General features: G+C 46.1%; 3 protein-coding genes and 1 long non-coding RNA gene across 5 annotated transcripts in view; 3 read left to right on the top strand and 1 right to left on the bottom strand.

Moving 5' to 3' along the window:
- LOC117897405 (homeobox protein abdominal-B) overlaps window positions 1–3,430 on the top strand; it is a 5,730-nt gene extending 2,300 nt beyond the window's left edge. The window contains exons 2-5 of the mRNA XM_034806228.1: window positions 386–606; window positions 743–950; window positions 1,757–1,971; window positions 2,045–3,430. Of these exons, the coding sequence (XP_034662119.1) occupies window positions 386–606; window positions 743–950; window positions 1,757–1,971; window positions 2,045–2,236 (836 nt within the window). The 3' untranslated portion in view covers window positions 2,237–3,430. The remainder of the gene's footprint in view (window positions 1–385; window positions 607–742; window positions 951–1,756; window positions 1,972–2,044) is intronic.
- Window positions 3,431–35,420: 31,990 nt separating this feature from the next.
- LOC117897323 lies at window positions 35,421–107,346 on the top strand. Its single transcript, XR_004649085.1, has 6 exons — window positions 35,421–36,071; window positions 44,795–44,850; window positions 76,307–76,346; window positions 89,689–89,790; window positions 105,400–105,434; window positions 106,298–107,346. It is a non-coding gene; the product is annotated as an uncharacterized LOC117897323 (long non-coding RNA).
- On the bottom strand, window positions 99,502–102,301 carry LOC117897322 (dynein regulatory complex protein 1 homolog). The gene has a single exon (XM_034806093.1). The coding sequence runs from the start codon at window positions 102,165–102,167 to the stop codon at window positions 99,924–99,926; it is 2,244 nt and encodes a 747-aa protein (XP_034661984.1). The 5' UTR covers window positions 102,168–102,301; the 3' UTR covers window positions 99,502–99,923.
- A 1,605-nt stretch (window positions 107,347–108,951) lies between the features above and the next one.
- On the top strand, window positions 108,952–131,981 carry LOC117896810 (homeobox protein abdominal-A). 2 transcript variants are annotated; one of them, XM_034805313.1, is made up of 6 exons: window positions 108,952–110,349; window positions 111,111–112,161; window positions 112,925–113,175; window positions 116,325–116,372; window positions 128,688–128,911; window positions 129,020–131,981. In XM_034805313.1, exons 2-6 carry the CDS (start codon window positions 111,341–111,343, stop codon window positions 129,389–129,391), a joined length of 1,716 nt encoding a protein of 571 aa, XP_034661204.1. In that variant the 5' UTR covers window positions 108,952–110,349; window positions 111,111–111,340; the 3' UTR covers window positions 129,392–131,981. The 2 variants fall into 2 exon arrangements, with proteins under 2 accessions (XP_034661204.1, XP_034661205.1); XM_034805314.1 differs by having other exon boundaries at window positions 110,237–110,349; window positions 111,441–112,161.
- Window positions 131,982–144,179: the final 12,198 nt, after the last annotated feature.

The following is a 144,179-nucleotide window of genomic DNA, read 5'->3' as shown; positions in this document are numbered from 1 at the left end:
TTATATGCGTCCCCGACTCGTAGTCGATAAGAGGGCCACCATTGACCTGTGATATGGGTTGACTCATTTGCACAGACTGCGATTGAATTCAATTTTACTCGCGATAGCTGGCTTGATTTCTAGGAAAATCAATATTTACATCACTTATTGGGGAAAACAAATCACCACAACTATCGTACTTAAATAATTTGAAAGACAAACTATATTCAAACTATTTTTGAGTATAATTCGTAATAGATGGGGTCAAATGGGGTTAAGGGATTTACTAATCCAAGAATCCCAATGTGCAATATCAAATTTGTCCCACTTGGGAGTACATACATATGTAAATATTGGAGAATTGACTAAAAAGTAATTTGATTGAATTTTCTTGCTCTGTTTTCAGACATCAATATGTCCATCCAATTAGCGCCACTTCATATACCCGCAATCAGGCCTGGGCCCGGCTTCGAGACGGATGCCTCGGTGGCTGTTAAGCGGCACGCGGCCCCCTGGCCCTACAATGACGACGGCTTCAACCAGTACCACGCCTCTGCCTCACAATACTATATGGAACAGCGCGACCGCAAGCCGATGTTCCCCTACTACCCAGATACCCAGTTTCAGGTGAGTGCTCGAGGTCGAGCGCGACTGCTGCCGCACCGCCAAGCTGCGACACTGCGTCAATCGTCTCGTAAACAACCCATTGCCAATTTCTTATCGTCGCTTTTCCTCCCATCCTCCCATGCTGTGCGCCCTGCAGCCGTACTGGGCCAACTACCGTGATCAGCCGACCTCCGCCGCAGCAGCGGCCTACATGAGCGCCACCGACGACCGCCATGTGACGGTGAGCGCGGCGGCAGCGGCGCGACAGTCGGTGGAGGGAACCTCGCAGTCCAGCTACGAAACGCCCACCTACTCCTCTCCAGGGGGACTGCGCGGCTACCCGGGCGAGGCGTACTCCAGCACAGGTATGTACTTACTACGCTGCCATATCCAAATGCACACAGATTTTTCACGTTCCACGTTCCACGTTCTCGTTGTTGTCGCAGTCACAGTCGCAGTCGCTGTCGCTTTCGGTATAGCAAATTGCGAAACTGCAAGTTTGCCGTTCAATTAGCACACTGCAAAATACCTCATAAATTAATGCCGACTGTTTGGACTGTTGCGTTACGCCTCAAAGTGGGTGTGAAAGCCGGAGGAACGTAGGAGTTATGCTCGAGGAGCATGCCCCAAAGGCACGACTACGAACAATGTTTGTGCTTGATGATCATAGACCCCTCATTAATCAAATCTGTACACCCCACCTCGTGGGGTACCCTTTCAGTTTACCTGCAGTTTACCTTACCCTTTCACCCTTCCAAAGGTCTCATTAGCTATGCCCAATCAAAGTTTAAATAGATTTTTAATAGTTCATAATATTCTCTCATAATTCTCTTCCACACCCACACATTGATCGAGTTTTGAATAGCGCCACTGATCTGCTTCATTTGAGTACTCAATGAGCAGGAACGAATGCATTCATTAACCATTCGGGTGTGAATGGGCCTCTTGCCAGTTCGGCTCGAGGAACTCGCTCCCCGTACCGCATCAATTAAGGGACCATAAACACTGAATTGAATAATTTTGTATTACGCTAATTGCTAAACAATTCCCCTAATTGCTCTATAAACTTAACGATCTGATATGGCAACAACGACGACCGCAACTGTTGGACCACCCGCACCCAGTCAATGAAAGAAATATTGAATGAATTTGTTGTCTGCTTATTCCCTAGGAGCCTCCGGCGGTCTGTCGGTGGGTGCTGTGGGTCCTTGCACGCCCACCAATCCGCTGCACGAGTGGACCGGCGCGGTGTCGGTGCGGAAAAAGCGAAAGCCCTACTCGAAGTTCCAGACGCTGGAGCTGGAGAAGGAGTTCCTGTTCAACGCATACGTGTCCAAGCAGAAGCGCTGGGAGCTGGCCAGAAACTTGCAGTTGACCGAGCGTCAGGTGAGTGGAGCAGTCAGAGAGGGGGGGAGCGTCGAATGCTCATTCATTGGACTCTGTGGCTCTTTGTTTGCAGGTCAAGATATGGTTCCAGAATCGACGCATGAAGAACAAGAAGAACTCGCAGCGGCAGGCTAATCAGCAGAACAACAACAACAACTCCAGCAGCAATCACAACCACTCCCAGACGGCTCAGCAGCACCACAACAACCATCACCTGAATCTGGGTCTGAGCATGGGCCACCATGCCACCAAGATGCACCAGTGACCTTTGGACAACAGCAGCGCCAGCACCATGGGCTTCCCCACCTACTAGCAGTTAGCCAACCCGAATCCGAACCCACACATGAACCCCAACCCGAACCCAGTTCCCGAACCGAACGCCCATCTAATCAAGAACGAGCTGGCCTTGGACTTTCCATGCTAGCCGAAAGACTCGAACCAGCTCTGGGCAATTCGGTCAAATGTACAAAACTCCTGAGCTGTTTTAGGCCAGGATGACAGGGAAGGGGAAGGGACGGGACGGGAAGCGATCTGGGTCTGGGGATGGAGATGGAGAAGGTAGCCCTGGAATGAGCTGGCGTCGCTGTTAACCAAAGCAGAGCGGCCCCGAGGAGATGCGAAGATAATACCTTAAATAAAATGCATATAATTAATAAGTCAGTGCTTAGAGATCGGTTAACGAGCAGAAGACACAACTGGCAAGAACGACACAACCATTCAGAACAGATACCCATTTGCAGATAGACGATAATGGCAGCTTAGTTCAGTAGTTGAATATATGTATGTATGTAGTAATGTACGGGGAAGCAGAAAAGGATAAACTTCAAATTGCAATTTGCATGAAAATATATGTATGTATGTATATGTATATCTATGAAGGCTCTCATTAACCTAAGCGAGCATTATGAATTTTCAAAACTATAAATATGAATATACCTAAACATCAGTGAATATTAACCGTATAAATTATGAATAACAAGCGTTCGAGTAGTAGATTTTACCATAATTAACTTTGTAAGTGCAGCTAGATTGCAGCTAAATTAGGTTGAGCACATCGTAGACCCAGAAAATGTTCTTGAAACAACAACAACAAATTGTTTAACAATTGTCAGTCGCCTCACCCATCACCCATCACACTCGCACACACACTATAACCCTTGCCCACACCCAGATAGATATTGCCACAATTTAGGATCAATTTTGTCGTGTAATGTTCGTTGTGTCGTGTCCTTTGATACCTTCTAAGTTCCTGTATATAAACTAAGACATTGGGCCGCAGAAAACACTTGAGAACCACTCTATGGAAAGCATACACAAGAACATATTAATAATGATGTATAATGAAATTTCGATTCGAATTCGATTTTAGCAAATGGTAGCCCCGTAAGATTTCGATGTGTGCATGTTTACTCCATAGTTAAAGTCGCTTTCGATCTAACGTAACTTTAAAACAAACAAAAACTACTCGTAAAGCTAAAGCTAAAGAAACAAAAGCGGAAGCTTAAAAGAAAAGCAGAATACATTTTACTGAAGTAAGCAAGTGTGTCGGAGGAGGCCAGAAGTGTGAGCACAGGCAGGAGCGGAGATAGGCTGAGGGGCGCAGTTGAGGAGGAAGTAAATTAGCATACCGTAACAGCTACTTATATAACTTAATATACATAGTACATACTATAATACACGTACATATGCACACATATATTTTCATGTGTACCGACTCCGCTTGATCCTGATATTAAGTCTAAGTTTAGTTGTGTTGTGTAATTATCGATTTTTGTTAATGTTTTGCCCCGAGCATTATATTATTATGCTTAACCTATACCTATACCTATACCTTTACCTTTGCCCTGACCTTTATCTACGCCTCTCATCAGATACATGTGTATAATTATGCCTATACATACTTGATGGAGATGTGATTTCACACACTGCTTTATATTCATGTTCTTGTATTATTATTTCGAAGCCCTCGTTAAGTTGTAGTCTAAAGTCGGTTATGTTTATGTTCGATTATAGTTTGTTTAGTGAATTTTAATCTAGCATTAGCAATTCTCTTTTTTAAAAAGTTAATTATTGTGAATAAAATACAACATGTTGCAAAAGTGCAAAATATACACAAACGATTCAAAAGTATCTCAACCATGCCGAAATATTGTACCTATCCGCATTACCCAATTTCGTTTTCATGATTTTTTGATTGATTTTAACTGATTTCTTCATCTGCTCTCTTTTGTTCTTGCACTTGTCTTTCGGTAAGTACACCGCAGAGGACCTCGGCCTCCCACCGGGGGATGTTGCCGCATCGAGAACAACCTCTCAGCATCGAATTTATTCATAGACATCATACTCTTACACGTACAGAGTTCAGATAGAACCACGTACCGCACAGGAGTAGCCCAGTCCAAATTCGGCACACCCTTAGTCAAGAATGCCACAAGAAGCTTGCTGACTCGGCAACCCACATTAGAAAGTTTTCTTTCCTTCACTTTCTTGACTTCCTTTCTCTTTGTGTTTTTTTCCTCTGTTTCACTGAGTTTTCCCTACAGTATTGTTTCTCTTTTCGCTATTGGTAACTTCATAAATACAGCGCTTAAATAAAATAATACTAGAATTAATAGTCTTGTTTTCAAATATGTCATAAGATTAAATAAATTATTATGTAACTGTGTTTCCTGAACTCTTATCTCTTGGATGAATTTAATTTAAACAAATCGCAGATCAAGGATTATATCAAGCAACAACTGTGCGCAGCTCATCGATAAATTGCCATCTGAAAAAATTGATATTTGGATGGTTTATTTATATATACGAGAGTATAGAAATGTCTTGCTTTTCGGCCGAATGTTCTTACGGCAGCCACTTATGTACACACATACATATGTATGTACATAGATATGATATATGTATGTACATATATAGATGAAATCGATATTTTTTCAATTAGAACAGCAGTCGGAACATTTGTTATCGAGGTAAACTTATCGATTTCTTACGAGTACGACGCTCACTGGAAGAGCCCAAGGCTGGAAGCGAGCAGCCCTCCTTACATATGTAGATTAAAATGCGAGACGAATTCCCTTTGCACGCACAGTGGACGTACCATAGAATACACAGAACCTGTATTTTTTGTCTGTCCAAGAATTGCTGCAGATTGGAGAGAGCTATGCCTAGGCGTTTATAGTCAATGGCTTTATGGAACATCTACGCTGCAGAGGTCAATCAACCAGCTCAATTCAAATTCAAATCGAAATGGACTCCCCCTCGTGAAGGAATACTTAGCGATCGTACCGCGAGAGGGAAACGGAGAGTAAAAGGGGTTTTAGTGGGTGAAGAATATCTACTCGGGCAGCAAAGCGATTTTCCAGGGGGCTTGCTCCATAGAACGAGAATATGTTGAAAGTGGTGGAAAGAAGAGACCTGAAAACCAACGAGTAGATGTAACAGACTTTGAAATGATGCATCGTTTTTGCTGGTATTCCTTTATTGAGCCTAGTGCTAAGTATATTGTAGGTTCAAGGTGGCTATGCCATGTTTCCCCAAATAATGTTTCCTTCTGTAGATATGTATATTAGGGGTAACGAGCCGCAGCTCTACTTTTACGGCTGATACTCAGTATATACAGACATGCATATGTACATAAATATGTACAGTATGTACATACATACATATATAATGCCTTTGATTTATATAAAATTTGTAAATATTTGATATGCATCTGTAATCATATGTATGTACATATGCATGTACATGTACATGCATGTACATACATTACACCAAAAATTTACAGGCGGAGTACAGGGCTAGGCGGAGTACAGGGCTTTTTGCTAATACTTATGAATACTCGCGAACACGCTTGGACACCTCTGCTGTGTATAAATTTCAAAGGCTGTACTGTAGAGTAAAATGTCTGGCCAAGGTATGAGGGTGTTGTAAGAGTATAAGCAGTGTTCGAGTCAGGAATTGCCTGACGGCCCCGAAATATCTCTGTTCCGCGTGGCAAAGATACGTGACAATGAAGCATCAGCACTCCTTGCAGTGGCCTATAGCTGCAAAACGAAATAAACATACTATATTCTAAATTAATTTGGATATTTAGTGTGGTTTATCATAGCAAATTTGGCAAAGATATTTTCAAAGTTTCTGAATAGACATGAAGATGAGCTCAGGTAAGCTATATCACAGCAGGAACATTCCAATTAAATGTACATACACAAATGTACATTTGTACATATGTATGTACATATGTAAAAAGATATATGCGCACCACGTTGTGCACTGGTATGCTATTTCCAGCCAATAGCTCCCACGTTCCACTCAAAACAATTAAGTTGCGTCTTGCAACATTGCCACAGGAATCATTTAAGCAGTGGGCTTAAAAAGCCTCTGAAGTACAGCCTAATTAAAGTTAAAATCCCTGATCTTAGGGAAAGGAATGGCAAATAGAAACGGGGAGAAGAAATCTTTTAGTGGGTGAAATGGTTTCGAGCCTCAACTCTTGGCGGCTTGCTATGTATACAGAAAGCCCCATTAAAAACCATTAAACGGAAATGTAGTCAAAAGAAAATATTTGTCGATTCTTAATTATTCATAATTTTACTTTATGTAACTAACTATTATATGAATTGCGTATTTTTTCATAATTCATTTAATCTGAAGTAAAATAGATTTAACGGACATTTCAATTAATAATTTATATTGTCCGATACTTCCGATACTCAACCAGTAGATTCGTATAAATTGATAACAATAATAAGGAAACAAAGTATAATTGTCATACATTTTTGTTGGTACCATTAGTATTTTTCTAACAATGTTTCGTAACGGCAATTGTAACCAATAATGGTATATCTTAGTGTGAACCGTAATTAACTTATTTAAACACACATATTTAAGATAGTTTGTAATAGTGTAGTGTTTAAATTAAAATGAATACTTTTTAATTTCTCTGTGTCTATTTTTATATATTTATTTAACCTTTTGCAATAATTTTGTATCTTAGTGAAGGACGAAGCATTTTTTAATGAGTAATAGCTTCATGAAAAGAGAAAACTTAATGTGTTCGCTTAAACTGTTTTAAATATTTTTATTTTTATTTGAAAAAGAAAATGTTCCAAAATTGAATCTTAATGGTAAGTTTCAAGTTCACCATTCACCACGCTTTCGGTACTGGATCTGTGGATTTACACCTAAATCTAACTATCATCCGCACCAATGCATTGGTTAAAGGGCCCATTAGGAGTTCAGTTCAATATTACATTATAATGTTTGTACTCTTAATTGCCTTTCCAGTCGATCGTAAAAGTAAACCCAACACTCTCGAGTTTGTTTAAATTTTATTCAACCCCTAAAAGGGGGTGGAAAACGGATTTGGCTCCCTGTTGAAAATTTACCCCCGCGATACATAGAATTGTATGTGTGTATGCATACACATATACACATACACATGCACATTTGTACATACTCGTATAGTATTGATAACAAACATTCTTGTAAATATGTATACGCATGAATTTGAATAAGCTTTCATCGATGCAAAAGGGAAGTTTCCCAACTCCAGAGAATACACCCTGCTATATAAACATTGGCATTTCCGAAGGTTCACAGATTGGGAGATAGAGTGCTTCGTTCGACTCGTTGTTCGGTTCAGGTCGGTTCAGATGTTTTTTACTTTATGTACACGCAGATGCTTTCACCCATCAAACAGGAGTGGGTTGCTTATGTCTCCATTGGATTGGGGATGGTCTGGGCAGTGGGTGGTTGAGTCTGGCGAAGCGAACAACCACCGAACCTGAAATTGTAGTTTTTAACTATTCTCAGTGATGCGCACTTTGAAATTTGAAATAAAAGCTAATTTTAGTCAGAAAAGTCATTTTAAACTGTGTATGCCATTGTATGCTTTCGATCAAAGAATGCAATCTAAATATGAACATTAAGGTAGAGAAATCATAGATCTGGTTTGATGCAGAAACCGACCAAGGCACACCAAAATTGTTCTTTCAATGGGTATCTGAAGGAAAATGTTCTTCATGAAACGTTTAATTATATCCTAAACATATAATTTCGTTTAACTAATGATTCGGTATCTATTTCTAAGAATCAACAGTCAATGGGATCCCACCAGATTATTTCTGACAAATTTAATATCTTATTGAAATGGAATTATGTATGTAAATCTTCAAAATACTTGCATATAAGCTATGCATTGCTGAAGACTACACAGTGAGAAGCAATGATCCAATTCTGTAGAAACATTCTCAGACGGGAAATCGAAATTGAACCTACATACATACATACATACATACACATGTACATACTTTCCTGATAGTAATATTCGTTTTACCTGTAAATTTACAACGAAGCAAAGTCTTCGTAACTATCTAGGAGCTTCTCCAAACGATGAAAAGCTTTTATTTCCCTCCTCAAATGAAGTTTGTTTTAATTAATCTTAGCTGGAAATCATTCCGAGAGATCTGAATCTAATTCGCGGCATATGCGGGGTAATGGTTAAAACTTGTCGCAGCATTGGATGGCAAAGAATAAATATGAACGATATGTTCCCAATTCAACACAATTCGATCTGGTAATCAAAAGATAAGCGTGCGAGCGATGCCTGGCATCTGAACCCCAAAACCCCATACATACATATGAAGTACATATATGTATGTACATATGTACATATGTATGTACATCTGTACATCTGTAGTGTAATGGTAGTGCTGTAGCCGTTGGTGGTGGAGGGTAGAAGTTAATGGGGAACGGGGAATCAGGGATGAGCGAAATGTAGAAAGAATAACAATCAAATGATTACAGCAACAACCACACCACCGCGATGGGAAACTGGATTCCAAAATTGACTCGTCGCCAGCGTCAGGTTCAGTCTTAGCCGGAGCCCCGTCCCTGGTCCCAGCCCCTCATCGTCCACGACCTCAGCGTCAACGGCAGCGAGAGATGACGGCGTCGACGGAGCGGCAGGGACTTGTTTGGCACATAAAGATACAAATGTATCTGCGGCAGACAGCAAATGGCGTATATAAAATGATTGGACATGTGTCAGTGTGTGCGCGCGCTCGCACATGTCCGTGGGACTGTGTGTGTGTGTGTTTGTGTGTGAGCCACAGCGCTCGGGTGGTTGTTTTGCCGCCGATGGCCAGCGAGAGGAAGCGAGACGGCTGCCTGTGGAAGGGAGAGGCCAGATACTCGCGCGTTTTATGGCCGCTGCTCCTCTTGCTTGGCTTTTCATCTTTTGGCATTGGGTCGTTGCTGGTCTGGTGCTGGCTCTCTGCTCAGTGCTCACCGCTCACCGCTCGTTGCCTCTACGCATTCCCCTTCCCCTTCCCATTCCCATTCCCTTGGCGTTCGTTGCGTTCTGTTCTCGAAAGTGTTGCCATCGCATCGTCTCTGCCTCAGCCTCTGCCGCAGCCCAGTCTCTGCTGCTGCGGGTTTACGACCTTCTTGTTGGTTGCCATGTCCGCCTCGCATCCTCGTCCTCGAGCACATCTCAGAGCAGCACGCAAGCGAACTGGAGGCGACGACGACACAACCACCGCCGACGACACCTTTACCCTGCCTCTGCCCTTGCCGCTGCACCTTCCCACGCCCGGGGACACGATTCGGCCTGTATCTATACTCGTATCTGTATCTGTAGCTGGCTCCGGTCGACGATGTTGGCTTCACCATATTCTCATTCTCATTCCCATTCCCATTCTCATTCGTGTTCTCGTTCGCCGTTTCTGTTGCTCTGCGCTTCGTTCACGTCTCGTCTCGTCTCGTCTCGAATCGCCCGACGCCGGCGCGCTGCCGCTGCCTCAGTCTCTGCCGCGGCGAGTGCCACTGCAACTGAACCGCCGCCTTGTGTCAAAGTGAACAGCAAATATTATTTTTTGGACACTTTGCTATCAGGTCGACGCCGCGTCGCCCAGAGCCAGGAGGCGTCCTGCTCCTCGATTGATATCAGCCCAAGCCGAGGCAAATGACCCGGCCGTATCGATGTTCAGTGCCTGCTCCAGCCGCAACGCTAGCTCCAGCTCCAGTTCCAGCTCAAACTCCAACTCCAACTCCAGGTGGCAGTCGTTCTGTCTTGACCGGACCTGACCGGGATCCATTGTTCGCAGCTCAGTCTTTTGTGCCAGTTGTCGCATTCGGGGCTTGGATCCGTGGCCATGTCTGCCATCCGACATCGGGCCATTGTCTGCGGCGGCCATTCAAACGGAGAGTGGTTCCAATTGTGTATAATTGAATATCGGGAAAGAACTCGACACAAAACAAAATGAGAGAAGTAACAGAGGAAAGGAACAAACTGGTTGTAAATCAACTCGAGCCGGTTCGGGGTCGTTTGTTGCCAAAAATACAAGAATTAATTATAATAATGACAAAGAACAAGCGCTTCGACCTCGCCCCGATTCCGATTCCGATACCGACTCTCACTACGTCCCAATCCCCGTCTCCACCACCACCTCCATCTCCATCCTCGCGTCCGTTTCGGTGTCCGTGACTCTAGATGGCCCCCGCCGAGCGCGTTCGGGGGCTAATTGTGAATGTGGATTACAATTTCGCGTGTGCGTCGCCAGTCCGAGGCGAATAAAGAAAAGCCAGAAAAATGAATTTAACAATATTTCCTCCACGGAGTGCTCTGGCTTTGAGCTCTGCGGTCGGCCGTCCCCATTCTGTAGTGACGTCCACTGCAGTGGAGGCGCAGACGGAGCTGCGCTCCAGGCCCGTTCCTGGACGAACATCTCGCGCTTGGCCGGCCTCTCGTGTGCGCTGGGCGTGACTTCAATTAAAGTGATTTGTGGCCTCCGTTTTTGACATTCGAGACATAAATAGTTAGCCTGATTCATGGGGCAGCTAAAGTATTTCTGCACACCGTCCTCGACCCAACAAAGTCGCCCTGTCACGCACTGAGCCACGAAGTCGCATCTGAGGGGCCTGATTGAACTGGGCACCCCTTCCGGTGAGTACATCTGAAACAATTACCAAAGTTTGAGCATAGTTTTTAGATGAAACAATTGCCTCTGCCCGTGTTGCTAGCACTCATCTGAATACTGTCAAAATATAGTTCTTCTTATCATTATTGTTATCCCAATCAGAAAGAATCATATCCGCATTATGTAAATAATAAAATACAGAATCGAGATACTCAAAATATGAACAGTTATAGGTGGTATGAAGTGCGCTGAACGCTACAAACTTTCTCCTAAAGGGAATATTCTTGTGATATTTCGTTTTTTATATCTGTAATTTTATTTTAAATAGTACAGTTAGGTTTTATTTTAGCGGAAAGGTTTGATAACGAATAGAGGAAAATTTTAGATGTAGTCCTTCTCACAAATATGAGTATAAATATAAAAGTCCGTTTGCCGAAGTGTTGCAAAAGATTTCCCTTCTAATTGGTTAACACTATTAAAAACAACCGTAATTGGATCTTAGTTCACTATGTGATTAAACAAGGACTTAGCTCGACTAAAAATATTCAAAAGTATTCATTAAATTAAAGGAATTCATGTATAATCGCATATCCATCCATATGTACAATAAACTTTAGTTTTCTTCGACTACCTTTGGCCCTTCTTTTGGGGAGCATATTTTCTGGATTGTTGAATTTGTAAGCTGTATCGGTAGAAACTGGTTAAATCGGAGTGTGGCAGTCTCGTCAGGGTCAGCTAATTTAAAAGGGCTCCGAGGCACACGCTGATTGCGGTGCTATAAGCTCCGCTAATTCGTTGCCTATCTATAAATAGTCGCTTCGACTTTTAGCATTCAACGATAGACTTTAGCCCCGTTTACATTGAAAACTTACCGATTTTCATATGTAGCAAATGACACGGCTTTCTGGCTAACCAAATAAATTGGCTATGCAAAGAGCAGATGATTCAGTCTACCATAGAAGTTGAGGGATTCAGTAGAAAAACTGAATAATAGACCGACCTGTCTTGACCCACATGAATGTTTGGTTTTCGTTTGGCTTCGCCGTCTCAAAAATCTGGTTTACAAACAAATTCCGGAGGAATGTTATTTGAATATGGTGCAGGTAGAAAACGTTGCAAAGGGTTATGCTCGTACGAGTCCTCGCGATGATTTATGGGAGTGCAAGCAGAAGAGGTGATTCCTGTGAAGCCCGATGTGAAGGCACAGGGAGTGAGGTGACGTGACGCAAATTGCGACCAAAATCCGGTCACAGGACGCTGGTGGATTATGCTGATGACGATCCGGGTCAATTCAGTTCAGGTCAGTCCTGGCGAGGTTTGGGCCGGCGAAAGCGTGAAGGCGGGCGGCCCTTTATGGCCACTCATAAAGTGTTTACAGCAGCTCAGTCTTCAAAATATTTTGGCTCGAACAATGGACCGTCCGGGACCGTGGAGAATGCGCAGCAAGAGATCAGCAGATCGGGTTGTACCTCCCGTTAGGCAAGGAGAAACTAGATCGCTCTGCGATGATGTAACTGTAACATATGGCACTTCCTGCCCTCACCCCGAGTCTGCGCGGGTCTTTGAGCCAATCAAACAGCCAATGAATACATAAAAGGCATAATTGATGACGTGTAGAATGGTGTTCTGTCACAATTTAATTGCCCCTTTTCGGAGGGCAGAAATTCATACCATCCACCCACGAGTGGGGCAAATAGAGCGTGCTGAGACCATTTCCGAGCCCTCCCCAAATGGCGACAGAAATTAATGGGAATATGTTTCAGAAGAACATAAATACGATAATGTATGTACATATCCGTGTACCTACACACATGCTGACACGCAGACATGGAGGCAATCGTGTCCGTCCCAGTCCCAGACTACTCTCATTAAAATTCAGAGCAGAGACCAGAGCATCCGTGGAGAGCTGCGCGATATGGCGGCATATGAGTTCTGTTCTGTTGTGTTCTTTTTGGTTGTGTTGTGTTCCCAAGTGCCGTCTTATCAGTTCCCTGGAATGGGCATGGGCGCGGGTGAGCTCAGCTTAAAATAATGTAATTTATTCCGTCACTTTCATAAAAAGAAACCAAACTCTCGGCAACAAAGCAAGACATTATCGCCGCATAATTAATGCCACATGTTGCAATGCAATAGCAGATGGGGGCCGTTGCAGCGAGACAATAAAATGGCGCGCCCGCTCTCGTCTTTTGAGGTAGAATGTCGCAGTTGACGCCTAGTCCTCGGCACCGATAAAATATCATAAAGCCATTCGAAATTTAATTGCCCGACTAGAACGCAACGCCCGACTAGAATTTGCATAAATTTATCCAAATGGAAATCAGCGACGGAAAAGCCCGCTCTGCGCACTCCCTCTCCCCAATTCCCAGTCCAATTCCAGGTCCCAGGTCCCAAAACGCCCCAACGAAGCCACAGCCTTTTCCATGTCCGCTTTGTCTTCCATTTTCGCCAGCCATGCGTATGCGCATGCGCCGCTCTGCCGACAGGGGCCATTATGAAATGGGCGGAGCCAAAGTCGTTGCCACCAACTCCACGGCCATGGCTGTGGTGAGTTTCAAATTCTACCCTTGCTGCGTCGGCTGAACGCTGTGGAAAGAAGGCAGAGCCTTCAAAAAGGAGGTAAGTGGAAAAGGGACACAAGCGAAGGTTGAGCCTAGATATCGCATATCCACGACAGTTTTTCGGTTCTGGGAACGTCAAGTGCCCGCATGCCCGTTCGTCTGAAAATGGTTTCATACGAATTCGTTTCCTCATTGCTTATTTATGTATGTACATCTTTACACTAAAAGTTAAATCTGACACCTGCGAATGTCACTACGATGGTTGGCAACTTATGTCCATACGGTTACCCCGCGCCGGCACTGTTCTTACAAGCTGCGGTGTCAGATGTTGAAAGAATTATTTTAAACGCCATTGACACATACTTATGTATGTGTTAATCGGACCCTACAAATAATATGAAAAATAATGTGGAATTTTTGTTGCTTTATTTTAAATTTCGTTACAAAATTTCTCCTTCATTAAGAAGTCAGGACAAAAACATGTCCCACCCATAATACTTCAATGGAATACCAATGCTATTTTGTGCTACACAACTAAAATTTATGTAACTTAGTTTTATTATTTAATATTTGAGTCGATATTTTCATATTTCAATACATGTATTCTGTACGACTTCGATTAGCGACCAAATTAAAGCTGAGTATCTGTATCTTGAATTGAAAATCCAACTCACGATATCATGGGGAATGCAAGCTTTTCAGACCGACAACGATTAGCATTCGGGCTATTAGAGATGAGCGTTCGATGATGACAGCAGCATGCCGTAGACTTTAGAACGTCGGCTAGTTAGTTAAATATTGTTTAAGACGTGTGGCAGGTTTTCTACTTTTAAATATATTTTACTTTTTACCTTAGAAACCCTCAGTTCAATATTCCATAAACTTAAAAAAATACAACAATACAAAGTAGTTTATCTACTGTTCCCGTATTCCAAGACTAACAAATCTCTTCACTGAAAATGTGCACTTAATGTTTAATTTAATATTTAGTCCACGAATACTCGAGCCCTTACGAACCATTTCAATATTCCTAATCAACGTCAACAGAACATTATCATTACAGCTGAAAAAAAAAATATATATATGTATATAATATAATTATATATTTTAGCAGAATAATTATCCGAAGCTCCTTAGAAAACTTGCCATACGAAGAGATCGGCGTTTAGCCATGTCCAGCTTAGCCACTGTATCTTGATCTCCTTGAAATGTTATAGGGGAATGTAAATATATTATAGAAAATGAAAATCCCTTTACAAGAGCAAACCAGCAAGTAGTTTTCCAATTCTTACATTCCTGGCTTTTCAAAAATATATTAAGTACTAGATGAATGTGGAAATGAAATAGTTTTGAAAGTGGTGAAGTGCGATATATAATTTTGGGCTCTTTTTCCCCCAAGTGTTGAGTAGTATAATTCAAAATAAATCATTATTTATCAAGTAAATAAATTAAACTGGACAAATTTAAGTCCTGAAGGAAATCAATATCAATTCGCGCTCTCTCAAGCAATACAGGTTGCAGTCCCTGGTACATATATTTCATGGATTTCACTTATATATAAATTAGCTTTTTCAGTGTCTTAGATTTGTTGGTTAAAATAAGTATGGATAAGTGAAGTGAAGTGTTCCCTGTAAAAATATTATATGTAGACTAAATATTTAGTAAGCAGAAAAACTTTACTAACTAAGACGATTTGACTCTAGTCCCACCGTGCCTTGACTCGACATGTATTTTACACACCCTGCCTAGCGACCTCTATCGCTGCTGATTGCGTGCCCTAGTTTGGCTCTTTCAGGGCCAGATGGCGCCACCGAGTGTTTTTTGTTCTTCTCTTCTTCCGTTCTCTTTCGATGGCATTGCAGAGAGAGCTCCCCAACACACCCACAAACTCCAGTTTGCAGCGGTATGTGTGAGTTTGATTTGAAGTTGTTTGTGTTGGTTTGCGCTGGCAGCGATTCAACGTCTCCTCGGCGTTGGATTTCTGAACATTTCCAAGCAGAAAATTTTATCGAAACACATTCCGAAACATTTTTTAGAAATGGTGTGGAAAATAAATATTTCCGATGCGCGGATAAGGCTTGAGAATACAGATTCCATCATAGATGTCGGGGGGGAGACTCCTCCATACAGCATCTAAGCTCGAAAACTGTTTTAGAAAACTGTTCGGGTCGGTTCCTGAATATGTCCCAGATCGACTTCCATTTAACAATTTCCAATTGGTTTCTTTTTCTTGTTTTTCCAATTGATTTACGGCGCATATAAAATTATACAAAAAGTTGAATGGGGAAACGAAGCATAGGAAACCCAAACACGTGTGCCGCCCGAACAAACCAACAACACAAGAATGAAATATCGTTCGAGTATTATGAAATAATTAAACAAATTGTCAACCGTCAGAAACATGCGGGAAAACTGTAATTTATGAGCTAGCACAGGGACCCTACGCAGAGCAGGAATTGCAGGAAGCCTAAGTGAGACGTCAGGCCTGGGGAGTCAGGGGGAAACTCAAGTAGCCAATAAATTTGAACGGCAACGGGTCTGGAATCTGAAAAACAATCAAAAAGGAAAACCTCGTCTGATTACAAATCAAATCGTTGGATGGAGCTAGGCCTCAAGTGCAGCACTTGTCCAGGCATGGATGCGGATGGGATGGGATGGGATCTTTATGGGTCCGTTGGCTGAATGTAAACTCGAAAATGGAAACCCAGTGCGCCATCTTGCATGCCCCCTGATATCTGAATTTTCTTGACAAATGGCTGCATTCTACTGACGATCACTCAAGTGCACTCACTCTTGAAAGGACCCTCGTCAGAGGGAATAATTCGCTGTCAAAATAATCGAGAGGAAGTCGTAAATTCCACGTTAACCACAATTGGAAACACAATGATTACATGCATCCATAATGCACTTACTACACATACAAGTAATATCAAAACGCCCACTCTGCGGCATTTGGGAGTGACTTAGACTTCGACTTAGAGACTTTATTTCCTCAGGCTTCGTTTTACGAAGTGCCAAATATTGTTATTATGGCTTTACGCCTCTGTCAGATCTTTGGACAAAGGTTTTTATTAATTAAGACACTGCGCTATATACAAACATCCATACATACATGCATATATAATTAAGAACTCGTTAATGCCGAAAAAGCAATAGCATCCGAACAGTGGAAAAAGTAGTTAAATTAACACTAAACATTGGTATCAATAACCTAACGGAATGGTCTAAATTTATACCAGTTGTTGCTCAATTTTATATGGACAAATATATTTGTTGGGACCAAACTGAGAATTTTAAATGTATCTGAAGAAGTTGTAAAAACAGTATGGTTAAATAATTCAATATGTCGTGCAACCTTTGATGGAAAGTCGAGTGAAATAGTATAAAACATTGACAGCAACTAGCTACGAATTACCAATTTAGAAATCTTTTTTCTCGATAAGAGAAAGAGATAGAGATCTATCATATATATGTACATTGTTTTCTCTGAGTCTGTTATTTTTCATACATCAAAGAAACTCAATTGAATTAGTTTCAAGTAAATAAACTACGTAAAAATTATCGTAAACAAGCTTTGATTTAGCTAAAGCAGCCAGTAAAAAGTTCCAGACAGGCAAATGTGGATGTGGGACCACCCATGGTGAAATTTGCTTCGACAAATTTCAGTTCTCTTCCACTGTGCGCAGCCTCGTTCCTCGTCCAGTGCCAATGCAAACTTGTTTCAGCCATAAATTTGCGTTGATTTACGCATTTTATCTTCGCGAGTTGAATGGCAGCCAAATGGTATTTTTTATACAAATTATTGGAATCATCCAATGCGGAGTGTGCATGGTTGGGGGGAGGTGTGGAGTTGCTCTGTTTCCAATCCGATCCGCTCGCTCTGGTCGGGTCTGTTTCTGGTTGTGGATCCGCATCCCCCCATCGCGGTGTCCCTGCAGTTGGTAATCAAGTTTTATCGGCTGCTCCTGATGATGGCTCGGCTCTTCCTCCGCATCGGATCTGTGATTCGCATTATGCGACTGCTGACCTGAAACCCATTAAGTGCCCCACATCCGACGGCATCGGAGCAGCAGAGGCGACCATTATTAGAGTGCTTTCAACCTAATAACACCAATAAAAGCAGTGCCAAACAACAAGAGCGACGCGACCCGCTCCCTGGCCCACGCTTCCTAGAACAGAGCGTAGAGCAAGTGGAGCGCAGGAGACACTGTGAACGACTTTCTGTGCGAGAGATGGCTGGCCTGGCGCCCGTCGAATATGATTTTATTGTTGGCGTAACCGCTTGGTGGACCGGCGGGTGGGCGCTCGGCGGCCATTGCTCTAGACGGGGAGCGGGCAGCTTCAGAGGCGTGGCATTACACACGCCCCACTCCACTTCATTACAATTCATTTTGCAAATGTAAAAAGGAGACAACAAAAAACACAAAACAACAGAGAGGCGAAGGCAGCCAAACTATCTAGCAAATGGATCTGGATGTTGATGTGGGGCGCAGCTAAAGTGAAGCCGGGGCTCTCGATGGTGCTGGCGGAGCGGGTGCGGGGGCAGTGGCGCCGCGCCCACTTATTCCGCGACGTGGCCGTGCTCGCCTCTCAGAATAGTGCGCCTCGAAGTGCCCCCGGCCGCCGCCCGAAGCTAAGTAAATGGCATGAAATGGCCTTTTTCCATTATCCAAATGGAAAACTTACACTAACAGCGAACCGCGAGCAGAGCCAAGGCAAATGGAACCAGCCGAAGTGGAGTGTGTGTTCGAGGCAGAAAGAAACTCAAGACAAAATTACTCGTGCGCGTCATTTCCATTGCTTTATCAGCCTGCAAATTCGCACTATTGAAGCAGGAAGAGAAAAACAAGTCAGTCGAAGGAAAAGAAAATTGCTCCAACTGTGGGTTACACTGCAAATATTCTTGTTATTATTAATTAGGCAATCAGGCAAAGTGCAGGTCTCCGTTTACATATTTATGATGCCGAACAATTCGGGGGAGCTCCTACATTGATTGGCTCATGTCTCCATAAAACTAAGAACTAGAACTCTGTCTGAAGCTCCATTTATGGGAAACATGAAATGAAATGAATTGAACAAATGACTTGGAATGGTTCTGTAAGCCTAAACCCTTGGTGGAACATAGTTTCCATGGAAGGACAATTCTTTCACTCAATCTCAGGGCGCTTTGCGGGACCGCATCAGCAATTAGCTCGCCGTTTTCCGAGACAAATCATGGAATTGCTGGCCCAATTACGGCCGAAGCAAAAGAAGAAATAAAAAGCGGAAAAAACCGAACAAACAACCGAGAACAGCCCAGAAGGCTTAAGGGAAAACGTTCCATTAAAAGGCGACAACAATAAAAAGGGAAATAAAAGAAATGCAAACGAAAGAAAGGGAATGCGTCTCAAAATGGGAGCGAAAAGAGCTCTCGCTCTCTCTCTCCTTCTTTTCATTTTCCTTCACTCTGACGGCGGAGTGGCTCAAGGTCGGCTGGACAATAATGATGATTTAATGGCCTCATAAATAATTGTATGGCACAAAACTCGAAGAAACAAACCGAACACACCCGAAGCGGCAGCGATCGTGCAACGGCGGATCCTCAATCATTCGTGGACTTCATTTCGCGCCCACACTTGGCTTGGAAAGGGTTAACAGGATATTCGATCCATATGTGCCCCGGAGGGAACGTAATCTGCACAGTTTATGGGCCAAATGGGGTCCCAGGGAGTCCCAGGGAACTGCGGACAGTCCCATCCAACGCCAATTCAGGCCCGGCCCTGAAATGAAATTCAAAGTTTATCTGGCAGAACTTGTTAATTCCAAAATGGCATTAGCAAACATGTTGACAGTATCTTCCACTCCCATGTTTGTGTATCTTAATGTTCCCTTTCCTGCGTGCGTGCCTGTGTATGTGTCTGTGTGTGTATGAGTGTATCCAAGATGTGCGTGAGTGTGTGTGTGGGGTTGAGGGTAAGGGCAATGGCAACTCCTCAGGGCACAAAGCTGCTGACATGGCGCACAGCTTGGGGAGGTCGCTGTGCACACAGAGATTAGGCAAACAATGGAATCAGCAAAAAATGTCACAAATTTCTTGCTCCGTGAAAGAGTTGGCGCAGAGCAGAGGCGAAAGAGTCCTGGGGCCCGTTCCGTGTGGAGAGGAAGCGTGGGGCGACGACTTAATTAAATCGAGTGGTGCTGCAAAGAAAGGGGCAGAGGGCTGTAACTGAATCGCTGTCATTAAAAAAATATTGTCAGGTGCTGAAACAAAAAGCTGCATGAGCTCCCCGAGCACCTGCAGCAGCACCAGCAGCAGCAGCAGGAGCCGGCAATGAATATTAAATGAGGTTTGAGCGCCGCTTTAAGCATTTGCCAACTCTTCCCCTCGCAGCTCGAGAAATTAACTTGAAGTCGCACAATGGGGTACTGGGCAACGGAATTCAGCATATTCCAAGGCCCCTTTTTTATATTTAATGTGTAGAAAATGTACATAGAGGCGGAGGAAATAATCGTTCTTACATTTGATTAGCCTTCCTTTGGGGTGCCAGTTTATTTCCCAGTCCGAGTACGTTTAGTGGCCACAATCCTTGCTCGGGTTGGTCTACGAACGAGCTTTATGCCAGGTGCCAGATCTCTCCCACTGTCCGCTCCGGGGCCGACTTCTGCCTGGTTATTAACGTTTTATTTTATTGCTGCCGCCTGTGTTGTCATGTAATCGCCTGCATATGCGGCTGGGCTGGGGCGGGGAGTGGCAGTGTCAAAGGAGCCGGATGTCCCATCCATTCGCAACTGCCGTGTGCAGATACTTTCACCTGCGGAGTCAGCAGAAGCCCACTGAAATCCCAGACACATGCAGGCAAAGCCCGTCGCCGTACAGTGAAGTTCGGGCCCTGAATCTCAATCTGAGGAAGAGAGTGAAACTTTGTTAGAGGCCATGTGGATGTGGCAGCGGCGTTTACGACTTATTAAGTTGGATAAACGTTTACGATATGAAAATGAGTAGAAATCTTGTGCGGTTAATTAAAAAAGAAACAGAAACAGAGAGAACAGTTGATCCCATCCCCATAGGCCCTGCTCCGCTCTGCTCCCCGATGCCGATTCCCTTCCCCATAATAAAACGCTGTGAAATGTAACACAAGCCACAAGCCAACTGCAGCCGTTTAAGTGGCACGAGTTTCGGTCTTGTTAATTGTTTTATGATGCCTCCATAAATCTGTGCCTGTGCAGACACGGCGCACACCTACGCGTAGGGCAACATATGTACGTCGAGCGGCTCGTAAATTACACACGGGACGGGCATTAAGCCAAATAGGCAAATGCGCCTCAAGCCGCCCGTTGTACATCACTCCGCGACAGGCGTTCGTTCAACCTGACACAAAGTCTGCATGGCAGCAGGGCAGGGTGTGGATTTGTTTCAAAGATCCTGCATCAATTGTCGCTCCCCCAGAATAGTTTAGTCGGATGGAGTTCTGTCTTCACCTGGCTCCACATCAGCTTCAGCCTGGGCCACGCCCAAGGACCATCCGAACTGTGCATGCGTTGTGCCCAGCCCAGTGTGTATCTGCCAAACACACCGCCGGCATTCCGGCACTCTGTCAGCCATGGCTGCCCCGTCGATGCCAGCGGGGGTGGGAGAAGGTCTCCAACGGGTCGGCCATGCCAGGCCATGCGAGAATCCACCACCATCGGCTGCTGCTCTACTTTTGCCACCATAGCATAAATACATCCATACATACATATACATACACATTCACATGTAAATGTGTGAGTGGGGTGGGTTTTGGTTTTCTGTTGCGTGGAATATGCACGGCGAAAAACGATTGTGTCAGATTCTATTAGCTGGGATCGATCGGGAATTTGCATTACATGATTTATTATGAAGTTAATATCTAAAAATAATAATTTATTAAACATAAAAAAGAGTATACTAAGGAAAAAACGTTTCAACAAAATATATTCCTTAGTAGTCCAAATATTTACAAAACAAAAATAAATCTCCGTTGTAAAGAAATTCTAAAAATAAAATGTAATTTGTTTATGTTTGCTTACTTCGTATGACTTCGTATTTCTCTCAGTGTAAGGTATCCCAATGCAAAAAAACAAATGGTGTTTAAACGTTTTCTAATATTTCCCATGGACGCGACAAGTCTGTAGACTGTTAGTATTTGGAGAAGCCGATGAACTTCTTTAAAATCTGATTGCAAGGATCCGATCCACACCCTCGTAGTCTTATTACTGTACTGTAGTCTTATTAAAATACGAAAATGTTTGGCTCACTTCCTTACCGCTATTTCGGTGGATATTGCTTGCGGCTAATAAACCCACACTTTTAGTTGGGCCCCAAACTTTTACCATTTAACTTTCGGCCTGCTCCCGCTGGCCCCCCGTGTTCCGTTTTTTATTAACTGCTGATGGACCCCGGATCAGGGAGCGGCTGAGGGCAAGCATTTCTGCCCTTGTAATATGCCAGTTTTTTCTTTGCTCTTGTCGGATCTGTCTAATTTCGTTGCTCTTGCTGGAGGCTGGGTCGTTTTGGCTGTTCTTTGCGTTGAATATTTCATGAGGTACCACCTGCCCGAAAGAGGAACGACTCTTCGGTGTATTGAGAAGGGATTCGGATTGGCCTTCGGGCTCTTGCCTTGCCTTGCCTTGCCTTGCCTTGCCTTGCCGCTGTGCCTGCCTTCGTCTGCTCTTTGAGGCTGACCCGCCAGAATGTTCGCTGTGTGTGGTTTCTTCATTTGAGTTTGTTGTTTTTAAAAAGTTTTCTCTTGTAGCTGAAATTTTGATGAGCATTGTTATCAAGAGCAACTTTTTGTGGGCCAAACGATTTTGTTGTTTTCCTTTTTCCGTTTCGGCTATTTGTTTTTCTGTTTTCCTCATTTGACGGGGGAGTAAATGGGGGTGGGGTGGGGTCTCTGCCCTAGGATAGAATGTTCCATTTGGGTCTGGCACAAGACGAGTGGGAATATTATCCCGGCTTAATGAGATTACCTGCCGGCTATAAATTTTGGTGGACTTAATTTTTTCGTTGCCATCATTTGGCTCCCCAGTCGCTTCCATTTTCCGAACTTTAAAGTTTCCACCACGACATTTCAATTAAGTTTGCACCGCCCGTCCATGCCCTGCCCTGCCGTCCCATCCTCAGGGTATGCGAGTATAAAATCCCCAACCGAAATTTGCTCACGTCGCAGCTCCTGCAGACTTTAATGCTTGGAGCTTGGCTCTGATTCCGGAATGGTTTGGTCCGCTGTCCGCTGATGCATATCACATCTAATCTTGCATCTAATAAGCATTTTCAATCAACTTTTATGCTCTGCTGTAAAACGTAATCGACCTTACCGTAACGCCTCCTCCAGTCCGCTCCGGCTGCTCCCAGGAGTCATACGAGTCATGCATACATATAGATATGTACATATGTATGTACAGTTGTGTTCAATGAAATAGTAGTGCCGCACCCCATCACTTTCACAACTATTTCTGAGACCCTTCCAGTCTTTCAAATTAAACAATTTATACCTTTTTGAAAAGATTGGAACGTAAGCAATATAAACCCGATGAAATCTTATTCCATTTGTATTCCATCTTCTTGTTTTACATGAATTTAGAAAAATACCCACGAAAACTGCTGTTCAATAAAATAGTAGTGCTGGGTGCAAGTATTAAAAAAAAATTGAAAAACAAATTAAATCAATTCAAAAGAGTTACCATCAGTAAGCTTAGTTTATATATTGAATCTAATGATGAAAGAAATGTTGAATGTAGCGCTACTTTTGTTTTTGGAGCGTAGAAGTAATCATTGAACGGTCCAATATGGGAGACTTTAGAATTAGACTAAAAACTAAAATCAGGAGGTATAATGGAATTCAAAACTAATTTGAATGTGCTTTTACTGTTAAATTTAATAGTTTAAACTAAAAAAAGCAACCTGAAAAATGATTTTTTATGCGAAAAAATTGTCTTTTAGTAGATGGTCGAAGATGGTCGAAGGCAAGGTCAAGGTCTTCAATATCCTCAAAAATTATGAAAACAATTTTATATCACACTGTAAGTGTTATGACAGCTCGTTGACGAATGACTTCATATTATTTAATTGCAAGAAGTCCCAGAAAGCTACGCGTTTGTCTCTGAGAGTATAGGGGTATACAGCTAAAGTTTGCAAGAACGCATGTGGCTGAGCTGTGTCGCAGTGACAAAAAAATACTTTTGACAGATGAGTGTAAAGTTGTATAATATGGTAAGAAATAACAAAAAGAATAGGTTTGGCGTTCACAGACATCAGATTAGTGTTAAAATTCTTGAAAAAAACGGTATTGGGCATGTTGGGCTTATCCTTATGAGCTCCAGTCCACATGAAGTGGTAATTCCTAGCCTCCTAGTTGGAGCATTTTACAAAATTGTGTGGGCCAGCATGCTTTTTCATACATTACATTCATATTCCAGTTGAAAAAAACCTTTGAAAAGGAGCTTTCAACAAGAAAATGATCCGAAATACTCAAGAAAGCTCGCCAAGTGGGTGGGGAAATTGGGTTTCATCTGAAAAGATCGGCGTTTTTCGATGTTCAAATCAGTCCCTGGATCTGAATGTTATCAAAATCTTATGGGGAAATGCCAAAGGCATTATAATAAATGCAATTCCGGCATCCAGAGTAAGGTTAGAGCCAGGGGTTGAAAAAGGATTGGCTAAAATCCTATTGGAGCTTGGGCAGGACCTTATTAATTCCTTCCAGGCGGGAGTAAGGAAGTAACTAAATCAAAATTATTAAAAAACTAAATATTAAACCTCAAGAAACATGTAGAATATGAAAGATAGGTATTAACTTAAGTTTCGGTTTTTTTTTCGATTTTCAAAAAATTCACTACTATTTCATTGAACAGCAGTTTTCATGGGTATTTTGTAAAGTCATGTAAATCAAGAAGATGGAATGCAATTAATCCAAAATTCTTTCTGTTTCGTAATGTGTACATTCCAGGCGTTCTAAAAAGGTATCACTTGTTTAATTTGGATGATTGAAAATGTCTTAAAAATAGTTTTGAAAGTGGTGAGGTGCGGCACTACTATTTCATTGAACACAGCTGTATGTAATATGTACATATGTATGTACATGCGTCGCACAATAACTTAATCCGTAAATTTTATTTTAAAAATCCCTAAAACCGCTCCAGGGACTTACCCAGCGATTGCTGTGTGATAAATTGAAACCCAACTCTCGCCAACTCCCCTTCCCCAACCCTGCAGCAGCCCGCACGTGAGGAGCTCGCCTTCAAGTAGATGCTCGATTGGAGTTGCTCGGGGTCACCGCCACTCACTGGGCGCCCCTGCTCCAAGTTGATTTCTGCTTTGCCCTATTTGGAGGGCGTGCCGTTTGAGAATATGCCAGTGGAGCGAGGCAACGAACAGTGGGACTTGCACTGGAAGGAACTTTTGTACTCCACTAAAGCATCTTATATGGCATTTTCATGCATCTTCAATCTGGAATTCGTGCGTGTTTCACTGTTCAATCGAGGTTGGATAAACCTGTGCAGCTCTTTCCCATTTCTGCGCCGCTTCTCTGTCTCTTGGGCTGACTCGACGAAATCCAAGTGGGCGGAAATGAAAGGGGGGAGCGGACAAGTATTTTTAAAAATCGACCACCATTTTGTTGGTTGTTTTTCGTTATCCCTTTTACCAATTCCAATTTGATGCGTTTCATTTGATTATTTTGCGTGCGTGAGGGACCACAAAAAAACGAAAACATCCAAATTTATATCCAAGCAACCACAAGTGGCTGAGGCAGCCCCCATCCTCGCTCATTCTCAGACCCAGGCATATCCACATCCTCTTCAGATTCAGCTCCATCTTGGGCCTCTCCAGGAAGGGAACCACTTGAGGCGGCTGCTCAGCATCTCATCGCGTCTCGCGTCTCGCGTTGCGCTTCGTTGCCCGTAATAACACGCTTTGATAATTTTCATGGCTCATGGCCGGCTGCCTACTGCCACTGCCACTGCCACTCCCGAGACTCCTCCAGGGGTGGCTCCGTCTGGGCAGGGATGCCCAAAAAATGGTAGATTGGCTTCGTTAAACTTTATTTGAATTTACGAGAATGCTCGCCCTTGGTGTGGCTGTATCAAAATTCAGGACATGCCTGGTCGGGTCGCTTATCCTTTCGCTGCTTGACAGCCCATCCCAATCCTCCCCATACCGTACCTTACCGTCTCGGGCATATCCATTCTGCTTGGTTAATGGACATGAAAATTAAACCGAGCTCCTTGCCCCTTCCTGTTTCATCCATCATCTCGCTCACCTTCCGGCATGGCCGCTCCTTTTAATGCTTCCACGGCGCCATTTTGTTTTGGTCCAAGATTTTATGTCGAATTTAAAGACGGGTGGCTGTGAGGGTGGGGGCCATAGTGTATGGGATGCCCATTGGCACGCCAATAAAATGAATATGCCATTGCCATCCTGCTGCATTCAATTTGCCATTTGCCATTTGCCTTTGCCATTTGCAGCTGTGCAGAAATGCAAATTTTCCATTCTGGCACAGGCACAGCCCCTGGCACACGACGGGACCCGCCGGGACAGGCCGAAAGTTAGAAGCGGGCTCACATTCCCAATTACCATATAAACGGATATTTATTGACGCTGCCCGCCGCGACAATTGCTCCCCGCTCACCGCTTCCCGCACGTTTATGGCAGCGCTTTGCGATTTTATGGGTTTATAATGTACGTCGCTGATTATCGCGCATGATATGCGAATTAAATTTTTACAATTCGCCAAATGCAAATACACTCAGCCATGCCCGGCCACATCCACATTCACATCCACATCCACCGTCATTGGCTCGTCGTGGCTGCGGCTGTTTCTGTCGCTGCTGTGGCTGTCCATTTTAATGAGCCTGTCCGGCCAGCCGAACGTATAATGCCCAAACGTATTCCAATAATGATTCAATTTTAATTCGAGCTCGAATGCCCGAGCTTCGTTTGCATTCGCCGTCCCGGCTGGCAGACCTCTTAATGGATTCGAATGCAATCGCTAAGCGCTCAATTAGCCAAGGCATTCGCCTCTAAAGGCATTCACGCCAACCGCCTTATACCATATCAAAGGGTTGCGATGGCTGCGAATCGCACGGAGTGCGTGACTAGAATCCGTGGAGCGAACAACCTGCTGATGCCCCACGAGGCTTCCCCATGAGAATAACGGAATGAGAGTGGGAAAACTGTAGAATAAATTGTGGTATTTGTTAGGCAATACTTACAGTTGTGGGAACAGTTATTCTTTTGATAGAAATTGCCCAACAAAGAAGAGCGACAATGATGTTGGTTCGAGTGGCTGAATAGCAGTTCTATAATAAATCCCACAAAACCCAACGATTCTGTAATCACCGCAACAAGTTTGTATCTGTGTATGTCCTGCGTCCTTCTGCTTTGATGGTCTGACTGCAGCTGAAAACTGAACTCAATATTCCGGTCACAGCGGAAATTTCAATATTTTTCTTTTGTTGTTTTCAATTTACGAACATTGAACATCAGCGAAACGTGTCGCGTTCCGTGGATTTCATTTATGGGAAACAGAGCAGAGTCGAGCCAGGCAAAAGTTATGGATGCCCCTGCCTAGGCATCGGCAAGGGGCAGGAGCCATGGCCAGCTCATGCTCAATCCGAATACCCAGACGATCCACCAACCATGTGTGGCTGGATGCGATGGCTGCGAATGCGAAATGGCAATATTCCTGCTCGTACTCGTACTCGTACATATATGTACATAAATTTTAAATTTCGTTTCTGTTTTTCTCATTTTACTCATTTTTTCCCCCGCTGTAAATGTAAAGCCAAATACATGTGTTCCCACTCCCGCTCCCGCTCCCGCTCCGTGGCCCAACTGCCGTGAGTCGTCGTCGCATATCATGATCCCTGCAAATAAGCGAATGAGAAACGTAAAAAACGACCATTCAAAAGAAAAACCCAAATGCGAATGAGCAAATCGAAAAGAATAAGCAGCGGCGGAGACGACAGCGACGGCAACAGCGGAGGAAATATTGTTATTGCTCATGCGACATGCATAAGCAAAGAGCTCTGATCCGGCCAGGACCACTAGCAAGACGACGACCCGACCAACCGGAGCGGAGCGGAGCGGACCAGAGTGGAGCTGCAAAAAAGAGAAAAATGTTAAAGGTTGCAACATGTGCGGTGGTCTGCGATTGCCTCAGACCCAGGCCCTTCCAGCGTTGATGAGTCCGAACAGTGGCACGAAGTGCAAAAAGAAGCACACAAAAATGATCGTTTTTCCACAATTAAATAAGAGAGAACTAACAGTCCATGGACATCATCGCTTTAACTTCAAGTGTAAGCCAGATCCTAGCATTCCTAATAAGTTTTTTGGATCTCATCCCACTGTGCAGCGTTGATGCCACCCTGGGGCACCTGGGAACTCGTGGGGCGTCTAGGCGATGCGATGCGATGGCAACGAGCACTCTGAGAGTTCGCCACATGCAAACAACGACAATAACATGGCGCGGGGCAGGGGCAGGGGCAGGGGCAAACGTGCACAGAGATTGGCAGCCAAGGGGCTTGGGGCTGTGGGCTGGGAATGGACGCCCAGTGGCAGCCGTGTCCGCGTGGCACAGCGGCAGGCAGTTCGTGTCATCGTCATGCCGTTGACAAATGTTGGAAAAACAAATTTTATACTTGTTTTCTCTTATTTTTTGGCCGGGTTTATTTGGCTGTTTTATTTTTCACAGCGCTGCAAAATATGCGGCCGTGTGTGCCAGTGCTGGGGGGAGGCTGTGGGTGGCGGTGGAGGAGTAGGATAGTGCGGCTGCTGTCTGCCTTGCTGCCGTTGTCGTTTCCCAAAGATATTCCGAGATATTAGTCATAAAACGAGCACACACAAATACATATGTACACATGTATGCATGTACATAAATTCATTTGGGCATGCAACCCCTCCACCCCCTCGACGGGGGCATCACTCCCTGCGTTATGAAGATGGCGACCAGGTCGTGCCGGGCTTTTATACGAGCGGCACTGTTCGCGTCCTCCGTGAAATGGGAAACCTAATTTTCTAGGGTAATCCTCCCCAGCATCAGAGTGTGGTCAGGGGCGGGGAGTGCCAGTGGCAGTGGCACATGTGGAGTACCTACGGGCAAACATAAATTATGCAGATCCTGCAAACGTGCTTAGATGACAGTTTGCCCGCAGCCCGAGATGGTGCGTCCATAAAGGTAACACAAACACACAGACACACATTCGGAGTATGTACAGAGTGAGGGAGGAGGCCGTCCATTTATGTAATGCTGCTTCATGTGGCCAGCATACTACGAGCTCTACAAAAACATCAACCAACTCCAGGCTCCAACTGCATAAAAAGTTTTCGCGCAAATAGCAAAATGGCCAGGAGAGGACAGCACCGGATAGGACACGCCAGGACACAGTCCTCACTCCTGGCTCGTTTATATGCCAGTCAGCCAGTCAGCCACACAGCCAGCATGTCCAGCCATTCGGCTTATCCTTGATGAAACTAATCCCAACTTTGCCATTTTATATGCATGTATTTCTGCGAGTGGCCCACAAAAAAGTTTTTTTTTGCCCAATCTTTTTACGACTCTATTTGACAGCATCTCCGCCAGCAAGCAGCGCCGGAAACGAGAGCAGCATGAAATGTAATAAGTCACCGAGTCACGGCAAATGCCAAGCCACGCCACACCACGCCACGCCCAGTCCCAGCGCTCACAGCTCCTCCAGCTTCAATTTCTGCAATCGATTGGCTGCCACCCGTCGTACACTAGCCAACAAACTGAGTAATTAGGGGGCACACGTGGGTATCCCTTTCAATGGATAGTTGGGAATGGAAACTCATATTTCCATGTCGCTTAATTAATATAAAATAAATACCTGAGAGTGTGTCCAGTCCCTCCACCGCTGTTGGATAGTGTTTGGGAGCGTTTGGCAGCTCCTTTGCTGCAGCTGTAAATGATTTCATTCGGACCCCACCTTAATCCAGCTAAACTTTTTTATATGCGCTTAGCCAACTGGCGCCTCTGTCCTGGCCACTCCCTGCCGAATGGCTCCTGCTGCTGCTGCTGCTGTTTGTGCAATTTCGCGCTGGTTGCATTTCCAGTTTTAAGACTCGAACAAGGACCAGGCGCGCGGCCCAGGGATGCGAAGGCATCGTAAAAGCCGCAGATCGCTGACGGCGCTGTTGGAGCCACGAGAACTTCGCCCTGCGCTATTGGGCAAAGCAATTCCGAGTGCCAAGGAAGCGTAACGAAATGTTGCCAAAGAAGCAGCGAGAACCAAGGAAGACCTTGCAATGTTGCACTGCAAGAAATTCAACGTTGGGGCAACAGGGGAACTGTTCGATTCCAGCTTAGGAAATTCCATCTCCATCGCTTTTGAAGTTGTCCACGTACTTGCCACGCTGCAGATTCCGCAGCAGCAGCAATTCTTTCTGATTAAATTCCAAGTAAATGTCCTGGAAACGCCCAAAGTGCCAAACTTCAGCCTACCACTGGACGTGGCAACGGCAGTTAAGAGTCCTTTTAATTGATGCCCCCTGCGGGATCCTTACTGATTTGCCTCTGTGTATTTACATATGCGCTTCGCTGGCCAGGCCACTCGCCTCGTAAACTTCTTATGGGAGTTTCTAGTTTTTGGCCCAATATCAAGAGTCCTCGGAGATGCGAAAAGTTCAAAACTATTTGAATCTCTACGCCATAAAAGAGAGGGCACACTGCGAAAATTATTGCATGCCAAACTGTGGGCGGGGCCCACAATTAACCGCGCGGCCCGTCGCGAGAATTGTCAAGTCCTGCCCAGGTCCAGTTCCAGCCACACACAGACACTGTTCCCGGTAGCAGCTGGCAAAGCATCTTTGCATACACAGAACCAAAAAACATGAGAATTCGGGGCAACAATTTCGTTTTCTAATTGAACTGTCATTGGGAAACCCGCGCCGGCCCCCCGCCCATCGGGCTCCGGCAGTGCCATAAAAATGTTGCTCCACGCACAAACAAAGTTTCCTTTCGCTGTTGCAGTAAATAAATTGAAACGAATCCAATCGGCGGAGAGACAGAGACCAGAGGCAGCGCAACCAAGTCGAGCCAAGACAAACAAATAAACAAGCAAACCAAACGAGCGGACAACCAGACTCACGGACGGATGGATGGATGGATGGATGGATGGACGGAGTTCGACATCGACATGATGTTGACAAACGAAAGACAAACAAATTCAAAAGCCATGGCACCCATCAGTCAGCCAGAGGCAAAGCCATAGCCATAGGCATGGACAGGCCCTGCAGACCGCTCAACTTCTTCAGTTATCAATGGCAGTCATTGGCGCCCCGGCCACGTTCGCGCTGGGCTGGACATCCCAGGCCAAAGCCTCACCCCCCGACTGTCATTGGCGTAATAAGCTGTTTGTTTTAACGGCGCTCCGTACTCCGTACCGTCCATCTCCACTGGCGAACTCCCGTCATGTCTGGGCATAAACAAAAGTAATGACACCGACCCGGGCCAGAGCCAGAGCCAGAGCCCGGCCACAGTCCACCAACAGAGTCCAGTCCCACAAAAACAGAGTGGGGAAAACAGCACGGTGTCATAACCGACAACTACGACTTCATAAATTCGACTTGCGTATTTATTTATAATAATTTATTTCAATAACAACGCCAGCCATTCGTCTCCATCCCCATACTCATCCCCATCCCCATCCCCATCCATCTTTGCCGGGCACGCTCGACTTCGTTTTCTTTGTGACTTCATCTCGGATATTTCTCGTACTGGCTCTGTCTGCATTGTGGCTGTTCAATGCCTTGGATGTGGTGGAGCGGAGGGGAAAGTATTGGAATATCAATTTATGCGCTTCGAGAATTTGGGGCCAGGCCAGTCAGTCAGTCCCACATATTTTTACATTTTCGATGGAACGCTCTTATGCTGATGGGTTCTGCTTTTGGGGAAAGTGTTTTTCCATCCGATTCGACAAGGCATTTCCACATGAAGCTGTGGCGCATGAGAAAGCAAAATGAGTCGAGAAATTGATTTTAAAGCGTGAATCAAAGATTTAAGCTTGGTTTGTGACTGGTTTTCCACTTAAATTAAATGCCAGGCAATTCTGATGCTAATCCCTGGCAAAGTATCCAAATATTTCATATTCAATTAGCAAGATAAACCGATAAACAGGCTTAGAAAATCTCTCCAGATCATCATCAGGTATGCAGATTCAAGTTCCCTCGCTTTACGGCTCCAACTACAGGCACTTCGGTCCACCTTACACTTGTGTAACACGAAATGGAAATTCGCGATGTTGGATTTGAAGCGAGACGAGTTTTAGCCCCCATCCACACTGCCTTGTCCCTGCCCCGCCCATCCATTGCCACGTGTTTTTGTGCAAGTCATTTACAGAATAGAATTCTTGATTAAATTGGAGTACATTTCGTGCTGCTCCCCCGTCCCCATTCCCGTTTCCATCAGCCGGGGATGGCGGCTTACGGGCCAAGACTCTGGCGACCATCTTTTCATTTGGCTAGATGGTGGTGAAGGATGTAGGATGAAGAGGGGGCAGAGGGTGAGTTGTTAAGGTAGGCGGACCCCACCTCTGCGCACTCTGCGCATATAAAATGGAGCCAACGCCAGAGCCGTTTGAAGAATATTTGCTGCATATTCAAGGAACGGAGAGCCTTTCCCCTAACCGCCTCACCTTATCCCCCTCGGCAATCCACGTCCCTTCCTCACCTGAGTTTGCTGAAACATGCGAAACTTATTTTGCAAGTTTTATGTCGACGTCGACTCGACGAGAAGCAGCTTTTATTTTTCGTCTTTCTTTTCTCCTTTTCTCCTTTTACATTTTTGCCTTTTTCCAGTTTTTCACATTTTGCTCTTTGGCTCGAAATTACAAATACACTGAGATAAATCTCTGTCAACTGATGATTTACTTTTTGTTTTGTAGATTGAGAAATTGAAAAAAGTCAATACAAATATTCCGAATTCATAATGAAAAGAGTTTGAATTTATTTCCTAGCAAGAAAATAATCCAAATAACTGCTAAATGAAATTGTTTAATTACAAATTTCGTTTGCATTTTGCGCAGTGTGTCGCATGCATAAAATCGTCGGGAAAAAACTTAGAAGCCCAACGCGATTTAAGCAAGTAAGAAGGATCCAGAGGGCTCCACAGGCACATCCACAGCCACATCCCCATCCCCATCCCCATCCCCATCCACGCCCTTAGCTCGAATTGCATGGCAAGATGCCATCATTTGGCTGGCTGAATCGCTGGCAGACGATGGCGATGGGAACCCAAGCATAAAATAGAATTTCTAACCAGCTACGCTCCATGCTCTGGGCTGGGGCAGAGTCAGAGGCAGAGTCAGAGTCAGAGGCACGAGGAGGCTGGCTTAAAGCATTCTCGTTTCATGGATTAAATGAGTTCGAGTCGCAGGCGGAGAACGGGTTTATCGGGTACTGGCGGTGCCGCAGCCTCGCATAACTCAGCCCCGTTATGACGACAGAAACAGACACGACACAAGATATGCAGAGGCATGTCTTACAAAAAACACCAAACACATCGATAATGCGTTAGTTCGAACAGCGATCGAACAGAGGGAACCGAGAACGAAACGGGAATGGGAATGGGAACGGTGCAGTGCAGTGCAGTGCCGCGCACCAAATACGCAGCGGGAATGACCTCGAGGCGCGCGGGAGGAGGCACCGCCGCAGCGGCACAAAGGCCGTTTGTTATGGTCATTAACGCTTTTATTGGCCCAGAACCAGAGCCAGAACCAGAGCCAGAGTCGGGCCAGCAGGAGAATCCTTTGCCTCAGAGAGGTCAACGTCGAAGTTGACGTCGCTCCAGTTATGGATGGGTTTTGGAATGTGTGAGCATGAAATATTAAATTTGAATGCCGTCGGAGGCGAAGGTCACCGGGTAGCAATAAATTTGATCGAACTGCGACTCAAAGTGCTCTCGTTTTCGTCCGAAAACTGTCCCAGGGACATTGCTTTCCCTGCACTCTTTTTTTTACGGCTTATCGCAGTTATGACAAGCCATTATGAAATCCCTGGGAACTCGCTGAGGATCGACAATGAAACTCGAACTCTTTTCTTTGCCAGGGCCCCCTCCCGTCCTCGTCCTTCTCCAGGTTAGTAAGTGTTCCCGTTCCCGTTCCCGCCTTCGACGCAATAAGGTCTCAGTGCGATTAATGCAGAACATGCCCGAACTCTGAACTCATCATCATAAAAACTGGAACGACAACTATACACGCCTCACACCAGGGGAAGGGCTGGCCTGGCGCTGCTCCCGAACCAAATTAGTGCGATTTCAGATGAGGCGGAGACCAGCCCGCATAACCCCATCCATGACTACGTCCCACATTTCATCCATTCACAGGGGCCGATAATAGCAATGAAGTAGAAAATCCCGAAAAGCTCTGAAGCGCATAATGATGACTGGCTGGGGCAGAGATTGGGATGGAGGTGGTGTAATGGGATGCCATGCGTACGGTCTCCGCATATCGATGCGAGGGAGGATGGGCAGCGGCAGGGGCACGGGCACGGGCACGGGCACGGGCACGAAACAATGCCCAGCGATAGAAATGCCAACGAAACGGAAAACTAATTCCGTCGTTTGTGACTTAAATGGCGATGCCGAAGACAAAGACGCTCTGCAGAGGGACCTCTATACAGTGGGTTGCCAGGGGAAAAGGGAATCTAATTAGCTAAAATCATTTTCGCTGGATTCTACAAAAGTTTTTACACAAGATTTCAACGTTTTAGTGGCTGTTAACCTATTAAACAACTTTTACCTGTTCAGCAGCATGAACTCTGCATATTCCTATTGAGAATTTCATATCATGATATTCAAGAAGGTGCATTTGGACGGGTGCTCGCTGATTTATACCACTGTGCAGGGCGCACCAGCGACAGTTTCCCGACCAGCGGCACGTTTGTTGCCGGGATAAACGATTTCCAATAAAAATACGGCTCCGCTAGTGTCCCGGAAATTCGGTTTTTTGCTCTGGCTCTCGGATGGCAGGCCTAGAAATCCTCTCAGGTCCAGCCATGATGCTATCGCGTTCAATTGTTGATGGCAGCTGGGAGATCGAGTGGAGCTGTAGCTGTCGCTCTGGCTGGAGGTCGAGGTGGCACACGATGGGGCATTAAATTGTATTAAAATGCGCAACGCACACACACACACACACACGCCTCACGCCCCCTTAGAGTGCTCCCTGGCGGCGGGCAAACCTTGAATGCCTCGACTAAAAGACGGCATTTATTTTTAGTCGCTTCTCGTGGCCGCCACCCGTGTGCAGGGACATGCCTGAGGAGCGAATGGGAATGGGTATGGGGATGGGGACCGCTGTTGGATTCCTGAACAAATGGCATTTTATTTATTTTTATTGGCAAATGTCAACGAGGCGTCGATTCTTTTGTTCGAGAGCTCCTCAGACTGCCAGCCCGTGCTCTGCGATGGCAATGGAAATCAAATTGGAAACTTTTCATTCCACCAAGGGCCTTTCGGTTTAGTTTATTGCCATCCACAGGAAATAGTTTCGCTAATGTATTTCAGAATTTCAAATTGAAGTGTGGAGCCCACTTAAATGTTGATTCTCTTTCAAAGTTGACTTAGATTCGAAAATATTTGGTTGTTAAACGTCCGCCAGAAGCAATTGATTTTACAAAAAGCTGAAGAACATCCCATTCTGAGTATAGAAAAACTAATTGACATTACAATTTATAAACGCAGAATAAACCAAAAAGAGAATATCTATCATATATTGGAGCATTTGGAAATGCAAAGAAAGTGTTGTGTTTTTTTTATGATACATGGATAATTGCTAGAAATAACACTTACTGGACGTTCATAATTTTCTTTATTGATTGCGTGTTGAATGTACATCAAATATTTTAGATATCAATGATAGAAAGAGTTTATTCAAGAGTATCTATGCAAACGTATTCATATTATTGTTTCTATAATGTTTAACAAAAGTTATTATTTCCATTGTATTGCAGCTCAAACCCCAGACAAAATGCCGTCGGGGCTAAGCAAATGCCAGCCCACACGAAGCGGGTAGCAAAAATGCGCCATCATGGCACGCCGTAAGAAGAAGATAATAAAGAAGAAGCGCGGATGCGAGAGAGCGACAGAGAGAGAGAGAGAGAGCAGTCGCTGCAGAGAGCAACAAATTCGGAATGAATGTCGTTGGAATGTGGTGATTCCGATACGCCGACGCTGGCGTCGCAGTCGCTGTCGCTGGCATGGCTGCCTATCGACAGCAGCGGCAGCCATCATGGATGAGAGAGAAAACAACGTCGCTCCTCTCGCTCTTGCTCTTGCTGCCGGTCTCGTTCTCGCTGTAGCCACAGCCATAGCTGCCATGCTGCCCGAAACGCTGCCGCTAGCACTCACCTGCGGCGGCGGCTGTTGTGAAGTTCTGTGACGTGACTGAAAAAATGTCGGAGCCAAGCGCCAAACCCGGGCCGGGCCGGGATCGGAATAGAAATCCGAAACGTGACAGGGACAGGGAAAAGGGAGAAAGACAATCGTTGTGCGGGCAAGTGCTCCTATTGCGGCGGCTGTGACGGCCAACTGCGCCTGCGTCGGGGCCCGGGAATAGGACGGGCACTGGGCCCGGACCTGGACTCGAATCCCAACAAGGACTTTCAGGGGTAAGTACGAGTAAATGAGGGTGGAAAAGTACGGCTTCCCTTTTGTACCACTTAGCCAATTCATGAACCACAGCGTGTCTGTCCCGGCTAACATGTCTAGTTGGAAGACGGAAAATGTTTGTCACAAATTGAATCCAATACGAACTACAATTTGTATTCTTACTTATTTAAAATACATTTTGGATACAAATGTACGAATCACAAGATCCAATGTGCAGTTCGTTTAAAATATTTTCCCATGAATTCCCATTGCCGTTCAAAGAACAAGAATATTCCAAACAAAAACGTTTCTGGCTGGGCGCTCTTGCTCACCAATACATGCAAACAAATTCCGTTTCTCTTTTACATTTGTCAGTGTGTGCGTGCGCACTCTCTTAGCTGTTTGCATGTGTTGGTGGCTGCTCTTAGGCGACTCTCTTAAGGTGTGCTCTTCGGAGACTCTCTTTGCCGTCGACTCTCTTAGGAGTGCTCTCCTGCACCTGTTCTCGTGCTCTTTGTTGTCAGAGTGTTGTTTTGGCGCTTCATTGTTTTTGTTTGCCTTCGCTCTCTCGCTCTGCCCTGCGCCCCCCACCCCATTCACTCTTCGCTTTCTGCTCTTTGCTGCTCCCTCTCTGACTGATGCCATTTGCTTATTGGACGCCGATGCAGTTCCTCGAGTCCACCACACCTCACACCCCACAGCCAACATGGACATCCCATGGCGCAGCTTGAAATCTTGTTAGAATTTAATGGAATCTCAAAAGTCCTGCGCAAGTTTCGGGCTTTGGGGAAATGCAATTTCCTTTTTTACGATTTTCCTCAGCCAAAGCATCTTTTCCCCTTTTTTGGTTTGCATTCCCAACTTCTTGGCTTCGCAGTTTTGCTCCTCGGGCACCACGGAGGGGTGGCAGATGTGGATTGGAGTAGAGCGGAAAGGAGTGGAGTGGAGCATTGCATCAGTGAAAGATATAATAAGTTTTCGCTCACTTGGCAACAAAGTCGGCTGCCGATGCAGATGCAATGTGGGTGGCGTAGCACTTGCTTCTACTTCTGCCGCTGCTGATAACAATGATTGGTGCTATCGCGCCACCGTTTGCACAACAACAATGTCGAGCAGCCACCAGCTTCCCAGAGAGAGAGGCGAAACTCTCTGATGGAGGGAGGTACAGATGATGCTGATCAGGAAAATGCACAGTGTGTGTATGTACATATGTACTTACATACATACTCTTTTAGTTGGGAGTATTATAGTCCAATTGGATAGTTGGACTGGTTCGCGTATCCGCTAAGGGCTCAGCAATGAATCGAAAAGTAATCGAAATCCACACCGCACATTCATAAGGATGTACAAGAAGGTAGCACCACGCCCAGCAAGAGCCGAACAATTATTTGTTACAGCCTCACGACTTCACCCATATATCAGTTGAGATGCCCCTGCGTCCTTTATCTTTTCACTGCGAGTGGGAATCCGTTTGTGTATGGTAGCCACACATGCGAAAGTGTGTGTGGAAATGTTTAAATTGATCGCTTTGTTTTGTTTGTTATCGAAGCGCAGTCGAACGCAAACATTAGTTTTCGCTTTGTTTACTCTTGGCACCTTCGAATACTTCGAGTGCGGAGCGGAGAGGAGAGGTCAAATTTATTCATGACCTTCACAGCCAGTTGCAGGCTTACAAAATTAATTTGTGTTAAGCAAATTCATTCACTTATTTCAACGTTTGTTACACTTTAAAGGATTATGAATCGTTGACATTTTAAATGTTTATTTTAAAAGGCTGATTAGTATTTGCTTGTGGAGATGGCAGCAGCGGAAAGAGTTCTGCCTGAAATCAATCTGCAAACGGGTGGAAAATATGCCCGGCAGAAGAGACATAAATCAGATAATGGTTAAGGAGAGAAGATGAAGCCACTTGCTGAGATTCCTTAAGCCCGTATTGGCAGCTCGCGAATGGGAGGGTGGCGGGGCCATTCTCGGAGCGGACGTCATAATCGTTCCAGTGACAAGGCATAAAATTTGAGTTTTACGATTTAACTGGGCCATAAAGCAACCAATTAGTGTCAGTGGCAGAGGCTTCCCCAGTGCCTGGTAGCGGGCGGGGGCAGGGCGGGGGCAGTGCGTGCAGATTGAATACTCGCCTACGGTTATGAGTGTGAAATTCGTTTAATTGCTTTATGATAATTCTGACAGCTCATTAAAAAAGTCAACGAAATACAAGCAGCTTAACGGTTTGTTTCTCTCTTTTTTGGCCTTGCTCCTGCTACTGAATGGGCTGACGGGTATATTGGAGCTGGGATTGCGTTTTCCGTTCAAGTGACTTTTTAAGGAGCTGCCTAATATACGACTTCCCTCACAGCACGCACAACCAGATTCAGAAGCAGGCTCTGTCCCTGCCCCCAGCCCTGTGTGGGAGTAATAAAAGTGACGACAGTTTCATTTTATTTTTTATGACAAAGCGTCGTCTGCGGTCTCTACTTCGTTGCCCCGCGCAGTAGCTGGAGCTCAGGTGTGTCCACAGCTCCGTATATGTATGTATGCTCTCCCCACTCTCGCTGGGCAGGTGGATAATTTTTATTGCCGTAAATCACAATGTCAATTGTTTCTGTAATGGCCGTGCCATCCATGCCACAAAAATGGAGACATCGAGTGGGCTCCATCGTCATTCAGATGGATATGCGTACGTACGAGTATCTCAATTGAGCGAACAACTGAATTAAACAAAACAAATGCGAAACAGAGAGCAGACAATGAAATAAATCGGCTCAATAGTCGTACAAATGATTAGGCTTGGGGGAAAGGTTACAAAATGTGGGGACGGACTGCTCTGATTGCGTTCCTTATCGCAATTAACCGAATCGTAGGCAAAATGCATTTGCCGCACACCAGATCCAATTGCAATTGCAATTGCCACCTCTCCAGGTCGAATCGCCGCTTCTCTTATCAGCCATCAGCAGGCATTGGCAATGATTGATCAAGCCTGGTCGAACGCGGCTTGGCCAATCGATTGGGCTCAGAGGCCAGCACCGACGAGAGCAGCTAGCTCCAAGCTGCTGGAGGCAATGTTTATTTGAAAGTCAGTCTTCGTCGGGAGTGTGTGGGCCCGCTCTTTGGGTAAATAAAATGTGCCAGAAATTCCAACCCCAACGGGAGCCCAGCATGGAGAACAGAGCAGAGCGGAGCAGCGTTCGGTGGTGAGGTGAGTAAACAAAAACTAAAATGAAGAATGTCCGCTGATTGACATTATCCGGTGCACACGGGGCACATGCAACGCCGATAATGGCACCCATATCCACACGGTGCGGATTCCCATTAAGGATTTCCGCTGTGGCCATAGTTCCTCGGAGCTGGTATCTGGTTGGCAGGGGAAAATTAAGCAGGCCGTTGAGCAATAAACAAGGCATCCTCGGGAATGTCAAAATGTTTCTGATGGATTGCCAGCAACGGGGCTCCGTTGTCATTTCCAGCTAAAAAGAGAGAATGAAACGGAAAATTATTTAATTTACTTAAAAGCTTCTGCAGCTGGCTCCCCATTTTCCCCATTTTCCGCTATTTTCCGTTGCATTCCGGACTCTTGGCTCTGGTCTCTTCTTCTATTTTGTCAAAATAAAATATTTAAGCGCAGAGGGAAAAACAAAATCGAAGCAGAGCAAAGCAACGAAACTTGGAATATATTCCGCTGTCTCTCTGTGTGTGTGTGTGTGTATACATGTGCGTGTGTGCGTGCTTGTGTATCTGTATCTGTATCTGGGAAATGTCTAAAAGCATTTCTACTCTAGCTCTCGTTTCTGTTTTTGGCACTCTGCCTGCAGCTCATTTTTGTTGTTTTCCCATTTTATATTCTTTGATTCCGTCTAGTTTTCCATTTCATTCCATTCCTCCACATTGCCCACAGCACCAGAAACAACAACAACTATAATAACAACAGCAACAACAACAACTACAACAACAACTACAACTACAGCTACGTATCATCATCATCATCAGCACGGTCGCCCATTGTGTTTTTCTTATATTGTTTTTCTTGCCAATTTTCGTTTCATTTCCCTTCCACTACACTAGCAAAAAAATCTAAAAAAAGGAAAAATAAATTTGATGGCATTTAGTTCCTATATTAAAATGTCAGCTAATATTTTCCCGCTTCAATTAAACATTTATTTGTTTTCATTTTTCAAAATCAACAACATACTTTTTCTTTGAGTGCAGCCACACCTTCTCACTCATTCTCGCCTCGTACTGGCACTCGTCTCTTTCGCATTTTCGTTTCGCATCATAATTTTCTGTTCGACAACGGCGACAACAAAGGAATACCATTGAAAATCACGTTCCTCCGGATGGATCCACTTGGGTACGCCACCCAGAGAAGAACTGCAAACATTTCTTTGGCTGCTGCTCCCCGGCCCGTACTCAACCGGCCGGAACGCCCACATAGTTCGTGTTCCGTATTTAGTGCGGCCCCTCTGGGTGGGTCTCCAAGGCTCCATTTCCCTCGGGCACTTTTCAAATGTGCCGTAAGCAAAGCACGCGCCGACGAGCCAAAAGAAAGGGCAGCAGCAGCAGAAGCTGAAGCTGGAATGGAAAGTCACATCCAAGCTTGAGAAAACGTGTTCCTCCTAGCTTTTCTCCGGGCTCATCGGTTTCATTTATTGACCATGGGGTTAATGTAGCAGCTAACGCTGATCCGGCAGAGGTAAATCGCTTCGAAAAGGATGCTTTGCCCAGCAAACAAATCAATCCCAATATTACTTTCAGCATTTAAAAATGCGCAGACACTCCGGACTATGCTCTGCACAGTTTCGTTTGTCACGAAGAGTCGAAGTTTGTATGCTCTGAAATGAGTAATAAATAAAGTGGCTTCAGTTTCTGATTGCGCTGAAGCGGGAAGTAAGTATGTTCAGATCAGATTCCCGCCATCAGTTAAATGGCTTAGTTATAGTGCGACAAATTGGTGGCAGGTGGAATGAGTTGAAAGAGCACACAAATTGGAACCACTCAGACGATAAGGAATTATATTGAATTATTTAATTTAAAAACATGTTCCACTATCTCCACGTTGGGGCCAACGCAAAGCCACTGCTTCAGTTTTGCTTTGAAATGCAAAGTACTCTAGACGGGACTTAGTTGGAGAGCGAAAGTTAAACCATGGGGAAATTATGACTGATGTGGACGCCAGGATGCCAGAATGCAGAAAGGAGCTGGAGATGAAGATGGGTGGCCCCAGCTCAGGGTTCAATTTGTCTGAGCGGCTGCTTATCTAGCATAAAACCAAGTGAGGCAGCAACGGGAGAATGCCAAGCGCTGCACTGCAGCAACACTGCCCCTCACCCTCGCGGGCATCATGGCTGCCATAAGCCGATGATGATGAGCCGACTGGGTCGCCTCGATATGGCCACCGCGTTGCATTCATTCCCTCGCCAGCAGCCATAGCAGCCGCCACGCACTCACACAACCTCTGGAACACACCCATACAGCCACACAGCTGCCACATGTGCGATGTGCTGTTGCCGTATCTATCGCCATATGGCGCGGCATCCACTGAGAACTTTTAAAGTGGCGTCATGTACGAGAGTTTCCATCAGCGGAAAAGCGGGACCTTTCCCGGGGCCGTCGCAATGCGAAAAATGGCACATGCGCAGTGCCAATGTCGGACCAACTAGGGAACAGGGCGGCAGGCGGTGGTTGGAATGTGGACGTGCAGCAGCAGCAGTAGGGGACGGGGCACAGGCCACACGCGATGCATGATAAAAGCTAAATTTAAACCTTACCTGAGCTGCCACAAATTGCTGTATTCCAACTGATCCCCAAACATATCTCGAAGCTTCAATTGCGCCGATCTGGGTTCCATTTTATGGTCTTCTTGCGATGGAAGAGTGCGATCTGACTCCGACTTCCAGTAGCGATTCAGTTGAAAATGCTTCGCAAGGGAGATTCCATTTATGTAATGACAAGAGGACATTAGAATTGTGAGCAGAATCATTTAATTTCGATAAGTTTTAAGTGCTCAACAATTTAGTTTGCCTCGCGAAAGAAAGTCACTCGTTTTTTGCAGCAATAACGCGAATAAAATATTTAAAATTATTAACCAAAACTCGTTTCATCCTGCCATCGATAGGGAATTTATTCGCCAAAGCCGAGCCGCTTACCGTAAATTACAATTTATGCCCAGCGGCAAGCCAAGTCCCCCTCCAGCCAGTGCTCCTCCTTCCTTCCGTCCATCCTCCATGTTTGGTGTGGCAGAAACTCGTTCCGCGAGCAACCGAGGCAACCCCGAGCAGGGCCCGAAACGGAGGCTCCATTTCAATTGGAATTAAGTAATCATAACTAATAATTGTTCGACGTCCACGGCATCTGCATCTGTTGTTTTTGGGTTCGTTGATCCATGGGAATGGCGGCCATGCGCCGTCGCCTTCGAGAGTGGCATTTTGCATTTGGTTTCCATAACTTTAACGACTCTCCATCTCCGCACTAGCTCTCTGGTCGATTGGACATCGTACTCGAATATGGTCAACTGGGGAACTATTAGCCGATGGGCGTACGAAGTGCATCTCCCATGTCTCGCAGAGCAGCGCAATCCATTGTCATAGCAGAGCAGCTGAAGCAGATTGCTTTACGAGGGCAAATATTTGTGCTGCCTGTCGGCATGTGGCAGTGGCAACCCGTTCGAAAAAATGAGTACATATAGAAAATTGCAATTTATATGGCTGCCATAAACAGGGGCTGCGTCGCTTTCACTTTTCCGGGAACATTTGAGACGCTTCATTTTTTGACCAAACTCTCTGTGTTTTTTCTGGTAATTGCATTCAGAGCGTAGCGGACGCAGGTCACAGCAGACAGACAATCCCGCTGCCGAACCCTTTCTGGCACAGTCGGAGATCACCGCCGACGTTCCATTTCCGCAGCGGGTGAAGACGCGAAGACTGCGGAACTGCAGGTCGTGCGATCTTGGACTGAGGCTGAGAACTAATAAAAACCATATTTTCCTTGAAACGGGAAAATGCAGCAGCATTTGAAATAGTTTTCACTCATGCCAAGATTGCTGCTGAAAGGGTTTCTCCACACAGAAGTTTTTATTTTGCATAAATATGTCTGGATCTGTGGAAACGAAATGCTGATGGGCACAGAAACATTTTTGAACATCGAAACGCAAGACATGGAATAAGTTTCTATCGATGAAGTTTCTTCGATGTATCCAGAGCATTTCAAGTGACACCTCCGTCTCGTTGGGGCATTTAAAGTTATTCCTTTGGAGTTTGCCCTGGAGCTTCTTCGTAAGCGACTGCTGCGTCGTGACCCTCGTTACGATACCATCGAGCATACATAAATAAATCGGAACACGAGTAAATACTTACAACAAATCAACACGGAGAGTGTGGGGGGAATCGTTTTAGTTTTCCATTTGCTCCGCACGGCTCCAGTCGTCGGAAAATGGAAAATATTAATGAGAAAAAGTTCCTCCTCGGGAGTAGACCTTTTATGGGATTTCTATACGAACAGACAGCCAGACAGACTCGCTAGTTAGCCTCCACTTTGGCATGGACATGTTTGTCATTTACAAGTTGCGCTGCCAATTACTCTGAGGGCCACGAAGCACTCCAAAGAGATGGCAGGCGCTCTGCCACGGGCCCAGTCCCATGGCTCTGGCTGCTCATTATGAAAATGAAAGCAGTTTCTTTTGGCAGACGGTAGCCGGAGAGGAAATACATATATGTGTACTTGTACTTGAGTAGAATTTATGCACACAAGCATATTCCATTGGGGAATTCGAATCGAGGTCGGGCGAGCTCTTTCTGTCTGCCTGTTTGTCCATCAAACAAGGAAACTAAAAAGTTTTGCAAAAAGCATCACATGAGACTGGCAAGAAAAAATAAATGATGAGGCCCTCGATGGGATGTAGCTCGGCTGTGGCGGGGAAAACGAATAGACAAACAAGCAGCAACCACTCGACGGTACTACAGTGGGCGGGAAAATGGCGAACGGGTGGAGCAGTAGCTGTAGCCTGGGCAGGGGGTGGTGCAAAGGGACACACGACCTCTACATGTGAGCATAAAAACGGGCTCGAGCTGGGACTGGGACACTGGCGGGGACTGTGTGTGAATGAAGCATCGATGTTGGGATAATCGAATGAGCGACGGGTAATGGGGCGCATGGAAGAGACCCACAACTGGACCCCATGGAATATGAATGCATCTCGAGCATCTTTCCGCTCCTTCATATATCAATGGACATGTGTGGACGTGGAGGCCTCTGTGGGAATACGCCCACAAGTAACTCGTGGTGCGTGAGTCCCAGTCCCCTGGAAACAACTATGAATTTATTGTATTTATGCTTTCTGCAAACACGAAAGCGCACTTTCCGAGGCAATGGGTTGGGTTGGGTTGGGTTGGGTTGGAGCTGGGCTGTGGTCGCTGGGCCGAAATGAATTGAAATAAAATGATAAGCGTGAAATAATAATGAGGAGCGTGATCCGGCATAAATCGGCCAGATCACACGATACTCTGCAACGTCCAATGAACACAAGGACAGTGTGCTTTGTGCTTTGTGCTTTGTAATCCATGTAATCGGCTGTGAAAAGTGCTTTGCATATGAGGATGCTTACATAGCCGGGCAAATGGGTCGCTCATGGCCATGCCTATGGGCCGACTGTCCTTCTGAATATAAACTAAACTTGAAAAAGAACAAAATAACATTTTTACTCACATTTCCAAGTATCTAATTAAATAATATTTATTTGTTTTCCTTCTCATTTCAGTTTGATTCCGCTTCGTCCCCTGGGGAGAGGCTGTCGCCAGCCTGCAGCTGTTCCAGGTGAGTCCCCATCCAAAGCGTTTCTCATATATTTGGATACATGAATGCTGCATGCCAAATAAAAGTAATAATAATGGGGATGCGCATAAGACTCCATATGGCAACTGCCAGGCTGTCCAATTGAATCGAGCCGCAGGTGCAACTGTGGAGAGGGAGGAGTCGCGGCTTTTGTTGTGCCAGAAGATCCCTGAAACTGTTTCGATTTTTTATTTGCAAACATGATTTTTGCTAAATTACTTTCCTAAACGACACATGTGTGTGTGTGTGTGTGTGTGTGGCATATGAAATAGTTGAGACCCAATGTTGTACCTTTTGCCATTTATTTGCACCACACCCTCCCGAGCCAAGAAAAAAGGCAAAAGTTGATCAAATAAATGGCGAAATTTCCATATTCCAGCGATAAGAACGAGAACGTGTAGCTCAAAGATTTCCATCAAATCGAATCGGAACGGGTCGGTTCGGAACGGGACGGGAAAGGGCAGAGAAATCGCCTGCCCGGACGACCGAGTAACAAGTTGTGCGAATCTCTATCTAAGGGTGGTGGGAGGTCCTTCGCTGGCACGGGGTGGCTGCGGGCAGGTACAACCCCCGTCGCTTAGCTAAGTAAATGGGTTGGCTGTCGAACGTGACTCGCCCTGCCCCGATAACGTAGAGCACATGACTCCTTTGCTCCTTCGCCAGAACTACTACGGCACCGTGGAGCATTAAATTAACTATTTAAAAAAACAAATTCCAGAATAGCGATGGATTGGTTTGGATAAACATTTACTTTTTGAACTGTGAACTCTAATGATGTTTAAGATGTTGTTAATAAGTAAATGGGAAGTGTACAGGAACAGATGATAGTTTGCTGTTGTAATCCCAGAGAAGTACATGCAAATATGCAGCCAATCCAACACTGCGCGTTCCACTGTGCGTTGAGATTGTGAGAAAATCTTGCGAGGAAGCTGGACAAAGCCAGTCACGAATCCGAACTAATGAGGAATACACGTAATTACATGTGGTTACACAATATCAGAAACAATGCCCCTGCCCCATCGCTGTGCCCTGGAATCAATGCCCAGAGACAACCCCAGAAATTTAATAAACACGCAAGTGCACGGAAGTGAATTATCCCGTCAGTGAATAGAGTCGCTCCGCCTCCACTTTGCCTCCACTAAGACTCTGTCTGGCGCTGCCTTTAGCTTCTTTGGCTTGGCTTTTCCCCCTCTTGGGCTTGGGGCTGATGTCTTTAGACGGCACATAAATACCTCGTTTATTTGCCTGACTTTTGCCCGTGTGCGGCTCGTGTTCTCGTTTCATTAAGCGCTCTCCACACTCGCTTCAATTGGTTGCTTTATGTGCGGCTTCAATTTGCCAGCCTTTTTGTGCCTTTTAATTAAATGTTTTACCCCTCTGCATCGAAGCCAAAACCCAATTAAATAGTCCACAGATCGTTAAGCAGGGCTGAGTTCTGTCGGAGTTAGTTCTGATCAGTTAACGGAAAGGTATTGCGCGAATATAATTAAACTGCTGTCGAAGCAGGTGGAAGTTCCAATAGAGTCGCACAATCAACTGTGCAAAACTATCGTAAAGTGAATTAATTCGACAAAAAGCAACTATAAGTATTGTGTACATTTCTAGCAATTGTCTTGCATGCCTGTTTATGGCCTGGCACTTTGTTCTTGTATTTAATCTACATTGTCCCGAATTCCAACTGAATTTGTTTGCAACAAATTTATTTAGAAGGTTTTAGGATCTATCCATGGGCATGGGGCTCTTTTTGCTCGGCATGTCTGAGCAGCTGTAAATAAGTAATGAAATTACGTCTGTACCAGACGAGTTCATGTAAGTGGCTGGCTGCCCATGCCGGGCAGGTGACGCTGAACGGTGAACGGTGAACGCTGGGGCTTGGGGAACTTCATTTGAAATTTTAATCAGCGCTGCGTGGTGCAAAATTCCAATTGCCCGGCAAAGTTGAATTAATTTAACTAATTTCTTGGATACATTTGCATGGAAGCTGCCCTCAATCGTGGCCGTTACCGCTTCGAGTTGCTTGATTACATTAAGGATGCGCAATTAGACGAGCCCCGCAGCCTGCCATGGAGAGACAGTACTTGGGATGGGCAGGGTGGCCAGAACTCAATTTCATTAAGTGCCAGAAGGTGCTGCCCATTTCGAGCCTTGCCCACTTTGACTTACCAGCCAGCGGGGATTAGCAAAAGAGTTCGCTCTCAAGTGGATTATGAACCAAGTTTCGGGGGGCCGTGACTGAGAGAAAACATGAAAAATGGGTTAATATTCCACAGCCCTGCACTGGAAGAAATTTGCCTTAGTATCCGAGGGAGAATTCTGGCCCATTCTCGTTTGATTTATTTGCGTCAGAATGCTGGAGGCCACGGCTAATGAAACGTGCGGAGGTGCGTGTGGAGCAATATCAACAAAAACAAAAACAAAAAAATCAAAAACAGAATCAGTTCAGCCGCCGCGAGTCGTGGACAGACATAAACAGCTGCGCCCCAAAACGGGTGCGAGTTGAATGGAGGGGTGGGCGCTGCATATTTCGATATTTCTGGCCAGCCACTGCCACTGCCACTGCCATGGACAAGGCACCGTTATGGTAACCGTAATGGCTTCGCACCTCTGCATGAATGTGTACACATGTGCGAGAATTTACGAATGGGTGCCGCAATCACAGTCCAGCCTCAGCCTCAGCCTCAGAATTTCGGAATTTCACGTGGCAGCAACAATGAGCTGAGCAACCACTGCAAGTGAACGATGACAGCCTGTCCCGCTCTCTCCCCCAGGAGACGCGCACACATTGCGTCCTTGTCGCGCACACACAGGTAGCGGGCTCTCGGGCTGTCGGCGGCCATTGAAACTGGCAGCCATTCCCCCCGCTCCAGGCAACCAGCCAACTATGCCACGACCAACTCGAACTCGACTGCGCAAGCAGCGCCCAGTCCCTCACACCCCAGTGACAGAGGGATTGACTTGAGCCTGAATCGAGGCAGGCCAGGCAAAAATCTGTTCAGTTATACTGCTGGAATTGTTGTTGGGATTAAATGTTTTGGATATTCTAGGCAGTGTCTGTGGAGAGAGGAGAGGAGAGGAGACCAGTCCGTACGCATTTTTTTCGAGCCTGCCTCAGTAGGGCACCGGCAGATAAATATGAAACAAAACAGAGAACTGAAAGATACCCGGCAATCGGGGGTGCCCATTGGGGATATGCACTTTAAGAGTCTCCGAATGCCCAATTATGTTGGCAAGTTATCAAGCAGTAAATATTATTAGTTATTAGTCTAAAATAAGTTAGCGACGAAACGGACACAGCTCGACGCTTATCCATAATGAGTGGAATGAAATGGATCACGAAACAGTATACCTTTTGCACCCTCCAATTACGGGGTATGAAAACTCAAATTGTTTGTGTTTCGTTGCTGCATACTATTCTGTGGGACTGAGTGGGGGTAGGTGAGAGTGTGGAAGTGTGGGTGTCGGCCTGACTCATAGAGCCCAGCACACTCGTTGTACTATTTGTGTGTGGCTGAGTGGTGGAAAACATTTACTTACATTTTTTAATGCACCCAATAAAGAAAACAAAGCGCAAACAAGTTCCATCTTTTTATATTTTTATTTTTAAACTCTGGTTTATTTATTTTAAAGTGGCCACAACGTAAATGGCATGGCATTTCGTGAATGAAAAATATGTTTACTATCTACTGCCATATCTCGTATGTCTTAGGGAAACATATTTTGATTTTTCTTATATGAATAATCTTTTAATCATCGAAAAGTGAGTTGTTTCCAAGACAAACCCAACCGCTGCCAAGAGCGCCATGAACTATGATTGATGATTGATGAACCTTGTTGCAGCGGCCATTAACTTGCGGTGCTGCATCGTAATGTCTGCCAATCGTGCAGCGAGGGGAGATTAAGATTTGAATACCCTTGGAACACAATGAGTGGCAGGGAGTCGTGCATTGAACCCAGCGTTCTGTGGCTTATTATTCGCCAGAACTCTAAGCAGCATCCCAACCGAGGTGGAATATAAATGGCCGCATTTCGGAGCAATCCAAGTTTTGTCCTGGTTATATGACCGAGAGCGGGAGTAGCTCCCGTCGGCATTGAGGGATGAGCAAAGTTTTTAAAAAATTTATATTATTTCTGAGTAGTTGCGGGCACCAACTATGAACTATGAACTTTTCGCCACCCATCCCTGTGCCCACTCTGTGAGCAGCTCGAAACGGCTGCGTGGCTTAGTGCGCGCGACGAACTTTGGGGAGCAATCGTGGAGTCTTATCATGGGGGATTTATGCCAAATGATGGCAGATTGCCAAGCTGCAACTACACACACTCGAGGGAGGCGAGGTAGGTAGTCGACGGTGGGGATAGATTGGGATTCAAATGGAACTGTATACGACGACGACTGGGCAGGCAACGCGGCTCCTAGAGTGCGAGTGGCTGGCTGAAGCTGGCTGTCTGTCTCTCGTTTCTGGTTACTTTTATTTTCGTTTATTTTTCTCTCTTTCTCGCTTGTTTTTTACAATTTTCTCTCGAGTATAATGGCTAGAAAACGTTGTGCCATCCCCGAGACAGCGCACGGTGGGACTCAACTAGCGATTGCCTTTGCCACCACTTTAGGTGCCTGTGTCGAGCTTTTGCTCCCACTGTGTGGCGCTCGACATCAGAGTTCTTCTGCTGTTGCTGCTGCTGCTGCTTGTGCTGGTCTTGCCACCGTGGAGCCAATTTGTTGCGGTTCATCAATATGCCACGCCACACACGCCATGCCACGCCATGCCACGCCATGCCATGGCAGGGTCTGGCCAACCAACCAAAAGGCCAGGGAGCGAAGCCAACCAGCATCGGAGTCAGGGACAAACGGATGCGGATGTGGTTGGGTGGCATGGAGGGACTCGCCCCTGCGCAGATTTGCTTTCCCATGTTTGTGGGGCCTTGGGGGCCTCTGGAGGGGTAGCGCGGCATGGCACGGACCGAGACTCGGGGTCGTTGAGGAGCTTAAGTGGCTCCACGTACTGCTTCTGAAAAAAATATGTGCATAAATTTAAAGAATCTCAATTTACTTGGTTCGTGTTCATTTGTGTGCCGGCTGCTGCAGCCCCATCCCCTGTCTCCTTCTCCTTCTCCATCTCTATCTCTGCTGCGATGCCCCGATCCGGGGATCGACAGCGACTCCTGTGCTGCCATGCCATGCCCTGGTCTGGTCTGTCTGGTGATTTGTGAGCCCAATTATTGTACACTTTCTTGTCTTGCCAGCCTCCTCCCACCACCACTCCCACTCCCACTGCCACTGCCTCTCCTCCTTCTGCACCTTGGTCGTGGTCGTTTTTTGTGGTTGTCACTTTGTTATTTATTCAGCGCCATGAAGCAGGTCTGAACTGGGCTGTCGATACTGGGCAGGGCTATGGCTGTGGCTGGGACTGAGGCTGATGCTGGGGCACGGTTCTCAGACGCTGAGGCTGTTAATGAGTTCGTTCGTCTCCGGTTCGCGCTCTGTGCTCTGCGCTGCGCATTTGGATGCTAATGAGTGGATGGCATCCAATAAATTTAGTTCGTTGGGCTTTGCTTTTATCGCTCCACTTGCATAATTCACGGAGCTGCAGGCGCTGCCAGCCCCCAGCCCCCAGCCCCAGCCCGACACTCCGCCGAGGCTACAGAGGTCAATACAAATTGATGGGTCGCATTGTTAACGCCGCTGATTACAAATTATTTGTATTGCCCCCTTCCAGATGGCCCTTGCTCAGACCACCCTGTTTGGTAATTGAGCGAGCGAGCTCCATGGGTGCCAAAGGGGTGTCCTTTCCTCCTCCAGCGATTTACAAGGGCTACCCTTCCTCTATTCATCAATAAAAACGTGCATAAAGTGTCTTCAAATACAGTAGTCGATGGGTAAAAGACGTTCAGGTTTTCCTCTAGCAAATGTCAATAATCTTATCAGCAAGTATCGCTAATATCTGCCTAAAATGTGATTGATTGCTCCAAAGAACATCGAAGTGGGTTTTTTTTCTTTTCCTCCTCCAGCGATTTACAAGGGCTACCCTTCCTCTATTCATCAATAAAAACGTGCATAAAGTGTCTTCAAATACAGTAGTCGATGGGTAAAAGACGTTCAGGTTTTCCTCTAGCAAATGTCAATAATCTTATCAGCAAGTATCGCTAATATCTGCCTAAAATGTGATTGATTGCTCCAAAGAACATCGAAGTGGGTTTTCTTTTTTATTATACACTGCTTGTATTTCTCCGCTCTCTCCGGCGCACACTGTACTCCAGCCACCCCATCCATAAGTCACTAATAAAGACACATGCATATCCAGGTAGCCAAAGTGATTGCAACTTCCACGATCCACTTAGAAGACAGCGATTAAAGCATCAACACTAATTGGCCGATAGCCCAGTGTCCAGTGCCCAGTGTGGCTCTCCACAGCGTTTCCTGCTATCGGAAACAGCTTTTAGCTTGGATTTTGGAATGGGGCTAGCCTAACTCAATAATTACAGATCAATCAATGCCAGCATTTGAATGGGATCTGAATAACTGTATCCGATTTATGGTATGGAAAAAGTGTACAAAGATTAGAGGAAAGGAAACGGGAACTCGGATTATAAACACTCAAAGTCATGAGGTTTCGTAGCATGGAATCTACACAGAACCCATATATCCCTCATCTAATAGTGGAATCATTGCCTTCGTTTCATCTTCCACGAGTTGACTTGCTGTTACGTAGCCCAAAAAATGAATAGAGAAATACCCAGCAGGATATTCCTTCGACTCTCACTCGAAGTTCCACTTGGCCTTTGTACTGAAGACGCCTGGCGGGCGAACCGGGAAGCTGTGCGCCAGATATCCTTTCCTTCACTTCCAATCAGCAGATAAAATCCGTTTCCCGCCAGAGGGCGCTTTAGTGCGATGCGGCGCGTAGACTCAGTCCAATTGGAAGTGCGAACGCTGTGCATGGGTGGGGGGAGCGATGTTTGCCTTACGCTTGTGTTTGTGCGTGCACTGGTGTGCGTGACGGCGTTTTTCGGCGGCCATGCTGGATTTATCTGACTATATCGACATCCACCACCACCGGGCGTCCTTTTCTCGCACATGCGCCGACGCTCGACGCAGATAAAGTCTCGATTCAGGCGTGGCAACGCGACCATCGACGTTGGCAGCGGCAGCGGCGCCCACGCACACCACTGCACGCACAAACACAAGCGCAAAAGTGCCATCGCTCTGCCCTGCCACGCTCCCCCCCACCCAAAAGACTGGGCCCACAGCGCGTGTCTTCCATTATTGAAGGGGCCGCCGCGTTGCCATGGCAACTCTGCGCGTTGGTCGCTCGGGCAGAGCAGAGACTCACACTGAAGCTCGGACTGGTACACTAGTGTGCTGCGGAGAGCGAGACGGGGAATGGGTTTGGTCTGGCTGCGGCGTCACCCTGGCCTCGTCGTCACAACAACTCGAGCCAGCATCGATCCCTTGCGCAGAGAAGCAAAGAATTTTCCAGCAATCTGGCAGGACTGCAAAAGGAATCTATGTAAATCTGCCATGCGGCAGGACATTCTTGTCATAACTGATTTCAAAATGTTCTAGAAAGCTCACTAACTAAGCAGAGTTTAACTAAAAATGCTACAAATCCTAGTTAGGGTTTAGGCTAGTCTCGATAAACCCACCCAACTGAGCTCCCCTGGCGACTATCCAATTGCCGTCGGCACTTGGAGCTCAATTAAGACTCCCCCTTTGCGGACTCGAGTCCATGCCGCACTCGTTTATGCAAATTCCCATTCTTCGGACCACACACTGATGTCAGCTAATTGACAATTAGCGGACAAATTGTAATTTCAGCCCGAAGGGGTGGGGCCACCGCTTGACTCATTTAGGCGACAATTGTTTAAATCAAGAAACACATTTGGCTGTATGCCACGCCACTGCCAGCGGTGTCAAACTCTGCAGACAGCCACTGCCTCTGATAGGAGCGGAGTTCATCATTCACTGGACAATGAGCACAGCAGAATTTGCATAACTTAAACGCAGAATTTATTTTAATTTAATCATTGCATAAAGCGTACTTCTTTATATGCACTCACACTCGCAGTCACCGCGAGCACGAATAGGAGTACGAATACGAATACGAAGGTGCCTTTGAACTTCACTGTGAGGATGGGGACGAGTCGGAAGAGGATGGATCCAGCTGGAATTACAGGAACAATTTATGTAAATGCCTCGACTCCAACACCGACTTCTAGCTAGTTTTGCCGCTGGCCAAGATGGAATATTTCAGTCACGTTAATTCATGTCGCGTTTAATTCACAAATAAAGTTCGTAACTTATATCGTGCTCATAATGCATGCAAATTTATTGGCTGTGCGGGGATACGCTGCGCTATCCGCTGCAGGTGAGTCCATTAAGTGTTCGATTTACATCCGATGTGGCTGCCACGGTGCGGTAGCCAGGCGGGGCTAGCTATTCGCCCGCTGATTTACAAAGGCCCCGGGGAGAGGCCTGCTCCGTCAGAGTCTCAGGGCAGGGCCCAGGCCCAGACCTTGGCCCTAAATCCAATTCGCATCTCAGCGTGCACTTTGTGGGTCTGTGCCTCGCTCTTAACGACTTGATAAGTAAAAGTTCTCTCCTTGGCAGCTGCCACACACAGCGCAAACCGGAAATAATTAAGCGAGCCAAAGTTTGTCAGCCCAAGTTTCCGCAATATGGAAGAAACTGGAGGCCGAGGCCGAGGCGAGGTGGCGAATTTTATTAGACGGCCAGCCGCCCCAACTCCCGGCAAACAGACTGACAAAATAGCACCGAGAATGGGGAGGAATCTGTTGGAGACATAAAAACTTTACCGAAAATATTGGCCAACACTTTCGGCAGCCAAATTAAAAAGAAAGCCAGCTCAAGTGGCGAGAGCACGGGCAACTTTAAGTTGATTTCACCCACAAGCAAGCGCCAGCTCTGGCCAAGTCCTGTCCAATTTGTATTCCGTTTCGGGCTGTGCTATTCATAATGTAAGCGAAAACAAACAGAACAGCCGGAGTCAAATGGAATCATATTTTCGTATTTGCCGGGCTTATCTGGGTGGCCATTCCATTGCTTGGTTTGGTTTGTTTGCTTCCCATCGTGAGCACACTTAGGTGTGTTCCTCCAGCCGAAATAGATGTCAACATCCCAGAAATTGAGGCACTTACACACGAAGTGAAGCTTCCTCTCCGTGCACTGCAAGAAATCGGATAGAAACTCAACATTTTTACTTATTCCTTTGTTCATTCTGTTGCCCAGAAGTTGTCTCGTTCTGACTCGGTTTTCTGCCAGTGACCGAACGTTCAACGTCACTTACCCAAAATGCAACGCCCGCCGTCAGAGCAATCCAAGCAGAGAGCCAGGGGAGCCGTAGGGACTAGCCGAGGTCGCTCCCCTTCTGGGGTACGGGCACAATCACGAGCACAAGCACAGGCAATACGGAATGGGGACGAAGCCATTCTTCCGAATCGTTGCCTCATGCACAAATAAAAGAAAAGTCACAGCCCGGCCAGGGCACGGAATAAGTGCCTATACTTCCGCTGCCTCGATGTGGGGGTGGTTCGCTTGCGGCAGCGGGTTCCATCGTCCTTATCGTATCCTGTTTTGCTGGCTCGTTGCAACTGCTGTGCAAATAATGGGACAGAAGGCTCTCCCAGGAGCGGGAGACAACACCTACAACGTCCACGGGCATTGCAGCCACTCGAAACAGATTTTCTTTCGGCAACTTCTGGTGACGTTGTGGCCCGTGCCCGGGGAGCTTTATGGGTGTGGCGGGCTGCGTCTGCTCCTCCGCTTTGGCAGCTCCACCTCCGTCGCCGGGTTGGGACGTCGACACGTTTGGTGTTGGCAAAAGTTTTCTCATTTTGCCAAGATGCTCGCTCGTAACGAAAATTGTCGAGTTCGCCAAACGCCACTGGGAAGGAGACCCAGCCCGAACCACAACGTGAACGAGGGAAAAGCCAAATGGCATCGCACCGCATGCACTGGCGACATTTCTCATTAAAAGTTTTCGACATTTTGTTGTCTCAACAAACGCTCTTATCAGCAGACAGAAGCCATTTCCATAATGAACAAAGCGGAACACAGAAAATGCACCAAGCCAATGCCATGAAAATCGAAAGACAGGTGTCTGTCAGCTTATTCGGCTGTGGCTATAATGATATGTGGGTGTCTTAATTAATAAAAGGTTCACTGATCTAGATATGATGATAGATTCATTTCTTACATTATTTTTTGCAACATAATTTGTGGAGACATCCTACGACCCTTGCCATTGATAGAAAATCTAATATACTCCATTTGTTTCCATCAAAATGTGCCATGAAAAAGACCAACGATGGATCAACCTCTACTCGATCTTGCACTCACAGTACTCCAATGAAAACTGAGATCTTGTTCGGTGTGCAGGAGAACATTTCTCGGCCTTGTCTTAAGTGTAATTACTTGTAGTTTCGTGAGGCCAATTAAGAGAATGTTCCCCGCCCATGCCACATTGCTGCCATAAAGTATGAAATGATAATTTCCAGGCCGTTGCCAGAGCAGAAAAATAGCAGACCTTGAAGCTAAATTATGCGCAACCTGCGCGCAATTATCGTTAGTTGTTCGCCTCCTCCAAAGGGTTGAGCCTGAGAGCCAGGGCCAGAGCCGAGCCTTCTTTTGGTTAGACAAAGGGTTGGGCTCAATGTCAGCCTTCAGGGCAATAAAACAGGAACAACCGCGCACCGGTCGGGCTCGGGCTCGAGGTCGAGGTCGGGGCATAAAAAATAAGCCAGAAACAAACAAAAAACACACGATGACTATGTGCACACGTGTGTGCGTGTGTGCCTGCCAGGGCTAGTTTAAATCTACGCATTATGGGCGCACAGTGGGCCATTGACAATTTGCGGCGAGCGAGCGGAGCGATCTCTTACCAGAGTCACCGGCAGAGCCACCTCGTCTGGCCGCTTCGGCTGCTTATTTGCTTTTGCTTTTGCTTTCTTTTCGCTTTACGATGCTGCCAGGCTTGGAAGTGCTCTGTGTGTGGTGTGTGTGCTGTGTGCCTCTGCCCGTCACAGTTCGAAGTTTTACGGTCTACGAGAGTTGGCCCTAAAAAGTGAGAGTCATTAAAAATGTTTACTGCTTCTCAAGGTCGTCGCAGGGAATTTTATGTTGCTTTTTATGACGTAGTTGTCACCGAGCTGCTGCTGCTTCTGCTGCTGCTGCTGAGTCTACGGCTCTCTCCTCATTGCCAGGGCCATCGTCGTCAGCCCCTCCATCTTCATCGTCATCGACTGACCCAATTTGCCTGGGAGTTACCTTGGCAATTGTATCAATCATTTTATTGCTGGCTCATTTGAATCTCAGAGTTGAGTTCAGCGACCCCATTGCTTGCTGGAACTTTGTTGTGGACTGATGTTGGGAGGGAAATATAAAAATATCTAACATTAATCCGCGAATAATCAGATAAATGTAAAGTTGTCTGATCCTTTTCATCAAGATGTTAATAACAGCACGTCCGGATGAAAAATCAGAGTCTCCCTCCCGCTCAGCATTTAATATTTAATATTTTGGGTTGGCTCCCAACCGAAATATCAAGATATCGCTGCCGCGCACATTTGATGCCTTATGAGACTTTTCCCCGGCTTGGCTTATTTGCGGATTGCGAGCACGCTTCGCCAGCCAGCAGAAATGTCGGGCAGAGACGAAACTCCAAGTGAGAATGGGGCAAAATGGCAGCAATGCTTAGTGCCAAGTGCCGAAACTAAATCCAATAACTATATGCTGAAACATTCATGAGCGCAAATTGAACACGTTCCTGCGTCTAGCTGCGAGCGCCCAAATCTTGGCTCTGCTTCGATTCTGCTTCGATTTTGTTTCGGTTCGGGCGAATTACGTCCAATGGAGCTTGCTGCTGGGGTGGACCGGTCCGTGGTGGTCAAGCGGGGCCAACGCACTCATCGGCAGGCGAAATTCCGAGCAGCTTGGTCTTGGACTGCATCAAAGTGAATTATCCACACCTTCTGGCGAGAGCGACCATTTTGATTACAAGTATTTCTCGCAGACGTCTCTCAGCAGTTTACAAAAATGGCCAAGAGTAGGAGGTGGGGCGTCCACAGCGCAGAATAGTGAAAAATTCCTTTGGCCAATTGCACGTTTCAGCTGGGAGCGGAACGGGTCGCATTCTGAGTTCCCTCACACTTATTTGCAATTGAGAATAATTGAATCGAGAAATTGGTTCGCTCCACGAAAGGAGTACGCAGCTCAGCTTGCAGCCCGAATCCCTTATCCCATCCATCTCACGAAAGTTGTTTGAGAAATTCAATTGGATTTGGAAATGCCAAATCAAGCAGCTGAACAATGAGGGGGAGAATGAACAATTTCCAAACTTCTCTTTGTGTCTGACCATTGGCTAAACTGTGAACTTATATTGTATACATATCTCGTATTTTATTAGAAAAGTTTGAACTATTTTGTAGTTTCATAGCCACAATTCATCAACTGCAGGAAGTGCAGAATCTAAGATCTAAATTTTGAAAGATAATAACAGAAATAGATTTTTATTTTATTTTATTCTCCTGTACAAAAACATATTGATATATTTTATTCTCAATGAATTCTAATTCATATTTTATTTATTGCAACTCGCAAACATTTGAATTCTGTTTAGGCAAACAACCCTAACCCCTGCCCACACCACCCCCACCCAAACATGTGCACAGCAATGAGAGTTTAAGAGAGTTTTCGTGGTAAAAGAGAGCTTTTTGCGCTCTCTTCGCTCGCTTTTCTCGTGTAGCGCTAGCACAGGGTGCCTCGTGTTCAGAAATTGCAGCTGCGGTTTGGTCGCTTTGGTCGCTCCAGCTAATATGATGTTGGTAAATAAATCAATTGAGAATTAATTTGCATACTAAATTGTGTCCAGCTGCAAGGTGAATCGCGCGTGTCGAATACTCTAATTAAGCCATCTCTCCGTTCGACTTTGGGTGCCATTTGCATTCGAATGGATCGCAAATCAGTCGCTGGCTCAGCCAGTGGCCGCTTGCGAAATCGCGACAGGCCATAAAGTTGGCAAGCGATGAGTTTATTAGCCGACAACTGACGTCCCACCAGCGCAGTTCTCGCCCCGCTGCGGTCTTCGATTGGAATTGCCTCGTAAATAACCGCTCGCTGGGGCTGGAGAACGGATCTCCCGCCCAGTCCCCCTCATCACAGCCACGGCGTGCACGCATCCATCGATGGCGATGATGACGATTATGTAGATGGAGCAATGTCGATGTCCTTGATGAGGAAGATTGTCGATTATGGCCCCCCCATCCGAACTGTTGTATGCAGCCGCAGCTCTCAGGTTGGCAGGGAACAGGGAGCAGGGCCGGGCCAGGATCCGGCAGGAACTAATGGAAGAATTTCGCGATGTCACGAGCGTGAGTTATGGTTAAGTGCACTTTTCGGGCTGCCTTGTCCCAAAACCACCCAACACCCACCAGCACCCCCGCTCTACGCCGAATCCCCTCCTCCGTTCGTTTCCCCGCCCGATGACGCTATGTTTGTGTCTAAATGCAAATTTTGTGTAATGAACATCGCGCTCATGGAGTGGCATGGGAAGGTTCATTATACCCTTTCCTCCAATTTAGGAGTTTCTTTTCTAATGCCAGGTTTGACACTGCAAGTACAAGTATTAATATTCTTACATCTACATAAATATTTAAATATTATGTATTTACATATATGTATGTACATATACTTATTTAAATATGTACATTATATGTATTTTACATATTCTCCCAGAAATGAAATGAAAAGAAGAGAAAGAGCATCCGAGCTTCGACCCTGCATGCTCTCAGGTAGCTGTTGTTTTTGTGCTGGCTAAAACTTTTGCCGCTGCCTGACTATTAGCTAATGCCGGATCCGCGGTTCGTGACGTGACGTGCCCTCGAACCCAACTCCAACCCCAACTCCAACCCCAACTCCAACTCCAACTCAAATCCTAAACCCATACCCAACCGCAGCCCAGTCCCGCCCTGTTGCTGCTGATGCGCTCGGTAAAGTTTGTGCAGAAAATTTGAATATCGTTTGGCTTATTCCGCGTTCGCCCAACCACCACCGATGGCGGATGGCAGATGAATCCAACATGAGTCTGCCCCTATCTGTGTGCTTGTGTGCATGTGTTTGTGTGTGTGCGAGCATGGGGGAAGTTTAATGGTGGTGGAAATGGAGTTGCAACCACCACCTCGACCTGAGGATAGCTCACGTTGTCGTTATTTGCACTGTGCCCGCAGCCCCGAACTCTTTCCTCACACGAAGGCACATCCACATCAACATCCACAGCCAGGCAAAGTCCTTGCTGCGCCATTTGTTCAAATTTCGGGCGATGCGGAGCTGCCTCCGTCTGTTATTAATTTGGCTGCCTAGCCCCTCCAGCCACATCCACATCCTCCCGCTCCACCTTCGATCTCTCCGGGTCCTGGCTGTCTGCGAAAACTCCGCTCGGGGCCATTTGGCGTGAATTGCGTCTCGGTCTCGGTATTTTGCTTTGTCCCTGGCCCTGGATGCGTTTCATTAATTAACTGAAATACTCTCGACGAGCTGTGCACGTTACAACAATGAATTATTTATATAAAATTTGTCTGGCATTTTTCTGAGCTTTACTCAAATCTTTTCTAACCTCTGGGACTGGCCGTGTCTGCTCTCACATACTATTTGTTGCTGCTGCTGCCAGTCGCAAATTTGTTGCCATTTCACCCATTTTCTCCACTGTCTAAGCAGGGTCTGGCCCTGAGGTGAAATGAAGTGCATTACTTGTAACATAATTGGCGAGATTCTTTTTGCAGATGGCAGATGGCACAGTCGGGTCCTTAACTTGGATTCCAATTAAAGCACTGCATGGCGAATTCCCCTTACTTTCTGAGAGAAAATTGTCTGGCACTGTACGCGTAGTGTAGAAATATTTATCTGCGTGCTGATGTCCATTTTGAATAAATGTTTCCAAGCTGAATTATGCTGCGTGCCAAGACAGTGGCGGTTTCATAACTCATTTTCCACTTTGCTTTCTTCTGCGTTTTTCCACTCACCGACCGGAGCTTAATTAAATTAAACGAATGTTTTCCCTTGCCCAAGCAGACGGGGAATCCAGTGACGTAGCTCTTCATTTTACATTTATTTGTAGAGAGCTTAGCTGCCGGGCAGACTTTAAATCTCAGCCAGAACTAATTTTATATTTTTTCCTTCCTTTTTTCGGGCATTTTTACTTACATTTTTTCAGGGGGAATTATAACATTACGTTTATGTCTATGCAAAAGGATTTCGGTTGGTTGCCCTGCCTGGCCATGAGGGATGGGCTTTGTCTAGATCTCTCAGTTTAATAGATTTTTACAGTCAGACACCAGCTGCATTTGCATGAAATTATCTTATTTCCCAACGAAAAAGGACAATCATAATTAAACAAGCATTATGTAATGGCTTGCTTTTCATGTTTTTTGTTTGGATTATGCAAAAGAGTCACTTTCTTTTGTGGAAGTACTCTGGAAATTATATACATCTGACTGCTTAATTTATGTCCGCAAATGCTGAAAGTACAAGCAATTCTGGAAACTTTCCCTTAGGCTTATGCTCCATTTGTTAATCTTAAAATTACATTTATAATTAAACGAACTGAGAAATTAAATATAGAACACATTTAATGGATCCATTGGAAAACTTTTACCAGAATTCAAATTACACGTGATCTCGTAGTTACCCTGTTATTAATTTCATTCAAATACTCTTCTCATTTCAGGTAAATACTAACATTATGCCCGTCCGATGTATTTCAATATTTTGGTTACTTAACCCGAGGATATTTGGTGTGTTACTGGAGGTAAGGTTAACAATAAGCGTGAAAACCATGAAATTTATTTAGTTCGCTTATGAAAATGGCCAACAATCAGACAGAAACGATAACATAAGAGGGCTGTGCATAGGTACATACATATGTCTGAGCTGTGGTTCCCTTACATATGTATGTACATATATGTATACTCGTACAAAACAATAAAATAAAATACACCCCATCAATATAAACGACAGCAACAGCAGCACCACACACATGAATCACGTCCTGAGACGTAGTCGCCGTCAAAGTCGCTTCAGAGCAGGTTCTCCTCTCCCGATAGGGAACAAGAGCAAAACAACCTTTGTAGATATCTCCGTAGATATGTAAGTACACACAGACATGTGCGTATTCGAGTGGGAAACACATGAAAAAGTCTGTACAAATACGAGTAATGCAGCCATTTTGGATAACAATGGAAGCCAACAAAGAACAAAACAACGGGGCCAAGAGAAGCAACAAAAAGAAAAGGAGGAAAAACAGAATGAGCAGCACAAATGTTGGAAAAGGTGGAATCGGAATTCGATTCAACCGTTCAGTGACTCCTCGGAGTCGCCTTCTGCCATCGCTCCCCGTCCCGCGCAGCTTTGCGACATTTATCAAAGTCCCCAAATGCGAACAATACCAGAAACAACAACAAAGCGGGGAAAAATAAAAGAAAACACAAAAATGTCACATTCGAATTGAATTTAAATGAGTTTTGTGCCCGACGAGCCCAGGGGCGTACGCCCAGAAACGGATAGAGGCAGAGGGACAGCGATTGGGACTGGGACCGGGACCCGATCCAAACCGAACCACAATTCGATAAAATTCCCAGAGATTATGCCGTCAGGGCAGAAGGCAAAGCTCCACGGCCATTAGTGTGAGGCCTTTCTCCCATTTGTTGTTTGTTCTCTCTCGTTCCTGAACTGTTACAGTCACAGTGGGCACAAATCAATTTAATGCCCTGTCCCCACTTAAAACAAAAGAAATGAAGCGGTTGGCTGGAAGCTACTCGTATTGTCTGCTCAACTGCACTTAACATTTCTCGGACGATAAGTGACTGGACAGGAATGGATACAAGATTAATCGCCCAACTCAATGTTTGCAATTATATATTTTGTTTTATAGACTTGGCTTATGGTGGTAGGACATAATGCAAAGCATTCGCAGCATGCAAATGTCAGGAATCAAAGTGTTTATATGGCGCAGCATAAATGCAGTTTCATCAGATATTTGTCTTTCATTTTGTGCACATCTCCCATGGTGCATCGGTGCTTTTGTGCGCTGGAGCTGCGCGGTTACCATCATTAGCATTTACACTTTGCCGCCAATCGATCGACGCGATCAAGTTGCTCCGACTGGAATTGGGATTGGTATTGGCATTGGAATATCTGTTGACGGCTTGGGCCTGGGACTGGCTGCCGGCCGTACGATCGTTTTAATTTAGTCCAATCAAAGCCAATAGAATTAATTACGGAACTAAGACAAGAATGTGGACTTCGCAATTAGTTTTCTTTTCAGGGCCATAAACAACGTGGCACATTCAGGCAGACGCGTATGCGGGGATTGAGGCAAAAATCTGGCAAGTAGGTCACGGACATGAGGCCGGACGGACACGAGCGAGCGAGGAATGGGGACCGAGGGCGCTCCGCTCCGTTCCGATGAGTTCCAAGAGTGACACATCGCCAGGCACATTACAGCAGAGATATAAATAAACACGCACACTCGTGCTCGTGCTCTCGGAGGCTGTCCCTGCCGCCTCTGTTCTCTCTCCTTCTCTCTCTTGGCGCTGTGTGGGTGAGGCTGAGGCTGAGGGTGTGGTGTGGGCAACTCATTTGGGGAGCCCGCATGCCGAACTGTGTGTGTATCTTAATGCCTCGTGCGGATGTGACTTCGCTTATGGAATCCATACACAAATGGCCACATTCAACTTCCTTATAATGGGAAAGCTCCTCTGCCCCGGGGCAGCCGGGACAACGGGTGGTCCGATGATGCTGTTTGCGATTTCCAAGTGGGACAGCAGATACAGATTACACAGCTCCGCTGGGACCTATACAAACATACGGTAGATAACTTGTGAACACACTCATGCTACATACAATGTATACAGATACATATATGTACATAGATACATACATAGTATACACATATGTAAATATGTATGGGCATGTACACACTCGTGTTGCATATGCAATATTCATCACAGCCATTAATTAGCCTGTTGTCTTCTTCATAAACATTCGTAAATACATTTGACATTCTATTCATAGTGCAAGTCTCGTTCTGTTTCAACAAAATCCAAATTTATGGCTTCACATGTTAGCGTTCCCCAGAGCAAAACACTCAGCGTCACTTGCCTTGTTTGTTTTCTTTGTAGCATAAATTATACTATGGTCAACACTTTCGATCTATTTAGTTCAAAAGCTGACACCGCACACATGAGATTGAGGCTCGTGAACCCATTCATTGCATTGGTGGCAGCAGCTTCAAAGTGGAGGCAGCCACTCCCACACTTTCCTCAATGTGTTAATGGTGGCCCCATTGTACTCTCCCATTCTCTCGGTAGTGTCCGCGACAAGTGGGTAAACAGAAAAGTGCGGTGGCAACACCTAAACTGAGCTAATGGGGGCATTTATTGCCAAATTGCTGTAATAAACAATTTGTTGAGCATTTAACGAATTTTACTACCGCCAACAAGAGCAGCCAGCGCAGCGGAGAGACGGTGGGGCGGGGCAGGGCAGGGCAGGAGCGGGCCAAATGCGAGAGTGAGCCCATAAAAATGTTTATGATGGATTATGCTCCCCCACTCTCCCACTACCAATGGCGGCTGCCCTCCGGCTCGACTCTCATCATTCACTTAACGTTTTACGACACTTTCCATGTGGGACGCGTTGAGGCAGGTTGCGGGCGCGCGCGGCTCTTGACTCTCGGCTCTCCGGAGACGTGGTCAATGAAGCAGCCTCATTCAATGTCAAGGTGAAAAGTGTATCACATGAAACGGCCATAAAGGTGACGCAGATTGATTTAGACAGCGAGGAGAGCACGGCTGCGGCTGTGGCTGTGGCTGTGGGGCCGCGAACGCACTGACAATACTAACAATTCTGGTGAGACTGTGGGAGCAGTCAGGAGATATTAAAATTTTACGGTCAGCAGCAGACGGCAGCCAGACAGACACCTAGACACACTTTCGCACACACAGCACACCGCTCGCCTCACACACACTCGTGCGACAGTAAAATAAAGCATTATTATGGCAACCATTAAACGAAGGCAGACGACGGCTCCACTCCAAGTCAAGTGCCGCTCAAGATGTCGGCGGAAGCTGAGCGGTGGCCTTGGATCTGGGACAGGGTCTGGGTCCGCGTTAGGTCGGGTGCGGGTGTGGGGGCTTGTCATCCATCTCCCATAAAAGCGCGCGACTAACACGCGAGTCAAGTACTGAGACCAGACCCCCACCTCCCATCTCCCATCACCATGTAGCCCGGAAAAGAGCCACGACTTGCGGCTGCGTTTTTATGAATGAAAATGCCTCTTTTCTCGTCTTCCTTTTTGTTACTTTTTAAGCGGCCTTTTATTGGCTTAATGTCGCATTATGCACCACAGCAGCAGTGCTGGAACCACTCGAAAGGCGACTTCAAACTCTGTTTGTCTCGACAACTTTTTAAACCGTTAACAAAAGTCAAGTGCTTAAAATTACAGCCAAATGCCAGCTTCAAGTGTGAGCTTGTGCAGGGTGCAGAAATCAATATTAATCTCTGAATTTCAGGCTGATTGGATTCCTATAAAATGTATCTATGTACATATTTCGCTTACTTCTCTTTCCCTCAGTTTGTTGTGCTCCAACAATTGAATATTCCACTTACGATTTCGTGGTGTGGAGACATTTCACACCTTTAAATACTTCCAAGCTGTATCATTCCGTATTCCGCAGTGAGTGCTGCCGGCGACCAATGACATGGCAGACAATCATCAGCCGGCTGTGGAGCTCAAGCCCATCACATCATTGCTGCCATGTTTGGGCCCCTTTGTCTGCTGGCACCGCGCACCGCTGGCAACTAATCAAATGCCAAAACACGTTTTCAGCAACCGCTTATCATGGGCAGGCCCAGACGAAGACGGGGGCTAAATTAATTTACATATTACCAACCACTGACAAACTGTCAACGGCTGTGGACTGGCTACGCTGGGCCTGGCGATGGCGATGGCGATGTCAACCTGCGAGTCGGATATCAGGGGCATTTGTATAAATATGATTGATTTATTTGACAATTTTCGACAGCATTATGCGAACGTGTCACGCATATCTGAAATCCAGTTTTGTTCTCCATACGGAATAGCTCTTTGTTTGGGGCAGTGGCCAGCTGCCAGCAGCCAAGAAGTCTTGAATGGAATCCGAGATTTCTTATCTACAAAATCCTTTACATTCAGAGCTCAGCTCCACAACTTTCGAGGCTCATCTGCAGTTGTCCAAATTTGCATTCCCAGCTCCGCTCTACGCTCGCACGTTTCAAAAGGCCATTAAAGATTGCATTCAGCCAAGTTTTGACTGCAGTATAATTCTCGTAAACGCGAATCCAGAGCCGAGCAAAAATAGACAAAGAACGCGACCAGCCAGCGACTGCGCATGTTCGTGTATGGCGACGCCGACGTCGACGCCACGATGAAGCTGCAGATAAAATTCACCAATACCCACACACATTCCCAGGGGCGGCCATTATTATGGCCGCCTTATTATCACTTCGTGTGCGAGTGAGATGGGGAACAGCTGCTCATTGGCTGACGAAATGATCCCTTTCTAAAGCACACAGCAGCGACCTCTGGTGGGGGATCTGGCAAGCGGCAGCTGCGCAAGAGCTCCGGCAGAGGGCATTTTTGGGAATTATTATGCGTTCACTAAATATTCTAGTGTCATGTCGGGGAGTTCCGTATCCCAAAAGTAAAATAATCTATATTCCTGATCTGCTGCAAATTCCGGATCGCTTAAGACTCAAAACAAAGACTTATTTTTTAATCAACAAAGAAAAGAAAACCAAGCGTAAGAACTGTCATAGCTTGAGTCCACTGCGTCGTCAGGTGTCGCCACTGTGAAATGTAGACTAGATGTAAATTTGATGTAGCAAAAATATGAAATGAAAAAAACAAGGAACAAACGAAATCGTTGCTTTGCAGACAACATTTTGCTCAATTTCGAAAAAGCAAGCCGAAAGTAAAGCTTGTTGTTCTTATGTAAAGGGGAACGGAGCTTATTCTGCACATGTAACGAGCCGCAGGGCAGGCCTTGGCCATGTACATGGACGGGGGATACATGGCTGGGCCTCGGCAGGCAACATCAACATCCCTCGATGGCATGCCGGCGAGATAAAAATCAATATAAATATATAAAGGGCGAGCAGGCGCTCTTCTATATCTATATGTGTTTATGTATGTACCTTGCGGGGAATACATACAATATTTGCGCACACTTAATGAGAAAATTTATGCGTTTTGCAAAGGATTATGGCGCAGAAAATTTCATTAATTTCATTTAATATTCGCAATAAAACGGGAAACGAGCGGACGCCCAGCCAATTTGCATAGGAACTGCCTTGAGAAGACAGCAAACTTTAAATCAATTGAAGCCATTTCTTACTTTTACAGCACTCAAGCTGCCACGCCCTGTTCCCGATACATACATATGTACATATGTATGTATGTAAGTATGTACAAACCCTGGCAAAGACTTCACACAGTGTGTATTTATATTTTATACATTTTAATCGATCCATCGAACGGCATATTAATTTCAAATTTCGATATAAACTTCACACTTTACGATGATTCAATGGGGCGGACGAGGGGGGCCTTGGGTTCCGCCAAGTGCCGCTTAATGACCCCGCCCCGACTTATCGCGAACCTGTTCGCAGAGCACTCTGCTAAAGGACAACTTTGCATTCGCCATTCGTCGTTATCTTCGAACATTCACATATGTATTGTACTTACGTACATAAAAGCTGCTTGACTCAGATCGTATATTGAATATTTATACTTATAATTTCATGCTGAAGCTGTGCAAATTGGCCAATTCAATTCCATACACCCTCACGAAGCTGCCTCTGTCAAAATCTGAAAAATGCTCAATTAGCGGCTATAACTTGTACTTTAACCAGTAAAATGGTGTCGCTAAAATTATCAATTTATTTTTTTATTTTTGGGTAATGGCATTGGAAATGCGAAATAAACTCGCGGAACCTGCGTCATATTTATTTCGAGTGCAACGAAGCCCATATTAAAACCACCAATATCAATTTGTAAATAATCATTATAAAGTCTTTACAAAATATTTTGGGCTGCAAAATATTGACTTAAGTAGCTATGTGTATAGATTGTTGTACACATCATTATGTGGAAAATATTCTAGTTTTTGGTGTTCTTTTTATTAAAACAATCTTGGAGGAAAAACTTCCAGTTTAGAATGAACAAAATCTATGTTTTATCAACACAATTCTTGATGAACCTAAGCTTAAGTGAATACTCAAACTTTAATCCGATTCCAAAGAGAATTCTGTACATAGTCACTCTCTGGTCATGGACAGAATTTGGGAATTGTCTACTTAAAGCCCAATAACCAGACTGATGACAAAGGAAAACTTTTGAGTTGTTTAGAGTTTTGAGTTTAACGACTTTTCTATTGGCCAAAGGGATTCTGTTGGAGCTTCTGAGCAATGTTTTATTTGTGTCAGTCAACAAATCTGACAAACTCGAGTAGAAAGAAAACATCGTAAATGTTTTTCCCACAGATTAAAATGTAATAAAACATGGATACTTATTTCGCTTCCTTGCGGAAACTATTTGAATATGAAATGAATCTTTGGGAGACCCGAATATGTATTTATTTGTATCTGAAGAGATTCGATTTGCCGTCGCCATTTACAAACTTGCTATATGAGATTTATGAGGGAGGAGAGCAGCGCAGAGCCAGAGGCAGATAACGAAAAGATTTCCAAGTAATTGAATGCGTTCAGAATTTTAATTGTCTGGGGCCACTTTTGCATCTCAAGAATGGAAACAGACATTTTGTCTGCTGCGGGGCCTCAATTAAAACATTTTAAAAATCTCGAGGCATATTTTCATGGCCTGTCGAAGAAACGCATTAAAATGGGCGACGCAATGCGATGCGAGGCAATGCGATGGGTTGCGTTGGGTTGGGGCCTCCTCCGGCCTCCGGCTCGGCCTCGCACTTGACTCTCGTTATAAGTACATCTGAGAGTCAAAGTCGAACCGATCCGATCTGATGTGGGACTCGCTGCCCCCACTCTTTGGCACTCTTTCCCCTGGACACCCATTGCAGAGATGTGGCCGCCATTGAAATTCAAGACGCAAACTTGCTGCATTTATCGGGCTCGACTCATGCTCCAGCTCCAACTCCTCCTCCTGCTTCCCGAACTCCTTACAAGAACACTCGACTCGTTGATATTCCCGGCATCGGAATAGGCATAAACATGCCACTCGCATAGCACCATTTTTCATTTCATTTCGTTTCAAAATCGCTGTGTGTCCGTCCTTTCCCTACCCAAGGCAACCACTTCAGCATGAGCGATGTCTCTGATCTAATTGCAATATGGATGCCAAAACAGGCCGACTCCCTTGACACTTGAGACTCAAGTGGTATGCTCATCCCCATCCCCATTCCCAGACACAGATACCACATAGACATAGACTTAGACATGGCCACAAATTCGATGGAAAACTTGTTTTTCAATATTTTCAAATACATTTATTTGTGGCACATTGTTGTTGTTGCTGGTCAGGTCTCTTTTCTGGTGTCTCAGTCTCCCATTTTCATATTTCCAGGCCGTATTTTACTGAATTCCAGGCTGACACTGACAGCTACACCCAACGACCGACGCCCCTGCCCCTGGCCACAACTCGTGTCTTATCTTGAACAAAAATGTAAAATAAATAAATAATTTACTTTGTTTGGGGTTTTGTCTTTTGCTTTTGTTATATTCCCCATTTGGAATCTGGTAAATGTTTATACCATCCGAAAACCCAACTCCCCATCCATTGCCATCACCGTCTCAATCGTCTCAATCGTATCTGCGGCACAATTTTTACGATCCTGAATTTAACACATGTGCCGTTAGCGCTAACATATCTGCGCCGTGCCCCTGCCCCCATCTCTGGGGAGTTGCATTGGGAAATTTATGAAGCGGTTAAGTTTTTTCGTCTCTCGTCCAGTGCATTGAATTTTAATATTTCTCTTGGCACTTCGGGCATTGGGCATGGGAAGTCGCATCGAATGCATTTCGGTTATCGCTCAGCCACTCCGAACAGTCGGTAAATCAATCAAGGAACTTGCCCCCTTCCCAGACCCAATGCCAGCGAGGAAAATGGAGGATACCCGATCTCTTGGGCTCGACATTTCAAAGATATTTTGTATGTCAAGCAGGTTATGCTCGTTTAAGGGAAAAGGTAGACTGAAAACGATCAAAGCACAAGTTGCGAGTGTCAAAATAAACTTAAAATGTAAATGCGTTTAGAGTGAATAATTATTAATTTTTGGTAAATCTTTACAAGCAAATTCTTCAGTGGAGAACGAATGGAAGTATTTCCCATTTAATCCTTTCACAACCTTAATGGCTGCTGCACTTCGGCGTAGTTGTTATTTCCGTATGAATGGCCAAGGGTAAACTCCAACGTAGTTTTGTGTTGGATGATGTTTCGTTAGAGTTTGGGTTTTTTTATCCAGCTGCCATTCCATCTCAGTGTTTACCCCGGGAGCAAGGACACGCCCTAGAACGTAAAAGGGCGAGCACTTTCAATTGAAGGCATTTGAAAGCAAATGGCATCCTGCGATTAAGTGGAATGAAAGTAAAGCGCATTTCATAAATAGCTAAGGAGCAAGATGGGCGTCATCGCAGGGGCTGTGGCGGCATCCTTTTGTTGCGGTTTATCCGATGGTGGAAGAAGGAACGAAAGGGCAAGAAGGCGCCGCGCGATTTCCATGGGAGCAACAGCAAATGTTGTCATTACAAGGATTAAGCGAAACATTTACATGCCAAAAGAAAGCCACCCCAGACGCGACCATATCCCTCCGCCCTTGTGGTGCCACCAGGTGAGTGGGGTGGCGGTTCCATGCCACATTCAACATGGCAGCGCTGGTGGAAGGGTGGCTGCCGAATGGCATCCGCTTGCTTTTGGCTGCCAACTTTCACTTTTGCGTTGCACGAATTTTGATTTACGGCTTCCTCTTACCTCTTCCTTCACCGTTCTGCGCCAGGGAATTGCAACAATTGTCAGTCTCAGCCACAGTCCCTGCAACCCTTTGTGCGGACGCGTCGCCTGCAACCTGACGACGGCGACGCAGACTGAAACGGAGTCGGAGACAGTTCCATTGAAATGGCAAATAAACCGCGCAGAAGGGATCGAGACTGGGAGACGCAGACAATGGGCCTCAGCTGCCTGTTTGGCAGCATTTTTAAATCCATTTATGCGGCATATCATAAAAAATAATTCAAGAATATGCGCCTTTTCTCCCTTTTTTTTTGCGCTTGGTGCAGCACCGGCAGCACCGTGCAAATGTTGTATGTTTTGCTACAACAAATTTTACGCATCGCAATCTGCTGAAAGAGTCGCGGGGGGTCAGCAAGCCACAGGTCGCAACCCGTTCGCGTCACCTGATGCACACGGCAGGTAAATCCTTCACGGAAAACTCTCTCTCTCTTCCCCTCCCTTGATCCGTAGGTAGCGATGGCCGTTGAGCAAATTGGCGTCCTGCAGGGACTGGGTGGCAAACTTAATTCGATTGAGAATCCATTCCGCGTAATTAAAAGTACGGGGAGAGCGACAGCAACAGCGACCCTGTCGGATGAATGGGCTTCCAATTTGGCTCAAATGAACCCACCCACGGGCAATTACTGGGCCGGGCGGCTGGCCGACCCTTCCTCCTCTGCAATTACATTAGGCCCATCCTGCTGGCTCCCGCTTGCATGATGATTGCCATTATTATCAAGGGTTTCGGCTCGAGTTTGTGGCCCAATCAACGGCACATCCATCTGCATATGGGCATCCTCCCAGCCAGTGGCGGTAAATTGATCAATTGGGTAAAATTAAGGAGGCACTTTGGTGCTCTGTCGTTGCCTCTCCCCCATCCACACTCTAACCCTCTGCCACCTTCACGTTTTTGGGGAGTTTCATGTCAACGTGCCGTGGCGCTCATCAATAAGTAAGCCAAAGACTGGCACATGGACATGACTTTAGTTAACTAGAGTCAAGTCGAGTCAATTTGAGTGCCCTGCGACATAAGTTGGATGATTAAATGTAATAAATCCTCCTCGCACCGGAGGAAAGCGATGAACTCTCGATTAAACTTTCTCAGTTATTTCAGATACTCGTTTCCGACTTTTGCTGGATATTCTAGAGATTAATTATAAGCAGGAATCAATATAAATCCATCCGAGAGATGTGTAAACATAATTAACATTTACTATTATTATCGAACATATTTAAATATTTTGCAAATCAAATTCTACGGTCGCTCAATCCACCACGATAATGGATAGCAGTAAAACTATAAAAACTTTTCCATCAAATTGGATTCTTAAAGCTGATTTCGTCACTGATTTCTCGCCCTGGCCCCAGCTGATTACTGTGTGAAATGGATTCCCTGAGATAGTGCACCCAAGTGCTGCTCCTCGTGCTCCTCCTTCCTCGTCAGACGAATAGTTTCGTCGTTTTGCTATCGTTCGACATCATTGCTGTTCTGCCATCATCGTAAATTACACGAAAAGTATCTATCTTTAGTTGGAAATGTTGCAATTTTATTAAAATTCCAAAAACCCACCCGCCGGCAAGCACTCTCCGCCCCACCCTCCCCCAGCACCCATGAATATATGTATGTAGTTCCACTTAGACTCCGAGTCAGACTCGACTCCAACTTGGACAAGGACGAAGGACAACCAGGCAACCACACCCTCCACCCAGAGCCAAAGCCAACGCCAGTGCCAGTGCCATCGCCATATTGCAGAAATTGTGTGGGCCACCATAGTTACCCCAGTGCCAGCCCGGGCTGTCGTTGCTTTTATATAAACATGAGGCAAGATTAGATACAAATTACACGCCAGCTTCCCAAGGTGGGCAACGCCCCCGTCCAGGTCCTCATCCTCGTCCTCGTCCTCGCTCCGTGCCTGGCAATTTGCTCACCTTGCTGCTGCTGCTGCTGCTCCTTCTGCTGTCGTATCCATAAGTTACAAACGCAAAGTATCTTTGGACCGACAGGAGCAGCAGCAACAACAACTTCAATAACAGGAAAAACTTTTCCCGTGCTCGTTGGCAGCGGGGCAGGAGGCAGAGGCAACGGCAGAGGCAACAGCAAATGGCGCTGGGCATCCCTATTTGCCGCTCCCGAGCATTCAGTGAATTTTATTATTTATTTATTTCATATATTCAGCAACGGGCGCGATTATAAAATGTAAAAAGAAGGAACAAATATGGAAAACTATGCTGTGGTCTCAGGAGAGGCATTGACTCCGCTGCTCCCCATCTCGACAGCTCCCTAGAAGTAATTTTTGTCTGCCAAATTCAAACTTTACTTATTTGCGCAGCAAAAGAAAGTTTGTCCTTCTTTCCGTTCGTGATTTGCCGGTGATGGGGAGGGAAAATAAAAGCAATGTCAGCCGGAAAGTTCTGCAAAGGGTCCATGGTCCACGGTCCAGGGTCCTCCTGAGTGCGGGGGCGGATGTCGTTGCGGTTGTGTGTTTGCTCGGATGACAAGGGCAGGCTGAGCCTCATTCAGTGGCACGTTTGCAAAATGGCCCGATGCGTGTCTGGAATACATTTTCGTGCTTGCCAAAAAAATGGAGAAACGCCCAAACCCAGGCACAACTTTTGGCATGCTCCCCCACACATGCCCCTCCTGCCACTCCCACAAGTCCCAGTCCCTGCTTCAGTCCCCCTTGGTGCATTTGTACATATTGTTGGTTGTATTTCAACGTCAATTTATGGGAAATTGTTTGCCAAGCAACACGAAAAGCGGCATTTTGTGTTTTCTAAAATTTAATGTGGCTCTTCCCGTACTCCGCCGCTGGATGGGCCGGTGGAAGGAAGGCGGGTGGTAGGGCAGGGGAGTGCGTGTGCTTATGCCACAGAATTTCAAATTGGCAAACAGGAGCACTCACACTCACACACTCGCACACAAACTGATGTGGAGTAAATTCCCATGGGTCGTGCCGCGCAGGTTTTCGGGCGGAGTAACGCAGGCGCAGGGCTGGCCATGGAGGAACTACACTCCAAGGCGCTACCGAACCGGACTCCAGCCTGGCGAGCTGCCTGCCCTTTTAAAGGGCTTAATGTTAATTGCGGCTTTTGTTTGGTTTTCCATTCGATTAAGTTAACGGCGACAAGCGGCGCTCCGGAGCTCCCTGCTCTTTCCCCCATTTAATTTTTGGCAAATCGATTTCATTTTAATCGGAAATGCTCCACTACAGACATTCGAATGTTTATGTTTAAGGCTTTGCACCTGCCTGATAATTTATTAATTTAATGAAAGCCCATTAACCACGAGCCACCATAAGGGTATATATTTTATAATTAGCTAAATGCATAATCATTTAAATATCACTCTTTAATTTGCTTCTCACTGCCTTTATTCACGTTGCTATGGCGACTGTTTTGACACTATTTATGACACAATTTATTAGACCTGAAACAACTTGGGAAGTATCTCCAAAAAGAAGAACCCAAGGGCCTTTGTTCGCCATCTTTCCAGCCGATCGTTGAAGTCTTCAATTCGGTTTCAAAGACAAAAAATTCTGACCAGGAAATATGGCAGCAACAACATGAAAAACCTTTCATAATTACTGAAAATGACTTGCTTGCAACATAAACTCAGTTTCCGTGCTGCCATCTACAATGTTTTATCTTGCGCAAGAACTCAATCACTCAGTAAAATCCTACAATCAATATCCCTTATTGATTCTGTTCTTGCCAATTCCTAAATAAAATGGACAACAAAACGATGCATTAAAATATGTAATCCCCTTTTGGTGCCTTTGCCTTGTATTTTCCTTGACTTCCCAGATCAGAACAGATCATTTATTGAATTTATTTATTGTTGTAAAAAATAATGAAATAAATTGGAATGGGCTTGGACTGTTAGGAGCATCGACCAGATCGAGCATCTCCATCTCGATGTAGCAAACAGTAATGCAGGAACATCCGCAGCAAACTGTCAACTTAAGCGTCGTAAAAAGTCGATTGTATCGACAATAATTCTCCGCATTAAACACACAAAGTTAATGCGCCAGAAGTTGCCGAGCGACTCCATTCGGCAGCAAGGTGGAACCAGAGCTAGAGACAGAGACAGCCTCAGCCTCAGCAAGACAGAGTCGGAGAGAGCGAGGAGCGAAAGGAAGATCAGGAGTGGAGAAAGCGGGGAGTCGGGAAAGAGAGCGAGCCCGGAGCGCCTTAATGGAAGACTCAAATGCTCGTAAAGTCAGCGGGCTGGGGCCTGGGGACTGGAACTCCTGGGGCAGAGCATCTCGGAGTGGGGTGAGACTCTTCTGGTGGTTGTCGAGTGCACCGCTGGGCACTTAACTGGAGGAATTTGTTTGTTTTCTCTGGCCACTAGGCAGTGCGCCCCTCCCCGAGCAACTCACTCACTCTGCCTGGCTCTGTGGATCCCTCCCCAGGGCTGGCATGTGCATCTGGCACACTTACCGCGCAATTAATGGCGCAATTAAATGTTTACTTTAGCCGCTTTCGAACCGCACATTCATATGTATACGTAAATGGCAGTCGTTCGCCATCACAGGGGTATCCAGAAAGGGATGGGGGATAACCATTCAGCGGAGAGGCGTGGCTTATCACTGCTCTCTTATCAAATGCTGGACACAGGTGAAACTAAGAGCGTCTGGTTGATTCTGCATTGATTCGATGTGATGTTTGGCCATTTCTTTTGTCTTCTTGGCCATGTCTTTCGCATTGTTTCACACTTTTCAGAAACAATAGCGAACAGAAATCGCAGAATTAGCATTCAAATCTCTTGGCAAATGAGTATTCATAATGAGAGCCAGAAATAGTTTTAAAATATTGATTTTGGACTAATACAAAACTCAACTGACACTCTGTCAGATGGTGGACTCCTGGTAACCCCTGAAGGCTGTCCACGGATAGATTGAAACTGTTGGTATATCAATCTATAGAAAACCTTTCCCTCCTTTCCAGTATTCCAGCATTCAATAATATGTTCAAGAGTTTTGGCTTTGGCCATCGCTCTGCTCTAATTTTAGGTCCCTCTGCTGTGGGGGTCGTAAAACAATTTGTTGCAAAATTCAGCAAACAGCCAGAAAAGTGCCCCATAAAAACTATAATCCTTCCGCTGCGTATTCGTGAAGGAAAGCAAAATGAAAATGAAGAGCAGCAAGGAAACTCTGACACATGTTTTCCTCCCTGCCCTGCGAAACTCTCGCTTTCGTTTTTAGAGATCATAAAGCAGTTTTAATGGATGCTCGTGATGTATGTATGTGTGTGTGGTGTGTGGTGTGTGGACGCAGCACCGCAAATAGAGTGAAAATCTAAAAATTCCAAATCGCTTGGGATGGTCGGATTCCGCTCCGTTCCGTTTGGTTCCGTTCTGCTACGTCAAAGAGTTGCAATTACAAAATATTTAATTGCCGGCAGAAAATGTTCAAGGAAAAACGAAAGTGGCTCGTCCTCGGAAAACGCCGCGGGCGAGGCCTGTTGAGGAAAAGAGTTGACTTAATGGCACTTAAGCAGCCATAAAATGTTGAATTATGATTTCGAGGTCGCAAAAAAAGGCCCAACCGCGGTACTCCCTGGTTTTGTTGCAACAAACACCGTGACGTGTGCCTTTGTTTATTCTTAGATTGAAACACACATATGCCGGCATATGTGACGGGTATACGGGCCCCAAGAATGCGAATGGCAGCCAATGACACATCCTACCCACACACACAGCCGGACTCAGGACAGGACCAGAGTCGAGTCCGTATCGTGTCTGAGAGAATTTCGGAATGACGCCTGTCACTTGGCTTCAATTTATTGCCCTCTCCGATGTCTTATGGCCGCTGTCCCCCAATGTGCATTTACATATTCAAAATGCCACGCTGTGGTCAGTGGCAATCGCTGTCCCAGACCCTGTCGCAGACCCAATCCCATCCCAAGTCTCAGTGCCTGCCGTTGTCTGCCATGCCAAGTGCACGTTTTGGATTGTTTATACAATATATTTCTGTTGTTTTTTTAAAAGTAAATATCATGAGTGAGTGCCACGACAGACAGAACAAAGAATGCATAAATTACGGAGTCTCCCGCCCCCAGGCATCAGACTTGTCTGTCATGATTCTGACTGGCACTCGCCTAAAAATCTTGTCCCTCGCGTTATTGAAATTGATGCCAATGCCAATGCCTCCTTCTCCCTACCAATTGCACTGGCCCGAGCGGTCTGTCCCCTGTCCCTCGTGATAGTCTCGCAGAGTTCATTGCGCCTTATCAGTGTCCGAAGTCGAGACGCACAAATCAGGCAGAGAACAACTGCAAATGCACGAGAGAGTACGAGTAATAATTGACAATTCAGAGAAGTTTACTGCCTTGCTAAGATTTTTAATGCCACTCGCTCTCTTTTCGTTTCCTTGCAGCTCTTCGACGTGGGACGCAGACGGGACTCTGGACTCTCTCGTAAGTGATAGCAATTGATCCATCAGTCGATAAGTAATCATTTTATTATCTGCACTCATAGTCCCACATTCGCGTGCATCCGCTCGACTGGGAACCAGTCAAACTTTTATGGTTCCTCCTCTAGATTTGAGTAGCGTCATAAAGACCCAAACCAATGTCCCTTAAATATTATCGGAATGATCAGCATTATATTTCTGCAATGGATTGCCCGATCACGAAACGAAATAGTAGGAAGGGAACTACCACAGAACGTGTATGCTTCTAAATATCAGCCGTAGATGTAGATGTAGCAGGCTTTTTTTTAATTTATTAATTGTTAATATGCATTCTTGTTTCCCCAACAAACTGACTAAGTGACGGATCAACGGACAGCTTAAAAAATGCACAATTTAATTAATTATAACAAGTAGTGTTATAACAAGTGGATAGTTAATAATTTCAGCACAAGAGTTTCTCAGTTCCTTGATTGTTTCGTTCTTCACCAGCCTGAAATGTTTTGCAATATTGGGAGAGAATATTCTCTTTTGCCTCGTTAGCGATTTCAAGTCATACACAAGTCGTAAATCAGTTTTTGACATGTTTTGACTCTCCCATAAATTCCACCAGCGATATTTATAGATAATATAGTGGGTCCACGAAAAAGCCAGCCCCAGACTAACCCCCTATCCAATCAGCAACCCACTTTGCTGCTACTCAGCGTTTACGTGCGACCGATTCGACTTCAGCTCCAGCTCCAGCTCCAGCGAATCAAGATTTTATAGGCGCAGTCGTAAATCGGCAATTTTATTGTTAATCGATGGCCATTTAGGCCAATAAGCCTCTCGTTGCATATTAATATATACAAAGGAATCGTATATCGATACTCTGATAATGTATTGAAAGGTGAGTCTGACAATACTCGAGTTCGAGTAGAATGATGAAGGGGCGGCAGACGACATGAAGCTGATTTATTTGTTTTTAAAGACGTGTTTAGCACACAGTTCCCCAATAGCGAAATCGTAAAATTAACAAGAGATTAACCTGCCTTGATTGTGGAAACATCGGAAGGAAGGCATTAGTTCCTCCATCCCCACTTTTCTCTGCAAGCTATGAGTCAAGAAATTACAGCAAAGGTTAAAGCCTTGACACAATGGAATGAGACTATGGATGAACAGACAGGGAAGATGGGATAGACTCTAGACTCTATAGTAGCAAAAGGCCGGCGGAATCAACAATGGATACAGATACGCACGGAGAAGTAGAAGCAGAAGTAGAAGTAGAAGGAGAGAATGCCGGTCCGGCAAACGCCCAGAGAGATGAGCGGAGCAGCCGCACTGCGGGCGAGCAAAAACCACCCCGAAAAACGAACAGAGAAGAGCAGAGCAGAGAGCAGGGCAGGGCAGGGCAGCATACACGAAGAACAGGAACCACAGCACAGCAATGACAGCATTTCCAAAATCAAATATGGCCGAATTAAATGCTCTCCGTCTCCGTTTTGCGCTCTCCTTCGGTGCGGCCATCATGGCTGGGCATGCTCATAAATTCATTTACTTGTTGTTGTCGAGCGAGTTTCGTTTTGGTTTCGTTATCTCTGCGGTTGTCTGTCGTTCCCCTGCCCCTGCCCCACCTCTCCCGCTGCCTTTGCCTTTGCCATGACGGGCATCTGAATATGAGACTGAAATACTTTGTATGCTCCACGTTCGCCTTCCAGCGCTGCCTTCCCGTTGCCAACCAGCTGAGGTTCAATGGCTTGAACGACCAAGACGAGGAGTGGAGAGGAGAGAATACATTGCAGATACATATTTACAGACAAGTAGACAGACATATTTTTGTGTGTATTTGATTGTGATTATTCGATCTAATTCTGGGCAATCATTTACCATTACTTTGTTGTTCATTCCGCTGGAAATTATCTATAAATAAATAGCGAATATTCGCCAGTTATTCAACTCTCTTTCTTATAAGAACTTCATTGCTTCCCGCCCTTCTTCGCTGTTCGAATATGATTGCGCGCGCCAAATAATCGAAAAGCAGGCTGCCGCTTTTGAGCAATAGGTGGCGCTCTCCAGCTTAAGCTATCGGCCGTCATCGTTGTCGCAGTAGAATTTGGTAAATGTCACAAGATAAGTAAGTGATTTATTTAAACAATTATGTATGACATAGAACGACGGCTAAGGAAGAGGAATAAGCACAGATTATCCTTAAAGCAGCATTTAAATAGTGTAATTTTGGATGTTGAAAGAAGTACAGAAAAGGAGACAGACGGGGAGAAACGAATATTTATACAAAACTAGACAAACATGTTTTCTTTTGTTATAAATATGCATATACATACATATATTTGCATTTCTGTTTATGTCATGATTCTTTACGAGCATCCAGATGAACTCGAAATTCCTTTGACAATTTGTTGCATTTAAGCCAAAATAATTTATTTTGTTGAGATATGCGGCTATAATGCGGCCATCAACAGATGTTTAATGGTACAAATACGCACATAGAATTTAATTTACAGGCATTCCATTTTTGTTGTCATTAAAGTCACGTAAATTTATTAAATTATTGTCGCTAATCGCCTTTTAATTACTTTAATTAGTTCATAATTTCATTGCATAAATAAACTGAACGACATGTTTGCAAAAAAATGTGAGACAAACACAAATTTATTATTTTAAGAGTTAGTTTCAAAACTAAACCCCTCATAAATCATCGGTTTCGTCCCAAACAGTTGACTCCTCGTTGAACAACATTGTTGCATAATTGCTGAGGCAAGTTCAAGTCAGCTGTTCACCCATCTGGTCCTCGACAGCAACAGGTTGAGTGATGGAAAGCTTTCCAAGACCGACCTCCCTCTAGCCATTCAGTGCAATGCAAAAAGAAGTCCCAAAACCACCCGATTCAAATGATTAAAAACACGCTTATAAGGATTTGTTTTTCAAGTGTTATTTAATAGTTTCAATAAAGTCAAATAAATGGTGAAAAGTGTAAAGGAAAAGTGTTACAAAGTGCAAGAATAATTCACAGTGCTTAAATATTTAATAAAACTAATTTTGTCACGTCCCGCGTTGCTGGTGTTTCCTCGTGTTACGTATACTGAAGGTATACCGGATAGGATACACTCAGGATACATTCAGTATACGTATACGAAGTCGCACAGATTCATCCTACATAAATGCTGAAACAAGAGTTACGAATGCAGGCGAGAAGAATCTGCAGATGTGGTTCCAGTTCCCAGCTATCAGCTGCCAGCTCACAGTTCCAAGTTATCAGTTCTAGACTCGAGCGAACGAGAGCGATTTCCGCGTGTTGACCCGACGATTGCAAGGCAGCGACTGACTAGACGGCAGGACCCACAAGCCGGCATGTCCTCGTAATTGTCGTTTCCTTTCCAGCCTTCGTAACGCCTCGGGGCTCGTGTGCTCTCGTGTGCTCGTTTTACAAGCGTTTTTGCTCAGCCCACGGCCAGGGGACTTCCGGTCGTCCTCTGCTCCTTTGCCTGTCACTGCACCCGGTGGTTGGTGTGTTGTGTCCCTTCAGAGTGTTCAGTTGTTCCTGTGGCAAGGGGAAGGCAGCGAGCATGGGGAGGAGAATCGAAAATGATTGCCACAACCTCAGACGTTTAGCCAACACTTGTCACATAAGACGTGCTCTTAGTCCATCGTTGTCCACCTTCACTCTTGGCAGTTGGTGTCTGCTCTGTGTGCTGGAAATAAAGAGGGAGAGAGATTGTGGGGAGAACAGTAAGTTTAATAAGTTACGACTACGCACAAAGTTCCCAGATACCTGGCATTAGCATTCCCCTTGCCACTGCCACTGCCACCACCCATCAGCCCTGTCTTCCCTGCTCTGCTCCTGGTGCCACAACTATTTCGCCAATCGCGATAATCACCCTTTGTTGCCATCCATTACCCTGCCCCAAGCACTCCTTCCTTCCTTCCTTCCTTCCTTCCTTCGTTCCCGACGTCTGACGCAGCCCCTACTTACGCTCAGGAGCACGTCCTTTCATTTAATCCGAAACAAGAAAGGGGCGGCTCGAGGCGCCGCCCGAGCAGAGAACCGAGCGAGCACCCAGCCAGAGTGCCACACGAGTCGGGGGCAGCCAACCAGGCAGCTCTCTGGCAATCTAATGCCTGAGATAAAATTCAAAATTTATAATATCGCCCAGTTTGCCCGATATAAAACGTAAACTTATGGCTTTCGGGGAGTACGTGCCATATTTTTCTATGTGTATGTGCCTCCGCAGTCTCAGCCACTCCATATACTCGCATTTGCCTATGTGTCTCTGTGTGCGAGTCCCGAGTCCTGGGCCGTGCAATGTTGAGCCGTTCCGTGCCGTGCCCAACCCTTGCCAGCAGCGAGTCATGAGCTCGTTATGTCTGTGAGATTTCATTTGTGTGCAAAGGCAACCCCCGGCAGCACAGTGGCAAGCCAACGGACTACAGCTGCTTCGAATTGGAATTTCTGCTGCAGAATACGAAATTTAGATTCGAAATATTAAATGTAACAAAAAGTTCCTCAGATATTCGCAGCTCGAATTAGCTTTAACATTCAGATCAAATGGAAATTATATTTTGAGTTCGAATTAAAAGCTTTTTACCTATCCCATTGATTTATTATACAATAATGCACCTTGTATATGTCTAATAATTATAACAGCGAGCGATCTCGATGCGTTGTCTTTCTGCCCACGAATGCATTGATTTCGCCCACTGTGCTCGGCCATCGTTTGTGTGTGGCTTGTGGGGCTGGCGGGCTTGTCGGGCGCGTGGGTGTGAGGGGATGTGGCCGGAGTGGATGCGGGTGAGGGTGAGGGAAGGCGTACACACAAAACGGCCGTTACATCCATAAATATCATTTTTTTATTGGCACAACCCTAAATGGCGGCATTTGGCAAAGCAAATTCCAATGCAAAATGCTGCCTCCCTGCTCCGACCGACTCCCAGAGGACATGCACAGAGAGGGACAGACAGGCAGATGCGTCCGCCCACATAACGAGCGCCAAGGGCGGATTCAGTTTCAGGTTCATGTCCAGGTTTTGGGATAGTTGGGCCTGGAGTGTGTCTCCCTGCTGAATCTCCCTTAAGAATGTGCGACAATTTGCAGAAGCAACGAGCCGTGTGGAGCAGTCACTAAAGCATCCTAAGGGATGGACATAACACACCCCCACCACCACCTCAGTCAGCGGATCTGACAGAAATCTCTTGTTCCCCAAATCGACCGATAGTGCGCTACGTGACTCTATGGCAAATCGTTGGCAACGTGGCCAAAGGTGCTAAACGGATGGAAATGGAGCCGAATCCTGGTGATGAGTCTCCTGTGTGGCATCCGATGCCATGGACAGTCGCGGCGTCGCGCAGAAAACGGAAACAATTGCTCGGAATTACAGACGCCATTGCGCCATTGTTGCCATTGTTGCCATTGTTGCCAGCAGACGCATGCTACTGCCACCCTGGCCATCGCCCAACCACAACCACAACCTCCTGCCCCACCCAGCTGTTGTACCTGGTCTGGACCACAACGCCGTCACCATCAACGCTTTCAGTTGATTGTTTCCACGCTCGTGAGCAGCCCGAACCACACCCACAACCCGCAACCCACAGTCCCTTGCAACAATTGTAAAGTTGCCAGCGAGCAGGGGGAGCGCTGGCTGCCTGGCATCGCTGCTGCGTCTGCACTTGCCACCTCTGCGTCCTCGCTGTCTTTGGGGCGTAGTTCTCAAATGAGTTTTCCCTTTTCTCTCTCTTTTTTGTCTTCTCAATTATTCTGTTCCATTCGGTTCCTTTCTGTGGAGTCTCGGGCGAAGACCTACGCGTATATTTCTTTATCGCCCATCAGGGATTATGTCTCACGAATTGAAGTTTAATTTAGTTTTTAAATTTGTTTCACCTCGGATTGACTTTGCTCCCCGCCATCTTGCATGAACAAAGGTTTTGCCAATGGCACATCCTGATTTCTACTAGAAGCTAGAAGAGACTTGACAGCATTTTCTCCTTACTATTATCATAAGTAGGAGAGCGACACAGTGGGAAATCCGTAGATCCAAGAATAATATCTTTGACCAATCTTCAAGTCTCTGTTTTAAAGGCTGCTGAAATGTCTCTGGTTGTCGTTGGCTTCTGCTTCTAATAGTAGAAATGTTTGCCATTTCAACAACCACTTTCCCCTTTGCCCACTCCGAAACTATTTGATATGAAGTCTAATTTAAATTTCAGAATGCTCACGTTCGATGCCTGGCAAATGTGTTCTTTGCCTCTCTCTCTCTCTGCGGTTTCTATAAAATGCTCGAGTCGCAGCCGGTGGACAGGAGTGGCTGGCTGTCGGAGGGCGCAGGAGGCAGGGGAGCTGGGCAATATTGCGTCAATGACTTGCAAACAAAATTAGAAAAGAAAACCCGAGCGGCGGGTAGCATATGCTGCTGAGTGCGCTCCGGCATCAAAATGACTACACAAACTTTTCAAATTAGATTTCACACCCAAACTAAACACGGGACGATGGCGACAGCGACAACGACAACGACAACGAAGAGGAGGAGTGGTGCCACATTGGAAGATGACAGAGCCAGAGACAGAGACCAAGACTGGGACTGAAACTGAGATAGAGAGTGGGCTGAGGCTGGAGCTGGGACTGTGGCTGGGGTTGACACTTGCGCACAGAGCCAGCCACTGTGTTTTAGTTTATTTTGTTTTATTAAAACGACTAATGGCCAGGGCTGGGCTGTCGAGTGGGTGGCCGTGGCTGTGGCATCTCCGGCAAACAAAAGCGGAGCACAGCAATGGACACAATTAGTGTGCAATTTATGCTCCACGGAGCAACGGCAGCAGCGGCAGCAGCCATCATGATTGCCTCTTGTCTGAGCTGCAATTTGAATGACCAAATTAGACGACCTCTGCCGCCCCCAGTCTGGCTATCTCTTCGCAATTTATGCAGTCAGAGCTACAGAATCCAGGGTTCAAGACGAGCTCGACAATTTGATGATTCCGAAGGCCACCCACACGCTGCACCCTACACTGAGATCTCTGCCTCTTCGGTGGCTGTGAACGTAGTGGCATCAAAATTAATGGGCTGCGTGGCAACCTCACATGTAAATTTGCCCATCTCCGATCTCTGCATCTTCACTATGGGTCTAGCAGGACACCCTCCCTCCCAGCAACCACCCCTGGAATCTGCATATAAATCATGGAGTGGAATTCGCCATATTGTCAGCCGATCAGTGCCCAAAGCTCATCAAATTTGATGTTGAAATATGAAAATGAAGCCATAAGCCATGAACGTATGTAGACAGTTCGCTGTCGGGAGTGTTCACTGTATTGTACATGTGTCACATGTGCGGCCGGTGGCGCGTCACGCCTGCATCTGTCCGCATCAGGAGGAGTCCTGAATATCGCAATCAAAACTGGGATAAAAGGAGGAAAATCAGACGGGTTGTTTGCCATTTTGCAGTTGCTGGCGACCTCTATGCGAGGGGTGGGTATGCATATGTGTATGTGTGTATCGAAAACCGCCCCTGAGGCTGAGCAGCCGTGTCCGTGTAGGTGCGAGAGTGCGTAATTATGCGTCGGCAGTCGTAAAAGTTAACTTTATGGCTGTCGTCTGCTCGTCCATTGCTGTTGCAGTTTATGTTTCAGCCTGGGCCGAAGTCAGAGTCGAAGCAGGGGTGGGGTCGGGGTCGGGGTCGGGGTCTTTGTCGGGGGCCGGTCTCCGGCTGGCGTTCTGGGACCAATCTGATTGATTTATACGCATGTGAAAAATTCGACTCCAGCTCGTAAACTGGATGGTCTGGTCTGCTCTGTCTTGGCTTGATTTAGTGCCGCTAATAAGTAGCCAGGTGGTAATGTGACCGATTTCCAGCCGGGCGCATCTACATTGCGCATACGCCCCGTGGGCCGTGGGAGCATTGCGAAAAGTGTTTACATATTACATATATTTAAGTTTCAAAATGCTGAAGCTAAGTCGGTAATTAAAAATGGTTTTGTAACTCACCCATCAATAGTGCAGACGACTCCAGTCAGTCGAAATATGAGGAAAACTCTTTCTTATGAGAAAGAAAATAATCCTCTAAAAATAAATGTAAATGAAGCGATTATCTCTCCACTCTCACGGTAATAAGCAAGCACACGAATAACCTGCCCCACTGAATTCCAACTGAAGGATGGATGGGCCGGAATGGTGGTCCCCAAATGGAATGGGGGAATGTGCAAATGAAAATCATTTTCATTATCATCAGCATCATCCCCAGAATCTAGTTCATCATCGTCTCCATCATCAGACTTTTGTCGTGGCAAAGTGTTTATTGCTGGCGGCTTTCCGCTCTCCCATCCCCAGCTCTGCGCCCACACCACGCCCACCCTTTCCGACCTTCGCATGGCACAGTGGGCAATTGGTAGCAATCAGTCTGCCAGTCTGCCAGTCAGTCATTCAGGGCAATTGTTTCATTCATGGACCCCGCCAAAAAAGGCAAGAAGCGTTTATCATCCCAGACGACGTTCCATCTCTCTCTCCCTCTTCTTTATCTCTCTCTTTCTTTCTCTTTCTTCGCGTAGGCCATTCGAGTATACGGTTGTGTGTGTGTGTGTGTGTGTCGTCAGAGCAAAACAAACCATAAATGTGCGTAGCAGGCAGCGAAAAACACAGAGAAACGAAAAGCGAGAGAACGAACAGAGCAGAGAGCAGAGCACAAAAGCGACAAAACAAAGTTTTTGTCAAAGGGTCGACGTCGAACCGAGCACCCCCCGCGACCCCCCGCCCATGTAGGGTATGCCATCACGGCCATAAGTCAATGTCAATGGCACACAGACAGAGCGACAAACAGACAGACACAGATACGAACCAACACATACACAGAAATTGTTTTGGGGGCTTTTTCTTTGGAACAGCTGGAGAAGTTGCTCGCTGCTCGAGGCACTTGAACCTCCCCAGTTGTCGAACGCTTAATAAGACCTTGACATGCGACGTTTGCTTGACAAACTAAAAATGGGCTGGAAATTTGTTATTTGGTGTTTATGGCGTCGCTTGGGCCCCCGCCCGCCGTCGCTCCATGCCGATGGATGGATCTGAAAAGAGGGAGAGCACACGCTTTGCATTATTGTGGGATCCATCTGTGGGATGCACCCGATGGGAGGCGGCCGGCCGGAAACTGGTTTACACGTGTAAGCATGCTCACTCACACTCGTGCACGCAGAAACCTGTTTCCGGCAGTGCTTTAACGGTGAAGCAAGCCAAAAGCGGGCAAAGAAAGCCCCGCCGACTCTCTCGCACGGTCAACTAATGAGAAATTATTGAAAACTAACGAAATAAAACGATTTAGAACGATCTCAGCTACATTTTCACCACCGAAATACACCGATGCGTTACACTTTTGCACTGTTCTCGGGAACGTTTCACTGGTTGAAGTTGCAGTTTTATTTTTAGCTGATGGCTTTTTTGCGGTTGTTTGCTTTTCGACGTTTTGCGTCCATGTGAAGCCGTTGCCCGACGATTTCTTGTACGCCGCTGAGCCTCAGGTCTGGGACGGCGGCGTCGCCGGCTGCGACTGCGACGGCAGCAGCGCTGCCGTTTCTGTGTCTGTGCGTATCTCACAGATATCCAGCCACGGCCCGGTCGAGTATCTGTGTGAGCGCACGTATATCGTATCTGTGTCTACCCCCCTGCGTGTGTGTGTGTGTGTGCTGTTTTGAGTTTCAGTTCATGCGCGCAGCGGCCACAGCTAACTTCCCTCCACGCCGCGTGGTCATAGATAATATCTCCCCTGTGTGTGTGTGTGTGTGTGTGGCACACGCACGTGCAGGGAAATTTCCCGCACAGCCACACACACACACAGTCAAGCTCGTGGACGGACTCCAGCTGTCTAACCGCTTTGGTACTTTCATCCAAGCACAGTTACAGTTACTTTACGGCTCTACTCGAAATAGGGAAATTTCTCGCGGAAATATCCCATCCGTAGCCACGTGCTGGCTGGCTTCTGTGCTTTTACCGCTGCACAGTTCGAAAAAGCTCCCTGACTTTGTTGTTTGTGTTGTACATAACATAGCCCCACCCGCACCATTGCCCTTACCCCTGCCCGTACCCAAATCCATTTATGGGCCACTTCTACGGCCCATCTAGAGTTTGGTTTCTCTCCGCCGGCCTTTGGAGTCGTCGTTGCCAGGGCTCTTGTTGCAATTAATGACCATTTGAATTATATTTGCGCTCGTAAAATTTACAAGAATTGTTTGCTGGCCGAGCGTCCAACCTCCCGTGCAGATCTCTTCCTGCCCGCCCTGCACGGTTCTTCATCCTAGATACAGCAACCAGTTCCCAGCCTCTCGCTGCCCATTTTCCCATTCATTTCGAACGTAGACAGCAAAAATTTTTACGACTCTTCTGCACAATGCGCAAATACGACGACAATGGGCCAGCCGACCCCAGCTCCGGCCGCCCCTGCCTTTGACCCTACCCCAGACCCGGACCCGGCCCCAGCTCCAGTCCCTCCACCTTCACATTCCACTTTGGCTTTGGATGGTACAGGAACTGGAACTGGACTGGGACTGGGACTGAGACTGAGGCGCATTGTACGCTTTGGAGATTTTATCGTGGGGTTTCTCATATAATAAATCGTTTGTTGATAATAAATTTTGCACTCGACTTATATTAAATTTCTCCTGAACTGGTTCAAGCCCTTTATATTAACGCAGGGAAATGGTAAAAATGCTTGACATTTGTACTTTCCTAACCATTAAATAACATCAATGGAAAACAGAAGAATTGTTGAAAAATTTGTAAAGTCAAAGCCAGCTTGAATGATTTCTTACTGGCAACAGTTTTTGAGTTAACTTTAGCACATTCATAAATGTGTGTAATATTTACGTACTGAAATCAATATTCTTGCTTTGGTGCATACTTATTGAAAATTCAGAGAAATGCTCGAAAGAGCATTAAATAATCGTAATCATTGCATAAATATAATACCAGAATAAAGTATATTTTATTATGTTCAATAATTATTATTTATTGTCACACCAAACACCTTAGTGTTCGAATTTTCTTGTTTTCAAATCGGATTCTTTGAACTCTCAGGTTGGGAGATTTAAAACATTTGCTTATATCGTGGTTCAAGCAATGCTGGTGAAGATTTTACTGTAAATATCGCTTAAATAAAGAGTAAAATCCAAAATCTCAACAGATCGTTAAGTCTGTTATTCAGGGAAACTCTGAAGAATCCTTTACATTTAGTACAGACTTTTATACATTTTTTGACCAACTGAAAGATGGAAATGCTAAATTGAAAGACCAATGTTTATACCATATTCATTTCTAATCAAAATGCATCTCAATGTACCCCTGTCCGCAGAGTATGAGCATATCTGAGAATCGTAATTTGCACCCCATTGAAATAGAGCTCAGGGCAAGTTGCAAGCAAAAAGTATTGGTGCTGCCGCATTCCCGATAACTGCAATATGGTATTTTCAGATAATCATTCTCTGCATTCGGCTTTGGTGTTGGTGTCAGTGTTCACCCCTCGGTAGATAATTAACAACCCTTATCCGTCTGCTCCTCTCTCCCTGTCTCCCTTGGTTGTGTAACCTTTTTGCTAGCAAGAGTCTGTGTGTGTGTGTGTGTGTGTGCGCCGATGCGCTTACCCCTAATTGCAATGCCATAAAAAGTGCAATTCAAACGAAGGACAACCACCGTCGCATGGTGAGGAAAGGGATGCCCAGGAGGAAGATGAGAACACAGGCTCTTGGCCCTTTGCCATTACATTGCAGCCATGATTGCGATGAGAGCGTGCATTGTCTTGGCAAGATGCATTCGACCATCAGCCGCAGAACCGGAGAGGGCTAGGGAAATGGATAGGGACACTGACACGGACACGGACACGAACACGGACAGTGCGGGCAGACGAGGTTAGGGAGCAGCCTGGGCAGCAGTTGGCAAGCATCAAATTATGCGAAACTGCATTCTCACTGCTCGCATCGACAAGCTCAAGCCATTTGCACCATACGGACTGCTGGAGGAGATGGCTGCAGGAGCAGATGATGGCCGGGTGCGCATGGATGAGTGCAGCAGCTGCTGATGCTTCTGCAGTAAGTGTCCTTGCATCAACCGCCGCCCACGGGGCTGGGGTTGGGGCTGGATGCAAATTTTCCATGACAAGATATCGAAAATCTCGAGGAGTGCAGCCAATCAACTGGAAATTGCCAAGCGTCGAGTCAAGTGCCCCTCCCCGGCAACACCACATCTCCCACCCGCGGGAGAATTGATAACAGATATCGGCAGCGGCAACAGCCCGACGGCAACGCGGGCGATTAGCGGTGCGAGCGGACCTCAGCCGCCCGACTGTCGGAGGCAGAAAGCCAGCAGCCCCACACACTTGGGTGACTGGGCTAGTGGGTGGATGGGCGTGGCACTCAGCCACGGCATAGGGTGGACCCTGTTGCGCACACGGCGCTGGTCGCATCTGGGCCGCTCGCACAGCCGCCGCGCGAGAAAGGGAGCGAGAGAGCGGGCACTACAGCCGGCGGTGAGTGCGAGGGAGATGCAGCGAGAACGGCCATTTTGGTGGGAGCGAGTGCGATAGTCACCGCCGGCAACAGAGACAACCAACGACGACGATGCCGGCGTCGCCGTCTGCGTTGACGCCAGCGCAGACAATGGCAGAGACTGCAGCGCTGACTGCGACTGCGGCAGCTGGTCAGCATTGGAGACTTTCAGCCTCAGAGGGTCTCGTCTCCCGCTCTGCCGGGCGACTGTGATGGAATGTTTGCTTCTCCAGAGTCTAGAGAAATGCCACTGCCACGGGGAGAACTCGTTCCAGCTTGAGCGCAAAAGTTTTGAGTGGAAATCTGAGGCGTGGAGGCGACTCCCCGGAGAAATCCAGCTGCAAGTTTGCAGCACATTGTCCAAATTGATTTTCCAACTCAAATTAAAGTAAAACCAAACGGGTTCCAGCTGTGCAAATGTGCTCCCCGTGCTCGTTGGGCACACCTGACGACCTGGCAACCGACTTCAGTACGGACTTCATAGATTGAGTTCAGGTTCAATTAGTTGCCACCAAATGAGAGATGGGGAGATTATAAATCTTGGTTGGGAGGGGGAATTTTAGATGAAGATTTACAGAGGTTATTTCTAAGAAGTTATTTGAAATTATGTGTCCAAAGTAAATGAATTATTTTAGATACATTTTACTTAACTATTAATAGTTACTGATTCCGATTATATTCGAGTTCTGTTAGCATGCCTGTACGATATGCAAAGATTTTGAAACATGTATTTTAATACTCCGTCAACTGGCAATTATAATTTCTACCAAATCAACCATATTTTGAGCTCTAATTATGCTTTTATAGAAACCCACTAAATCTTCTCGCTTCCTCTCTTCTCGTTCCAGATCTGCGTGTGTGTGTGTGTGGTTGTGTGTTTTATGGCATTTGTGGATTATACCCATAAAAACTACACTTCCCCACGGAGATACAAAGCGCACGAACAAAGGGTTGGTATACGAATTTAAATATTTGCTTTTTATTGGCATTTCAGAAATTAATACTAATATGCATTTGATTGGAAGCGAGCTTCGGATACTGCGGGGCTGGAGATTATACCAAAGGTGCATAAATCAAACAGAATTTGATGTAGATTCGCCCCATGGGCGTGTCCAGCCACCGGAGTCGTAAAATCCTTTTGTCTATGTCCCGAGAGACTGGCATGGGGCGAGTTCCGCCTAAAGCCTAATTGCAAAATGATTTAATCCCAACTAGCGGGTTTAGGGCATGAATCGATCACACTTCCTTCGACACGGCCCGTACCCGCTCGGACGATCCATTAAAGTTTCCCACTTAATCGCTTTAAAAAGCCATTAACGTGGCCATAAGTCCGAGCCATCGCTCCCATCCCCCGTGCTGGTCCGACTTCTTGGCTTCGGCTGTCAGCCCATGGAAATTCTTTACAGAAATATGAATACCGCTTTACGAGGATAGGTTTTGATTGCTCGAAATGTATGATTTAATTTGGCAACTGCGGCCATTTAATCCCATTTCTAATACACCAAGCTGAGCCACAAGATGCATGACATGCACCTTAAACTGATTCAGTGCCAGATCTGGAGGGATGCAGGGCTCGGGCTCTGCTGCTCTCCGATGTGTGACCGTGTAAATATGCATTGCCAGGGACCCCTGCACTGCCGCACAGAAATTGAACGATTTGTGCAGTTTTCATTGCGATTCGATTATGGACGAGGCCGTAAAGTGTATTCGTTATGGCCATTAGTCGCTCGTAAATTTTCGAACGAATGTCGTCCCGAGCCCTGCCAGACGGCCCCATTCCACCTTGCCACCAAAAGCTTCAAAGTTCAGGCACGTCAATGGCGGAGCCTTCGAATCAGAGGAGGCATCAGCAGCAGCGGGGCAGCAGCCAAGAAGATACTGACAAAGACGTTATTCCAGTTTTTAATCTGCTCAATGGCCGGCAGCGGGGGGTGGGACATACAGACACATGCAGCGGAATCTGAATCGCCATCGCCATCGGAATCGGTTTGCGAAGGCGCAGTAATTAATATATTGCATTAAATGCTCGTAATCACACATTTTTATTGGGGAGAGCCAAAGAAGAAGAAACCAGCAGCCAAATCACACTAGGGCGATGCACTTCAGAGTAATGCAAACACATCGATCCGCTGTTTACATTGAGATCGGAAACATTTCCGCAAAAAATAGACATGGGTTCAACTAATTTCTCTTTATTTTTGTGATCTATTTAAACAGGGAACTGTGTGAAACATTCCAATTCGGACAGAGTTCAATATACAAAAATTGTACCTTGTTTTCGTAGCTGAGTATCCCTACTGTTATAGCATGTCAAATCGACTCCGTACATTAGCCCACACCTGTGTCGAAGCCATTCAGAGAGCACTCTAAAAGCTTGACCGAATCGAGGAACATCGAAATATCAAATACGATAAATAATAAATGATTGCGACCTTGCAATTAGGGAATTTTGAGCAATAAAGTGTTGCGGATGACAAGGTGTTTATTGCGGGCAACCATGTACTGGTTTCCATTAACAGAAAATTATATATGTACTTATGTACATATGTGTATGTAAATACATACATAACAGTATGTACATACGTGTAATATATGTTTCAAGCAAAAAACAGTCTGGGGAAGCTGGGAAAGCGTCTCCACAAATCGTATTCCGCAATGGCCGCTTATCATTAAATGCACATAATGTGCTTTATTGTCACTTAAATACAGATTTAAATAATTTTATGACTTCATTTGCTGTGGACGAGCAAAGCGTCGGCGTAGAGAGCGGTGGAAACAAAGCCAGTGCCAGCGCCAGCTCTATCTCAGCTCGAGGAAACACAAACAACAACAAAAAAACACATCTTTATAAATAATAATTGTTAATTATCAGTAATCAATGACATTTTCACCCGCATGTGAGCTCATTAGGCTCCGTAATTACAGAATTATTATTTACGGCGATGATCGCTTGATGGTGAAGCAACAGCGGGAATGGCAGATTTGTGAATTATTTCTGAGAGGCCAGACACTTTTCAACAGTTGCGAGTACAGCTAAAATACAGCTAAATGCAAGAAATAGGAATATTGCCAGAAGGAGCTATTAATAGAAGGAAATTTATGCAGTTAGCTGAAGGATAGTGCAAATGATAACTAAACAAAAATAAACAATAAACAAATTTCTGTTATACATAGCTTCTGTTAGGTTAGAAATGCTGATTTATATTTTCTGAACAAGATCTATAATATGTTGAATTCCGCTCTTCACTTTACGGAGACAAAAACAATTTATTAATCTTTTAAATATATGTTTTAAATTGTATATTTATTTTATTTACTTACAAATACTAGTTCTATAATTGGTAACCACCAACTAAATTATTGGAAGATTAATTTATCATACATTAGCGCTCTCCGTCTCGCCGGAGCGGGCCAGGAGAGCTCGGAAAACTAATTCGTGTTAATTGCCGACAGAGTACACAATGAAATTTCAAGTGGTAATTGCCAGCGTTTCCATTACAAAGGCATAACAATATCAATATGCCAGGCATTTGCATAAATCGTCCACAGGCGCGCCGCTCAGACCCCCTTTGGCTTCTGGCCCAACGAAGATCGTCGGAATGCCGGGCGAGTCAGATAAATTTGTGCGCGGAACGCGAACTTGACTAGAAAATCGTTAGGCGAAGTGCGACAGAAATGGCCAGTTAAATAAATCGAAAGATGTCACAGAGACAACGGTCGCGACTGGGACATGGTCTTGGTCATGGACATGGACATGCACATGGATGTGGATGTGGGCATGGTTGTGCATTGGCTGTGGCAGTTTGACGTTCGCCAGTCGCGAGTTTGATATGCAGAACATTCGCTGGCGTGACTGCAGAGTGAAGTGAAGTCCGGGCCGAGCGGGAGCCGGTCGTGGGCGAGTTAGTTTGTTGGCATTTCGCACGCATCCTCCATAAATTAGCGAGATTTATGCCCCGGGGACTTAGATTCGCTAGAAACTGCGTCTAAACTGCGGCGGGGACAGGAATATGATAGGGAATCGATAATAAATTACCCTCTCTGGCGACACATTTCCTTCTCCTTCTCCTTCTCCTGCTTCTCTTCTGCAGGCGGAGACACACCCAGAAAAGCGGGATTCAGCTCTCTCTCTCTCTCTCCCGCTCTCTCGCTCTGCGCTTGCCCCATCTCCCTCGCACGCTTATTATGCGCACTCGTTTCCAGAGCCGAAAAATCGATGGAATATGCAAAATACTCTTTGGGCTGGCCGGGCGGGATCCGCCTAAGTCAACACAAAGTCACCATCTGCCTCCATCTCCACCTCCACCTCTCCACCCCGCCCGACCGACTCATGGGGCGGAACGCCAGTCCCCGCACACACACCCAATCCATTCCACTCCTGCTGCCAGAAACTCTTTCGAAATGGAATGTAAATTTGAACAGCGCTTTCTTTGTCTTCTGTCGCAAAAGGGCCACCGAGTTTGCTTTCTGTTGTTTTAAAATGTTTTGCTCCACAAATACATACAAACAATATTTATATATATGTATTTGTGTGTGTGTGTATGTGTGTATATACTGGGCTCCAAGTGCTGCCTAATGTAATCCCCGGCTATCTGTATCTTGCAGATACGCACCATACAAACCACTCAGACCTAGACCCCGTCTCAGTGTCAGTCCCAGTCACAGTCCGAGTTTTGGTTTCAGTTTCGGGCTTGGGCCTGGGCCTGGGTCTGAGTTTTCAGGCAGCCTCTAATGTCGAAGGTGGTCAATGTTGTCCATTTTAAGATTTTAATCGCTGGAATTTGTTTCGAGTCATGACAATTTATGTGACACCCCAAATTTTGACTGTGACACTTTGGAAACGTTTTTATGGTTTATTAAAAAAATATTCGATTCAACTTCGGATCGGATCGGATTCGGATTCGGAGTCTCCAGCCTGAGCTCGTTTCAAATGCAAAGCAAAAACTAGTTTTTAATTAAAACCCAAGTTGCTCTCTCCCACAGAAGGAGGGGAAGATGGCCGGGAACTGGTACGAGTATCCCCCCATAATTGAGCGGGGGATTTGGCAATGTACCGGGCCAAGTGGATGGACGCAGAACACGCCGAGGGCCTGCACTTGAGTCCCTTTTAGGCCCGCACCGAGTAAATCGATTGAAAGCCATAAAACAAAATGTTTATATTTCGAGAAGTCAAAAGTCAAATAGGAAACGTAAAGATCATCAAACCGAACGGTTCTGGGAGCTGCCATTGGTCGAGGGCTCTTTCCAACATTGCCAGGTCGGTCGGGAGGGGAGTTCTCTCAGCACTCGGTCTTAATTGAATTTTGAAATATGGTATTATGTGCGCACTGTTCGGAAACAGTTCATAATGCTGAGCTCGAGCCAAGTCCGAGCACACGGTTCTGCTCTTGTTTATTGAAATAATTATCCAGTCGAGTGTAATGAGCAACTGGCTCAAGTGGAGCTATGTGTGTGTATCCCAAGTGCATCTCTTGCCGCTCCCTTCCCTCCTGCACAGACTCAATGCCAGTGCCAATGCCATGGGCACTTGTCCATGAAGGCAACCCGTGTCCGCGGCCCATGGACGACCAGCGACCGCCTACAGCCGGGAATGCTCTGCTTAATCACCTGCAGATGTGGTTCCCGATTGGTTTTTAATTGAAATTGCTTGCTCTCATGCAAAGGAATTCACTCTACTTACTGGCTGGCTCATGGGCTTTCCCCAAGTCCGTGAATCGATCCCAGAGCGAGTACACAACCAAAACGTTAACAATTAATTAATTAAATAAATAATAAATATATCCCGATACTGTTTCAAATTATATTCGCCAAATATTTTACATTATTTCATTTTGGAACACACAATTTTGAGCCGTTTTACATTATAATTAATTTTTAATTCATTTAATCAAAATGTAAATAATTTTTTAATTAAATAATTGTATTCCCCTTCACCTGCGCAATCCACATTTTGAGTTTTGAGCAACATTCATAACCATATAAAATCTACAACACATTTTAAAGATACTCCTGAGATGTCAGCGATTCACTGATTAATTTTTACAATTAACATTTTTGTTTCGAGCAACAAATGGAAAATAAGAAGGGTAAATAAATATATTTTCAAAGGGGAATCATTGGCTGCGCTCTCTTTCGGCTTCAATCTGGACATATTTATGGTCGAAAGTCTATAAATAATGTAGATTCCACGAGCATCCCATCTAGCACTCGAGGTGCACCATTTTGTGTGCTCATCAGTCGAAATCATGAAAGCATGTGACTGGCATAAAAATAGAAATTATTCCTAACCGAATAACTAATTAAGGAAACACACTTCCAGGCCAGGCCGTCAAAATGGTAAATGGGAAATGGCAGAGACGCCCGTTTTAGCAGCAATTTTCACAGCAAATGTCCGGCAAGCGGTCGCTGGCCCACCCGCAATTACGGGGCATTTACATAAGCCATTCATTAAATTTGATTGCACATTTCTGCTATTGTAAAGAAAATGTGAACAAGCCGCTGCTGGCGACACATTTGCCATTTAAATTAATACAAATGCGAAATCCCCAGCAACAGCACAAGAGCCACAATTCTCACAAAAATAGAGCTCGATCGAGAACAACAGTCGATGGCGCCCACACAGAGATCGAGGCAATTTCTATTTTTGAGAGAAACGTTCTGCGATTTTCAACACATCAAACGATAAGAGCAAATCGGAGATGAGAACAAACCATGTGGAGGAATGTGATAGTATAACGGAATGGAGGAATATTTTAAAATAATTACGTGCTTCGGCCTTTGCGGTCGGGGAAGAAGGGCAGAAAGCACCTCAGGCGTGGAGAATGGTCGCCCGACCAGCGAAATAAGTTTAATGTTAATTTAATTGCATTTTTATTGATAGTAAAAACATTTATGCGGCATACAAAATGAATTATGAATGAATTGGCAGAGTAGCCGCGGACCACAGAGAATCACACACTGAGAGTCGTCAAACTAAAGACGGACTCGTGGAATTATCCAACAAAAAATGTACGTCGACATTAGTCGTGTTTGACTCTTGTTTCCATTTTGATTGGAGTAAATTATTAATATGTTTGGAGGGGATAGAGAAATTAAATACAAAATTATGTTCTTAATCTCATTTATTAATAAGAAACAAGGAATCGATCAGACTTAATTTCTTTCAACCAGTAGAGTGCCTTCTTCTATTGGTATTAGACATATTTTTAGGTTTTTTAAGGTTTTTCTTTACCAGTAAATATCACAATGTATTAGCAGATTGAGTCGAATTCTGACCCAAGGACACCGAAATGGCCATAAAGAGTGTACATTAAGGGTTATGCGATTTGCACGGGCCGCATTCAGGGAGCGGCAGGTCCTGCAGCGCTCTGAGTCCTTGAATTGCGCAATTAGTTGGACGTTTTTTGCTTTTTATGCCAGCTGTCGGGTGGTCTACCTGTTAGCCTTCTCCGCGGCCCTTTCCAAATAATATCCTTTCTCCGGTTGACGTTTTTTAACTGCGTCCTTGAAGGTGCAGGCAATTAACGAGCGTTTGCCAAAATGCATCGGGTTATGGCCCTCACCGAGGGGAGCTGTTGCAGCTCTTCCCTCCGGCTACGGCAAGGTAGAGCCCACTTTTTCGCATCGATGAACTAAAAGCGGCAAGTTTGAGTAGCAAGAAATCGGTAGGGTATTTTTGTGCAGCTTTCCGCTGCAGAAAGCGTCGAGCAGGGCAGTCAGCGAAAGTGAAGCAGTTAAAAGGCGGCAGACGGGAGACGCAGAAGGAGAGATCCGTGCCCCTAGTGGCGGCCATAAAACGTCCAAACAAAAGGTGAGCGGCAGTCGTAAAACGCGACAACATGGTGTGACATTTCGAAGATGTTGCTTCCATATTTTTACCATATCCTGGGCCACTGACGGGCTTGAGAACCATCAACGTGGGCCTGAACATAGGCGAACTGGTCGCCCTGTCGCTTCGCTGCGGACCGCGACTTTTGTTTGCCATTTTATTGTCACTGCGAGAAGGGTTTCCAAGCAACTCGGAAAAAGAAACGAAAATCCGGCATTTTACGGCCTTTTTGCAATTGGACAGTTTAACCCTTCACGTCCATCTGGTGTGTTTACTCCTTGGGCATTGTCCCAAGCAACAGGAACAAAAGGCATACACGTTTCGTGGTGCTGCTCGCAACAGCTCCTTTTGATTGTGATTTATGGGCCAAGAATAACCGGAAACTAAGAAAGCAAGAGTGAAATGGCTGACGATTCTAGTGTTTCAATACAACTAAAAATTTGAGGCGTAGAAACGGAATTCCAAACAACTTTAAGCAGCTTTAAGGATGTACCGGAATCTCCCTTCCATTGATGGCCTTGCAGACAGAAAAAAAAACAGAGCATATCAAAATGAAATCCTGATTCCGCAAACATGGAATCTGTGGACATTTCTCTGTACCAATCGAAGAAAATCCCCCAGTTCAGCTACTCTTCTTTGGTTAGGGATAAATTTATAGGGGATCATAAATATAATTCTCAGTATTTTTGAAATATTTTATTTGACTTGAAAGTTTTCTCTGCTCTGAGACTCTATGAAGCCTGCCTCTTATCACTAGTCAGATAAGTCTCGAAAAGGTGGAATACCTGCCGGACAATCGTTTCGCATTCCACATGCATAATGTGGCCATGTGGAGTCGCTGCTTAGGGAGCTGCGCGTAATCTCAATGCGGCCTCTTAGCCCACGTCACGATGTGGCACGCGATGTGGGAGAGGACATGTCGGCGGCAGACATTGTAAGAGTTGGGAGTGCGAGTGGATAATTTATTTTTGTTGAACTAATCCCCCGCATAATTACTCGCTTCAACCGATCCACCACAGACCCATTCACAGAGCTCGTAAATTGCACCTGGGGCCGCTGTTGTTCCTCTGCCTTGTCCGCCATGCGGACTGGCCAACGGCCGCCGAGACTGCTCTCAAAGTGGAGCAGGTTGGGCCAAGCCAAGACGGTGGCTTCGGCACGGCATGTCATGTCCGACTGTGCACATAATTGGCGTGCGTTTCCTTTAAAGTCCGACCAGACGCGGCGGGTCCCGGTGTGGTGCCACAGAGTGGCATGGCCGTTTTCCTCTAGTAAAACTCTCTTTTAATGGCCGACGGCGATGATAAGCCTGCGGAGTTTATGGCTCCAGATAGCAAGTGTCAGCGTCACGTAAATTCGCAAACAACTAAGGAAATTAGGATGCCCGCTTCCCATGCTCATGGGGTTATTAGCGATGGTTTTATGAAGCATATCTGTAGAAGGGTTCTGGTTCTGGCGGGAACGGGGGGCAAACACTGACGGACCTCAGAGCAAGGAGTGTTAAATCTATTCACAATTTATGCGACAGTTTGTCACTCTTCCAGCGGCATCCTCGCTCTTGAATTGAAGCAGTCAACAATAAGTTGGTCAATCGATAATCGGATGACGATGACCCAAGCATTCAATAGACACTGCTGCTCCTTCAACAACACAAACCATTAGGGCTGTCCCCTGCCCAAGGCGCAGACTTGACCGCTTCGATGACCGCATGGATGAGTCAAGTCAATGGCTGCAAAACGGGTTTCCAGGCAAGGCCGCCATGCCTCTCTCGTGGCGAGAGGCGAGAGGCAGGCAAAGAAAGTGAGTGAGTGCGGCAGGGAGAAGTGCGCAGGGAGAGTGGTGGATGTGCGCGGTGAAAGGGGATGAAAATCTGCCTGGCAAACTCTCATTTCAATCTATTTATGAACCACAACACCGGAGTCTTAAAGACAAAGCCAAGCCGGAGCATGGCGGTCAAGAGGCGGCCCTCTTATCACAGCCATTGCCTCCGCCATCACCATAGCCGCATTTGAAGTGGTTGATCCGGTTTGTGCGTGGCCCCCTGCCCCGTCTCCAATGCGCTCGGCTTTCGTGTGAATCTGTCGAGTCCCGCTCCGCTCGTTTGGGGCCCATTTGGGGCTCGTCTGGCCGCGACCAAAGGTCACTCAGGTGCCTCCGCCATGTACACAAAATTAATACCAAGCGCCGGTCGAGTGCCGCCCTCTGATTATGCATGCACACTTAGCGCAATCGATTCGGAGTCATTCAGGCCCGAAATGGCTTCCCGCAATGTGTCACATGCAAATGGAATCGAAAAGACCTACTCCGATGGGTTCCATGGGATCGATCCCATTTGTACTGGCCATTAGCGTTGAGGCGCCTGGCTATGGTCAATTCACATTAAACTCGAAATTAATTCGATTAATACCTCAATTAATTCCCATCTAATGGCACATTATGCACCGAATATTTATGGTCTCACTTTACAGCGAATTACTTAAACTAGTTGATGAGGGTGAAACATTTACCCTCTCCGTAATTACATGACATCTAGCTGTGCACAATTTATCATTCCCCTCACAGAGGGACTACGCTAAGCCACGTAAATAATTTGAGCAAAAAACCAACACAAAAAACGTTTTCATTACTTTAATTGAATTAAATTAAATATTATTTTTAATTGCATTTTGTATTTCCCATCCTGGCACAACAAGAATATTAGATACTTATAAATTAGGGCGCTAGTCACAACAAGTGCTAAAGTTTAAAATATTTACATTTGTGATTAAAATTATAATTTAATAAAACATTTATTGACATCAATTAATATCTAGGGCTCTCAAATTCGCTCTCCATTCATATGCTCCTGCTATTTAAGATGTGGAAACAATTATTCTAAGTTGTTCCATAGAAGTTAAACTCGATTTAAAGCTGAGAGAAATGTCGTTTAAGGCATCCTACAAGAATTTGTATACCTTGTACTCAAATAGCCCTGTGGTACTAGCAAATGTGTTGGATTTTCTTTTCTTTATTGCCATATGGTTCAGTCTTAACGGTGATCAAAGCTGGGCGATGGCTGGGGTGTGGGAAAAGCACACTCAGAATTTAGCAATGGCAGGCAATGCCAATAGATGTGCAATTAAATTATACGAATGAATCTTTTGGAGAGCTCTGAAAGTGGAGCTGAGTTTCCGTATGTAAAATGGAAATTTCTCGACCGCTTACTGGAAATGCCATCAATAATTGTGTAGTGTGTGAATATGGTAAGAATAAAGATTATACTTTAAACTTCTGCAGCAGATGGCGCAGCTCTTCGTTCTGGCGGCGCAAGAACACAACCTCCGCGTCGTACTGGACGCGCGTCTTCAGCACCTCCACGTAGTGATTGAGGCCATGCTCGAGGGTCTTCCACAGCTTGCACTTGGCCGGCGGGAAGCAGCCGATAAACTTGCGCCAGAAGTTGCGAATATCATCGTCGGAGAACTGGATTAGGTTGACAGCGATCGACTGGCGGCCGGGAATGTTGTGGTACATTTGCTTGTGCATCTTCGTCGTATACAGATTCATGGCGTGCAGGCACAGGGCCGGCTCCATCACCAGATAGTGGTTCTTGCAGCCCTTGGACGTTACATGACCCTTCACCATGAACGTATCCATGTGGTGCTCCTGCTCGCGATGCAGCTCCTCATCGTCCAGTTGAGCCTGCACGTCCGGGTCCAGTCGGTTGGACTTCTGGTGCTTCATGAAGACCTCGGCGCACTTGCGCGGACTCAGTCCGCCGGGCTGGCAGGTGGGACAGTAAGTGTAGGGCAGAAAGACTTGGGTCAGCTCGTGGACATCGGACAGCCGTTGAATGCGCAGTGCAGCGAATATGTTGTCCAGCCGCACCAGGCACTTGTCCGCCTCCGAATAGGGCTCGAGTATCTTGATCAGCCGCTGCTCGATGAGGAAACCGCCGCGGTCCGCCAGCTTTCGGACCAGGTTCCGCATTAGGCGCAACGACTCAACAGGTAGCTCCTTGATATCCGCCTTAAACTTGGCTCCAGTCTTGTTCCCCGAGCGGTTCTTAGGCACCCGACCTATGCGCAAATCGAATCGCTCCAAGACATTGTTGTGTTTTAGGCGCGTCTTGTTGATGTTCTCTATCGGCGGAATGGGACGTTGCCAGGGTAGGGCCAGCTGTTGCTCGTGAATGATGCGGTCGATGTGATAGACACGATCCACGAGCACATTCAGCTCCTTAAAGTTGATCTCCCAAATGCGGTTGAACTTCTCCTTGTTGTTGAGGCGCGCCTGGTGGGCCTTCAGCTCCATATCGTGGATATTGGCGTGCAGCTTATAGATGTCCTGCGACAGACGATCTATGTTCCGCTTGCCCGTAACATTAAGGTTCTTCAGACTGCGACGAGTGCGTCCAATCGATTCATGGAGGCGGGCCACCCGCCGCTTCTGCTGGTTGTTGATGATCACGTTCTCCTCGTTGCGCTTCTGCAGCACCTGATAGTTGTAGTCGAGCTTCTCCGAGTTCATTAGCACGTTGTCGCGCGTGCGTCGCAGCTCCAGCTCCAGGCGTTCGCACTCCTTGTCCAGGCGGATGCGTGTGCTCTTGGTCAACTCCTCCTGGGAGGCGTTGATCTGCTGCGTCTGATCGGCATAGAACTGCTGGCGGGTGCGCACCAGATTGGCCTTCTCATCAAAGTTCTTGTTGAGGGCATCGAAGAAGGTGCGCCACTTCTCCACGGCACTGACGGCAAACTGCTGGCGCTCCTCCTCGATGGTGTGGCGAAGCATTTGCAGATGCTGCTTGTGGGCTTCCTTCAGCACCTCCACCTGGTGGTCAACGCGCTCCACCAGGCAGCACAGGTCTTGTGCCTGACGCTCCCGATCGAACTCGAATTTGGCATTTATGCGATCGACCTCCGTCTGGCAGGCTTCAATCATTTCATCCTTGCGCTGCATTATCTCGGCGATGCGCTTCTTTTGGCCCTCGATCTGGTCCCAGAGAATCATCGGCTCGTTGATATCCTGCAGCTCCGTCCAGCGTGCCTTAATTTCCTCGTACTTGGCCATAGTCTCGATGCTCTCGCGCTGCAGCATCACCTGCGTCTGCGCCTGCTGCGTGGCCTCAAACATACGCCGGTTCAGCTCTCGTCGCTCATTGGCCACACGCACATTGGTGACGAGCTCGGCCCCGAAGCGTACCAGCTCGTCCAGCCGCTGGCTGGACAGCTCCAGTTGCTGATCGATCAGTGGCTTCTCTGTGGCACACCGCTCGGCTGTGCCCTTCGGTGCGGTTTGGAACTGATTGCGCACCCGGCCCAGTATGTTCCGGCGGCGTTCGTCCAGTTTGCGTATAGGCCCATCGCAGTGCTCGCTTACGATGAGGGAATCAATGCGCTCGTTGAAGGACTCCCAGCTGTCCAGGGCTTCGGCATCCGACTCCTCTGCCTCCTCAACGCCGATTTCGGATTCAATGAGCAGTTCCGCCTCTGCCTTGATGTCTTCCTCGTTTTCATCCATGATTCAATCGCTTTGCGTCTGCCTTTGCTTTGCTCTGTTGAAAATTTCGGTGAACTGCTTGCTGACACACAGCGCTGTGTTATGCTCAAAGTAGATGTTTGATCGAGGCATCAAAGGTTGCCTAACTGGGTCGATTTCTCAGAGACTACTCATGTAAGAGTATCAAAATGTTACTCCATCGCTTTCTTTCCACCAGAGAGACTGGAACTGGTAATAATGCTGACCAAGAATATTCAAAAAAGTCTGTTTGTGATCCGTATTCCTATAGAAAAGACCCTCATTACTTGTAGAACGTTCCTAATTTTGGAGTATGTGGAATTGGAGTTCTTGAAATCCTCAGAATTAATAATATAGAACGATATTGAGCACTTTATCACTCATAAGCCACTAAAATGCTGGAGGAAACTTCCCTATACGGACGCCATCTCAACATCATGTGCCGCTCATCTTTCGCAACCAGATGCGAGGTTGCCCAGACCCATGGCTGCACCCTAGGCTATCCCTAACAAGCGCCAGCAGATCCCACGTACCCCATCGCAGTCCCACACGGCCTCCACAGACCAGACGCCAGCCACGCCTCGTTAGCCGTTGCCCATTGTCGGGGCTGTGCGGAGCGCTTTACGAGGCCATCAATAACAGTCGGAGTCTGCGATGGAGCAATCTCGGGTGATTCGGCTATCGGCTATCGGAGCTGGCGTTTGCGCCAGTGGCGAAAAATCTTTAAATTGTTGCAAATTTTAGTTGATTGTTGGGGGCTGTTAGCCGGACGTGCCTTTTCCAGAAGATGCTCCATCGGCCATGGGCAAAGGAAGGGGCTGGGAAAGATACATACATGAGCTATGTGATGCCGATCGTGCCGCTGCATATGGGGAGAATTCACCCGAGTTGCCAGCGAATTTTTCTACTTTATTGCGTTCGACACTTTAACGAGTCCAAATACAAATTACTCACGAGTGGTTCTGGATCGGGTTCAGGCCGGGAAGACCAGAGCAGGCCTGTCCAACAAATGCGAAAGTTACGCAAAACCATAATTAACAAACATTCGGAGGAATTCGTTTTACGAGCAGGCCAGTGCCAGTGCCAGAGCCAGAGCAGTCCTCCACTTGACACGGAATTTTGATTTATTTCCCCAAGAGCGGACTCACTCTGAGTTGGGAATTGTTGTAGAGACTGTCTGTCGGGGAAGGTTGCGCTGTTGGGCAGCGCAGCAGATGATTTATCCGAGTACGCGACATTGGGAAGCGCGGAAAACTATAGGAAATCCTTTCCAGCAGTCACATAACTCGCGCCGATCGTTAGTCGGACCCACGGCTGATGTACGTCCGCGTCTAATGAAGCCGTCAGGTCGTTGTCACCAGACTTCTCCCATTTGGCCGCTCTACGTGACTGCACCTACGAATTGCATCCAATGAGCCTGGCCAGGAATGAAAGGCATGCAATTGGGCGGCTGGCAAGTGAAGGTGTGGCTGTGGCGGAGTAGGTGGTTTTTCACGGTGGGGAAATGCAATCAACGAATCAATTGTTCTGTCTGCGATTGAATATAGAAATGAAATGGCAGTACCCTATTGGGCAATGCCAATGGATAACGACCCATGTACGAGTATGCACTGCTCGGGTCGGGCCTTAACCAACTGATTTTTTTCACCTACTGATTTACAACTAAAACTGGAGACATATCCCATCCCATAAGTCTCAGGTTCAGCCAATAATTTTCTCGATTTTAAACATTTTTAACAATTTGGTGAAATTATTAACTGAGTAGTCGTTCCTTAGCATTAAGTGAAGATCTTCTTCTAGAAACTAGTTCATTTAACAATTAAATCAAATTTCGGTATAATTTACCAACATTAACTGTTGAAAATCAACTTAGTTCTGACTACGTCCACATGTATTATGTATGCATATCCTTGTTAAATCTTATTATTCATACATTTCATCGGGATACAATTGGATATATTCGGAAATATCCAATTACGCTAAGGAAATATGCAAGTTAGCCAGGACAGTAGCCAGGACACAAAAATACTGCTTGCACTGCTTGATTTTGACTGCTTGACGCTAAACTGGTTTGAAACTTGGTTTGAAGTGAAGATGCTAAAATCGATAGTTTGGTACAACAAAATATGCAAAATGCATATTTATCTTAAATATTTATTAGTTTTTTATTATTTAAAATTATTGTCATCCTTCTACCCTCAGGACTTGTCAGTATTTTGAATGTTACTTTTGACCAGACTGCTCTTTGCTTCTAATTGAAGTTTTCCAGCTAAAATGTTATCCGGATAGCCGTTACATCCTCCCAGGGACCAGGTGACGCTGCAGCGTATCTGTTTCTGTGGGATACGGCTGCCACGGTGCGTGCGCCTGTGTTTGTCACACGACAGCACTTGGCCATATTTTACCGCTTTTAAGCAGCGCGTAAATACTCACGCTTACTGCAAGAGTAGAGTCCATTAAACGGTCGTAAAAACTTTACGATTCCCAATATGAGATTCTCTTAATACGATTTTTTATGATATTGAAATCTCCTTTCGCTGCGAGCCCATCATCGCCATCTCCGTCTGGCGTCTCGAGGAAGCCGAACCGGCAAAACCAACCATCTGAGGCCCACAACTCGTGTCTGACTTTGCCTTGCACTTTGCTCAAATTTGCCGGTCTCTTCAGCCTGGGGGAAAACTGAAAAACCGCCTCAGGTACGATAATGGCCGTCGTCCCCCTGGCACTCCACTCCTGCCCCACCAACCAGAAAGGGGCGGGTGCGTGTGCTTTAATGTCTTGTTGAGGCCTATAAAACACGCTCGTCATCGCATTGCCCAAATAATGTCGACTCGCTGCGTCTGCGACGGGGGATGGGATGGGATGTCGTTGCAGAGTACTCAAATTCGAGCTGCACGGGCTGACGAAGCTTTGGTTGCCTTATTGAAAGGAATCTTAATGCTAAAACTAACAAATCGTAATTATCTGTAAGAAAGTCATCTGTAAATTAAAGGCTCTGAAAAAGAACAGAAGCACTTCCAGATAACTTTAAACCCCTAAACCTCCTTTGAAGCTTACACAATAAGGGGATGGGAAAATAATGATATAAGAACTATACAGAGATCCTCTTCATCTCCAAACACTCATATTTTGACTCTATCTCGCTCAATGTCTCTCTCTCTCTCTCTCTCTCTGTCTCTGTTTCAAGAAAAATCGATTTCAATTAATAATTTATCATTTTGGTCTTCTCTTTCAGATGATAATTGGAAAAGTCCCGCAGCCACTCAACTGGTGAGTGAAAATATTAAGTAGATACAAAGCGGAATAGGCAGATGGGATGCATTCATTTTTACGATCTTTGTCTTGTCTTGAGTTTTTTTTCGACTATTTTTCTGATTTATAATTTTCATTTGTGCAATTTACAAAACGGTGCATCGTAAAAGCAATTAAAACGCAATAAACGCTGTCAAATAAAACCACTACAAAACGCAGACAGACAGACGACTGGATAGATGGATTGGGCAGACATTTGGCTTGCATTCGTATACATTTTATTGAGTACTTCGGAGTTGACTCGGGAGCGAGTGTGGATGGCACAGAGACCCACATTCCACCCTGGTCTGGGCTGGGCAGAGATGGGACAGAAGTGACCTATAAACCCGACCGTATCGGAGGATTAAAAAATGATAGCGTGAGAAGGCATTTTGTAATCGCCATCCGAATCACTTTCTCAAACCACTCATTCCTACCAACCGCTCATCCATGGATGAGAGGGGGAAGCGAACCGCAAGTCGAGCCAAACAAGCCGTAAACCAACGCTATAAAAATGTATAAAATTAGGCACTGAAACCGATGTGCACCGCAGAAGCGACGCGTCGGGAGAGTTTATTTTACAACCAGATACTATGAGCCAGCAAACATCGATACCTCAGCGTAGTTTTGAGTCAGACTTGTACTCACTTGAAATTAAACTCAATTTTAAAATAATAATAATAATAAAGTGCACAACTACTTCGGGAGAACTGGTAGGACTACAAGAGTAAACTCATCTATTTACCTCTCTTTATTCTACTTATTTTGTAAGTTTCGTTTATTGTTTTACAAGTGTTTCTCATTGCATGGTCTGGTTTGTTTTTATGCCTATTTTGTTTTAGATACAACCTGTCGCACGGGAGATTACAACGGAGCTGTTTCTTTTATGGTTTGTTCCGCTTTTGTTTAAGGGTCCCGACCCGAGGATCCGCACGCAATCCCACCACCAGCTCAACTTAACACGAATCGACTCGACTCGACTCGATTCCACTCATGCCGTTAATTCCATCCCTCTTTCGGTTTGCGGAGGCAGCTCAAAATAGTGTTTTATTGCTGTAAATTATTCTTTCAGTTATTTACTTTTTATTTGCCGCTGCTCGGCGCTCTGCGCCCTTCCCGCTCGGCCAGCGTTCACCCAGTTTCAAATTTTTATTAGTTTATTACGATTATTATCGTTTAATGGGGCTCGTTTGCACCGCTGACGCTCACTCGTTATTGTTGTTAAAGTTGTTGTAGTTCTTTCTGGTGGCTGCTGCTTTTGCTGTTGAGCAGAGCAACGTGTGAAGGTGTTTTATTATTTGTTTTGATTATCAAAATGAGCATTTTACATTTTTCCGGTCGTTGGGCGGACCACCTGCCCATGGCCCATGGCCCTTGGCCTATGGCTGAATGGCAGTAAATTACTGCCCGCTGTGAGTGCTCCGTGAGTATGTGCGAGTGCACCCAGTGGGGCCAGGCACTCACTCCCTCATTCGCACTCGCAGTACGACCCATAAACTTAAGACGAAGTGTGGCAAAATGCTTAATTTGGAATTTATGAGCAATTAATTTTAAAATTCTCTTTTGTCCGTTAACGCTCCGCCCCCACCACACCCCAACCCACCATGTCTGACGCCAAGCCATAAAAGATCCGCTAAAATTTGATTATTTAGCCACTCCGCTGATTGATCATTATTCAGTTGTTATCGCCCAACACGAACACGGGATTTGGCAATCCGAGCCAGGCCAATTGGGCAACGGCCATAAAACTACGCGAAAGCCAATTACAATTGAATTATTCGGGTTGATCGTAAATCGAGAATCATATTATATTTGACAGCTACTTTAGAAAGAGAGAGTGCATGTAGATAAAGGAATTCAAATATAATACTACATAGAAAATGTAAACACGAAAAAATCATAATTTAAGCAGAAATTGTAATATATTTTAATGTATTAAGTACTAGATTTACATACATATTTATGTAAAGATTCTAAGTTAAAATGATTGTGATACTGAAAATGGAAATAAAACATTAGAACTGTTCCCGCTTTAATTTTGTAATTAAAAATGTATCTGGATATATTTATATTTATAATCTTTAGCATTCCTGGGATAAACAATAAGACAATGGTAAGAAATTTAAACATGTTAATCGAGATTAATGATAAATTCAATTAAATAATATAATAAATTATTAATAAGAAATAAACTGACTCAATTAATAACCAAAAAACAGCTACAGGCCTATGGCCACAACCCACACTCCACTTATCCTGGAAGAGGGCACTTCTGGATGCCATCCCACAGGCGGAGTCAGAGAACAAGGCCCGACAAGTGGCCAAGTTGAGAAATTGCAGATTCGTTTCATTTCCGCATAAATTTGCAGCCAAACGAGGAATCTGCTCTATGCAGTGCCAGAGGACGGGGCAGCGAGTGGAAGAGTCAGGGAGGGAAATGTCTGTGTTGTTGTCCAATTCCAATCGTAAATTTGAAATTTTTCATAAAAATGTCATAACAGCAATTCCACTGACAAGGGCAGAAGGCGGGGAGAGAAAGAAAGAATGGGAGAGGCAGAGTGTGCGAGAGTGAGAGTGAGAGAGAAGGCGTCGACGGGAAAGAGCAACAAAAGGCGGCGGCCGAAAATAAAGGACAAGAAATGAGTTTTTGCAGTGTCGGCGTTTTTCATCTCTCCAATTTATGGATTTTTCGTGATTTCTATCGTGGCGACAAACCGAGAGAGGAAAGATATCCCGCTCTCTTTGTGTGCAATAAAAAACGGAAATACAAATTTGTTGCGACTAAATTTAGGCTAATTTGTATTAGGAAAGGCAAATCGCATCCCACTCAAAAGCAGAGGAATAATTTAATGAACAATAACGTTTGCCCAAACAGAGTATAAAACACTTAAGAAAGCTCCAGCCACTGGCCACTCACTCAAATCACACTCGAAGGCCACTCAAAGCAGATAGTTTTGCTCAACAAATGCGACCGCTTTTGCCGGCGCTCGGCGCATTCGCAATTCGCATTCTCACGTTATAAACATCAAAATTAAGCATCCATTCGAGAGCGCACTAAAAGCCAGCAAAATCGTATAAGAAAAGGCCTCACCACAGCGACTCCAACTGCAAAACCACTCAAAAATCACTCTTACTCGACGCGTCGGGACGCTCTTTCGCTCAGCTCGCCTCGCTCTGTTGCTCAGACCACAGACGGCCATCATGGCAGAGAGAGCGATAGAGAGAGACAGAGCGAGCACGAGTGCCAGCTGGCCTCGCGCTGCACAAGACGACTGTGTGTGCGAGGGAGCGAGACAACCCGATGCTCCCAGCAGCGCTGCCATCTTTCTTATTGCCGCTGCCGCCGTCGGCGCCGGCAGAAAGCGCTAGCATGGTGTATGGTGTATGCTGAATGCTGAATGCTGTATGGGTGCATATGCGACACGATATGCGTGTGTTTATGCGCAACGGCAGAGTGCTTGAAATGAATTGGTGTTGCTGGCGGACGCGGCGGACTGTTGTCACTGCCGCCTCAGCATCCAGCGGCCCATAAGAACGCTCGCATGGCTTTTGTATTGCGCCATAAACGTTTCGCTGCTCGTAACGCCACAACGGCCGTCGCGGCACTCTCTCGCCACGGAAAAGCATGTAACCAGTCGCCCAGACAGACAAACTCTCCAAAAGCGCCCGCGTTTTCCACGTCGCCGACGTCGCCGTCGTAGTCGCGTCTCTGCCGCAGTCTCTGCCGCCTCAGCCTCAGCGTCAGCCTTAGCCACAGCCGCTGCCGCTCTGCCAGCGCTGGCAGCAAGAATTACCAATTACACGAAATTTTTATACTCTTTTAAAAATTTCGTTTTATTATAATATTTATTATCGTGGCGCGCAGTAGTGTCTGCGGAACAGCGCTCGCTCAGCTCTCAGCTCTCAGCTCCAATCGCCAAAGCTCCACGCTCCACGCTCAGCCTTCCAGCCACCACTCGACCGATTCAGATTCCGATTCTGTTTCCGATTCGCCGTGTTTATTATTATTTTGTGCTCGTCTTATTGTCACTTAACTGTTATAGTGCGGTTTATAGTTTATAGTTTATGTTTTATAGTGCCACACAGCAGCAAACACACCAACGAAACATCCTCTGAAATAAAACAATGCGAGTAAATGCCAAATCAGAAGTCGATCGGGAAAACTGACACTCCGAAAGCCATCAAGAATTAAACCGTGACCCCACAAACTGTCAAAACAAGTGTGTCTGTGCAGTACATAAAAATTAAAAAGTCATAAAGTTGACATCGTAAAAGGTTCGAGAGTTCGACAGTTCGATTCCCGCCCTCTACCTGTGGGGCCCGCAAGGAAAGAGAGAGAGCGACAAAAGAGCAAAGTGTTTTACGGCATTTTAAACAAAGTAATTAAAGCAGAACTGAGCCAGAGAAAGCCTTTCTCCCTCCCAGTTCCAGTCACAGTCACAGTCCCGCTTCCAGAGCCACACACGCACTTGAAGAGTCGTAAAAGGAAACGCTGTGAATCATAGCCAATAGCCGTAAAAACATAACGCGTTCGAGTGCCGTCGCCGTCATTAAAAGTCCCGCGCCTATAAATCACCCGACGGCAGGCCAGCACCAGCCCCAGCACCAGCGCCCCACCCGTGCATTTTCCGCGTAATTGATGGCCGATTTTTAATTGCTTTTACAACAAATAAATGTCCCCACCCACACACATCACAGCACCAGAACAACATCAACAACAGCAACTGCAGCAACACGGCAACCCGAAACCATATGCAAATTTAACAAATTTCGTTGTGAATCCTCAATTTCGGTCGAAAAGCATTGAACAAATACAAACTGCTCGCCAATTGGAAGGCGCTTTCCAATAAATTAAAAGCCACTTTGATAGAGAGCCCCAGTCGAGCTCTGAAAGGTAACGAAATGCATTCTCACCTTCTTCCCTCCATTTGCAAGACCAAAAAGTAGAACAAACTCGGGCAAATGGCAAAGTTTCTTCTCTCTACACCTCTTCTCTATACCTTACTTTCCCCGTATCTCTGTACTAACTCCTTTGCCATCCCATAAACATTCTTTTAGTGTACTAATCTTGGAGATAGCACTCCGCTCACAACCCCAAGTAGTTCTACTAACCCTTTGGCATTGTGCAGGCAAAATTTGTTGAAAGAAAAGCACAAGAAAAAGCAAAGCAAAACGAGAGAGAAAGAATTTCCACCCGAATCTTTTGTGGCAGTCGAAGAGATTTATGTCCAATCTGAACATATTCAATTTGGCTAATGTTCTTTTTATGTTTTCCGAACAGTCTCTGCTGATATATCTACCTAGAGAATATATATCGCATTTGAGTATAGATTTATCCGACCGCTCAGAGCAGCACTTGTTTTGGCTGTATTCGGTTTTTGTTTATCACAAATTTTAGTGGATCTCAAGTTTATTTTCTCTGCTTTATGGCATTTTTAGTGCTCTTTAACTTGATCAATTTGAGGTTTGATTTATACGCAGAATAGAGTCATTCCCATGGGATTATAATTGATGTGAGAGAATGAGCAGCCAAAGATAAAAAGTATTCCAATTTTGCTGCTTAAATCGAGCGAATTTCCACACTGAGTTCGAACAAAATTTGTTAAAGAGAACACGCGAAACACAAACACTCAACCCATCTACTCCCCGATTCAGAATCGATTCAGAATCACTCGCAAGACACAAGCTAGACAAACAAAGATAAAAAGCGAAGACGGAACACTCCGAAGAACACAAAATATACCCAGAAGTAATCGATCCTAGCCAAGACTCAAGTTAAGAGGAAAGAAAATATAAATATCCAGAACAGACTCGACTGCGACGCATTCGACGATTCGACAATTCGACGACTCGGCGATTCTCTGCCGGAGAGCAAAATATGTGCAATGTCAAAATTTGTTTTCGATAGTATGCTGCCAAAGTACCCACAGTTCCAGCCATTTATCAGTTCGCACCTAACCAACACCCCCCCAACCTCGTCATCAGCAGCCGTCGCAGCCGCCCTCGCAGCAGCCGCAGCCTCCGTCTCAGCCAGCTCCAACACCTCGGCGACCGCCAGCAGCAGCACCAACAGCGGCAGCAGCCACCTCAGCCTGCAGACCGGCTCGCTCTCGCCAGGATCCAGCGCCCTGCACCTGGGCAACCAGCTGCACCAGCAGCACCTGAGCCAGTCCTCCCACTCGCCGGTGTCCTCCTCGTCGCCCTCCTCCGCGGCCCTCTTCCAGCAGCAGGCCCAGCAGCAGCAGCACCAGCAGCAACAGCTCCACCAGCAGTCGCAGTCCCAGTACTCCTCGCTCTCCGCCGCCCTCCAGCTGCAGCAGCAGCAGCACATCAACAAGCTAGCAGCCGCCGCGGCTGCCGTCAACTCTCAGGGCTCCCACGCTCACGCCCACTCGCACGCCCACGCGCATCAGCAACTGCTGCTGACCCCACCCTCGGCCGGCAACTCGCAGACCGGGGACAGCAGCTGCTCCCCCTCGCCCTCGGCCAGCTCCTCGCTGCACCGCAGCCTCAACGACAACTCGCCCGGATCCGCGGCCAGCTCAGTAGCAGCCGCAGCAGCCGCTGCAGCCGCCGCCGCCGCGGCCAGCTCTTCGTTTGCCATCCCCACAAGCAAGATGTATCCGTACGTGTCAAACCACCCCAGCAGCCATGGAGGCCTCTCTGGCATGGCTGGCTTCTCCGGACTGGAAGATAAATCCTGCAGGTGAGTCCATGATCCATCGCTAGTCAGTATCCACAGTTGTTCCCATTCTATTTTGAGACTGAACCCTCCTCAGTGATCGTTTAATGAAATCCATTCAACAGTTCTTCAGTCCATTATCCCCACCCTGTAACTAATGGATACAGATCCATGAGTTACTCTCCAAAGATTTAAACATATTTCCCGCACTAATTGTGATCCTAAGGTTCACCTTCCAAGAACTGCTTCTTCATACCTTCCTGGCTAATAATCGAATATTCATATTCCGAATGCTAAGCGGAAATGCCCAGAGCAACCTTCGGGGAAACGTCCACAAACCGCAACCACAAATCCATTTCAAATGTGCTCTAATTATCGGCTCGGCCCTCTGATCCATCGCTCCTCGGGTGCTGGTTGCCCATTGAGAATTCACATTGAATGGCCGTAAAGAGCGACCGGAATGGGACAATTAGAGAGCGCTGCGGTGGCTGCTGGTGGCCATTTGTCGCCGGCCACGAGATTCGCACGCACGTTGACCTTCCGCTGTGGCCATTTGCATATTGGCCCGTTACAATGGGTGCCCGCTGGGTGGGCGTGTGGGGGATTAGTGTGCAATTAGAGGCAACCGCAGTCGAAGTGGGAATGGCAATGGGCATGGGCCCAGTTAGGGATGGTCAGGGACCGTTCAATTTGCATTTGACTTGGGCCTCTTGTGCCGGAAGCAACCAAACACAATCTTATGCTAATCGATTTCCTCTCTCTCTCTCTCTCTCTCTCTGTCCTGCAGCAGGTACACGGACACCGTGATGAACAGCTACCAGTCGATGAGCGTACCTGCCTCGGCGTCCGCCAGCTTCGCACAGTTCTATCAGCACGCAGCCGCTGCCTCGGCCGTGTCCGCCGCCAACGCCGGAGCCATGGGCGTGGACCCACTGGGCAACGCCTGCACCCAACCCTCCTCCGGGGTGGTGCCCGGTGCCGGCGGTGCTGGAGGCGGCATTGGCGATCTGCCGCGGTATCCCTGGATGACGCTCACAGGTGAGTCACGAACGAATCCATTCATCCGGCAGTGTGTACACAAGATCTGCATAAATCAAAAGCACTCAGTCGGGCATTTGCTGGGGGAATTCACACCTCGATGGCCGCTGGCCCATATAAACATTAGATAAACGTGGCGCAAACGTTTTGTTTTCCAATTCCAATTCCATTCCGATTCCGAATCCAATTCCGAAGCATAATGAACACTTTGCGGGGCACTTCCAAGTCGTTTATTTCGCATAAGTCTTCCAGCCGAGTGCTCCCCATGCGATTCAAATTCGAAACGAAATGTTTCTCCCTCACTGGGAGAGGGAGCCACTGGTGGACAGACTGATGGCAACAAAGAGCTAAAAAGTTGGCAGTAAATAAAAATGAAAATAGTTCCCAATTCCCCTTGTTTCTGGTGTGTGGTTCATCGCGTCGATTTATAATTTAAATAGCCTCAAGGTTGCCACACACAAGCAAACGTTCCGCTGTGCCCCCACGCATACAAACTAGTCTCGGGCCCGAGATACAGATACATTTCGGCGATCTCTTTTTATGCGGCAAACGTAGTACGAGCGATCCGCTCGGAATTTATGTGGGTCACATTAATTTACGCGATTCAATCCGATCCGATCCGCTCATTTTCGAGCGCCTTTCTGCACATTTCCCTGCTCCGCACTCAATTTCCACGATGCCCAAGAGGGAGGAATTGAACGACTTGAGTTTTCGCCATGCGCCGCGGGTTGAATGCCTTCTGAGTTATGGCGGACAGCGTATGAATAGACTGTCAATTGGCCAGAGTTATGAACTGCACATCAGTCGCCAAAATAGAGAAAACATCGGGCGATCCATTTGCCCGCAAACGGCTGGGACACGGACTGGATTTATGGCCAATGCATGTGAATTAAAAGCAAGAATAATTGCGGTTGGATACGAGTTTTGAGGCATTCTAAAATGATGTATAAAATGTGGTAGATGCGAAACAAAATTGGGGAGCACAGCAGGCACATTTTATTCACTCTGTTAGTGGAAGATCGATGCTTATAACCATTTGAGATTGGCAATCGGGGTGGGGTGTCAACGCGTTCATTCATTCATGCAGATTCGCTGTGAATTGATTTTCGATTGCAGAACAGGGCATCCAGCGGGGTTGAATATACATTTATTGATATGGCGAATGCTTTCGACACGCCCTTTTATATAAACGGCTAATAGAACCATTTGCAAGCCAAACCTGTTGGACCAACAGTCGCGGCCAGCGAAAAAACCCGCCGCATTGGCATCGGCATCAACATCGGCATCGGCATCGGGCTGGGCCCAAAGATAAACGGTATTCCGCACAATGAGATATTTTGCATATCTCCCGCTCACAGCACAAAGGCGATAAAATTGTCAACGAGATCATAGACGACGCGACGACTGCGACGACTGCAACGACTGGCTGCGATGAAAGTAAATACGAGCATGACGCCATTATGGCAGCCAAGTGCGCGACACGTCGACGCAGCCAGCCACTTCCCCTCCCCTCCTCCCTGCACACTGTGCACTCTCGCAGATACACACACACACACACACACACACACACACATGCATTTATCCATGCAGTTGCATGTGAATCGCGGGACTTGATGGAGTCGCGCAAGAATCGTCCGTGTCTCCGCTCCACCAGCAAACTCTTTCCCCACGTCTAGCGCTGGCTTTCACTTTGCCTGCAGTGTGCCAGCCAAGCCTCCAAACCCACCCAGAGACCACATCCAAGACCAAGACCAAGACCCGGACGTAATGGCAACAGCAACAGCAGCAACAGCAGCAACAACGGCAACGTTTTACAGCTGAATGCTTGCCAAATGCAATTTAACTAATGAATTTTAATATTTTACGCCAAAGCGTCTGAATGAATTTTCATTTTCACATCGTTGCACCGACCCAACCGACTCGGGCCACAGCAGCGTCAACAATGTTGCAACTTGCAGCGAATGGTCTGCTGCGGCAGGGGCGTGGCATGGGGACGGGGACGCTGGCGGATGGCGGCGTGCCTGTACCTGATTATGCTGATAAGAAAGCAAAGAGGTTAACTTTTCTTAATTATCTGGAAAAGCGCAGCCCGTCCGGGAGTGGGAAGAGGTTTCCCCAGCTGAAAATTTTGCAAGCTCTGCACGCGGTGCCTGGAACGAAGGGAGGGTGAGGGAGGATCCACTGGAAGGAAAGGAAAGCAAATCCGTTATGAGAACAATATGGAAAGCAGAGGAAATTATGCGCGGGACTGCCAGCTCAAATATTTGAATCATAATTCGCTTTTCTTAGAAAATACAAGAATTGAATCTTCAATAGTTGAAGGAGAGGCCAGAGCAGTGTTACAGGGAAATCCCATTACATGGAATTATTTATCTCTTTGGTAGATTCGAAACGTTTTTCCCAGTGTAGATTCGTCTCAGAATTATGCCTTTTGCCTTGCCAATGTCTGGAGATAAGAGCTGCTGGCCATAAATCGGGCGCTCATCAATGCGACAAAGAAGAAGGTCCAAAGACTCGCTCCAGCTCTGGCTGTGCATATTAGAGACTGTTCTGGTAGTCCGTCCATCCGTCCGTGTGTCAAATAAAGTGGAAGCAACGACCGGGCGAATGCACGGAAATTTGTGTATTTTAATTAAAAATGCGCCAGTGCTGGCAAGCGGCTTCATCTGCTTATTAATTAGGCGTCGCTTCGGCGGAGGAGGAGTCGCCGACTGCCGTCGACGTGGTCTACTTTGGCGCGGGACAGTGGCAGGGGCAGGGGGCCACTGGCAGTGCCGATGCCGATGCCGATCCGGTCGAACTGGCCAGAGGCCACCACTTTGTTGGTGGTCCACTCATTGCAGGGGCCCAGCCAATTCTGCTTTTTGTCGATGGCGCTGACAACTAAATTGAAAGCGGCCCGATTGAGTGGTTTATGGAGGCTGCCGTTGCCAGAAGAAGCATTGGACAGTGCAGGGCGCTGAACATGATTTGAGAGATCTTTCGCTAGTCTGGAGTCTGTTGCCGTTGCCCAGCATGATCCCCTCAAGGCTGCCTGCAATCGATTTACTGGCGAGGAATTTTACATTAGCAGCATATGAATCCTTTACGTATACGCAGAAAAAACCAACTGACGAATGTTAACCATAATTTTATTCTATCTCTTGCAGACTGGATGGGAAGCCCCTTCGAGCGCGTCGTTTGCGGCGATTTTAATGGTAAGTACCGCAATTACCGGAGACCCTTGAAGTTAATTCCCCGACTGGCATTGACCATCGACTGCAGCATGCGGACACTAATGGGTTATCCGCCTAACCGAGCGAGGAATATGGCAAAATGTTCATTTTTTAGCGCCGGAATGTCCTTGAACACCAAGGACCTACCTACCGCCCTCCCTCCGACTTTCACTCGCCGAACCCTTCACTGCACCCTGCACAATGCAGCATTGCATCCGGCAATCTGTTACCCGCTCTCCTCTCCTCTCCTCATTCGTCACTCGCTCCTGCTGACTTGACTCGGCGACTTTCACCGCTGTCCCGGCCTGCCTGTCATAAATCCTTGCCATTGTCCCGCCTCAGCCAGCCTCAGTTGTCCATTCATTTCGCTTTGTTTGCCGAAGTCATTTTCCTGCGAATGTCCAAGTCTCGACAAAGGAAGGAGCAACTGGCAGCCGGCAAACTGTCCGCGCACGCTCTCCATGCTAATCGGCTGCTCCGTGAAAGTGGCTGGGCCGAGACCTGCCGTGCCAATCAAGTGGCAAGTCAATACCGTAAATCACATTGATGGACGATCGATCGAAAGTTGATCTGTGTTGAGGCGGAGGCCCCCCAAAATCTCGACTGGGCTACTGTGTGTGATGGCAATAACAATTACGGTACGGTGCTGGGCTCGGCTCGAAAAAAACTCACTCAGTTCCACTCCAACTGATCGATTCGGCCGGTCGGAGCGGGTCCTATCGTCGATCAGCGATGCGCCTGTTGCTCTGGGCGTCGTTAAATGGCTTTTTATGATCATTTTATGAACTATTTACGATTTTACGCATGGTCTTGCGCCGTGCATAACGATCATCTCGATGTTGGACTTGTTGTATGGTGACTGCGACTACCGCAACGAGCACCGCAACAACCGATACGATCCCCCGTTTAATGGGCTCGATCTGTGATAATGGCGCTGATTATGCTGCCGCCGCTCGATTGTTTAGCGAATCTCAGCGTAGCCATATGTGCAGCTCGTTACAATTAGTTCAACGACATTGCCGTACAAGTACAATAAATGTGTACACAGGCACACAATCGGGGGAACCAGAGAACCACAAACACGGGTAGCGACTGTCGATGGTGGGGTACAATTACTATTACAATGGGCGGCCATTAAACGGCATTCACGTTCCCATAAAACTCCATTGTAATTGATCGACTGAACAGCTTACACATTTAATCGAGTAACGATTCACAATTTCAGATATTACTAGAGACATTCATAGAGATTCATAAGTCACATCATAGTTAACACTTTGTTGATGCTATTAAGCATCCATTGCGGATGCAAATTACTATTCATATCCAGTGAATCTTTGATTAGTAATCGCAAGTAGTGGGTACCCATTTGTTATTGTTATAGTTTAAATGATTTGCTGTTGTATGAATGTAACGACTGCCCATACCCGCAGTAGCCCTTCATCTTCGGCTCCCGTCCTTTTGGCGACTGTGGCATGTAATTGCGAACCGTTTAATTGCGCTCGACCACTGGCAAAACAGTATTCGGCCACGCAGTCTGGCCGGTCTGAAATCGGAGTGGGGATCGCAGTGGCTCTAGTACTGCGAATGCTCGTGGTGGTTGTGGGCCTGAGACCCGCGGCGGAACGTGCCGTGGCTCTGCTTTCGACGTCACAGATCGCTTGATATTCGAGTTGGTTCCGAGCCCGGAACACGCCCCGCTTCTCTCCGCTCGCTGGTGATCCTCTGGTGTTTGCTTTGTAAATAAATCTCTGGCGTTGGCGTTGAGCGGAGTCGTTTGGCCAATTTACAGCGCTAACAGCCGCTGTTTGACAAGTAATTAGCTCCCCAAGCTTCCATTCTGCACAGATCTCTTGGGCTTGGGTTTCGTTAAAATTTTTCTTGTGCAGATCTCCATGGGGGAGTTCCCTCTGTAGAGCTTGGAATATTGATGCAATATGGGAGAGGAGTTGTATCTGTCTGTCAGGAATTCAATGGGACTCTCGGGAGTGTTTCTACCTGAAAATAATTCATAATTTAATGAAAAGTCCGCTAACTTAATCTCAGAAGTGTTTTCTTGCTACAAGCTCAGCGACATCTTCATTCGCATCCGCTCCACAGCGATGATATGTGCGATCGAAATGAGCAATAATGTGAATTATTTTTATTAATTTTACATGCCACAATTATGGCATATGATAAGCTTGGAGAATGGTTTCCGATTCGCAAGCTGCTTGCCCGAGGATCCACAGTGGGGGTGTCTCATCCGCGATGTCGTCTCAGGCGGCGAATATCAATTATTCGGAATTCAATCATGATCGGGATCTGTCTGAGATTCCCGACGGAATCTCAATGTCAGTGGCGAGGCGAAGCGTCTCCGCCCGGACAGATAAACGCCGCTGCAGGCCGCGACCCTGCCCGACCCGGCAGCCACTTAACGGCACTGTCTGTAGCGCTATCTCCCTTGCATGTACTACATGTATGTCCAAGTGTGTCTGTGGTGTGGCTGTAGCTGCTGGTGTGGATTGGGTTGGGGATGGGGCTGTGGATGCGATTCGGACTGTGAGTGTGGGCCTGGACATGGACAGGCTGCAAGGGTTAATTTATGAGGCGCGATAAGCGAATTCCATTTCGTTTCGTTTCGGGTTTTGTTTAATTTCCGATTCTCTCTGTGTTCTCCCTTCCTCTTCCTCTTTCTCTCTGTCTGTTTCTGTTTCTGTTTTCGTTGTTTCTTTATTTTATTTTGTGTTGGCGTATTTACATTTGGCGCGCTCTCTCCTTCACTCCCCCTGGGGGAGTGTGTGCGGGAGAGAGGGCGGGTGGGGGGGTATGTGCGACACCGTGTTATCGGCACGTTTCGTGTCGTTGTTTTTTCATTTTGCGGCGGCGGAAAATTCGAAATGACACGTTTCTGCGAGTGCGAGCGGAGCTCTGCCCTTTTTTAACTGCCCGTGCGGCTGTTAATCTGCGGTTTTAATGCCCAAGTGGCGCAAATTGGCGAAAGGGTTTGAATTACACACAGCCAGAGAGAGGGAGAGAGAGAGAGAGAGTACTGGGAAAAGAGAGACAGATAGACAGAGAGAGAGAGAGAGTGCCACAGACAAGAACAAAATGGCAGCCAGACGGCGCGTTCCATGCCTGGTCCTGCAGACATGTAAATTTGCGCAGACAAAATCAAATTAAAAGCGCACACGTTCCACAGACAATTGAAGCGCCCCTCTATCCCCCCCGCATCATAATCATTCAGAGTTTATTCCCCTGTTTCACACACACAAACACACACACATATGAGGGAATCCGCAAATGTATTGCCAGGCAAAGTTTGTTAATTTTTATTAATTTAAATATTTCATTTAACGAATTGAGATTTCGTTTGTAACTCGGCCCTAAGTCCGCCTTTTGCCGTGTGACATTTGCACATTTTCCACTTTTCCTCCTCCCCGTTCTCCGTTTTCTTTTCGCGTGCCCTGCGTGTTGCCTTCCTTCCGTTTGCAAGACTCTTGAAGTTGAAATTAAATTGCAAAGGGCGCGCAGTTAATATTAATTTAATTACGGAATTATACAAGTCGCTCTTGGTGTCGGTTAATGCACTCTTTGTGCGGTTCTGCCTCTCCTCTAAAAATAATGCATAATTTCCACTGATTAATGGCCGAGATTGTGGTGTTTACGATGCACTTCGTTCCCCTTGATGGATGCGCCATAACCATTTCGCAATGTGGGTGGTTGCCAGGCACTTGGAGCAGTTGCAGTGATCGGAGGACAGTCATCAGCTTCAGGCTCTTAACACGCAGATCCATGGACATATTTCCCAAGTGAAAATAGCCCAAAACTGAACTCTGAAAAGTGCTTCGATTGACATAATTCTATTTGGTTTATGGGGAAGAACATCTCCGATTTCGTTGCTGTCCAATTATGCAATTTCAAGAATCTTTTCCTAGATTCCAATCACGTCTATTGTATTTTGAAATCCTCCCCTGGCTGAACTCGTTATTCCAGTTCTCGCCATTGTGAGAATCCTTCTGCTTGCTCCTCTTTCCCCAGAGCCTAATGAAGCCATTCAGGTAATGTCGGAGAGCCTCTTGCAGAGCTTCGTAGTTTGGTAACGACCAAGCTCGACAATGCGGAGCATAAAACCTGTCGATGACAAAGGGCTGCTGGGATCAGGGAAGGGCTCAGCGAGCATCAGCCACCATTTTCTCGAATTACTTCTATGCAGCCATTAACAAAAGACCAACTCAGCCGAGTGTGTGTGTGTGTGTGTGTGTGTGAGCCATTAATCAACTTTGTCAGCCAACGAAAATTACGAAGGAAATGGAAAAAATGAGAGACGCTTCTTGTGGTCTGTGGTCCCTCTACGACTTTGACTGGGATTGGGATTGGGACTGGGACTGGCACTGGCACTGGGGACTGCGACGGGGATCAGACAACAATCAATTTCTCAGGAGCCCACAGGACCACACCTCATCACAGAGGGGGGACTGGCAGATCGGTACAGGGGGGAGCATTGTTCGCCGCAGGGCGACCCGCGCATATTGAAATTTGTTTCCGCGGAGCCAGCGACTGGGCAGGGGCTGGGCAGGTTCTGGGGAGCCGGGATAAGCATGAGTTATGTGCACGCCTAGGTAAATATAGAACCCGCATGGAGCGATCGATGCTTTTTATACGAGTTTAAGTGTCACGTTTTCGTTGTGCAGCGGGAGGAGGTGTGGGGAAGGCGGGGGGAATGGCATTTTAATACGTCATCGTTTCCAGTCTGCCCACGCAATCTAAGTTATGGCCGACATCTGCTCAAGTTGTGCATTGGAATAGGAATTCGGAGTTCGTGTTTGTTTTTACCAAATAAGAGTAGGAATCGTCAGTCGGGGCGAGCTCCAGCCGGACCCGACCCGTGCCCACTGGGCCGTGAACGCATTGGGAAAATAAACCGAAAAAGGAAAAGGCAAAAGAAAACCACACCACACCACACCAAACCAAACAATGGGAATATGCTCTGCCGTCGAAAGCAGTTGACTCAATTTATATGTATTTTCAATAAAAGTCGATATAATGCTTGGCCAAGGTTCATAGAACGAGCAAATGAACTTGGAAACGGCCAGCAGCAGCAACGGCAGCGGCAGCGGCAGCGGCAGCGGTGGCAGCCAATGAAGGCAATCAATTTCAATTCAGTTTCCTCGCCTTTCCCAAGCGCCAAAGCCAATGAGGCGTCCAAAGGGCAAGACGAGGCCAATTGCAGTTATTTCACTGCTGCTGAACCTTTTCTGTACCCTCCCCTGCCCTTGCCCGACGAAAGGGTATCTGCACTCTGTCATTGTGGTGGAATGATCCAGTAGGGAATACCTGACATCTCATTGAGCAGAAATAAGAAAGTCCCTCCCCATTTTCTCCGGGTTCGTAGAGACGAAATATTAAAGTTGGATTCGAAAATTTTAAGCAAAACAGCAGAAGAGTATTCAGTTTATCCGAAAGCAAAGCTTAAGTTTCCGTCAGACTTTTGTCTTCTGCTCTCACAACCCACGATATCGCAAACAAAGGACCCGAAAAGTGTTGATGAACCCAGCAGAGAGAGAGACGCTGGGTGAACTCCGCAAGACCAGGCCCACACAGATACCCTCACAAAGAGTCGCTGTGGCGCCACTTCATTGTGATCATTGAATGGCCGTTGATTGTGTCGCATCGATTCGCGGCGATTTTAATCGCAGCGGGCGCACATTAAACGCCTTTCATTTGCAATTAAATTGAGGCGCACTTTAACTCAGACAGCCCAAAACGGAGCCAGAAAGCGCCGAATACTCGTGCCCAGACGGGGGCGCACTGAGGGTGCTCAAGTTGCGGTCAGTTGGCCACACGTGTGTGTGCCGGAAGCTCGAAGCTTGCAGCAGTGTCAGACACAGGGAGAGAGAGAGAGAGAGAGGAAGGCTGGAGGGCGCAACTGCTGTCAGGCACAGGACATCGCAGACGCCGTTTGCAAAAATCTTTCGGATTACCAATTCTAGACGCCTAATGCCATTTATAGGCCATCGCTACAAATGCTCCAGCTGTCTTGGCCGTCCGCCTGCCCGAAATTAGTTGAGCCCCAGACCCAGACCCAGAAGCAGAAGCAGAAGCAGCCCCATTGCCAACCGCATTCCCCTCTTCGGCTGGGCCAACAAATTTATTGAAACCACTTCGGTGTGATGAGATGGGGGGAAGGAGTGGAGTTGGCGGGGTCTGATTTGGCTTGTTTCCTCTCCTTTCCTTTCCTTGCCTTTCCCTGCCTTTCCACTCCTTCCTTCGACACTCGCTCCTGCCCGTTCTGTGGCGGGCTTCTTCCGTTTTCCCTCTTCACTTTTGGCCATATATTTTTCACATTTATGTCGGGTATTTTGTCTTATCACACCCTCGTGTTTGCAGTGCGTGCAAAAAATGCCGTCTCCGTTGTGAGCAGAGCACAAAGCAGTGGGTTGGGGCGAGGAGGTAGAGGCGGATGCGCCGCCAACCACCCACGAGATTAAAAATGCCATAAAGACAGTAAGGGTGAATGGCTCTAATGGCTGCCGTTGCCGTTATGCTCCGTCTCCCTCTCTCCCGCCCGCTCTCTTTGCCTGTCTCTCTCTCTCTATTCCCTTTTCCTTTTCACATTTCGCTGTGCAAAAAAGAGAGAAAAAAGGAGAATTCGACTGTTACCATGTTGCCATGGCTCTGGCCCTGCTCGAGTGCGACTTCAGTGCTTCAGGGATTGCCTCAAAGGCAGACAATTTCGAAAACATTTTCAACTCGAATCGACAATGCATCGATAACTGAATCTGGAAGGAGATTGCAATTATAGCTGGTATTTATATTTGGAAAATGTTTCGATCATTGTTTCGCCTTTTATCAGTTCCAAGTACCTAAGACTAAATAATTCCAACTTTAATTTAGTCCAAGGCATAATTATCCTGGAATTAATTATGCAAACTCTTGCTGAAACTTTAACTGGCAATTCCCAGGCAAATGTCCGACTTTAACGATACCCCCAACTATTTCTATTTCTCAATTCAACAAATTCCTTTTGTTTCTCCTGATTCTTATTTTAATTCCGAGTTGTTTCCCAGTTCGTTCGCTTCCATTTCCTTGCTGATCCATTCCGACAAGGAGTAATTCCAATGATGGCGTGAAATATTTGATGAGAATATATTAATCCCCCGAGAGCCGGGCTGGGGGAGCGGGAGACACGAGTATTTGCAACATTTGTTGGCAATTTTCCTGGCAGCAGACAGCAGGCAGCTACAGCTAGGCCATATATTTCCCAAGATTAAGCACACAATTAGCAATCCTGGCACTCAGGCCTGCCGGAGGCACAGGCACAGCGGACTGGGGGGGGCGTGGCGGATCTGATGGCACAGACAACAACATTGGCAACGCGCTGCACATAAATTGCAGGGAAAGCATCCCCCAGCCACGGTCCAACCCCAACCCCAACTCCGACTCCAACCCCAAATGCAGGAACACACAGCACACCCCTCTGGCCCGTCCTCCCCCTACAACCGGCAGCTCTTGTGCGTACAAAATGCTCGCGCGACTGATTAAATTTAAATAAATTTAATAAACATAAATTATTTGCAATGGCAGCCAGGAGCTGCCTCTGCCGCTGCCGCTGCCTCTGCCACCCCCGAGCACAGTCGAGCACAAGTTAATGGCGGCGCTTACCTGCCCCACCCCTCGCATCCCCTGCTCGGCTAAAAGCCGCACAAAGGCGCCAGATGTTGCCCGGGAGCCTTGTCAAAGGAGCATTTAAGCGGCTTTTCTTTCAAACTTTAATTAGTCTTCGTCGCCGCTGCTCTGCCCCCGCTGCTCCACGGACTCCGCGCATTTGCATATCCCTGGGGATGTCGCTTTACCAGAGAACACTGCAATTTGCGCTAAATGCTCGAAAGATCATTCCCCAGCTCGGGGAAACAATGAACTCCATCAAATTCACGGAGCAGCAGAGAAATCTTTGAGCCATCAGACAACATTCCTCATTTGCGTACATATACATATTTACATGCATATTTATGTATCCATACATACAGATACTCGTGTGCGTATTGGTGGATATTGGGGAATGTTAAATGTCCGCCGTTTGTTTATATATCTTTCAACATGCCATCCGGGAAGTTAGTTTCGAGAATTCATACCAAATATAAACAAATCAGCATAAAACATCCCAAACAAGCCACGAACACACAGCTCACAAGCGAGATAGATAGATACATTTGTATCTGCTGCTTCAAAAAAACAGATAGATATAACAGGGCGTGAATAAGCTTACATATAGTGAGTGTAGATATTTATGTATGTGTACTTGTATACAATACACAGGAGCTCGCAAAAGGAACAACAAATTCTGGGAAAAGGGAAAATAATTGCGATTGAAAAAGTTAAATAAATCAATACAAAATATGAATGTAAATATCGATGGCATTGTGGGGAGAAAAACAAAGTTATGTAGTAATATTTACCACTATTTACTAGGGATGGTGCAGAATATTATATTTGTGAGGTTCGATTCGATCACAGCAACCCGAAAATGAATTGTTTTCTGCTTTCGAGCACAAATATTCCAATTTGTATTTCATTGTTAATATTTATTTTCATAAATTGTATTTGTATGCTCTTCCTATATTTTGGGCGGTCTCCAGTGAAGATAACACTTTCAAGCTCTTTCCGTTTTGCCGAACAAAGAATTGCTTACGTGTAACTTCCACATTGAAGCTGTTTACGCACCCGCGGGGGGTCCGCACTGAAATGCATCCACAGATGTGAGATCAGTCGAGTGTGCAGAAAACCTCCCAAGATTTCCCCCAAATTCCGTTCAAAGACAAACACAGAACAATTTTGCGCGCCAAAAGTCAACAAACAGGCGGAGTGGCGGGCTGAACTTTCGGTGCCCAATTCTCGGCTGGTCAACAGCAGCAAAATCAGGAATTTATGGGCCGGCAAACACTTGGGTCCGACAAAGAATTCAAATTAATTGCCACAACTGAAACAACAGGGCTACGAGTACAAGTATGTGTACATAAATACATACATATGTACATCAGTACATACATACAACACTCGGGCAAGAACTCGCGGCTGGAACTGTGGCCTGACCACAATGTTTCAGAGAGTTCTGTGTCAAGCGATATGTAAATTTGTTTATTATTTCCCAAAAAACAAAGGGTAGAGATGGCGAAGCGGGGACGGAATAGAAGCCAAACACTAAACACGAAATACAACAAAATGAATGTTTGTTTATTGTACAATTTTGTGTCGCTTGAACAACAGTCGGTGGCGCGGCGGACTGGCAACGTCCCCACGGAACCACTTTCGAGTGCACACAGATACGAAACAGACAAAGATACAAATACTCACGCCCGTATAAACTATGGTGCTTTTCACCTCCCCCCGCTCAGACCTGCTCCACTAGTGTGTGTGTGTGTGTGTGTGTGTTTGTGTATCTTTATTGTACGCTTTGAATTGTTTTTATGATTTTTATGTCATCATAAGTTTCAGTCTGCGCTGTTTTTTTCTTTCTGTGCCTCGTTCTCGTATGTTTCTGCGCTTATTTATACGCGCCGCTGTTTATTGAACAATTACGTTTACGTTTATGATTATTAATATTTTTAATTGTTAATGTCATTGTTATAGACGCTGGCCGGGGTCTGGGCCCATTCGCATTCCCATTCCCATTTCCATTCCCATCCCCATAACCATTCTCATAACCATCCAAATCCCATTCACAACGTTGACAGCGGCGCCTTGGGACGGCCATCTCGTATTGTCATTCCTCGTCACTATGGGTCCGACTGCCCTGCTCCACGCTCCCGTGTCTTAATCAGATTCTGATTCTGAATTCCCATTTGGACTGTACCTCTTGCTCTATTTGGCCAACGCCGCCGCGTCTGGAATGTCTGTCTGCTGCTGTTTCTGGTTCGGTTTCTGGTTCTAGTTCGCTGATTTGTTTACTTGTTGCATTTGGGGCCAGACGCTGCCGCATCAGTCAATTTTAGCCTCGATTTACGGCGCGCTAATTGATTTTTAATTGGTAAATTGAAATGGTTTTCTGCGCAATTGTGCAACGAACCGGTTGGACGGCCCCCTCCCCGCCATTGACGATATCCACTAAGCGAGTATCTGTCAAGACCATCGAGATGTAAGGGAAATGTATTGTGAGAAACCAAGGAAACACGGGTGCATGGGGTACCTGTCTGATTAACTCTGCCCCGTCCAGCTTCCTCCTCTATCAATGGAAAACACACACAAAATAAATCCTTATTTATAATTCCTCATTTCGAATGGAATTTGTGAAGATCAATGAACCCTTGAAGACCCCCCCTCGATGGAGTCCCAGCCACGAATGCGCCTCTGTTGATACTTTCCTGAAGGATTTTGTATTTTGAATACATAGTTGAATGCGTGGTGTGCTGGAATCATGATTTGAATGCTAGTTGGAAAATGAATTGAGTGAAAATGTTTTCCTCGTGCGGCTCAATGGAAAATCAATAGTAAACTCTCGCTGCCATGTGACTCAAAGTTGGCTCACTCTGTATCTCCCTCTCTCCCTCTCCCTCTGTCTCTCGCTCTCTCGAAAAATCCGGTTTGCCTGCGCCGACTCACCACTGAGCTCCCCCCTCCCCGTCCTTCCCTGGTCGTAGTCACCGCGTTGCCATGCACACGCTCTCTCTCTGACTCGATGCTTGTGTGCGTGTGTCTACCTGTCCGACACAGACACTGCGGCAGCCATGTTGGATTCCATCACTCCTGTGCACACTGCAGCCATCTCGCTCGCACCTGCACGCCGCAGCCGCCATTGCGGGGCTCGTAAATCTCGTTTAGGGGCGCGTGTGTCCTGGGAGTCGTGATTTATGGGACGAATTGTAGCTGCTCATTGTAGCGTGTAAATAATTTAGATTAGTTCGGTATTCCGGTGCACCCCCCAGCCACTCCTGCCGCCGAGCAGGAGCTCCACCGCAGGGCAGGGCTGGAGGTTGATTAGAATTGAAATTGCTTTTCCCCGACTGGGCTCTGGCCCTCACCACTTCGCAGAGGGCAGGATCTGAATGTTTCTCGATTTTATGACACCCGGAAGCTTTCCTCAAATTAAAAATATCAGAGTGCTTGGCCAGAGAATGGAATTAGTTTCAATTTGTGGCGATAAGAGTGGTCCCTCTCCTGCCTTGGAATGACTCACCAGCTCAGGTAGAGCTGCTCCTGCCCGCCCATTTCACGGCCTCAATCGATCCGTAAATATTTTGCCAACTGCCGAATATCATAAAAAAATGCATAGAATGTTCGAAAACCCGAAATGATTTACAGCTGCAACTGCAACTGCAGAGGAGATTCGCCAGATCGGCACCTTTCACAATATTACGCAAAAATTGTCCCTTTTTCCTTTTTTTATTCGGCGCGGTTGTTGTTGCAGTGGGAAAGTCGCAACTTGCAACCATAAAAAATTGCTGCTGACACGAAAACCTTTTACAGGAAAGACTCGACACAAAACGCAAAACAAAACACCAAAAAACAGAGAGACAGAGAGAGAGAGAGAGAGAGACACGGCATAAAAGCCATAAAACGGCAAGCGGCAGAGCCAGAGTGAGAGGCTCTGAGCCAGAGGATGAGGCAACAATTTGTAGATAGCGAAATTTTGATTTCCGTAACATAAACACGGAGCCGGAGCCTGTGCACCGTCGCGCAAAAAATTCGCACAGGTAGCGTGGAAAATCGTTAAAAAAAGAGAGAGAAAAAATAGGAATCGCCTCGCATGGTGTGGGAGCGTAGGAAAACCGAGTGAAAAGCGCTCGGCGGATACTGCTGGCCACCGTGGCGAGACCTGCCGCTGCGGGAGTCGGTGTGTTGCTTCACCCTTCCATGCACTGCGTGCAATCCGAGGCGGAATCAGCGCTGGGTCAGCCTGCTCCCCGGGGAGTCCAAGTCCTGGGGCGCCCGCTGCTGCTGCTGCTGCTGACGTCAGGCTGCTCTCCAGCCTCACCCTTCCAGCATGATTGTTAGACAAACTGTTTGTTTAGCTTGTAATTTGCAGCCAGAAAGACATTCGCAGCTGCCTCTCTCCACTCCGCTTCGAACTCCCAGCTCCCCATCCAGAATCCCATCCGCAGACACAAATCATGTGTTTCAGGCCGTTAAGGCGAGGCTGGCGGAGTCTGTCAGACAGCATCTTTGCGGCTCATTAAGAGTTGCCAAAAAAGACAGCCCCAAAGATGCCGAACAACATCATCACACCAATGCACAGACAGCAGACTGCAGACAGACGACAGCCGACAGGCAGTATGAGTGCGTGACTGACGTGACTTTCTTTGTTCTCTCTCCCGCCCACAGGCCCCAACGGATGCCCACGCCGACGCGGCAGACAGACCTACACGCGCTTCCAGACACTGGAGCTGGAGAAGGAGTTCCACTTCAACCACTACTTGACGCGGCGACGGCGCATCGAGATCGCGCACGCGCTCTGCCTGACCGAGCGCCAGATCAAGATCTGGTTCCAGAACCGCCGCATGAAGTTGAAGAAGGAGCTGCGCGCAGTCAAGGAGATCAACGAGCAGGTGAGTCGATTCCCCATGATTCTCTCTCTCAATGTAGCAGTTGGCTTGAGATGGATTTTCCAGCAAAATACTACAACTCTTTTCTTTCCTCTTCCCTTCCCATTCAAGGCCCGACGTGACCGCGAGGAGCAGGAGAAGATGAAGGCCCAGGAGACGATGAAATCCGCCCAGCAGAACAAGCAAGTGCAGCAGCAGCAACAGCAGCAGCAGCAGCAACAGCAGCAACAGCAGCACCAGCAGCAGCAGCAACAGCAGCAGGACCACCACTCGATCATCGCACACAATCCGGGCCACTTGCACCACTCCGTCGTGGGCCAGAACGATCTCAAGCTCGGCCTGGGCATGGGCGTGGGCGTTGGTGTCGGCGCTGGGCTCGGACCGGGACTGGGTGGCGGACTCGGCGGCAACCTGGGCATGATGAGTGCCCTGGACAAGAGCAACCACGATCTGCTGAAGGCGGTCAGTAAGGTGAACTCTTAAGCTGCCCCCGCCCCAGCACCACTCTTCCGCCATTAGCACCACGCCACCACCGCCCCACGTTCGGCGTTCTTTTTCGCCTCTTCGTCTGAGTGGAGAAAGCGAGAAAGCGAAAGATAAACTCGATAACTAAAATACGTAAACCTTTACATAGTAAATAGCTGCATAAGTCTACAATTAACGGATATAAAAACATATAAGCATACACACACACACGTACAGTACACACACATACACACACAAATGCGAAATCAATGAGTGCGCACTGTGGCTCCGATGCGGTTCGTGGGGTGGAGGAGTTGATTGCTTCGAGCTGTGCATCCGTTTCCCGAGCTTTCCTGGAGTGGAGCTGTCTATTTGATAGGCAGCGCCACCCAATTCGATTTTATTGCCGCTCCTCGGAGCTCTTCTTCCATTTTCCTCTCCGCTTCAACCCCTCGTGGATGCCCGATGGCTCGTTCAATCGATGTCCAGGCCCCAGCGAATCGGATGTGGGCCGAGGTGCGCAGCCTGCTAACATTAATAGATAACTTGAACTACTTAGAATAGCGATAGCGATAGCGGTACATGCTTAAAGGAGAAGTTTGCGATCTACGAGCGATTTTTGATAGTCAGAGAATCGCCGCGTTACCAGGCGACACCAGCCCAGGGGGTAACGAGACGAGTTCAACTGTAAAATTATTTTGCGACTGCAGTAGGATTACACACACACCTAGTACGAGCCACGTTGGACTATGTTTAACAAGAGCACACACACACACACTATACTATGTCTAGAGTTAGAGTGTACCTTTGTGTATTTACATAACTATTTATTGGAAGTCCTTGTTTATCCTTGTTTTCCCCCGTTCCACTGCTCTGTTTAAGTGAGGTGTTTACCGTGTGTGATTGCCGCACTTTGTTGTATGCCCCACGCTTTGAAAACAACGATTTCTTGAATGCCATATTAATCTTAATTCGACTCAACTAAAACTAGTGAAAGTGCGCAAGCGAATTGCGCAAGATAATTTCCATAAATACAAGTTGTAAGAACGAACGGTATGCAACATACCAAAAGCATAATCACGATTTCAAATACGTAATAATAATAATAACAAATCACGAAACAAATTCATGGAAATATATGTATGGAAGAGAGGATTCACACGAAGCCAGGAAATTTTGAAAGTTGTCGTTTTGCCAGTGACTAAAATTTTAAATTAACTACAGTTAAGTGCTAGACTAGTATGTACTAGACGTTGATTGATTGCTGGGCTCGCAGGTCCACACACAACCACACAAAAGAATAACAAACAAACAAACTCTGAATAGAACTCTGAAATACGTATTAGCTTAAGGTTGCAACAACAGATAAAACAAAAGAAAACTATCCGCGACAGTTTGTGTCGATTGTGGGAGAGAGATACGGGATAAGGGCCAACAAAGAGAGAGAGAAAGAGATGGCGGCAGAACCCCATATACGTAGATGTTCACTTCCCGACATTAAATTTACCTAGCATAATCTTTGAGGATTGCATTAAAGAATTGAATGAAAGTCAAGATCTATTTATTATACACAACCGACGAGGAGAGGAGCGGGCTTACATTGCGCAAAAATATTTACGTAAACAATTAATGACAAATATACATATATAAACATAAATGAATATATATTACAAATATATACAGTATGGAACCTTATGTGTATGTATAAATACCTAAATGTATGTGTATCTAGAGTGTTAACATTAAATGCAGTCAAAGTCGAGTCACATTTTTCCACACACCACCCAGCAATCAGCATGCAGATGCCCATGCCCATGCCCCTGACCCACCCTGCGCACATCTTTCGCTTTAGGAGTACGGACACCCCTTCAGGTCTGCTTAGTCCCCCTGGTTTGCATTGGTTCGAGTGATATTAATGGGTAGCGACAACCTTTTGCCTTTTTTCAAGACCTGATTGAAGATTGAAGAAAATTATGTTACTGTTTCCGTTTCCGTTTCCAACTTCGTTTTCGTTTCTGTATAGTTGTGTTTTTGATTTGGTTAAGTCTGGACTCATTCGGATGGCCTAGCAAATTAGCGCATAATTAATATTTTGTTTGATCCTTAATTCTAAATACTTCTGTTAATTTTAGTTTAAGTTTAGTTGTGACGAATTGTGTATTATATAATTTTATGCGATTTTAAATGAATGCGAAAATAACTACGATTAAACCACCTTTGTTTCACTCACCTCCACCTCGCCCAGCGCGCTCACCCATCGACTGGGAAACAACTGCAACAAGAACAACCCATCCATACGGCGACCCACTTGCCAAGGTCCCAAAACTCGAAACTAAATCAAACTAAACACTAGTCTAATACCTAAAGAACATATATACGTAGCAACCAAGTCGATGACTTTATAGTACTAACCAACAAAGTTTACTCACCCAGCCTCACAGACGGAGACAGGAGCCGGAATATACGTAACTGAATTATATTCGAACTTTATAAATATCCTAGTATTAGAGCGCGAAGGGGCGCCCCAATATTTGCCATTGTACTTGTACATAATAATGCATAACTACTATTTACAATAAGAAAGTGGATTAACAGCCAACCCAACACTTAAACTAAAACACTTAAACTCATCTATGGAGGCCACAATTCCCAGCGTTCGCAGAGTGTTGGCCAGCGCCAAGGGGCTGAACGAAATATTGATTCATGATTCACTCATTCACTGAAGCAAACCCCCCAAAAAAATATAACAAAAAAATAACTTAAGCATAAGCCAGCAACTGAAGTGAAGAATTAATAAATAAATACAAATAAAACTTAAAGAAATGCCTTCCAAATAATTGCGCACTGGGTGCGGTGCTCCAATTTAATCTGCTATGAGAAAATGTGATTCATATCGAGGGTTTATGACTGCTTCAGCGTTGCTCGGGAACCATAGGGAATATATGGGCCTAATTCCCTGGGGAAACCTTAGCGAAATTCAAATTCATAGATGAGAATTTATCATTATCATTTTCCTTAATCAGTAATCCTTACTGCTCTCATATATCAAACCTTATGTTTCACTTAGATTTCCGTTCAAATTGATCGAATAGAGTTCTATCGGGGGCATAAATTCTCGCCTGCTAATGCCGATGCCACAAATATTAATTAACGAGTGCCGTTTTATGGAAATTGATTTCATGGCTCGACCAAAGGATGATTGCGGTTAGGGCTTGTCTGGTTGGGGGGAGGATGGCTCTACTTTCGCCTTGGCTATAGATGTAGTTGTGCAATTTGCAGCGTGGCCACGTACTGGCCTGAACTGTTGCAAAACGCCTTTAATTAAATTTAATTAATGCGGCAACAACTCAACGGATTATGATAATAAGCGCACACATAACGACGGCATTTATGGCACACACACATGTGCACCAAGGAGCGGAGTATTTTGGGGCGGACTTCCAAGAGGAGTGGGGAAGAGGAGAGGGAGGGAGCCAGACGATGTCCTTGTCCTGTTTGGAGCAACGACGGCATAATGGCTGCGTCAACGAGCTGAGTCCTCGGCAATGGCAAAGGCAGCGGAAACGGAAGACCAAGCACCCAAATGGCTCATGTATGCAATAAAAGAAACTTTCGAAAACGTCAAAATGGCGTTCCAAAGATTGTCCCATTGATGTGGGGGGGAATGGGCACGGCACTTGGAGCGAGTGTAAGGTATGGGCACAAGTTCGGGCTTGGGTTCACGGCGGATGTCTCTGCTCACAATGCAGAGCACGTAGGACGAGCACGCAGAGCTGCAAGGGAGCGGGCCGTGACGCGATGGGCTGGGCATAAGTTCACATTTGGATGCTGTTATTAGAAAAGTTTTTGTGTCGGTTAAACTGTCCCAAAGGCGATCATCGACGCGATAAGGCAACATTCGAAATATTTTATGTCATATGCTGTGCGAAAACAATCTCAAAATACATTATATCCATGCACTCCCGCAGCAGGAAAAGTCTTCAATCAGGCAGAATATAGGCAGCGATATAATTTTTTCATTGATAGAGATTTTTCCCGAAAACTCCATGATACCATGCAGATTCCAAACAATTATCTATTTGCCTGTTTTAGATGTAACAAATTTTAAATGCATTCGAAACTGTTTCATTCTTTGCTTTACAAAGTTTTTATATATTTTCCATTTACCTTCGGTTATATTTTGTTAGAATAAACGAGTGCCTCAGATGATGCTTTCGTTACTTACTTGAGGAGTTTCTCCCAACTGGATGGTTCCCACCAATCCAGCGAGATGCCAACATTTGGAGGCGTTGGAACAACGTTTGCCGCCATATGTTTTATTCATGTTGCACGAATACACATCCATATACTCGTATACCCACCACTTCTCAGTGCCGCGACCCCGCGGATCAACGTTAGTCGGCCGTGTAATTCTAATGCCAAATCGCACATAAACTCTGGCAATTTATGGCATTCAAATTCGTTCGCGGGTTGAGCCCTGGCCAAAAAAGAATTACAATATTTTGACAGGGCAAACAAAGCCACAAACGCCAAGCGATGATCCTACTTTAAATTCTGATTCAGCATCGTGGCTGGGGCTGATGCGGATGCTGTTGGTGCCGCGGTATATGCGAGACCTAATTACAGCCCATCGCAGATGTTGCCAGCCGCGAACCCTGTTCCTGGCTGGGTCCTGGCTGAACCCGGGCAAAATGGCGGCCAATAACAGTGCGCGTTTCGTTTAATTGAAACATAATTTTGCATAAATAAAACAAGGCATAAAACACCCTGTTCGATGGCACCCTCGAACCGGGCCAAAGCCCACATTAATGGCGGACCAAAGGGAGTTTTTTTCAAACAAGTGCAAACAGCGACAGTCCCACTCCCACCTGAACCAGGAGCAGTGTGCAGTGTGTGTGCAAAAAGGGTGTCCCAGTCCATTCCCAATCGAAATCGCTATCCCAGTCGCCTGTCCCGTCCCCGGAAATTGGCAGCCGGTGAATCCTCTGCTCTAATGCGTCGGGCCCGGGTGTCTACCCCTCCCAGCTCGCAGCTCATTGCGAATGCACAGGTTGACTTTATCCCCTGGCACTTTTTCATGCGACTCCGGAATAGATTGGCCCGTCACAGACTCCATCTCCATCTCCTCCGTGTAGCGTGTAGGCCTTAATGTGTACACTTTCTCCGCTGTCGTTGCTGTTGTTGTTTTTCTTGTCTCTCCACTTTTATTTTGTTGTTGCAAAATTGCACATCCCGCCGTGCTGCTACATCATAATTTATTAACAAAGAAAAATGAGTTTTCCCTCTCCAGGCTCGACCCTATACGCGCCCAATTTTAAAGCCCTCGGCGAGCATTTATCACAATTTTCGCCATTCAATAGATACTCCCCGATGGCGGAAGGGGAGACTGAAAAGTGGGTTTGTAATTGCACTTATTGAAAATGGTAGGCAGGGAGCGGGAAAAAATGGCGAATGGATAGCCAAAGTATTTTTGGCTACCTAATAGTTTGTGGATGCGATGAAACCTGATCCAAATGGCAACAATTGCAGGCCAACACAAGCAAAAGGGAGGCCATCATGGCGCTGTTTTGCTGTACGACCCCATTGACATTAACACTAAATTTCAACTAAGCGATCTTCAATATATTATAATAATCCACCGAGAAACCAACCGACAAATGCGCACCGCATTCAAATGAAACACAATCTTTTTAATATGAGAAACCACCACCGTTGCCACACACACACAGGGCAGAGATACAGATACAAATACAGATATGCATAGATACAGATAGACCGCCCAGCAACCCCATGCATGGCACTTTCACTACGGCTACTTAGGGCTCCCTCGCTCTCCGACCCGAACAGAACAGGGCTGAAAGGGAAACGGAAACGAGAACTGAAACCGAAGCAGACGCTGAAGCTGAAGCTGAAGCTAAGACACGTTGCCAACATTGCAAATTTTTGTTGATTTAATAAAATTGCACCCACGAGACTAATTTATATGGAATGTTGGTAGTCGGGAAGAGAGGCCGAATTGGTTTCAGGTACAGCACAGCCATCCTTGCTGGCTGTGCACAGTGGGCTGAAGAGACCAAAGAAGAGTTTATTACATTTAAATATTATTTACTAAATAAAACATTTAAACACAAAAATATTTGATTTTGCATGTACTTTATCATTGTTTTCAAAACATTTTACGTATATGTATTTTATGTGTATTTGCCTTCACCCATTGAATCATATTTAAAAGCCACATCGCGCCCACTGTGGCGGCGGGCAGGGATTGGCAGTGTTCCTTCTGCTTTCACGGTTGCTTGTTACATTTTCGGAACTTCTGTTATCATTTCGAATTAAAGTTGGCTACGATGTCGGCCTGTTGCCCCGTCCTCCACACCGTCGTCGCATTCCGCTCACCTAGGCTTATCCCACCCTCTGGGTGCTGGGTGCTGGCTGTTCTGTTGTAGTGGCAGCCACCAGAACCACCCTCGCCATTCTCCACCATCCTTCTGTGTGTGTCGATGCCATTTGCTGATTTATATTGCATAATATTGCCAAGCTGAAAATTGCCTCGACTACGGATGGCGCATGGATATCGCCATCTTGGCGGAGTTGGAGGCTCTCGGGCACACAATTTGCCAACTAATAAACATTATGGCGTGCACCTACCCCGACACCGGCTTCGACATCGACTTCAACACCGACTACGAGGGCGACCCGTACGGTGGCCAATTGTTTTGATCTGCGACAATTTACGAGGCTCTACAATTTGCTTTCTAGGAAAATGTTTTTCCACTCCACCTAATCGTCGAGAAGGCCTTATCGATGGCCGCTCTTGTTGTGCCAACTAACCGTTTTCATAATTCTTTATCCCTTTGAGGGCAGCCGCCTCCTCCTCCTGCTCCTTGCTTCTGCATTTCGCAGCCACTTGAACAGATGTCGACGCGAATTTCTCTCGACTTTCACCCAATACAATCATATTTAATAACGCATTCCATTCCTGTGCCCTGGTCGTATGTGTGGGTCTTCTCATGGGCAACTGTCTCACACAAGCGGAGACGTGGAACACGGCGACAGGGGCCTACATGCATACAGATACCTGGGAAGAGCGGCCGTGACGTATCTGTCAGATTAAGGAAAGTCGTAAAATGCGGTGAGCGAGGATGACAACGAAGCAGCAGCCAAGACACGGCCATTGTGTTGTCCTCCACACAAACATGGCAGTTGGCTCTCGGTCTGACTGGCTGGCCCCTGACCCGTCCCGGGTTATAATTTTAATTGCCCGAGCGTGGACACTTTTCATTTGGGAATTTCATTTGTACGTACAGACATACATCGTACAGTACATCGCGTCGATTTGGGTGCGACTGCTCTGCGTCTCGATTCTGGCCTGCAATTGAGCAACATTTATGAGTGTAAACAGACAATAAACTGTCTCCCATCCGAGGAAAACCTCTCGAATTTGATCCTGGCGCAGCTTCTGTGCGCCACCGAAAATCTCTCAGCACCTCCAGCAATTTCCGCTAGCCCATCGCCATCTCCGGCGACAGTTATGACTGCGGACTGCACATTAAACTGACTTTAACGACAGTAAACAGTTCATAAAACGAACTCTCTCGCACGCTCTCGCACAGATACATTCACATGCGACATACAATGCATACACATGTACTTGGGAAGATGATTTTACATACTCAAATGGCCTTGGAACTCATAAGCGTCAGTTAAGCGTCTTCCCCGGGAGAAAGTTCCCCATTCTAAATGCAGCCTACAAAGCAATGCAACGATAGTAATTGCTTCGCATTAGTTATTATTTCTTTATAAGTTTTGGTTTGTTTAATCTATGAAGCAGAACCCGCCATGCTCCGCTCTGTTCTTCAACCACCTGCACGTGCTCCTAGGCTCTTAAGTGAATCTGATCGCTTGGGTATGTAGATGAGTTTTGTGGAAGATACAATGGTACAACGATCGAGATGCCGCCAGCTATCAGCCAGTTCCAGTGTATGTCCGTGTATGTATCAGGGGACACCTCAAGCCGATTATTCGATATGCATGCATAATGGATACCAAACACCGATAGAACGGGAACTCCGCTACCCGCTACGACAGAGATCCGAAAGAGAGATTGCGTGACACCACAGCCCATCCGACTGCTTTCAGCTTTGATATGTGGGAGCTCCTCAGATTACTCGGCCCTCGAAAAGCAGAATCGTTGAATCCATTGCAATTCGAGACAGCGGTCCCCCGCGTTTTTTTGGACGACGCCTTGAGCCTCGGATATCGGCCATCATGTGCATATTTTTATGTATCTGTATCCCAGCTCTGCGGCTCTACCTGTGCGTGTGATCCCAAAGATGCAATTTATCTTATTTGTAGCCCCTTTATGGGCCATCTTGCTTTTGGTCTTTGTCTTCTTCCTCTTAATAGCAGCTTGGGTCTTTTGTATTCGGTTTCCCCCGTCTCCCCGTTCATATTGTGTCGAGCGAGAGCTCTCTGGCTATGGCTGTGGCTGTCTCTGCTTTCAAGCCTGACTATGCGCCTCCACGCGTTCGGTTTCGGTTTTAATTTAAAATGGAATGGTGATTTCGAAGATACAAGACTGAGACTGAGAACGAGAACGGGACCAAGACCACACCAGCCATACGCCTAAGCCCAGTCCAGGCCCCTTCGAGCTCCCCACTCCACGGCTCTCCGTCACTGTCTGCGGCTCTGGCAACTCTGACTCTGACTCTGGCTCTGGCTCTGGCTTGTACTCTGAGCGTTTCACTCGAAATGGAACGAATGACTTTGTCTGTGATAATTTATGGCCACAAACCGAAAACTTGCACCACAAACTGAAACTCAAACTCAACTTTGTGTCACTGCTGCCTCTCTCCCTCTCCATGGCCTCTGTCTGTCTGTCTCTCTGGTATCTGGTATCCGCCTTTCTGTGAGTCCGTGTGTGAGTGAGCCTTGCCACAAAACTTTTTGCCATCTCGGGCCCTGCCTTGCGGTTTCGGATTACAATTTTACCCCTTTGGAGCGGGTCGGGTCGCCTGCGGGCCAGGAGGAAGCACCCGCCTGGAGCCAAGTTGGGAATGTTCGTTTTCGAAATTCTGTGGAAAACTTTTCCTGCACTCATCACTCGAATTAATTAAAATCTTAAGTCGTGCCTGTCGTGTTGCTCATGTGCAGAGTGTGAGTCTGTATTCAATTTGAATTAAATTTAATTCAATTCCATATGCAAATGTCGCGCATGTTAGCTTGATTATGTGTTAATCTGACTCGGCCCAGACCCGCTCCCGCTCCAGCTCCCGCCCGTCCAGCACCCAGCCCAGACTCGGCCAGAGACGGCTCTGCAACGTTTTTATGGAGCGCCACATGTCGTAGGCACAAATTTATCGCGGCCATTAATTGCATCATAAATTTGTTTTATTTTAACATTTCGCATCGACATCGCCGTCTTTATCGGAGACGCATTATACTTATATGTAAGTCGGCGTTTAGCCAGAAATTGAAACTGCAAGGCTCGGTTCGGCTCGGCCCGGGTCCGGTCCAGCAAGTCAGAGCAAAAGTAGATATGGAAACTTGTTTCGAGACGCCAACGACAACGAAAACCGTTGGCGGCTTTTATTCCAGCCCAGCCGCCAATTGAATCATTTTTATGTAGCCCATTTAAAGCACTGAAATACTCGCCCCACATCCCGAGCTGTCGTCTTGATTGGCCGTTGTAACTTGGCTTTGGACAGTTTGAGCGGCTCACACACATATACAGGCATGGGCACGAGGAGAGAGCGCAGCCACAGCAAAATGTCGTAGAAGCCATTAGTGATATCTCTTAAGATAAGCTCAAGTTTTGGGTATCACTTCAGCCATTGTCTTTCAACTTCGGCAATCAAAATGCTTTGTGTCTTACGTTTGGGTGTCTGTAGAAATGATTCACCCAATCACACAAGACACTTTGAGCCAAAAGTCAATTAAAATTGTTGTTCTTATTTTGGCATGTCTTCCTCTAGGTTTAGTTATGCATTTTAGATTTAAAATGTAGTTAAAAATTACATAGTGCATTTCATAATCACATGTATTGAATGGTTCAGTGGCAAAAATATTTGCATTAAATGCGCAGAGAGTACATTTATTCGCCTATATCTATCTATAAAAATTATACATATTAATACTCACATAAGTATTCCGAGAACCAGTTTGAAGTGAGGGGAAACATTGTACGGTCACTCGATTAGGAATACACAAAAATGAAATTGAGTTGAGTTACGGGGGGACAAATTAAGTCGCAAAATTGTATGAATAAGATACAATCAGCAAAGCAATTTGGGTAATTTTATTTCTCATCTCAGAATGTGTTTTATTTTTATTTTATGGATGCTAACTAAGGTTACAATCGGACCGCACCCATAAAATACACATTTTAATAGCACTCTCTCGCTCCCTGGGGAGTGGGAGTGGTCTGATTGAATTTTAAATTCAAAATTAATACTCTAATGAGAGTGCAGCTTTTGTCAGTGGCGCTAATGGCTTCGGTCTTCTGATAGTTTGTTCCCGATATGAATAAAGCTTAAAGCAATATCGTTTTAAATATATATTCTTCTGAGAAGAGAGTACTTTCGCTTTCCTTAATATTTTCTTCTATGCCCAGCTGTTCTTATCTCCACAAACAAGTGTTCCAAGTGTAGGGCAATAGAGGGCAACTAATCTATCAAAGATTTTAGTTTAATGGAAGAAACAATCCTTGTCAAATCTGTTGATTAAATGCTTGTTTATCCTTACATACTTTGAGTAAATCGAATATGTTTGAGCCATCATGATGATTGATCTGATTCTTCAGCTGCAAGGATACGATCGATCTTCAGGAATATTTTAAGATTTTATTCCTTTAAATGTTTACAAATGTTTTTACAGTCTTGGACAAAGTCACTCTGTCGTTTTCGGCTTACGGCAAGCTCAACATTAGCAAACAGGAAGAAAACATCATGAGAAACTATGTTAATGGACCCACACAGCAGTCGAGTCGGTAGAGAAACCAAATTTAAATGAAAGCTAATTCCAATTGGGAATTTTCGGGGTGAATGCAAGAGATCGTTTTCTCAATTAAAATGGAGAAGACGATATGAATACAGCGAAATGATATCGAATTCGACTTGGAGAATATAAATTAATGCTGTTAAATAATATTGACTTACACTGGGAATATTATTCAATATCTATTAAAACAAAGAAACAAAAAGGGAGATATGGAATGTCGACTAATACTGGAAATGAATATTGAATATCGATTGTTAAATGTTAAAGGTATCGAAAATCGGGTAATACCATATAATGATATCGAAAACTGATTGGAACTAAGATATATATATCGAAAAACTGATCTGCACTGTTAAATTATATCGAATTCAACAGGGAATGAAATTAACCATCGACCATCACACAATAGAGATATCGGGTATCGACCAACACTGTGGAATACTGTGTGATATGGAATACTCGAAACGTCTTTCTGACAAAAGCTGGACGACATAAGGCATGCTGTTGTACATGAACGTTGCGGATTTTGCGATATTGTGGCAATAATTCGGCAATATTTTGAACCTGAAATTGCCAAAACTGCAACATCATTCCGATTTAATTTACTTTTTAGCGATCTTTCTTAATGTATGCTCTTTCGGAATTTATTATAGCTCCACATTTATTAATTTGGTTTACAAAAGGTTTTGCGCGCTCTGGAGCAGTCCCTGGGGTTGCCAGACTCGAGCGACTCCTAGTTGCTTAGGGCTGCACTGTCTTGTTTTGCGCGAGCAAGCCGCCATCTGTGGATAGGTTGCTGCACCCTTGCGTCTCTGTGTTTTGTCTACCTGCCAATGTAGAGCGCTGCAAGCATATTCGTGAGAAACATTAACGAAACTTGGCCAAGCTTCAGAAAATGCTCTACAAAAATATGTAGCTATAAAAGTATCTATAAAAAGCATGGCAGTGCTCAGCATCGCGAAAACATGAAACCGTCTCCAATAATGGATTTTCGTCCTGGAAAATATACGATACATTGTCGTTTTCTGTTAAAATTAATGATAATGCAATACAACATAAGTTCCTGAAAACAGAATAATATGCTGAAGCATGAAATGTCCTTATCATTTTTTACATGACTGTAAAATGGGAAGTTTTATTTTGAAACATAAACACATTTCATTGCATACTTTGGAGATTCATTTAATGTTAGGTCTGGGACCAAATATATCCCAAAATAATATATTGATTCCAACAAGGGACAGTTTTCTAAGAAGGTTGTTATGTGAGTGGAGTCGAATAAATATTAATGATAAACTGGAAATAAAATAAAGAGAAAAGTAAAGAACCGCAACTTAAGAATCGTTTAAAATATAACAAGTTCGCCGTGGTGAAATTCACCTCTGATGACATTTTGAATGTGCATTGTGCAGAACCAAGGTGGTTCAGAAAACTGCTAAGAGCTGATCAACTCAACACCAAGAATTTAGTCGAGTCAAATGTCAATTTCGGACTTCGAAGAGAAATGTAATATCTAATTTTACCAATTGCCTATTTACCAACGAAAGCTGCACGATATAACAACGATTTTGGATGGATAAAATTCACTTGGTCTAACATTTTTGTATTCCTTAAAAGAATAAAATATATATTATTTCAGCAATAAACTTTTCGATCAAAATTTTCTACCGCATAGCCAAACAGTCTTACAAATTACTTAGGGATAGGCGAAAGACTGTGTTGAAATAGCTTTCGTATCCGCGATATCTTTTCCCATTATGATTATTTTTGTACATGTGTGTGCATGTTGCAGTAACAACACCCCAAAATACTGCATGATTGAAAATATAAAAGGCATCTCATTCCATACCAAACAGATGCATTGGCCCAAGGTGGATGACAACTTGCTCAAGAATGGAACATTTCCACCTACAAAAATATGGAACCACCTTCATTGCTGGCCAGATCTGATGGGAAGGGATGGAGTGGTGCTCCAACCGACAATAAATTCGGTAGTCAACTTCATTATCGCTGTCATTCGTCGGCAGTTCCCGGAGTGGACTCTACCTGAACTAATGAACACAGCAAACATCAACAGAACCGCCAGCAATGTCGCTGACATGTTGCAATGTCCCAAATTAATTATGGTGTAGAGGGGTTTTAAAAACATCCGTGCTGTGGTACGGCGTGTTCCTCTTAATTACGACCTTTGTCATTTCCAAGCGCTCGCTGGCCAGCCTGGGACTGCGACTAAATAATGTGGTGGGCCAATTCTGTATTGGTCGAAGCCCAGATGGCCAACGGCCAAGTCGGAGGAGTGGCTGAAACTCAAACGAGTTTTTTCTCGATGCCGCCTCTAAGGCCGCTCAGCTGTCTTTTCGGGCTCGTAAATCCACTTAATGTTCCCAGTAATGGAGTGCTTATAGGTTTATCTTTGTTGGACATACCTGGGATTTCTGGTTTTGGCTTTGGTTTGCTCCAGCTCAATGCCTAAGAGGTCTGACCACCCATGAGTGGAATGCAAATTCTGTCAAGGCACAACTGTGATGGAGCTGTGTATAAAGTGGAATATTTATCCATGGGTTTAATTTTGTGTAGAGAAGAATAGTTTGCAGGATCTTTGTGCATTAAGAGCGCTTGCAGCTGGGGATATTTCCCATTTTAATTCGTTTCTGAAGTGCACATTTGCTGGGGGGCATTAAAACGCCACAAAAAAAAGAATCAACACGACATTTGCGCCAATTGAAAGCGGCACTGGATGGTGTGTTGTGCTGAGTACCAACTGGATCTTGATTACGATTCTCAAATATTTATAAAAACACAGCCCGCTGAGCAGAGCTGGAAGCACAGGTGAGGCACAGGGCAGGGGTACAGTGCAGGGGCAGAGCGGGCAGAACGTTAACAAGCGCCACGCCCAGCGTGTGCGAAGGCCGTACGTGAGCTCAGGGAATTTACATAGAACGCAAATAAATGGAACTACAGTTAGTCGGGCACGATTCGGGTTATGAAATTAACATTTCGAGAGCGGAGGGCCCATAGCCAGCCACAGCTTCGCCTCTGACTACGACTACGGCTCTGGCTCTGGCTCTGACTCTCAACCCTCTCCGCTGCTGAGGCAGCACTTTCAACTTGGCCGCAACTGGAAATGCGAAAAGTCGACAAAAAGTCTAAAAAGTTTTCGTCCGCTTTCGGGCCGGCTGGAAGGAGAGGCGAGGAGAAGGACTGGAGCTCGGATCTCTTGGCAAACGAAATGAAATTTTCAGTTGAGTTGCCACAAGCGAACCGAGCTCCACCTACCACCCAACACCTATCGCACCAATGCCCCATTTGGGGTCGGTGGCGGGCCGAGGGGGAGGAATCTGCTGAGTTGCCGCTGCTGTGAACCGGGGGGACAGTGCAACGGAGCCTGAACAGAAACTGGGGGACAGCTCTGCCGCAGTTGACGCAGACGCCGACGCCGACGACGACGACGACACAGTCGACACATTTAACGATTATTGCCGGCCATTAAAAATAACAAGCAAAACTTTTGCGCATAAAGCCGCTTCGGGGATTCATTCAACGGCGAGCGAAACTCTTTGGCCGAATCCTTTCTCGATTGCAATTGTTGATCCTTTCGCAACTGTGGCGTATCCAATCCGTGTTGTTCAGGCAAACAACTCGCAGCAGTTTGCACCCGAATCGCAAAAGTTTAAATTCAATTCGAGAACTGAATCCTACCCAAATTCGATAATGCACAATGGACTTTCTCAAATTGGAACTAAGCCTTCGAGTTGGGGCAAGCAAGTGTAGGGTAGGATCTATTTATGTATCAATAAACCAACCAACA

Source organism: Drosophila subobscura, chromosome O (genome assembly GCF_008121235.1).
Source record: "Drosophila subobscura isolate 14011-0131.10 chromosome O, UCBerk_Dsub_1.0, whole genome shotgun sequence".
NCBI classification, from domain to species: Eukaryota; Metazoa; Arthropoda; class Insecta; order Diptera; family Drosophilidae; genus Drosophila; species Drosophila subobscura.
The sequence above is the reverse complement of the archived record's forward strand: the minus strand, read 5'-3'. Positions and strand labels throughout refer to the sequence as shown.

Bases quoted from the DNA above. Each gene is read 5' to 3' on its own strand.
- LOC117897322 (XM_034806093.1), bottom strand. From the start codon at position 102,167: ATGGATGAAAACGAGGAAGACATCAAGGCAGAGGCGGAACTGCTCATT.
- LOC117896810 (XM_034805313.1), top strand. From the start codon at position 111,341: ATGTCAAAATTTGTTTTCGATAGTATGCTGCCAAAGTACCCACAGTTC. The intron at 112,162-112,924 runs GTGAGTCCATGA...TCTGTCCTGCAG, and splicing joins CTGGAAGATAAATCCTGCAG to CAGGTACACGGACACCGTGA. The intron at 116,373-128,687 runs GTAAGTACCGCA...TCCCGCCCACAG, and splicing joins CGTTTGCGGCGATTTTAATG to GCCCCAACGGATGCCCACGC.